We start from the raw sequence: 113,392 nt of genomic DNA on the forward strand, positions 1-113,392 counted from the left end.
AGAGAAGCTGACTAAAGAGGGTGCAGAGCCAGCTGCCCATCTGGGCCTGTACTTTAGGTTGTATGTTCTAGCTTCTTCGATACAACTTTCTGATGGATTTCAGATGCGCGCAGTTGACGCAGAAAGCGCAGAAACGTTCACAACTCGTGCAAACTATTTTCCCTTCCTATTCATTCTGCCGTGCTTTGCCTCCACGGAAGGCTTCCGTGGCAAGCTGTGTTGCTAAAACTTCGCAGCCATGGACTGAGAACTATGCGGCTACACTTTTATACATCAGTCCTGGCCTTTCGGTACTGGCGTCGACAGTGATGACTTGTCATCTAGAGTGGTAATACCTGAAGCAGCGCATCATCGACAACCGCTAATATTCGTAGCGTGGGCACTGCTTTTCGTCGCCTTTGGAACCGGCCGACCAGCCCTCTTTAAATAGGTGGGCTAAGTGCGCCAACATGACCGTGGCGACACCTGTCTCAGGAGCGATGAACTACTCCATTTTGAACGCTTTGCGGAGGAGGTCGCTGTCAGCGCAAAGCGCCTTTGAATGACGGTGGCGCAAATGCGCGCTGACATGAGCAGAGGGTAGCCAAATACCGCACCCGTAACCCCAATCTTCCAATCAACCAAACCACCAAGCATTGTCAGCGCAATCTTCGACTCACGGGATATGCGCAGCGCGCCCTCCCTAATGTGCTGGCCTGCTGGCACACGCATTTCCGTCGTCCGGGAAAATGTATTCAGTACAATATATGATAATATTTTATATTTTTTTACATTAGTGTAACATTCAGCACGTAACGTTCCTGCAAATGAGATAACCATTTTCAATATTAATCCAATGTTCAGTGCTACCTGGGCACTGTATAGTGCCATAGTACACTCTTTTCAAGGTTAACTGCACGTCGAGACAAAAACCGCTTCGTGCATACGTTAGAGCGCACAACGCGTTATGATGAGGCTATTCGACGCAAGTAGACGAACTATCAGGTGGGTTTACAGCCCCCCCCCCCCCTCCCCCCCCCCACACACACACACGAAAGTCTGTTGGATTACAACGTTAAGCCTATTTTTTTTTTTCTGCTGAAGAAAGTTCAATAAATGCGCTGTGCAAATAGGACCACCACCGAGAAAACATTCTTACAAATCTGGTCCTGCTGGAGACGTAATGAAATGCCGCACATACTTGAAGGTGCAGTCGGAGTAAAAAAAAAAATATTAGCACAATTACATCTTCAGAGCGAAGAAAATGGCACCAAGCGGCTGGCGCGGCGCCGTGCTTTGCGAACGCACCTGGCGCCATTTGAACCGTGCATTTCTTCAAATTCTTTTGCGCAAAATGGAAACTGGCATGATTTTCATATTCAACTTCTTAACGAACTTGGGCGAACCAGGCTCTGCACCTGGTGCACACTAACTCTGAAGCGTAGAAGTAGAATGGAGGGATTGGATGAAGACAAAGAGCAGAAAAGTTGGCCATAGTTCTCTGGCCTGTTGTAAGTTCCTGTTGTAAGTAAAAACAGGAGAAAGAAGAAAATATGAACAAAGAGATTATTATGCATTAGGGTACGGATAGAATGGTATATGGGGATAAGCCACTGCACACTTGCTCACAGAACTTGCGCTTCAACTCTGTTATTTCAGTATCCACGTGAAATGACAGGTTCACCTCAGCAAGCACTCTACTGAAAGCCTGGACGGAGTGAAGCGGCAACCGCGGGACTAAACTCATATTTTGCCCCATGCTGTTCTTTGCCACCCGGAAGACACGAACAGGAGGTGCCATTCATTGAAAAGGAGGTGCCAATGTCCTTATTGATTTCTGTATCCCGGGCCCATCGCCAGGAATTTTTTCCGGGCGGGCCTAAGGTACTTTCACTGTGTGGGCGGGGAAGGGAATGTGAGAGGGTGCATGTCAAATAGGAACACTGCTGGAAAGAGAACGGAGTGAGGAGTTGAGCTTGATTTCGTAAGGGGGGGGGGGGGGGGGGGCGAGACCTAGGCTAGAGTGCAGGGAACAAAAGTGGGAAACAAAATCAAGCAACCAAGAAATGTAACGGACGCTCTATACATGGAGCCAGCAAGGAATAAAAAGAGCATAGCCAGACGCTCGATTTCCGGGAGCAATATTAAGCAAAAAGAAAAAAAAATGCATTAAAAGATAACCGCCCACCTATGCTTTATAGAGAGAGCCTCATGCAGTTTCATAAGCAGGAAGTAAACTTATGTAACAAAAAAATGCAACCAAAAGCATTAGAAAGGAACGCGGGAATCGTTTAGGAATCCTGAAGACCATAGAACAACTTTTTCTTCGTCACCTGATACTGCCCTTCGGCTTCTTCGACTACTCGGGGCTCAACGGCATCGCCATCGTTTTAATTTGGAATCCCCGCCTGGCCACTGCAAAGCGTGTGCCTTCAGCTGATGCCGAGTCTCTAGCCGTGCCAGCCAGCAACGTTTTTCGACGCACAACATGGCCACCATGAGTAAGCGACGCCTTAGGATCCGTTTACAGAGCGCTCGTAAGTTGAGAGGCGCTTTGTGTGTTGAGCATGACAAACGAACCAAGAGAAACGTGGTAAAGCGCGTAGTAGCGGTTCAGGTGGAGTGATTAGGTTACGAAGTTCTCTGCCATACAGCGGCCAATGCTCTATGGGCTACTGGGGATTACGTTCATGCTGAGGACATAGCCTTCCTCGCAATGAATGCTTCGGAGGCTGCCGTCGCCATTATGATGAGTACAGCGACCGCCACCCTTACCCCAAAAGCGGCCAGTCTATCTATCCCTTTTGCTAGGCGATCCAAACATGCAGACCGCTGCCGTAGAGAATGTCGGTAGTTGTAGTTCTAGGTTGAAGCGGAAATGGCACCGCGGTTAGAAACGCGGAATCCACAGCACACCGATCGAACGAACCTTTTTTATGATAAGATTTCAGAGTTCGTTTCACATTATAGCTGTCTCGCAGCGGTCGCGTTACTGAAAAGCGGAAGACGAAATGTCCAACGGGTGCTGTTTGCATTCCAGCCATCTTAAAGTGGCTCTCTTCAGACCGGTGTTGTACATTTCTCGTTGACAGATGGCGAATACGGCCTACCTCAGCGGTACTTTTCTGCCTACGCAGCTCCGGAGGGTAAGTGCTTGTGATGTCATAGGGTTAGCATCTCGGTTTTCTGACCCAAATAACCAACCTTTTTAACGCGAAAGCGTTTGACTCCCGTTCCGCAGAAAATCCGGCGTCGTGGTCGGCGTCGGCGTTGTGAGTGAAAAATCCCCAGAAAAGCAACCCACTTAGGTCACGTGAGTTCACAATCTGCCCACCAGGTTGTGAGCAAACTGATCGTCGTGGCAGGTGGCACTTAAATTAATGAATGGAGGCGAGAGGTTGCTCGGGGAGAGTAACCTGGTGCGCACAAGCCCCACCGGTGGCAGGACCTGCTATCGCAGTGCAGTCAGCATCGCTTAAACGCTGCACCGCTGCGTCAGGAGTGGTATGAGAACTCTCAGGGATCTATGTAAAGTCTAAGGTGAACGATTCCGCATGCGTGGGCATTAACCCATTAAAGCTACCGCGTCATAAACTTAAGGCGGAGCTTCAGTGTCCCCTCCGGTTTTGTTCTTCTTGCTGGTGTAAAACGACTGTCGTAGCTGGTATTTCACCTCTTGTGACTTAAAGGGACAGTAAGAAGAACGGCCCACATTCTTTGCACATACCAAAAATAGATTCTGTGGCTTTTCCTAGACTACGTTGATGCTTCTTAGGCGACAGAAGCCGCATTTATTGCCGATGATTTTCAAGTTGAATGTGGCAATTTCATTTCCTTCCACTCGATACAAACTCGTGAGGTCATTGCTGAAGAAAACTTCGCCATCACCGACTGGAAGTGAGCAGCAGTGTGGCCTGGCGTCGGAGATCCGTAGAACAACAACAGGAAAGGACTGTCTTGGCGCCAAGGCCAGTTTATTTGCGAGAAAGGCCGAAAAGCTCCGCTTTGGTCTACAGTAGCGTCCTTAAGAGGGGAGCGCGGTAATCTCGCGGTACAGTTCAACTTAAGTTCAGTGCTGCTTTAACTTGCCGTGTGCATCTGGGGAAGAAGCTCGCAGCTTTTTCGCCCTGCTTAGGGGCGAGGAAATAGCTAAACCTGCACCTGTCGCCGTCTGTCATGTCTCACTGGGCAGAGAAGCTTCAAGGCGCGACGCCCTCTCAAGACCCGCGTACTGTTCAGCATTGTGTGCTTTTTGGGAGTCTAAAAAAACTTGGGGCTTTCTTAACCACATCCTTACAAAAAAGAAAACGCGATAGCATTTGTAGAGTAGGTTACCCACAAATATTCCAAAGGATGCCCTCATTTTGTAAGAAGACACCCCAGAAAACAGATTAGTGGGTGGATTAAGGTCGGCTAGTGATTAGTGGGTTAAAAAAGTAGATTAGTGGGCGGATTAAGGTGGAAGAGTGGGTCGGGTTAGTATAATCCCATATGATAATTGAATGGAAGGTACCCTAAAATTGTAGCCCTGACGTTTTCAAATTCGGCAGAGCTGATGGCTTCAATATCCTCTCGACCAAACAAGGAATTCCGTTAAGGAGAGACCCGGTTGTTTTTTAAAGACGGCCACCTAAGTGCTTCACATTAAAACAATTTCTGCCGAGTTTCATGAGCTCGAGTGCAATGGAAGTGGAAGGAAAAACCAGTTAGCCTCCTTAGCCGTTCAACAGAACGAGGATCGAAATTTCATCACAGTTATTTCCCGGTGCTTCTTTCTTTCTTAATTTGCCTAAGCGCCATCAGCCCCCTGCATTCGCTTGACGGGTGCTAAGAAAGGGACAGTTATTACGTAGGAAAGCTCTGATGAGCTACGCCTGCCAGGTTTCGTAACAGCTCCTGGTTGGTTTTTCGAGAGAGAAGACGCCAGGAAAGCCTCGACTGACCCTCCCCTATTCATAATAAATTATACTCAATGTAGTACAAGCAACACATTCTAGGCCTCTTCACTCTCCTCCCAATTGACCGGACGCAGCTTTGTAATCCCTCTCACCCCCCTCCCCCTTCCTCCCCAGCTTGAAGGAAACTGTATGTGCCACATGTGTCTTGTTGTAATGCAGCCAGTGGGAGTATTTAACAGAGGAAACACGCAATAGGATCCATCTGGCCCGTTGAACTGAACTGAAATCGATCTCGTCGTAGCAGTGACGTACAACCATACGCAACTAAACTACCACGTGCTTTTCTTTTCTTCTTTATGTAGCACCTGGACACTACGACAATATCGTTTTTCAATGTGGTAAGTCCGTTTCATTTAGCTTCTACTGAGAGCAGGCCCTACAAATGCTGCGAGTCCATTCTCAAGCTTGACCAGAATGCTTCGTGGAAGGCTGGCATATGGCTTGCGGTAACTGTCAAATAACACGGTTCTGCAAGGAAACCGGGACTTGACCACCCGTTTAACTATTTAACCGATATTGCATCCAGAAGGACACTTTTATAGGTCTTGCTAGTCACAATATTTTTCACTTCGTGCAGGTTTTTCAATGTTTGAAATGTTATTTGCTTCTTGATAGTAGCTACAGTAGGAAACATCCGCGCTTAGCTGAACTGCTATTCGTAGTTTGTAAGCCCAGGAAAGAGGGCAGTGTAATACTTCTCTGCATAATCCGCACCAGGCGTCTCACAAGAGCCTCCCACTTGTTTCTTCCTCGCTGACAGAAGTTAACCCGAAGCCTATGCCGGTTATATGCGAGGAAATATGTGGTCCGTCACCACAGGTTATTGTTTGAATTGTAGGTGAAAAAAAGTGCGAAGCATTGCTTCAAGACTGCATTCTCGATTACGGTGCTGATTTCCGGACGTCTCAAGCATTATCTTAGCTACGCGAAGGTGTGTTGATGCGTCAGGTATAACAAATGATAAATTTCGCTGTTGAAAAACTTCATCTCGGTTATCAAGAAAGCAGCTGAGATTTTTGCAAAACAAACTGGAGACTGCGAAATGGAAAGTGGTTCAAAGCTCCTGGAAATAGTTTCTTTCTGACGATGAACGCGGATTTCAATGTCGCCTGCTGGATTTTTAAGTTCTGAAACAACTAAGTTTTCGTTATGTATGTTCAAAGCAAACCTTATGTAAAGAGGTGTATACGTGCGAACTACGCACCGCAAATCATACCTGTATATTTTATCAGGCGAGATCACAAAACAATCACCGGTGATGGACATAGATGAAGAAACGATGCAAGAAGCTTCCACATGAAAAAAAGTTGGCATTTTTCAAAAGACAGACTGCTCAGGGCCAATTGAGAATGGGTAAGCGCAGAGGGATGATGATGATTCGCAGGAGTGTCACCTCAACATCGGTCTGTAGTTTTTTTACTTGTGTGGAAGGTAACGTGGTACTTACAGATTGCCTGTAAAGCCCTTGGCACTTTCCAAGGGGCGTGAATAACATTTTTCTATGAAGATTCTATTCTTGATTCTGTTAACTTTCTTTTTCTTTTCATGGAAAGGCCCTCCGGTGAGCGAAGAGTACTTTCAAGGTAAGATCGCTTGCAAGCTGCACATAAAGGTATAGTATACGGTATAGCATTACTTGACCTAAGGCCGTTTGTGCGAAGCAAATACCCAACGATGAAATTTAACCAGGGTTAATTATCAGCTGATTTTCATTGGCGGGCGCCAAATGCGTTCTGTAGGCTCAGCATTTGTAGAGACAACAAAGCGCGCAGAAAACCAAGAGGATGAAGACTAGAAAAGACACAGACAAAAGACTTGCACCTTTGAAGGAAACTGCACGATGGCTTGAAAGTTGCAGGGAAACCTTACATCTGCTTTGGCTTGTAGAACATTGAACGCCACGCTCATATCAAATGCCTGAACAACGTTGCATCGGATTTGACGGACTGCCACCGCACTTTCTGGGTCATGTACCCCTGTGCCACTCGTTACCCCGGCTGCAAAGCCGAACTCTTTAAGTCGGCCTTGCTGTGAATGCTGCCACAGTTCACTCATGAAGCTGTGGCAGTACAGCTGTTGCTTTTATGTGTATGTTTATATCAGGAAAACATTCACTGTGCTCTATGCTGAAAGAGGCAAAGTTATAAGGGGAAAAGAGGTAGTGAAAAGCAACTGCATAACCGGTAATTTATATGGTACACTATAGACGCTTTGCAAAGCGGGAGCATGGGCGCCGCCATATTTAGTCACGTGACCACTCCGCCACTGCTGGCCTTCGGGCCTTCCGTTCTGACGGCTGCCGGCGCGCTGATGCCTGGCTGCAAGACGCTGCTCCGGCTCTCGCTGTGGATAACGAGCGGCACAGAAACTTCGTGTGAATGCGCATAGAACGTGTTCGCACTGGAAAATGTTTCGTTCAACCAACTAACTTACTCATTTCCTTCCGAAACCGGTTCGAAGGCGTCAACAAACCGCGATCAGCTGCCTGCGCGTTCATAATCATTCAGTTAATTCACAGTCTAACGCTATTTGTGGACCGCATGACTTGTTGTCAAACTGCAGATTAAAAGCGGGCCAACGCCTGAAAGCTTGCTTTTTACGGCTAGATATTTTTGCCGAATGGAGGAATATGTTTTCACAGCTGTTAAGAACATTCACCGCTCAGCACTGTGCATGAGACTTACAACCGAATGTGCGCATGCGTGTGGTTACCGGCCGATTGCACAGATATTTTATCATCCTTTAACATTCGGGCCTCCAAAGGCAGAATACAGATGTTGTGCAAACACCCCTTCAGAAGATCGGCGACGTTAGGCTGCACTCTCTTACTAAGGAAAAACTGAAAACAGCTCGAGTTCAGCACCCGCAGATGTTACCAGCCTGAATAAGCTGAAATATACGAAGTCCTGTCATGATAAATTTTACCGCTCCCCCTACGTGCATTAGCGTACTTCTGCAGACATTTGCATCGGGCGAGAGAATTGTGGAAACACCTCCTCTGAGGACTGTTGCAAACGCTACGTTGGAGTTTCCACCGAGCGAGCGCCAAGTACGCACGACAGTTTAGTGAGCACCATGCCGACACCCAGGAAGCACTTATTGCAAAGGTCTAAAAAAAGCCCCTTATTATATCGATGTATTGGATCAGTGTTTCTCGAAGATGAGAAAGGTCGCAGGGATGTGCAGATTGACCTAGCTTCTTTCTTCGCGCGATGAAATACGAACGTGTCCGCACTAATATCCACAAGATGTTTTTTTAATACACTGTGAAAATAACACAGTAACATTACAATGACGCAATTATTACTGCGGCGAAAATATCACCACCTCGTTCTAACATTCCCACAGCTACTTCTAGCACTGAAATAAATTGGCGCGTAGGGTCTGTGATATTATTTTTTTCGCAGAACAACACATTAATGTTGTGTTCTTCCTGAAAGCAGCATGAAATCGCAAGACAACTCCTCGAAAGACGGCGGCTTGTGTCGCGAAGTGTCCCGAATGTAATAAGCGCGTCTATTTTTCCGGCACTAGACCGCAGAGATATTAGCTGCACATTTTAACTGGCCAATGCACATGACATCCGTATCAAAGCCGGGTTGTTTTCGAATCACTTGACATTCGTGCAGAAGCTGAGCAGCAGCGTTTAGCACTACGCGCCGATGCTGCTAACGACGGCTCCGAAGGCCGTAAGTGGCGGCCGTCCTAGTGGCGCCACCTGTCAAGGACAGAACGAACTGCTCTCTGTAAACGGTCTATATAAAGGCTGTAGTGTGACGACGAAAATTTAACTCTTGCGGCCGAAGAAGAGGAAGCAGAGGATGTACTGATCGCCCTGTGAGATGCAACGATGCGTGTTACAATGTAAACTGGCATACGTATAGAGGCAGCAATAAATGGCTGTCTGCACCCTTGCAAAAACTTATTTACAGTGCATAGACTGTCTATAGACTTTTTATAGAAAAATGCTAGACAATTCTATAGACGGTCTATAGATTTATGAACATGCACTTTAATAGACTTTTGTCTATAGACAGTACAGACAAATGTCTACAGAAAATATAATAGATACAGGTCTACAGACAGTCAGTAGACGATCTATAGACTTATGTCCATACAATTCCTGTAGATTTCTGTCTATATGCAAAAAAGTCTACTGGCCCAGTAGACATAGGTCTATAGACTGTCTATACACATTCTATAGGTACATGTCCTGGCAATATTTGCAACGATGCGTGTTAGAGTCCATAGACCTCTGTCTAGTAAACCTTTAGTAGACCATCTCTGTCCATAGACTGTCTATAGACAGACAGTCTACAACTGTTGAAAAAGGTCACCACACGGCCTTCACAAATTACATGACGATCAATATACATATAATTTAGTTTATTTCCAAGCTATTCAGCTTGGAATATGCAATACATACACCACAAGAATGCACCACATTATGCAAATAAATGCTGAAAGTAACGATCCGACTAGTTTCTTCAGAAGCATTCTTGCGATCTGTTGTCTGCAGTCAATCATCCGGACCTACTGACCTGTGCAGCGCAAAGGAAAAACTAATATAAGGGGAACTGGAAAAAAAATTCCACTCCATCTTTACAGACGTGTTTTACTACTCAAGACGTATCCTGCATGGCTATCCAATTGTAGAAAGGCAATCTTGATCTTTTGGTTTCGTTTTATGGGGTTCAAATACCCAAGGTGACTCAGGCTACGAGAGACGCTGTAGTGGAAGGCTGCTGATAATTTCGACCAATTGGGGTTTTTTACTGTGCAGTGAAATCGCATAGCACACAGGTTTCTAACATTTCGCCTCTATCAAATACGACCGCCGAGGCCGGGATCGAATCTGCATCTTTCAGGTGAGAGACGAACAAGGTAACCACTAAGCCATGGTGCCGGCTTCATCATTTCACTAAATACGAATGACAAATTCTAAGTGGTTTTCATAAAACATTGTAACTAAGACCGATAATCCCTGGAGAACTCTAACTATACTCTGAGTACCTACTGCCAATAACGATCTCTGTATGACATTCCTTTCACAATAATTGGAACAGAAGACTTCGAAGAATTGTGCCACATATCAGCATTGACTCGCTACGAGCTGTTGAGAATGCCGCCCCATAAAACGTACATTCAGTGCTCCTTGCAAAATGATCCCAACTGGAGAATATTTCAGCATTTATTCTTATACCCGCTATTGAACAAACGCTTCAAAATACCCTGCATGAAGCCTGGTACGTACGCCGATACTCAAACGGGCACAAGCCATGCAAAACCTACCAGGCAGACTGCGAACCAGTTCACCACGGTTTTGCGCCCACAACTAGAAACACTAAGATGAAACAGCATACTCATACACCAAAGTGCGCTCTTGGGAACAAGCGGGTTACAGCACTTCCATGCCGTGCTCATTATCCAGAAAAACTCAAACAGCACATAGTGGCTGCAAGAGCGCCATTTCAGAACCAGACGTGAGCTTCAGACAACAAGCTCATTATTGTAAGGATGAAATACAATCTCAAATTCAGTTGAGTTTTTACTTCAAGTGCAGCCCGGACAGAGCAGTAAAAAGGAGATTCTTGCATGCAGGTACCCTAACCTAACGCTGAAAGAAAAATAAACGAAAGCAACGAACACGCTCAAAGTAAGAACTATTTCATTGAAACGATTAACGTGTTCATCAAAAGGCGCAGCCATAATAAAACAGCACGAGCAGAATTGCATTCGTGGCGCAAATAAGCGCCAAGTTACGTTGGCGTTTTTGTAATGTAGCAGTCTGAGATCAGAAACGCATACTCTGCCTCTCGCACAATTGGTACTGGAGAAATTTATGCACGCGTAAGCGGGGTTCATGACGAGCCTCTCGGAACGAAATGTAAGCCATCTCTTCTCGAGGCGACCTTTACTCAGCTTTTGAAATGAATTGCCCGCAGGCCAGCGGGGGCGGCCAACCGTTCGTATAACAGGGATGGACGAATCCGTACGTGTGCAACGAAAGGGGACACGGGATGCAGCTCGTAGGTTCTTCGCGGTGTTTGTACACGCTCGCCATTTCTGCCTCGAGCTCTAGACAATAGCGTTACAAAACATATTTGGTGAAACGTCGCTGCCCACGACGCGCACAGAGTGAGCGGCTACAACAAACAAGCAATTAATGCACACCTCTGAATGAACAGCACTCCATGGTCCCGACAGGCGATAACACGAAGATTTAAAAAAATAAATGTAATCCACCTAGGAACGTGAGTGTGCGTTTTCGGAGGTGCCAAGTAAATCGAGCTCACACGGCGCTAACTAACTCATAGTTCCCTTTCGGCCGTCATTCACGAGATAAGCAATATTTCTGGCCTTGCATCTACCTTGCAACACGAAAAAGCCAGTAGATAGCTCGCGAGGAGTGGCTTACCATCAGGGGTTTGGCACCGACTGTCTTTCCGCGCGTTAGGAAAGACATAGCGGCACATACATAAGCGGCATCAGTCAATAACCCGATGGCTTCCGCTTCTTATAACGCCGCTTACAAACCAGGATAGGAGGTTTTTCGCTGCGCACATAATTTGTTCTACACACACAGCTCTGCTTAGAGGGGTTTAGAAGAAAAAATGGATAAAAACTAATCGGGTAGACTTACCGTAAGTGGACGATTAAGTTGGATTTCGATGAAAACTTAATTCACGAGAGGACACGCCGACGACACCGACACATCCAGGCGCACAGTTGTTTGTAGCCCGAATAATTTTCCGCCGTCCCGCGGTAACATGGATAAAACGTCAAACAAACCCGTTTCATGGTCGTATCTTTACCGCTTGCACTCTTGCCGTGTGTAGCCTGATCTGGTACCCAAAACCGCAGAGAGTAATTGGTTTATAAACATAAATTCTCCGCTCGCGCTTTAAAAACCTAATTGTTTTCGCGAAAACAAAATCGAAACTTTGCTGCTTTGCCCATTCGCGTCGCATCTCCCTCAGAATAAGTATGTGGCACACGTTTCGAAAAATAATTAAAAAGTTGCATAGCATAACGCCTTTTTTTTGCGTGTTTGTATTTAGAAAACTGGTACGGGTGACATCAGCTTGTCATCGGCTCCGAAGCAGCAGGCGTACGGGGAGGAAAGAAAAGATACTGGTTTTGTGATTGTTGCGTCCAAGCACTTTATCACGTAAATGCAAACTGCAAAGGTATAAATGGCAGATGTTGATCGCGCAGACGACCACGCTCTTGGAAACTTTCCCAACGGTGTTTTTAAGAAAAGGGCACATCCTTGATTTCTCACACCCGTCTTTCCCCCTTTATTTTCAGGGCGTCTTAAAGGGAAATGTAGTATCACTGATGAAATGTCTCTGAATTAAACGCGTCGGACTATAACGATCGAAAGATGGAATGGAATTGTGTCGAGCGATTCCTTTAAGGGAGAGCGTGTTCGTTTGATGTAGTACAGTTTGCGGGCACCCTTACTTCAGGAAGGGCTGCCTTTCCTCGCTTTACCTGCTAGCATCAAATATTCTTGAACTGTATTCACAATATACGTCACGGTATGACAAAAAGGAACTTTTCAAGGCTTCTAAAAACAATACAGTAGGGAATTGCATTGTCTTCGCACAATATTTTTGTTTAGTTCCCGAAATAGCGAAGGAGGTGAAGGTCTCCATCCATCGTTGCGGACCCCGATGCAGTTCCCCTCAGCATGAAGTGCAAGAAAAAAAAGACATTATAGTCGAAAGGTAGTGTATAGATATTCAGGTAAAAAGAAATTAGGATGTTACAGACTTATCTATAAGGCTGTTACAGACTTCAGTCTACAGATAGTCTACAGACCATCTATAGACAAAGCGGAATTAAGGCGGTTATATACGTTAGTCTATAATAGTCTACAGACAAAAGGAAATTAAGGTGGTTGTAGACTTTAGTATATAGATAGTCTACAGGCTGTCTATAGGCAAAGGAAAAGTAAGGCTGTTATAGACTTTAATCTACAGATAGTGTTTAGAATTTCTATAGCGAAAGGAAAATTAAGGCTTTTATGGACTTCAATTTTTCAATGGTCTATACACCGTCTATAGACAAAAGGAAATTAAGTTGTTATAGACTTAAGTTTATAGGTGGTTCATAGAGTTTCTATAAACAAAAAGAAAGTTCAAAGGAAAGCTATAGAGTCTAGAAAAAGTCAATAGAAAGTCTATAGACCATTTTTATAAGGAAAAAAAAGGCTAGCAAGTTTTCTAAGGCTGTTTTCAAGACCGGACAGGTGTAGAACCCGTCCCCCGCTTTGTGCACCTGCTTCATTCTCGCTGCTTTGTGCGTGCCACTGTAAGCGCGATATTGAGTAGTATATCATTAATGTGTATTCTGTGAGGAGGATACTGAAGCGAAAGGCGCCTTAATGTCGTCTTAGTGTTCGGTTATGCGAACAGAACAACAAGAAAAATATCAGTGTAACTTAGCGACCCGGAGATATATCAGTGCTGTCAATAGCTGTACCGCACATCATCAAAACTACACAGGTATCTTTACACTCAGATGCGCTTGTACCACATGACTCGAAATCGCACGTTGTCGGGAACGCCCCCATCTCAGCCTACACACCACTTAATGATGATGACGATTTTAAAAGCCTAAGGGCAGCTTTGGCCCAAAAAGTGCCATGACACAAAGTGTTTTCGTTTGCTCAAGCTTGGGACAGAGACCCATTTACAAGAATTTCGCTCCAGATAAGTCGATTACTACGGCAGGAAAAAGCCTGTGTCCAATGAAAAATGATGGGTATACGGTGGCACAGGGGATCGAACCCCGCACCACCCGCATGAGAGGCGGATACTTAAACAAAGCCACCGCTGAGGTCCCAATATATCTCTTGTGTCTGGTGCTTGCAGGGGCATATCATGCAAGTTGAACTGTGATTGAACGCGGCAGTTTTAAGATAGCACGTAATATGATTCCGACTGCGACGCCGGTTGACTCGGAGAAAGTCTCTTACACAGATATGGCTGCGAAACTATTAAGAGCATAACGGCAAGCAGTCAGCCATCGCAAGCTAATTAAATTTGAAGCCCTCTACTCATTTTCACGCCGCTGTAGTTTAAGGCGTGCTTTACGCACAGTCTACTTCACAAATGCTTCACTACACGTGGGCTTGAAACAGACTTAGCCGTCAGCACGAAGCTTTCCGTGATGCTCTATCACGTGTCATATTCGCGTGATGGGAAGAAATTTGTTTGTGATCTCTTATTAGCAGGCATAGGGGCTGTCTCATAACGTTTCCTATTTGTTTCTTTTGATTTCCTGTAATAAGTGTGTGAGGGATTGCCTTCAGGCTATTAGGCGTCGGCGTAGTACCTTGTAACGACATACTTCCACGGTCACCTTCTGTCGAAAAAGAAGCGGTGGCCAGGTGGCCACCCTGCAGAACACGCTGTTTGTAGGTCGTATTGGAGAATGTCCCATTTTTCGCAGTATTTTCGCAGTTGAACTCGAGATAGTTCCACTCGCGAAGACAGAGCTAACGAAGACAGAGCTAACGAAAAGTTGGGGAACCGTTTAGATAGATAGACAGATAGATAAAGAGGAGGAGGGAAAGACAGGGATGTTAACCAGAAAGGGGTTCCGGTTGGCTACCCTGCACTGGGGAAGAGGGATTAGGGGGCGAAAAGGAGGAAGAGAGAAGGGGAAAAAGGCATAACACACACACACACACACACACACACACACACACACACACACACACACACACACACACACACACACACACACACACACACACACACACACACACACACACACACACACACACACACACACACACACACACACACACACACACACACACACACACACACACACACACACACACACACACACACACACACACACACACACACACACACACACACACACACACACACACACACACACACACACACACACACACACACACACACACACACACACACACACACACACACACACACACACACACACACACACACACACACACACACACACACACACACACACACACACACACACACACACACACACACACACACACACACACACACACACACACACACACACACACACACACACACACACACACACACACACACACACACACACACACACACACACACACACACACACACACACACACACACACACACACACACACACACACACACACACACACACACACACACACACACACACACACACACACACACACACACACACACACACACACACACACACACACACACACACACACACACACACACACACACACACACACACACACACACACACACACACACACACACACACACACACACACACACACACACACACACACACACACACACACACACACACACACACACACACACACACACACACACACACACACACACACACACACACACACACACACACACACACACACACACACACACACACACACACACACACACACACACACACACACACACACACACACACACACACACACACACACACACACACACACACACACACACACACACACACACACACACACACAACGCTGTCACAATTTGTCACTCAATCCAGTCGCTATCATGTAGGCAAAGAGTGCCTTGTATGCCTTGAGGGCAGTCGACTGCTGTGGCCACGGACCGAGGATTTTTTGCTCTGTTAATGGGCGAGGATCGAGGCGGTCCGGAACCGTTTAGTCTTTCTTCTATATTTGTCCTGTCTTGGCTCAGTTTTCTGAAGCGCAAGATGGCCTACTTTTGCGCCACTCTGTTTCTGCCGGGGAAGCGCATTCGACAATACTGCATTATACCAATTCTGCGCTTCTCGTTTTGGGATGACCAGTGATTGTCACGCGCAAAAACTGTCTTCTTTGACAAACTTTTGCTGAGCATTTCAAAGCGTGAATGTAGTTTTTGTTTTGTGCATTGTTTGATTTGCTTCACCTAGGACCTCGACCCTCCGTGACTATGCGTAAGTTTGTTACTTTTGTGCAAATTAGAGGTGAAGGCAAGAGCTCGCTAAGGCGCTCACATGTGATGCTCCTACTGGAAAATGCCTATAATGAGCAATAGAAAGACTTTGGTTCGAGCTAGTTTGTGTTCCCGAGAAACAGCTGCTGAAATACAAACTGGCGCGAGAAAGTGAGGACGAAACGCTATGAGACAAATACTGCATCTCCTGTTTCGTACTCGATTTCTAACGACAGTTCACATTTCTGCGGCTACGTCCACTGTGAAATAATTTAAACCTGCTTTAAGAATGTTTTCGCATTGTTCACCTTGACCATGTAATTCAGTATATTGCATTTTCAAGTTAAATGGTTATTGTAATTCTCATATATGTATTCACGGGTTTCTCTCCTCTACTGCGTCACTTCTGCTTTAATTATGCGTACCGTGTTGTCCGAGCCGCTGATGCCACAAAAGGTGGCTTTGCACCATCAGGCGCTGAACAGCCTTTCGCGCACTTCTAATGACAACTCTTTAAGAATGTAAATACATATACTGTGTGTTGTGTGCCGCATTTTTTTCGAACAATAACAAAAACAGCGACAAATATGATTGTGCTCAGTTAGAGAACTCCACTGCCTTCTAAATTCTTGTAGGTTGTAGAAGTTAATGGAAAGAACGAGATAAGAGAACGCTTTGCAGGAGCACGAACCTGTGCTCTGAGTACGCTTATTATTTACCCGCGCACTTTTCTCATCCATGAAGCATCTAAGTTAACGAAGAGTTACCTTAAAGCTTATTTAGGTTTGCATGTCTTTGCGGTATCGGCGCATCGCCCGAAAATGCATCAGCGACTTATATGAGGCGCACCGGCAATTAAGGCCAGGTATTTGGTCACCTGTTGATCCCTAGCTGGTCTATTGCTCTCCTGTTTTGTCCAGTTGACAGGGTGGGCTCGACGTCTCCTCTCATGCGTAAGTAGATTTCATTGTATCATTCTTGGCGTTTCTGTGGTGCAGCATTAAAACATTCCTCGGCACCCAATATCTATACCCGCCACGGTGGCTCAGTGGTTAGGGCGCTCGACTACTGATCCGGAGTTCCCGGGTTCGAACCCGACCGCGGCGGCTGCGTTTTTATGGAGGAAAAACGCTAAGGCGCCCGTGTGCTGTGCGATGTCAGTGCACGTTAAAGATCCCCAGGTGGTCGAAATTATTCCGGAGCCCTCCACTACGGCACGTATTCTTCCTTTCTTCTTTCACTCCCTCCTTTTTCCCTTCCCTTACGGCGCGGTTCAGGTGTCCAACGATATATGAGACAGATATTGCGCCATTTCCTTTCCCCAAAAAACCAATTATTATTATTAACCCAATATCTATAACTCTGGTACAGTTAAGCTGAAGTTATAGCCGTAGTTACAACTATAGCTCTGTCATGTCCAACATTCTCGGAGAAAAATTTTGAAAATTGAAAAATTGTAAGATACTGTTATGAAAATACTGAAGGCAATGGTCGATTCTTCTGATATGTAGCGAAATAATTCTTTTAAAGTGTTTCCATCGATAGCATTGAAAAGTAGAGACTGCCATAGAAAACCAATGGGGAACGCGTTTGACCGTAGCAAAAAAAGTTAATAGAAAGAAAAAGAATTCAAGACGGTCGCCAGGTGATCTGCGGATATATTGATTGTTATGGTGAAGTCTTACACCATATGAAAAAAAAAAAACTGGGTTCATCAACGGTACGTTTCCCGCTCAAAAATGCTTTTGTACAGAGTTCCTAGGTATGTTCCCGGCTCAGTGCACTTACATTTTGTGACAATACTCAGCAGGAGAGCTCGAGAGATCAGGGCCTCGAACAACTGACCTACTGCGCCTTGACATACGTTGAAATCCTTAAGGCTTCTGAGGCCTAGTTATTTAACGCGTTCCGAACTAAGCTCACTGGTCCCTTTTTTTTAGCCTCTAATAATTCCTCGACGCCCTGTCATCCCTGGCTGCTTTAATAGTTCCCTTTTTGTGAGAACGGCTTTGAAACTTTCAATACTAAAGGAAAAGAAAGAAACTTAAAAAAATGTTTTGGCTGGAGAGTGTCGCCCTTCGCTGTAGCCTTGAATTATTCTCTTTGGTTTCAGACTTCCTTCAAGCTATATGTGCCCACTCTTTTCCATGCTTTTTCACTGGCCTATGGAATATAAATGTTTGTAAAGGCCACTGGACTATAAGCTGTGCATAAGCTGCGCTAAAAATGATATAACTGGAACTTTCCCAAAACAGCCTTAGACTTGCGTTCCAGTCATTCGTCACTCATACACACACACACACACACACACACACACACACACACACACACACACACACACACACACACACACACACACACACACACACACACACACACACACACACACACATATATATATATATATATATATATATATAGAAAAAGAACACTACGGGTGGTAGGCACGACTTTGCATGGTGTGTACGTCACTCCGAGATCCATCATGGTAGTGGGCATTTTGTCAAATTTCAGTTAGACAGTCCGCAACCTACACGACAATAGGTCCTTGGGAGATTCCCCTAAACTTTCGACTAGGACTATATTTATTTATTTATTTATATTTCGATGCCGGCAAAATTATAGAGGGCAGTGTACTGTGCGATGTCAGCGTCGAAATGTCAGGTGGCGGAAATTTCCGGAGCCCTTTACTACGGCGTCACTCATAGCCTGAGTCGCTTTGGGACGTTAAACACCCTAAATCAAATCAAATCAAATCAAATAATACCCCTGTCACACGGGCACTTTCGATCCTCATTGAGTCAATGCTCATCGAACTCAATGCAGATCGACGGTTGTCACACGGCCACTTTCAAGCGCAATCGAGCTCGATTCTGCTTGACTCGATGCCGATTGCTCAAGAGTGCTTGAGGTTCCAAGCACAATCGAGAACACTCTCGCTCTCATGAAGCTATAAAATAAACACAAGTTAACAAAAGCAAAGCACAATTGCTGTTGTTGTAAGTGATTAAAATGTAAGAGAGAACGTTTTTCAGGTACTATGCCTGCTTATATGCAAACATTTGAAAATAATCTCTACACCCCGCTCCAAGCTCCGGCGTCAGTGTAAACAAAGATGGCGTCCTACTGCTCGCCGGCGCGCAAACTGTGGAGCGAGCGCGAGACAGCCGCTCTCATCGACTGCTGGCAGGACCGCCTAAATGATTTGCGGCGCCAGAAGAGAAACGCCGCAGTCTATGCAGAAATCGCGGAGGCGTTGCGGACCCTCGGGGTCCATCGTACAGCAGCAGAGGTGCGCCACAAGTTTAGAAACCTGACGCAGATACGCAGATGTTCCGATTTGGCTACGGATATTTGACTGCCGCTGCGACCAATTTCACAGTGTTGCCGGACATCGCCATGTTATGACTGTCGGCGGAACGTTTGGCGCCACCTAACGCACATGAGGGAAACTTCTCAATGAGCATTGAAAATGCCCGTCTAGCACCGGATGTTTCGAGCGTGCTCGAAAATCTCGATGCAGATCGAGTTCAATGAGGATCGAAAGTGCCCGTGTGACAGGAGTATAAGTGTTTCGTTGGCGTTCCGCTCCTAAAGAAGAGTGAGGGGTGCTGTAAAGTCATTTCCGCCACTTCTGCGCTCCACACAGCGTAGTGAATAGTATGGTCTTTTGTAACGGGACACTAAGGACAGTTCCAGCCAGTTCTTGTCCTCAGTAAAATCCAATTGTAGAAATGTTAGCGTTTCTTCGAACAGAAAGGTTGCATTTATTGCTGAAAGTTGCATTTCAACATTGTCCCGCCACTCGATTGGTACTCACGACGTCTACACCGAAAGGGATTCCGTGATCCCGATTTTGAAGTAAATGATGGTGCAGCGTAGCCTCTGAGATTCGCATATAATGTTCTGACGCGCTACAATTTAGTTGCGAAATAAGCTGGTGATGGCAACATAGTATTTCTTTTTTTTGTATTTTTCAGCCTATAAAAGCTCTACTTTTTTTGGAGAGTGGTCTTTTTGTGATCATAATGCGGTAATATATTGTTTGGGGCTAACTTCGATTTGTTCTTAGTCTTCCTTTAATTAGAGTACAATTCTGTATGAGCGGAATGAATCACTGTAGCATTATATCTTACATCAAGCGAAAACCAATATTTCGGTTTCTTTTGTGTATAGGACCACCGAAACCATCTGAGTAAGCAATCTGAGATACCTCTACTTTGTTGTCGAAACGTTATAGGGTGAAAAATTCGTTTTATACACCAGATATTAAAAAAGAAAACACATGTAAACGGAAGGTAACCATCACAGCATGACACTGCACAGCAGGTCGTTACTCCAACACTAAATAATTTTAGGTTGGCGGCTTGGGATGAATGCGATTTTCGAGCAGTGCTACCGTGGTACTCATTCGCTGTAAAACTCTTAAATAATTCAAGTCGATTATTTGTCTTTTGCGAATCCTAGCAACATGATAGCTTGCTTTGTCGTTAAAGAGTGCGCAGCCATTTCTCCTCTTCCGCCATGCGCATTTCGTCATAATTCACCGCAGTGTACCTCTCATCCTGGGGATAGGAGGAGTGAAGCGCTGCTTCTTGAGAGCTGAAGGGAAGGAAACATCAGAGCACGACGGCACATGCGTGCTCCATCTTGTTGAAAGAACTCCACCTGATTGACTAGCGAGGTAACGCATAATTAAATTTTTTCCCCTCGAATCCGCGTCCCGAAAACATCTTTCCATGACTACAACTTCGCTCTAGGCGTGGAACAACGAAGTGTCCCTGGTCTGGGAGATAAAGGTCGTATATATAAATGGCGCACACCAGGCACATAGCCAGAAATTTTTCTCGGAAGGAGCCCAAGGTAATTTCTTGAAATTAGTGGGGAGGGGGGTGTGCTTACAGCTGGCTGAGAACTGCCAGGACTACAAGGGAAGGGGGGCTCGGGCCCGCTCGGTTTCACCTAGAAGGACAGCTTTGCGAGAAGTACTGTTGGATTCACCTTATGTAGGAGATAACCGATGAATCCTCAGGTCAGCGCAGTAAATTTCAAAGGAAGGCAGCCGTAGCAGGGTGCGACAAAGGATAACGTGGGCGGAGGAGATTGACAAATCTGCGGGGGTAAGGTGGCCACATCTGTCGCAGAAAACGGCTAATCGAAAGTCAGGGGGGAGGTCTTTGTCTGGTAGTGGACGATGATGAATTGATGATAATGATAATGGTATTGACGAGCGGCTTCAGCCGAGTGTTTTATATATATAAAAAAAGCGAGCTAGTTTCATTCCCGCCCATTTTTTTATGCTTTCTGCGCAGTGAAAGTGATAAGCATAAGCAGTCTATCTTTCCGCAGCTATTTCTTTCCGAGCTCTATTTCAGAACTTCTCTCTTGCAGAGAAACCAGCAACCAGTTCGTGGAGTGGTACACCATCTGCGTAATGTTTTTCCTGACATGCGTATGCATAGGATCAGCGGTTCTCTTCATAATGTCAATAGGTGAGCACCTCTACCACTTTATGCCCTCTCTGGCTAGGTTCTTCGTATAGACGAGTCGCAAGGCGCATTTCCTTAATTTCTGCGATAACTGAAGCGTTTAACGGTCATCGAAGTTTCTGACAGCTTCTTCCTCTATCGATACAGATATGGCCCCAGGAACTTAACGAAGACAGCGTTTAACGAGAGGCCCAGCGTACATTGACGGCTTTGGCTTAACATAGGGCTATGGGCAGGCATAATATAACGATTACGTTTAATGCGTTAGCATTAGAACCCGCTTGGTGGAAAAATGTGTCCGGCTTTGGCGTCCGGCATGTGAAAACTTGGAGGAGTCAAAGCGAAGAGAGTGAAATGGTGAAAGGGAGAAAGGAAGACTAGAGAGAGAGAGGGCAGGAAGAAAGTGGAGGAAGTGGGCTAGTCGGTGGGTGGTGACAGGTGGCGAGTGTGGAACCGTGGTCACCAAGCAGAATCGAGAGAGAGTTGCGTGGCACACTGTGTTTGCAGGATTGGATCGGGTGAGTGGACACAGGGGGATGGCGATTCACAAGGTGATTGATGGACTGGGTCATGCCACCCGCCACCGTCAGATGTGAACACTAATGCTACCGCATTCTGTGCCGCAAGGATCGAATCGATCGTCGGTGACTTTTTGTAGCGACAGCTACATTACGGTAGCATTTCGAGCCTTCAGCATGGCGGCGGCGCCACCCTGTGGCTGCGCCGCCACACTGTCACGTGGTTGGCCACGTGGTGCGGAGCAGCTACCGGCGGCGCGGCGCCGTGGCTGATCACGTGCTTCGTCCCATGACCAAGTACCACTCAGCCAGCTGTAGCTATCGCGTCACTCCAGGTTTAACCAGAGCTAAACCATCGCCAATTTTTTTCCTTGCCGAGTTCCACTCTCTTGCCATCCGCCACGTCAACTGACTGAATCTGGTGATAGTAATGACGCGCTGTCTCTAGGCTCGAGGGAAATAGTCGAAAAGAAGACAAATGTATTAAAATCTGAATAGCAGTCGTGATTTAGGTCCAGCTTTCATGGCAACATCAACTAGCACTATCTGTTGGGTGGAAGTGGCGAACACCGCGTAAATGAGAGAAAGCTGCTCAAACTTTTGAATGTTCGGCCTCATGCAGCACACTGTGACAGACGCTCGAAATGAAAGCGTTTGTCAAGATTCATTTCGAAATTATGGTTACGCCTCAGTAGTAGTAGTAGTAGTGATTTTACTAAAATAATAAAAAAGGAAGGAAAAGATTTTTGCTAGCCCCGGCAACTGCCACTGATACTGAAGGACCTGAGCTGTGGCAGCGGAAATAAAGGATAGTAGACAGAATGAAGAAAGGAAATAAATAGAGGTGAGGGGACGAGAAGAGAGGATAGTTGGCTCAGTATTCATATATCTCTACTTTTGTGGCTCAGTATTCATATATCTCTACTTTTGTGTCGATTGTACGCAGGTTCGGGCCCCTCCACGAGAACAGTTTCGAACGATACGACACCGCTGGGGATCAAAGTGCCCACGATCGCTGCCAAGGAAGTGGCTACGACAGTTGTGTAATACGAGCGACACCATAGTTTCTCGACTCGGCAATGTCCACTGGAGTCGAGATCGCTGTGCTATAACATGTATGGTTGCTGCCGCTAGGCAATATGCCACCACTTGTAGACCTGGCGCTTGGTTCAAGCATCCCGCACGCCCCTTAAGAAAGAGATGATTCCGAACGGATGCCCCTCCGGCGAGCTTTGGATTCAACCGGCAGTGTGCGTGGTGAACTAACTACGTATATGTAAATCAAAGAACGTTGAACTAATATATGACGCTCTCTGGTAACCTCAACTTTCAGACGATAAGAGCCGCATGTAATAAACACGTTGGAATCCCCCGAGTCTTGCCTGCGTCTTATTTGCAGGCTTTCCGAGGAAAGCCTTTTTATGTAGTGCCTTGGGTCGCAACAACAGTTCTGCGGAGACGAATACCGCTGCAGAGAACATGAAGGCCGATCAGAAAAACATGCCACGACAGCGTGGCATGTGCATGTGTGTGAACGGTTAGAACGGCTGTTTGTAAAAGGCGCGTCAGACAGCACACGATCTTCACCCTTGTGTTGTCTGCCACTCTTTTCACACTCTTCACACAGGAACACGCCCATTCTTGATGAGCAGGATGTTTTAACTTGTCGTTAGCAACATGCTCTGTACAGTTTCACGCATTTCTGGATACGATACGTTCGAAAACATCGCCGCTTTTACAACTTAGGTTCTTTGAGCGCGGTTACCGTTGTAGTATTATAGCACGGAACTCTTTCCGAACCCGCATGCATCGGTGGCACCCGTGTCGCCCTCTAACTTGCGTGTGTGGTCCTTAATGGTCCCTCACTTCACAACGTTATACATTATCAGCGCTGCTTTCTGTATTGCTGCAGTTAATTGGGCACCGCTTGTTATTCATATAAAGCCTAGTACACGAGGCACATTACACAGATTTAATGTAAGCGACCTCTATCGATACCTTGTGGTGGTCCCAGTGGTCTCCAGGAGCTGTGCCTCTGCGTGTGAAGGCGCCCAATTGAAAAAAAAAAAATTCGGCACACGCTTAAGCCTTATGTTGGAATGGGAAAGCATGTTTTGTACGGCCGAGTTTCATTAGTTATTTCTGCGGGATTCTCAGTATGCGTGGTTTGCTGTAACCGTTCGGAACTTCCAGCTGCACATGTTGGCGTCACACTCTCGCCATGGCCTGTCGTCTATGCAGCGTGCTGCAGCGCGGTTGGCCTTGCAGGGTCGTTGCCGCGGCTCTTCCCAGACGCGACGCCATCTGTTCCTCTTGTAGCGATCTTGGCCTTGACTCAACGCGTGCGCCTCGCTCGAAGATGGCGTGACAACGTCATTTTTTGGGGGCCATCTCTTGGCCTCAACAACAAAGAAGGTCATCGGCGGAACTTCGTCTAATGCCGCTAGTAATGATTTCGCATTAAAGTTCTGAATTCTTTCTTGAAAAAAAAAAAAGCTGGAGACGATGCAATAGCCAGCGTGAATGCTAACAACACACAAAGGAGCCGATAACTTCGATCGGCGTGAAGCAGAGAACAGTAGCAGGACCACAAAAGGAACACCACTGCAAGGCACCAGTACGCTGTGTCCTGTGATCGAAAATCATGGCGCTGCGCTGTTGTTTATTGCTGCGACAACGCATCCTAGTCGAGAGTGCCGCGGCGATGATGGCGGTGCTCAGATGGTCCTCTTCATGTCCAGCAGCTGGGCGCCCATGCGCACTGCCAGCACCAGCCGGGACAGGTCCATGTTGGCCTCCTCCCAGGCGCTGGCAGCCTTCCGGGCGTCCTTAATCTTCCGGGCGTGGTAAGCGTGTTCGTGCATGAACGCGAGGGCTTTGCCCGCGAACGCGTCTTCCGGGTCGGTGCCGAAGGCCATGTTCCTGTACAGTCAGCGGTCACGTGATCACAGTTTTGTATGCAGTCTACTAGCATTTGTAAGCAGCTCTGTGTCGTTCATCTGTGTTGGCGCTTATTCGTTCCGTATCTTGCACAAACTAGCCCAGCGAAAAGTTCTGCTTGAGTAACCTCAGGACAACCGGTGCGGCGTTTAAAAGCTTCCTTTCATTACTAACTACATCAAGTTGCTATTGATCGGCGGGAATATGCCTCTGTTATCAAGAGCAAGCATTCCATACATTTAGTGAATGAAGTGCGCCCCAGAACTGGGGCAGCATACCCGGCCCCTAAACGGGAGTGCGCTAGAGGGCAGCTTACTCCTTTACTCCAATACTGTCTTACTCGTGTTTAGGGCGTGGGCAATCATAGGCGGCACCTCGACTTTTCCTTACATGCATAGTCTCGTTTGCACTCGCTCAATACCTACATTATTGATGAGGCAGATAACCGATTAAACACCCTGCATAGCTTATAAAAGCTCCGTTGTCCGGAAGAGTGGTTTCTTTGCTGTTTGAACGCCGTATTCTATCAACAGAGACCAACAAAGTGTACTCAGTGTCCCTCTAAATGCGGAAGAATTTATACGTCTCCAGGGTTAAGGATTGGTTGACAATCTCAAAGAATACTCGCGTAACTGCGAACCCTTTCCTGTATACGGCGCTTGTCCAGTGACAAGGAAAACGAATTGAAAACAAGGTGTCAATTAGACAGTGACTTGTCACGAGTACGAGGCTGCAATGACATTGAACAGAAATAAACCTCAAGGCTTGCCATTTCGACCACTCACCTGACATTTGCCCTCCCCAACAGTCCTTCCCTTTTGATGAAAGCTCGTTCAACCATCATCAGCCTTTCATTGACCCATCGCCTGGTGGGTTTGCTGAACGTAAAAAAACGACCAAGTCAATGAGACTCATCAAGTGTCATGTGAATCTGTCTATCCACAGAAAATACCTAGACAGAAACAGCTATTTGGCAGTTGATTTCGCGGACGTGTTCAAATAAATATTGTCTGTTCTACCAGGTTATACGCGATGGCCACGATCATGCCCAAACCATGTTTTGCTCAATAGCTGCCCTTCAGAGCAACTGCAGTGATACCTGCCTATACAAAAAAAAAACACGTTAGAGAAATCTGCACTTTCGAACTGTTTATAGCTCAAAAAACACAGTACAGAGGCAATGAATATAAAACATGGATCACAAGATCAGCATTCAGAGGTTGTGGACTTAGCTTCACAACTGAAAATAACGGCTCCACCGTGTGTTACGTTTTACGCTTCATCAAGTATCAGTCTAGCTTCTTATTTGACGATGACAACGTTACTTTTCTTCTCTGTTGTAATGATCGGACACACGGTTTAAACTGTCGCTTTTCCAGTATACGTAACGACAGTGGAAATTGCTTACGGGCAGCATTATTACATAACGTAGAAAGATTACTTACTCAATCTTTTTGTTCGCTTTTAACCAGGACTCGAAGCTCTTGGCCTGTTGCTGAAATTTTACGGTCTCGCTCTTCAGCCAGTCTAAAGAAAAAAGCAAAAACCAAGAATTTAGATAAAGCATGAAAGCATAGCACGAAAAAAATATAAATTGGGTAGAGAATTGGTATTAAGAGGAATGTAAAAAAAGGTAACAAGAGTTAAATGAATGGGGATGTAGTATAAAGAAGCCATTGAAAAACTATTGAAATACCCGATGAAATTTTTCATGATTCCGCGCTTCTCAGACGACAGGGAAGGCATCGTCTATTAAAGCCCCAAAATACACTTATAAGCCATCCGACCAGATTTTTTCTGGACTTATTGTATGCAGCTTATGTACATTTTGAAACACCTATACTTTCGTAACTGCAGGTAGAAGCCGTTTCAGTCGTACTGAAGGTCGCTGTTGCATGTGTGAAACCGAACTGCTGATCTCATAAACCTTGTTTATATATTTAAAAAGAAAAACAAAAGCAAATTAAACCAACGTTTTACTGTCCGTCGCTTTTGAAGCTCGCTGCGATAAAACTTTAACTGAGCAAGTGACGTGTCACTGTCCCTGATAAAGGTTCCGGATTCAGCAATAGATTTTTCGATGTTAACACCCATAATATACGCCTATACCGCTGTAGTGAATACTGTGAAGCTTTCCGAATGCCCAGTTTTCGAAAGCAAGCACACAGTCTCTGCTGGCTACATGAGCGGTGACAATTAAACTCACTTGCAAAGCTGAGAGGGTTCTATTCTAGGCAATTATTCAGGCCCAATGCAGTTTTTGGTAGTGGTAAGCAGGGTTAGTTTTACCTTTGTTATTAATACGATAACTGTAAGGCGGACTTTACGGAGTTTTCCCATTAACGCGATGTATGTTCGGAGTTTTTTCGGAGTTGATTTTTAACTTAAAGCCCTAAGCATGTTGTTCAGGTGATCCAGAAAACAGCACGCGAGCAGTGAAGTGAATGAGCCTTAGGCGGTTTATGCGCACCGGATGGGCTTGGGAGTAAGCGCTGTCGTGGAGGTGTACGACACAGTTCAGCTGTCACTTCTTAGACTAGGGGGATGGCGAAATGTCTAAGAATTGATCACTATGAGCCAAAGTGTAGTAACAGAGGTATTAATAATTCTCATGTGGAGGACTAGCTGCCTTGCCATAACCATTAGCTCCTCAGAGAGAAGCCATTAGTAATCTCTGTTAAAGTGACGCCAGCCGTAGTTCCCGTGTACACGGACTAACAGGTTGTCTCCAGGACTAAGTGCAGTAGTTGATTCCATGACGCATAACACATTACAGAATGCAATAATAGTAAAAAAATAAAAAACGATGTATAGGAAACGCAACCGTGCTGTAATTTACGCACTTTCGGTGAAGGCCTGAACCATACTGTGAGAGAAGGGATGAAAGAGAATTGAAAATAGGCATTAGGACCACTAGGGTTCTTTAAAATCCACTGACATTGCACAGCATACGGAGTCTAGATTTGATCCTGCGACATCGTACTTAATTGGGAAACGTCACAGGCACGCTGAACTGAAACCAATCCTAAGCGGCGCTTACTGCCAGGCTTGACGTTCATGCCATGGAAACGTTGAGTGCTGGTTGTCATGGTGACACAGGCAGAGCCTGCAGCTATAACGACCGTGTCTATGTCCCGCGCGTCCATGTGCAACCGATCCATGCCCTACTAGATATTTGTCGATGGAATGCGTCCATAACTGCCTTACAAAACGGCGAAAACCAGCAGTAAGTCATGGTCATAGTGCACAATTAAACAAATGGAGATGTATGAGAAAAAAAAACACGGACATGCATTCATTTCTAAAGTAGTCTTGATACAGGTGGGCGCAACGACAGGCAGATTGGTGCGTAGTACCTCGGGCGTTAATTTCACACTGAAATTTTCTGTTTCATGATAAATCACTGCTGAATTCGAAGCTGAGAGGTGGGTAACTATCGAGCCTCAATTAAGAATTGGGTAGTATGCAACCTCAGTCGTACTATCAGCCGAAGCATGTTAGTTCTCCAGGCTGCCGGCTGAAGCAAAATTTTGCTTTTCCGCTGGTTGATCAGAACTGGGCCGTATACAGTCTACGTGAACTGTGTATCGAGTAACTCTGAGTCTGAATCTCGCCGAGTGTGGCCGATGTGTCTTGGAGCTCAAGCGCGCATGAAATCAAGCGAACCAGAGCACGTGTAGGCCTTCCGGTTTCATTTCCCGTTCGGTTACCGTCACTTCCGGTTTCGGGACCGTGGGGACGTCGCATTGGATTGTTGCGTCCTGGGCTCGAAACCCACTTCGGAAAAAAATGATTTCTTTCCTGATGTAGGCACTGCCCATGAAGTCACTTGGGGGTTTCGGTCCCTTTCTCGTGGACGGTCGGTCGACGCCGGATTTTGTGACTGATGAGTCACAATGCTTTCGCATTACAAAATGTATGTCTAGCACGCTCACCGAGGGATATGTTGTGCTTGGCGAGTTCCCGACGGAGGCTCTGGTCGAGCCCACCCACGGCGGCCTGCAGCTCCTTGGCCAGCTCGGCCACCCGGTAGGGCAGCACGGCGTCCTCGGCCAGACGCAGCGTCATCGCCCCGTTCATCTGGCAACAGCGCAGGGTCAGCGCGTACTGAGGGTCCAGCTTGCGCGCGAACACCTCGCCGTCGTCGTAGGCCGTGTGGTACGAAGGGAACCAGCCCGAGGGACGAGCCTGCAGGCAAGGGAGACGTTGTGGCCAGCCACACTCGGGATGTAGAAGAGAAGGGTGAAGTGATGAAACTTTCACCAGTGCGTTTTTGCTTTTCATTGATGTGTAGGACATGGCTCACTGCATAATTAGGACATGATCAGTAAATAATTTATATTTGCTGCTTAGGTTATTCTCTGATGTAGTTCTTGTTTCGGTTTCAGTAGCGGAACGGTTTTTACGTCGTCACAGATAAAGCCCCTCCATGACGTTTTTTTCCGACAAGCGGTAGCGTCATGGAGGGGCTTTAGTCACAGATAGGTATGGAATCGCGTGAGGCGTACATAAGCTGCAATGTAGCCGCTGCTTTGTCGTTTTAGTTGCCTCCATTTCTTCCGCTAGCTTGTATAAGAAGCCGGCATGACTGCAAGTGGACAAGCAGCTATTATAGTGCAGTTTTTACGCATTACGTTATTTCATACTTATTTTGGACGTCACGACCATCGTTCGACCGCTGAATTAAAAGCCACATGGCAGAAACATCTAATTACCCACTTCAGGGTCGAATCATATGCTCCATCTAGGGGAATTATTTTAGGTTTCCCAATTTTCGTCAGGATCATGCCAGGATTGCACACAAGAAATTCAATATGTCAGCGGCGATTATTTATGCAGTTCTTGTAGGGTCTTCACACATCCACATTCTGACTCAACACCATGTTAAAGGTCTTAATTATTTCTCTTCTCTCTAATTACTGTCCTGACCTGTCCACATCAAAAATACACGCGCTTTCGAAGCACATGCAGGCAAATCAACCCCTCCAGTGTCCGTAACTACTCGAAACAGCCAAATTTAGTCGAGTCACAGCGCCGACGCTAATGACGTTTTTGAAATTATAAAAACTGACATGGCTGTTACTAACGGCTAGCTACAAATCTCTAATTGCAATCATATTGTTACGACGAAGTGGTAGTGGAAGGCGAAGTGGTCTTTTGCGTGAAAGGACGAAAGAAAGGGAGGAGGTTAATGCAGCTCCCTGTTAATGCAGTTCCGTCTTCCTCTCACGTCCTCGTTTTTTGCGCTAAAGGCTTTGCCATTATTAGAGAACAGTACCAACTAGCCCAAGAATCAGCATCCCTGTTCGTGTTGGTGCTCCCTGCTAGGAACTCTTTATTCTAACCGCCAACACTTGTAATTAAATGTAAATAGTATTTCCCCGTAACAATATGCTTATAGATAAAGGTTAAAAGGCAACCATTAGAATTTAGTTTATTATTTTGTAGTTAACTCGAATCGCCTCTTTTTCGACAGCCGCCTACACAGGTATTACTATCCTGTAAAAAATGTTCCTTTTACCTATCAAAACCATTTTTAAAAATTAGTGATCACCTTCCCTGAAACACCTGTTATATATATTGTTACAAGAAATGCAATCTATGTATAAGCATAGATATATAAGTTCACATAATCATTATAAGTTCTGAAGCATACAACACAGGAACCAGTGCAAAAGGCGAGTGCACGCGTACTAAGGACACGACTGAGCAAGTCAGTTACTGGCCCTTACGGTAAACCTTCTGGTACCCCATGGTTCCATAAACGCAACGAGAATTCTATTCAGCAGCTGTGGTGCATCCAGATCAGTTAGCTGTGAAAAACTGAAACGTAGTTAATTTAATAACTCAGGTAAAATAGAGTAAAAGTTGTCTGCCACTACAAAATTAGAAAAACGAGCCTACAACATGTGTTTAAAAATTTTTGCGAGCAGTACTTCTTAATGAAATTGGTCTGCAGTTTGAAGGACAGATGTTCTAGTCCAATGGTACTGAGCCATAATTGAGTGTATTCTAGAAAAAGGTTAATAAACAGAATAATACATCTTCACTTTAGAAAATTGCAAAGATAAGGATGAATGTTTTAACCAACTATTTAATTAGTAACCCCAGCAGTCAACGTTAAGCCGAGTGACATCGAACCGAAGTTTATTCCATGAAAAAAGTTACGTGAATACGCGCTCCAAGTATCCAAGCACACTGCGAAAGCGCTGCGCGCCTTCCGGGGTCATTGCTAAAGGTCAGCATTGTGAAAGTTTGTGCCCGGAACCATACGCGTAGCACTCACCCTTTCAGGACGGAACGTGAAATCCACGGACGGTATGCCCGCGTAAAAATTGAAGGCCGCATGGTCACCAACGCCGTGGGTGTACGGTATGCTGCGAGATCACGGAAATGGGCGCATTTGTTGCTCGATATACAGATATATTCTCTTTACTGTCTCTAGATGCTACACACATAATCGGATGCCCCATTGGAGTGTTCTTTTAATTACGAGAAAGAGTACGACTACGCAGGTGATGGCATGGGCGGAGTGATCGCCCTAGGTTACGAGATATCTAAGTCATAACTTACTCATGAGCACATGCAACAAAAAGGTATTTGTGGGCACATGCATTGTAAAAGATACCATGCCGCCACGAAAGAAGCCTGTTATAAGGAGTAATAAGGGACTCGAAGAAGAGGTGCAGCAAGAAGAAATAAACGGGAAAGTCGGTCGACGCTCCGGATTTGTATTACGAGACAGGAGGTGACGACAGAAGCAATGTGGACCGAAGGTAACATTGAAATAAACGCGCCTCCTTATACATGTGTATGATCAGAACGTACTTGTTATTTTTTTGTACGTCTGTGCCAGTAACAAAGGAGGCTTTCTCGCAGAGTTCCTGGAAGCCCTGCAAATGCTGAAAACTCACACTCTACACAAGAATACGCTTATACGTAGTAAAGGCCCATTACAAAAATGGTCTATAGACAGTCTATAGTGTTCTTATTACCTCTATTGCCTCCCTATATATATTTCTTTTTGTCTATTCATAGTCTATACGCTGTCTATAGACAGAAGTCTACTAAAAGCGTATGGCCATAAGTCTATAGATTCTCTTTAGACTGCCTATAGATTTGTATTGCCTATAGACTGTTCCCTATGGTTTGTCTATAGAGAGTCTATAGACTTTATAGACTGAAGTCTACGGACAGTCTATAGACTGTATAAAGAAATTTTTGTAAGAGGGGGAGTAAGCTGTCTTCTAGCGCACTTCTTATTTATAAAATGGTGCGCGCTAGAGTGCAGCTTACTCTCCTTTTACTCCTTTCTTTTTAGAGTATACGTCACGTTTGCAATATGCCTGTAGAAACAGCATTTCTTTTTCCTCATTCCTTTCGTTGTAAGCTGCTTTCTTTTCATCTTTCTGAACTACTTTGGATTCGCCGCTACGTATTCCTGTACTTGCGAAAGCTGTGTTCTCATCTGTACGTATAGTACAGCGCTTGGGTTGTCTCTCTCGTATGTTCCGTTTTATCGGCGTTCTGGGCTGTCAGTACGATATGTGTTCCAAGAAGTTAACACAAGAGACATAGTTGCGAAGCAAACATACCGGGGCCGCTGCTTCTTTTCAGCCTTTTCCCACGCTTGCAGTAACGTGCCGTTGCCGCTGGGAACCTGCGCAGAAGACATCACGAGCCATTGCTCAAGAAATGCCTTCGTGCCTACCATGGATACTGAAGCGCTGTATGCGGTACAGCTGACTCGGTGACCGAAAAAAAAAAAGAATTCAAGCATAGTGGTTTTGTATAATTTGCGAAGGCATTGCAGGAAGCTATAAGGTTATATTCCGAAATAAAGAAGAAATTCATACTTCACAGACCATAAACGCTGTTTCTGACAGCACTAGAATTTGTTTTTTCTATGATTCAAATTTGTTTTTTCTATGATTCAAAAATGAAACAAAAAAATGCTTAGTCATCTTAGATTTGACTACATTTTTTTGGCCGCTAATTTGGAAACTGTTTGTGAATTATCAATAGGAATCTTCGCTTTTGTAACATTTTGAGAGTACGACGTTTAAAAACAAGTGGAATGTTCGGCTGCGGCGATGAAGTAGTGGTCTAATTCAGTGCAGCAAAGCTGATTTGTTCGCTCCCCCGCGGTTTCGAAACCAACTCGTGGCTGTTGAGTGGTTTGCCATCAAGTTTTTTGTACAGTTTTCCAGAAAGTCTGCTAGCAGGTTGCCCACAACCTGTTGAGCAGGTTGCCACCTTCCAGAGGCTTCGCACAGGCGAATTGGCGATATCTGAGATTAGAGGTTTAAGTGCACTAAAACAATACATTCCCTTTCTTGCATGCAACCCTTAATATACACATGCAAGCTAATTCTCGGTGTGCTAACTTCATAGTGCACACATAATCTCAAAAAACTCTCTCTGAATTCAATTGAATTTTTTTTCGCCATGGCCACGTTCCAAAAAGTATTGAGCAGAATGAACGAACAGGGAATTGCGTGTTACGTTTACTACGATGCCCGGTAGCGCAAAAGAAACAATTAAGCTCAGCTTATGCCAGACACAGTTGCCTTCGTAGGTAATTGTGTAACGCTCGCATAATTACCTTCGCAGCTGCACTGTAGACGACCTCCCGAAGCGTCGGCGAGGCGTGCACTGCGAAGCGGGGTCCTGCAACGAAAAAAAACAAACAAACTTAATGGCAAGTACACCCGTCTCCACATAGACGGTCAGCTCTTTTACCTGTCTCCACTGTGCTTTTGTAATTGTTGTATTTGGTAGGAATTTTGATGTTACGCATTAGTGGGTTACGATTGTGTTTAAGTTTTGGCAATGTTGCAACCAGTGCATTATTGTGAGAATTATGTTGGGATGTACTTGTCCATCTAATCGTTTAGCGCATTCGCGACCAGCGACCCGAGACCTGTCGTTCTCTATGCGCGATCCCTCGCATGTTTCTAGCTCTTGTCTGCCGCATACGTGATGCTTTCATAGCACAACGCTCACTTCGGCAACGGGCCTGCCGGGAACCTTCGTCTTAACAACTAACGCTGAAAAAAAAAAAAAACCCGGGACGTTTATTCTTGTAGTAGCGCGAATTTCAATGGCAGCTTCGGTGGTACGAAATGGTGATGCCACTATAGAGTGTTTACTGACAAAGCAAGAGCTGCTTATCGGACACCCGCGACCGAAGCCCATGCGGAGCTCCACCGACGACCATTTGTATTTATAACGCGGAAAAGCTGCGGTATAAAAGCTTGGCTGCGGCGGCCCCGTATCTGCGGCGAAGCTCTAAAGACGCGCATGCGCTGTGTGATGATTGTTAGATGAACGACAGGTGGACGAAATTTATTCGCAGCCCTCAAGAAGCCCTCATGCCTGTCCACGTGGCGCACTAGGAGCGTTCACCGATTGACTGATTGAAAAAAGTTTATTTGAATGACAAAAATATTCATTGGAGAGCAGGGTTGGGTCTCTAGTCCAGGACTCTACTGTCTCTTCTCTACCGCTTAATGAAAATCAGCACGGTCGATAATATTTCTTCTATGAGTGCCCATAGAGGCATATCTTGAATAACTGAAATTTGACGCCGCGCAATTAGAAGAGCGCGTGACGCCGTGGACTTAAGAAACTGTTTTTGCACACATTTTAGTATGTTACTCCCTGCACAACTTAAACGTTTTATAAAGTTATTGACGCCCGGTACCTTGCAGTAACAAACTTCAATACCAATTCAAAAACAATAGCTGAGTAATAGCAGTTCAGTATCTTCTGTTCTACATGATTAAATTTGTGTTGAACAGTAGTCTTTAAGGACCCATCCAATCGTAGCGATTTTGCGCTTATTTGCCTAAAATTGTCATTCATATTACATGCCTTGTAATATGCTCGTTTATATTATGTGTTGAAATGTGCGAAGTTGAGCTTTTTTTTTTTACTCAATGGTGAATACGTAATGGGTTTTAAAATGGCTACTGGTTTATGAGTAAAGCTCTCATCCCGACCGCAGCTGCAGCTATAGCCTAGGCTTTAATGGCACAAAAAAAGAAGAAAAGATGGGCCCCTAATTTTCTGTTAATTTTTAACTTGCCTTCCCAGCGTGTTACTTTTCACCAGTATGACGTCACCAGTCGGGTAAGGGTAATTTGGTGGACGCGCATACTGGCGTTTGTGTGTAGCACGCACGCACGCACGCACGCATGCACACATTTCCACTTACCAGACGCACAGCTGTCCACGTTCACGTAGCCAACTGCGCCGGCATCGAGCAGGACGATGTTTTCCTGTACGAGATAGTAAACAACGCTTACGCACGTTGTAACTGCCATAACACGACTAAAAGCGGGGCTATTCGCTGCACCAGAAAAAAAAAAGTTACGTATCTGGCAACACTGCGCAACACAAAGAAAGGCAGTCCTACACCGGTCCACGTGGGCGCTTTCGCTTGCTGCTGTGCTTCGAATATTAGCAACAAGGCAAGGGCGGGGCCTAGTTGGTGTTTTATACTGAGGAAATCGAACGAAGGGGTACAGAACGACGTGAACACAGACAGACGAAGCGCGTATATTAGGTTGTGGCGTGGATTCGCGGTGCTTTGTCGAAGTGGAGCGGATTTAACGGCAAACTACCTTGTCATAATAGGAACCACAGCGACGATCACCCCAAAATAGTTGCCCTGTGCGCGAAGCTTGCAGGAATACAGCGTGAGCCGCAGCGGTTGTCTCTCAAGACAAAATACTTCAGAGAGCTGGTGGTGTGGAAGGACAGTGCATGTGCGCTTCTGGCATTTCAGGGAACTGCAAACACCTAGTCGCTGCTACAGGCAAGTCGCTTTGCGGTTAACTTATTAGGGAAGCATGCGATGGCACGAGAAACGGTGAACTGGTTAGGCTTGCTGTAATTCTGCAGTTATATAATTGGTTCTTGGGGAAAGGAAATGGCGCAGTATCTGTCTCATATATCGTTGGACACCTGAACCGCGCCGTAAGGGAAGGGATAAGGGAGGAAGTGAAAGAAGAAAGGAAGAAGGAGGTGCCGTAGTGGAGGGCTCCGGAATAATTTCGACCACCTGGGGATCTTTAACGTGCACTGACATAGCACAGCACACGGGCGCCTTAGCGTTTTGCCTGCATAAAAACGCAGCTGCAGTTTCGTAAACACCGTTTTGACGACGAGAAATCCCAAACTACGCTTTGACACCTATGTGTGCCCAACCGCGTCGGCGTTCCTCAGGGGCTTCCGCGAAACAGTGGGCCCTCATAAAAGGGTCCTCATAAGTGAACAGGAGTCATTTTGCGGCCGTACTGATAGTAATCAATATGCATTGGCACATCGATTCGCCACACGTTTCCGATCCCCGAAAGGCTGTGCGAGCCCGGTGTGCTCGATAGGGGCTGGCAGCATCGGAACATTATGTATAAGCACTTTGAAACTTCGTCGGGCTGGGGCCAAACAAGAGGTGATTTATAAGAGAGTAGCGGGGAAGGGGGCGGGGTGGCACAACAAAGAAAGCCTGACACGATGACCTACTGATGCCCTATTTACATGCGCCGCTATAATCGGCTAATCGCCTACTTGCCCTCGACTATGTTTGCCCAGTTCTGCGCACGCCTTTACTGTGACGTACGGTCAAGCATATCGAGGTACTGTCAGTTCCTCGGGCGTACTGAAATGTTAGTGTCAAGGCTTACTCGTCGAGTGCAAGCATTGATTATAGCGACGTAAAAACAGATGCAGATACTACCGAAAGCTCGACGACAAATTCAGCCATCAATGACTTCCAGATAAAAAATCGAAACCGCGATCACAGCACAATCATGAGATATTAGGGCATTTTATAACAGGTTCTCCCTATCGGTTAGGAGCATAGGGGAATAGGGTGCGCCAGTGCGCAGGCGCGAGAGAATAACCGGAGGGGCGTTATTGGCTTGCGCCTGCGCCCTGACGCTCCACTATTCCCATATGCCCCTTAACCGATAGGGTGCAGCTGTTCTAGATGTCTCTATTAAAGCAGTGATTACAAGGTGAGCTGACGAGTACCGGAAAAGAAGAAGCCCTTCTAAGCAAAATGATTCAAACGACCATGGTCGCGGTAACTTCTTTTTCCAGTGTTGGTCATGTCTCCGGGGTGCGCAGTCATATTACTTCGGAAACTGACAAAATGTCATTGTGCGGTCTTTCCAGCAGAATGCGGCGAGACTCTTTTGACGTTAACTTTTTTTTTGCCCTTCACGAGACGGCGTCACTACGAGCCGAGAACAGAGACACCGTTTTACAGCGCACTAGTTACGGAAAACCAGCGTGGGTTTCTACGCCGGATCTGAATCTGCAATTCGGAGGCCACTAGAGGGTGAGGAATAATTCGGAGGTGCGAATAGGCAGCGGAAAGTCTTATGCTTAGACATGGAAATGAGAAATGACAAAAGTGCTGGCGGCAAAGCACAACTTCAGCGTTCAGAGCGTGTACTCTTAGTCGCATGAAAACTCAGATTACTCGTACATCCGCTCCTGTATTGCTAATCAGGGAGAGTTAATATTTTACGCCCAGCATGTTAGCATTCACGCAGTATATTAGTATATTAGGGCCATAGGTGCGATTTTCTCTGGGGAAACAGGCATCGGGGCTGGCTTATCGTGAGGCAGCAGGTAGCTTATGCTTCCCGAACGACTGCATTTTTCGAGAAGCAAGGTTAGCCCGCGACATCTCAACAAGCAAACAAAGCACGAACGGGCGATATCGTCTGCACTGAGGATCGATGGATGGATGGAAGGTAGGAGCGTCCCCTTTGAAACGGGGCAGTGGCAGCTGCCACCATGCTGGGTTTTTTTCCCTTTATTTTTGTTTAACTCTTCGGTAAGTTGTTAATAAAATTCGTTATTTCCTTTAAAATACGTCTTCCTACACTTTAAAACTGTCACCTCTCTGCTTTTGGTCCACCAATCCTCCAATCGCTTTTTGGCGTTCTAATCAGTCACCGCTGCCTGGTGGACTATCAGGTAAACTTACACCGCCCATTTTCCTGACCGTAAAAGAAGGCGCTTCGTACGCCACAAATATTACATTTATTCGCTACCTCGAACCGCGTCGATGGCAAACGAACGTGCCGTTATTACCGTCACCTTTTCGCACTGAGCGGAGAAAGTCGCGACAGTCATGGATCGGGCTTCACTCTTGTTATTGGAGCGCAAAAAAAAAATACAACAGACAGATGCGAGCGCTACTTCAAACTCCAGCATAAAAGCGCTACTTCTAACAGCCGTTAGATTCTCTGCTTCAAACCTCACCAGCATTAGTTCCAACTTCCCACAAAACTAAAAAGCGCTACTCCCAAAGTGCCATACCCAGAAATCCTGGACAAAAAGCACTTTTGAGCGGGAAAGCGTTTATGAAAACAATTTTTTCATATAATGCAAGATTTCACCTTAACAATCAACATAGCTTCCGATAACCCGATGGCAGTCTTCTATTTTTTTTCTATTCTTGTTTTTGCTATCGTCAAAAGCGTTCCCCATTGGTTTACTACGGCAGTCTTAACTGTCCGATGCAGCCGATGGAAACAGTTTAAAAGAAATATTTTGCTGTCTGAATAATCGACTATTACCTTCAATATTTCTATGAAATTTTCCAATTTTCAAAATTTTTGTCCGAAAAAGCTGGATATGAGAATGTTGGGAGCACCTTTCATCCACGCTTGTAGTTTCTTCTTCCACATCCATTGTTTGCGCTCTTACAGCGTGTTATTTGCCCAAGGATGCTGAAGGCAGTACAAGAAAAAAGAACACTATGACTGCAGTTCAGGAGAGCAAGCTGCCGTGCTAGTTGGTGATGCATGTTGTAAACTAGGAAGCGCAAAAATACTGGACGAGGGACAGAGTAACCTGTTTTTGTGACCCTTACTCTGTCCCTCGCCCAGTATTTTTGCGCTTCCTAGTTTACAACAAGAACACTATGACGCATCTGAGAAGGTGGGTGGTTCCATCGTTCCTGCTATTAGAGGTGCGCCTGGAGCAGAGCCCACCTCGACCCACTCGGAAGCACCGGCGAACGCCATTTCGCCAGCTGCCCACGACGCCAACACGATGGTCCGCCGCGGAGTCCAGCCCTTCTTCAGCATGGTGCCCAGGGCGTGGCCTAGTTCCAGGAGAGCGGCTGTCGCTGAAGTGGGCTCAGCCGCGCCGACGCCCCACGAATCGTGGTGGGCGCCCGTGATGATGAAGCGGTCTGCATCCAGACAGGGTGGATGTCGGAACACTTCACGATCTCCGGTATTAACGATAAACTTGAGAACTAAGCACGCTTCAGTCACCAGCAGGCTAAACCATCGTTATACATCTTTGTAGAGTGGAAAGCTGCGCGAGTTGGACGGGATTCATCTTCGGATAATCAAATCAAATTAGATGAAATCAAATTTATTTCAACATCACAATGGTGAATATCCAATGCTGCGGGTGCAGGCAAAAAGCCTTCTGGAGGCTTCACGAGACCTACGCCCTACTGCGTGACACTTTGCAGAAACAGCAGCAGAAGCGCGGAACACGAGCACACAAAAATTACGGACGACACTAAATGATAAATTGAGATATCACATTTTAAATGTCTGCAGGATAAGAAGGCGGTCGGTGGGAACAGCAAAAGAAAAAAACAACAGCAAAACAGCAACGACATTGCCAACGTTTTGCTAATTTCATGTTATTGATCAGGATATAGATTTTAACGACACTTATTGGCACGTTGGCTATAGTAGAAGCAATAGTGGACAGCTCCGGATCAGTTGCGACCATCTGAAGTTCATTAACATGGTCTGACATTACTCAGCGCAAAGGGTTTTTCAACTCGCCTCCGTCGAACTGCGGGCTCCGTGGCGGAATCCGAGCTCGCGACTCGGCGCTCATGAGCCGAACGCTGTAACCACGGAACCCTAGGGGTGGGTTCAGGGGTTCAATGGCTAATGTATTTTTACGCATCTATCCGACACCGCACCCTATGAGATGAAGCTGCAGTGGAGTGCACCGGTTGAATTCGGTAACATTGAAAGGCTCTTTAACATTCACCGATATCTCAGTACATGTCAGAGTTCTTAGGTATGCAAGCCTACCAAAGATGTCGCGGCGAGTGAGAGGAGGAGGCTCGGCATTAAAAATTACGGGGAAATTAAGCCACACTTTAACAGTATGACGCGACACTGATAATGGTTATTTACTACTTTCTTGCTTAATTAGTACCTCTCATTACACACACATATTCGCATGCATCAGTACGCATACAGTGGTAGACACACAACATCTATTTAACAAAGCCGAACGAACGGGCCCCGGTGGCATAGGATTAGCGTGTCCGACTCAAAATTCGTGTCATGGATTTGATTCTAAACTAATTGCCCCAGTTTTATTTTCAGCGTAATTAATTCAATTTAGATCCTTATATGTTTTAATGCCATTTCAATCATACCACTATCTCCTATAGTCCCACTTTAACTCGTGTTTTAATAATTTTCTCACAGCGTAACGTGCGACGTCACAACTTTCTCGACCAATCCCGAGTTAGTGTGACAACGCGAACGGCGTTTTCTCGGGAGGTTCGCTCTAACGCTTTCGCGTTAAGAGGCCGCTACCTTCTTCGGCGTCTGCCAAAGGATGGTGGCCAGAGAAGTGCTTGCAGCCCACGTTGTTTACATGGAACGGCAAAAAATTCTTGAGACCTTTTGCTTTTCATCAACTCTAGGGAAACTGTTTTTTTCATGAGTTCATCAGCAAGCAGCGTTACGTGTTTTTACCCACACAACCACACCATCCATACTGTTCAGCGCGGCCCCCAGATTGAGTGCTTTATCCCAGTCGTGTCGAACTGACTGTTAGAATAAAATGGCTTCAGATGATCAGTGTATGGGAATAGTGTAGCCAGCAAATCAGATGCGACTGGTAACATAATGACAGTCATTTCAAGCTTATTTCCAGCAAGTAACACACTGTAAAACACTTGTAGAGCTCCGAGAAGCTTTTAATTCTTTGCTCCAGTTGTGACGTCTTGAAGTGCAGCCCAATCTGCTTACCGTTTTTGCCACACTCAAGCGAAATGCGGCAGTTGGTCTAATTGATGAAGAAATTGTTTCATATCATCGTCGTTGCATGTAGAGTTAGCAGTTGAGCAGGCACTTGAGCTCACCGTATATGAAGGGGCGAAAGTGCTGACATGCATCTGACGTTGCCGTTGAACTGAAATAATTGAATTAGTTGACGTTGAAATAAATAGGGAGCACGCTCACCTTGCTCGCTGCTGCCTTTGACAATTCCCAGCACGCTGTTCACTACTCGAGTCACTCTCTTGTTGAATACTGACATTTTGACAAGCCTGTTATGGAGAACAAAAAACAGAACCTAACTCAGTTGGAATTTACAAAGCCTAACTCGGCATTTAGAATGTGGGCCTTGCGTGAGTCTTTTCACGTCGCGCCAATTTATCTGTAATTTTTGTCAGTATTTTGGACACAAGGCGGTGATGAGGGCTGATTGTTTTGAAGGATGCCTTCAGGCTGCAATTACTTTGAGTCGGCTTGTTGGATAGATTTGAGCTAGTGTTGATATCACAAATTTAAACAAGGACGTCCTGTTTCAGGTTAATCAGATATACAAGGAATTAGGGAAACAATGAAGAATTTTCTTGACCTTGTGTGTGTTAAAACGAAATAAAGAAACGCCGTCACATTGCTCTTGGCAGCGCAGAATAGCCCTGCCCTGCTGAAGCGTTCGTGATGAACGACGCATATGAAATTATGGGAATACAGAGTCCATATGATAGGAGAAATATGCGGAAATCCGTACATCCGGCATATGTCCTCTGCATAGATTCCATGTCCTTTCCCGCTTCAGTTTCCATATCATTTCCGTATATCTTGTAGGACGCGACACCGATTCCGTATGAATTTCGATTGCGCCGTAAGCGTTTTTAAAGATCCCGTAGTTCTATATTCTTTTTTTTTCATAAGAGCCATGCGTAAAACGGAAGGAATTAAAAGAATCCTCACACGGGTCGTTTTATCAGGGCTTATCGAAACAAGCACAGACTCACCGGCCGATTCAGTTCACATTTGATTCCTAGTCTAAGACATTGGCCTCAACTTCGTCGAATATATGCAGTCTTTGCCAAAACTAACCAGGTCGTTCTTAACGCTTGTTATGCTACGAGGAGAGTTATCATACAGCCGCGGTGGTGCAGGTTCACGTCACGCAGGTTTGGCTCGGAGCCGATGAGAGTCGGCGACCGCATTGCCGCTGCTCAGCCACTATTTCATATCTTTCGCGTTCACGGAAGCCTGCCTACTTTTGGCAAAGAGGCACGTAAGTGTTTTGACGGAAGAACGTTTTCCTGCGCAGTCCTTAATGAAGGAGGCCGAGCCGATCTTAATGTTCATAGCCTACACGAGGGAGTTCCGAAGTGCATGCCGGGTTCAGCTGTCGGTCGTGTGCCTGCTACTTAGACCTCCAACCGGACTGATGAGTGGTAATCTGTGCTCGCAAGTCCCTTTTTGCATGATGCACAGAAGTTAAAACGAACTAGAAAATTTTATCGTCACCAAGAGCGTCGATTCTACAAAACGACATCAATTTCTTCGGTAAGATTGTTGGGGGTCACGGTGGCAGAATTTCCGCATTCGTTACCCACACCCTGTGTTGTCCCAAGGAAAGGAGATTGTGCAACACTACAAATAATATTACCGCCATACAGAAGTTCTCGTTACAGCAGATTTTCTTTTCCCCATCTAAATGTTCGATAGTCTGGGGCTGCCCTAAAAACTGAAATGTACGGAGCCCCAGCATTAACTACTAACAAAATAATGGGCGTTCTTGTCAGTACGACTAAAATTATCGGCTGCGTTTCTTAATTACGATAGCGACAAGACCTGCCAAGTGATTCTTCCTCAGCGGTGCAACGAGTCGAATCCAGCTGCGACGTTGTCCCATACCCAGAAATTCTGGAGGAAAGCATTTTTTGAGCGGGAAATAGTTTAACAATTTTTTTTTCATATATCAGAAGATTTAACAATAACATTCAATATATCTTCACATCTCTCCTCGGTAGGCTTGAATTTTTCTGCTATTAGCGTTTTTGCTATCCTCAATATCGTTGCTCATTGGATTTATATGGCAGTCTTAACTGCTCGATGCGAGTGATGGAAAAAATTTAGAAGAAATATATTGCTATACATAGGTAGAATAGATCATTAACAATGCCTCCTGCTGGGCTAGTTGGTAGAACACTGTCTAATAAAGCGGCCGTCCTGTCCGTCTTTCTCTGTGGCTTGTGTTAAATTTAACCGTTTTTTCCTTTATTAGACATTACCTTCAATATTTTCATAACAGTACTTTACAATTTTCCAATATTCAAAATTTTTGTCCAACAATGTTGGAAATGCACAGACGTGTAAGCTTGGTCCAAATTGGCAAAAGGAAATTCGTTGCCGGGTTTTGGACTCGCAATAATTAGCAGTAGTTGTGTATTAGGGCAGCACAAAGTGAATTTGATTCTTTGAAGCATAGCGAATCCAAAAATTAACTTAGCATTACAATACTACTTATGAAAAACAACTAAGGCAGGAGGCGCTACGAGTTTAAATCTATACGAATCTAAAGCGATTGCACAGTTCAGGGTCGTCACGTACCTTCCTTCTGGGAACAGTGGACCCGTCTTGTATGGAACGCTGAGACCGCCCTTCCAGCCAAGAGCCTCGCCTCCGAGGGACCTGCGACCAGAAATAGCCTCCGATTATTGGCGCTGCACAAGTGGAAGGGACGTATTTCTGCACCACTGTCGCGCTTATTGGCGGTTCCATCTTGCCTACCACACTGCTGCATGTGAACCGCTTACATTTTCTCCTGACAATTAGTTGTTAAAATAGTTCTAAGAATACTCACATACCACATTTACGTGTTACATTTACGTACCTTTGAATATTATATGTGAAAATACTCCCCCCCCCCCCCCCCCCGCACCTCTGCTCCGATTAATGTAACGGGAGCGGCCACGTTGAGTTAGCATGCAGTAGCGATAGAAAATCTGATCCGCCTTTGATAGCATCAGCTCACTGTCAAGACTTGTGCCATGCCTGGTGCCGCTGTGCAGGCAAAGGAAAAAAAAATAAACGGAGAGGTTGACTATGGGAATGAGGGACTTTTTACTTTCGACCTTCAATCATGTCTCAGTCAGTCTAGGTGAATTTGAAGGATCAACAAATTTTTCCTGTTGCGGTGATCACTTCACAGTAAAGTATAATGATGGTGCAGGAAGCAGGAATCTAGCGGCTGGCTAAGAGAATGTCAGCGTCAAATGGAATGCGAACAGCGTGGCGCGCGGCTAATTTAACGGTCCATTTTACGCCGTCTGCTTCTCGTCATCAGAGATATGCGCGCTCATCCGGTTTGCGATAGTTTTGCTTCTATTTTCCTAGACGTTCGTTTCCTCGCTTTGCCACTGGGGGGCCCCGTGCATTCTTTTCAGCGATCGCAAATTGCGCAGCAAAGTATATTATAACATTGACTTCACTGGTTGTGGACCGCTTGGGTGAAGCGAGCGCTCTTACTCTCATGAAAATGGTGTATAGACTACTTATAGACTTTATTTCCGTTCTATAGATATTTCTATTTGTTAATGCGTAGTCTATAGAAAAAGTCTGATAAAAGTGTATGGCCATAAATCCATGATTGCCTATAGACTGCCTATAAGATTCGTATTGCCTTTAGACTAGTCGTTAGAATTTGTCTATACAAAACCTATAGACTTTACAGACAAAAGTGTATGGACAGTCGATAGACCCTCCAAAGAAATTTTTTTAAGGGTCTAAGCTCCCTGGCCTGCAGGGCTTTGATCTGCTACAATCCTCGGTATGTTATCAGAGTATGCTTGCGCTGTGAACCAATAAAGGTTGGCCGGTTGCACCAGCAAGCCCAGCTTTCCGGGACATGGCCGTTTAGTTCGGCAAACTGCCACCACGGGCCGCATGACCCTGAACTCCTCCTTCCTCTTTTTTTCCCTTTCCTGCCTCGCATAGACCCACGCATAGACCCGACGGAAGGGCACAAATATGATGACGACCATTGCAATAAAGCAATCCTGCCTGAAATATGGCAGGAAAGGCACCACACCTGGTGTTGTCGGCTCTCCTAATTCGCTGACGCTGGTCCCAGTGAGTTGAAAACGTTGACCCGTTAGCCAGTTCTCCGTAATCCATGATGCATGGTCTTATGCAAACACAAGCCTTGCCTGCTTCTGAGACCGCTGGCTTTCGCGGAGGTACATGGCTTCGCAGAGCAGATGCATGGTCTTATGCAAACACAAGCCTTGCCTGCTTCTGAGACCGCTGGCTTTCGCGGAGGTACATGGCTTCGCAGAGCAACCTCGTGCAGACGGCGTCTAATGTTCGACGTGCTGGCACACAACTGGAAAATGTCCTTTAAATAGCGCGCCTTAATGAGGGATGTGTCTGCAGCCGCAGCGGCCGTAATAAGCAGGTATTTATCCTTGCCAGTAACCCGCTGTCTGTGCCCACGGGGCAAGTTTCCGAGCCTTCCCTCACCGCAGAATGCCTGGCAAATTACGGTAGTTGTAGACAGTGGGTGACCTGTTTCCTTCGCAATGAAGCGCTGCTGCACACCGTGACGTCAAAGGTAAACGATTCGCGCTCCCTTTTCAGGCCGCTCGCTGACGCCTAAATGTTCGATTCCAAGGCATCTGAGCTTTTCGGGTGGCGATAAAGTTGTGCTCACTACCACAAACAAGCGATTCGGGAACTGCCGCGTTGTACAGCGACCGCAACCTGGTAGGTCTTTATTATCGCAACCAGACGCTGATAACACGACGATGATGGAAGCGAAATCAAAGCGTGGCAGGCCAGGTAGCTACGAGCACTCACTTTCCCCACGCGGGCCACATCTGGTGCTGCCAGCGAAACCGCCCTGATGATGATGCATGGGGAACCTGCGCTGCCAAGGTGGCACTGCAATTGTTCCATTCGGTGACTCAAAACTGCTTTTGTAGGCCGCTTGGGCCGCTGCAAACGCGTGAACACATTCTGCGCGATTAGATACCCGCGTTTGGCTGACAGCATTCATTGCCTGGCTTCTCTCGGCGTATCCCGGATAGCTGACTCAGGGCACGTGCGCCTTCGACAGAGCGCGGAGGCTCACGCCAATAAGCGCTTGAAGGTGGCGCGGAAAAGTACTAATAGTACTACCTAAAACTGCCTGCTCTTCTCGCTAGGCAGTGTGTTATGGCGCTGCAATCGGCACCGCAAACTTCAGCGAAAGTTCCAAGAATCGGAGGGCGATGAAGACTTGAGCCTTGACCGCCGTCATCTTCCTCCCCTTTCAGCAGACAGGGATCCCTTGGGATTCATCGGTGTACAGTGCCAGACGGATGACTTTTTTTGTTCTTCTTCTTTCTGGCTGGCCATTAAAGCCTCCCAGGACTCTATATTTCTGTCTGCTTCGTTGTGGCTAGAGATTGTCCACACCTTGTTGATCATGTCTGATATTTCTTTACACTGTTTACACCTCAGATCTTTAATTGCCGGATGCCATCAGCTTAGTGCTAGTGGGTTGGGAAAAACCCACAACCCCCGCCTGAGGCGCTTGCATGCTCCAGATATCAGCTTGCTCAGGGTGGTTTGTCTTCCCCTATTCTTGGTCATTACAGATTACGAAGACAAACCACCCTGAGCAAGTTGAGATCGGTGGAAAGCGTAAGCGTGGCGCTCCAGTGGCAAAGCTAGAAAACGAACATAAAGGAAACGATCAAAACTATCGAAAACCGAATGAGCGCGCTTATCTCTGATGGCAGGCAGACGCAGTAGATTTGATGTTCCGCCACATCCTCCGCCGTTCACGTTATCATTTGACGCCGATAGTACTTCAATCATTCCGACCCTTTGCAAAGATAAGCTCCTTCACAGCCCCTTGCTCCGAGGAGATTAAGCCTGTTACGATCACTATAAAACCGCGTCAGACTGTATGCCGACTCCACGGACGCAGCGCTTACTTCAAGAGGACGGAAGCGTCATCGTAGCCAATCACCAGCGCCGGAATTGGGGACAGGTTGCTGGCGTCCACTTCACGGAGCGCCTTATCTGCGTGGCGTCAGAAAAAGACGGAAAAGAGAGAGAAAAAAAATATCTCGTAACAACCAATTAAGCACCCACCCCATAAGCATGTGCTCGATTAGAATGCAAGCAAACCACGAAGAAGGGCTCTTCTAATCGCGCGCCAACTGGCACAGCTCTCGTTTATGTTAACCACTTTGGAACTCTCTGCTAGAAAGCACTTGAAAAGCCTGAATTCAGAATGGTAATGACAACTACCGGACGTATACTATCTTCCAGTTTGGGTCATGGTTTGGTTTTTGTGGGTTTAGCGGCCCAAAGCGACTCAGGCTATTAGAGACGCCGTAGTGAAAGGCTCCGGCAATTTCGACCACCTGGGGTTCTTTAACGTGCACTGACATCGCACAGCACACGGGCCTCTAGAATTTCGCCTCCGTCGAAATTCGACCGCCACGGCCGGGATCGAACCCGCGTCTTTCGGGTGAGCAGCCGAGGGCCAGAACCATTGAGCCACAGCGGGGGCCGTATGCTATCCTCTGTGACGAGACGTATTGTACAGAATGCAGCGCAACAGGACGACGAGAAAGAGACCGAAAGATGGCACCAAAAGCGCTTCTTTAAATGTGCCTCGTGTTGTTGAGCTGCATTTTGTAAAAAAAAAGGCCTATCAAAATGCATGCTAAAAACGCATAATGTGTTTAAAAAATTCGGCAGAGACATTTCAGACTGCTTACGTGTGGCAAAGCGAAAGCACGCGCGTATGACACCACCCGGAGCGCTGTCCGGCTGAGGCTTGCATCACAATTTTGATACGAAAGTCTAGGAAGGCATACAATTGAAGGTGCATGTGTCATCTGTTTGAATGAATGCCGCAAGCTAGCCTCAAACTTGACTAGCACCTGTAAGCAATCTGCAACGAGAAATGATACAACACCATCCGGAACGCTGTACGATGAACGGTTTCGTCACAATTGTGGAAGGAATGTTGTCGAGAAAACTGGCGCCTCATGAAGGTCGACAAGTGGCGAGTATATATAAATGAACGACATAGGATTGTCTAATGAGGCGGTGCTCGACTTGCAGTGCACGTCATACGGCCACTTGATGACGTTACCCTATTGTTGCCATCACTGGGATTTTCTGTACCATCTGCGAGTGTGCACGCACGAACACACACGCGTACATACGCACACGCGCGCTTACACTCTAAACATAAGTACACCCACATGGAAGTAAAAAGGAAGTAAGCTGCCGTCTAGCGCACTCCCTTTTATAAAAGGGTGTGCATTAGAGGACAGTTTTAATCCATTTTTACTCCATTTGTTTAGAGTGTAGTACGCCCACTGCAGGGCAAATGCTTCTCCCATGTCTCTCCAAATAATTTGCCAGCTGCGGCCACCTTAACCCCGCAAACTTCTTAATCTCATCCCCGCCCACCCAAACTTCAGCCGCCCCGTGCTCTGCTTGCCTGCTCTTGGAATCCACTCCGTTACCCTCAAGGACTAGCGGTTATCTTGCCTTCGCATTACATGCCCTGCCCAAGCCCATTTCTTCCTCTTGATTTCGGACTGGGATGTCATTAATCCACGTTTGTTCCCTCACACACTCTGCCCTCTTCCGGCCGATGGTTGAGCCCAAACAGTAGTAGTTTGCGCAGTATAATTTTTACAACTCAGACACATAAATGCGGAACACGCTGCTAATCATGCAAGGCGGACGAATGAAGGAGGCGAAGTCTGCGACAAAAGTTTCTCTAGTTCCCATCTCGGTGTCAGCAACCGTGCCGCGCTGCATACGGCGCACCAGAAGTGCATCGTCAGGTGGCGCCCTCATGCAGCGCGGCACGATTCGGAACTTGGAGGGCGAGTGAATATACGCGGAATATCATTGAGTTGCTAACAAATTGACCGCAGTAAAATGATTTGACTACAGAGTATAGTGCCTCCTGCTATTCTGTCGACTTCAGAATTCGAAACATTGACTGCAGCGATCCCATCACGGAAAGTCTTCTATTTTGCACTTTGTTAAACAGAACACCTGTTGCTGACTGGCTTCTCTGCAATGTCTTTGCCATTATTTGGTGCCGTAATTGTGGCAGATGATAGACGGCAGCAATATAGCTTGCACTCAGCTGGCTGCATCAGGTTATTAAACGAAACCTAAGAAAAAAACTACTTAGGGCGCACACACAGGAGATTTGCAACCCAAAATTGAGCGTTATGACTAATGGGCACGCGCTGGTAGTCTCCGAGCGTGTTAGACAGGAATGCTTTAACATTAAAACCCGCCGTGGAGGCTCAGTGGTTCAGGGTCGAAAATGATGCACCGGCGTCCTTTCACTTGTAGCTCCTTCAATGCAGCAAGCTTTTTCGTGGCTTCAGCACTGCTGAGCGTCACCGCACACACATGATTTATCTGATACGCCCCCAACGCCACGACGTCGGGGAGCGCACCAGCGTTGGCGAGGGCGTCCCGAAAATCTTCCACCCGGTAGGGCCTCGCTCGCACGTCACCATGCAGAAACACCGTGTTAAACACAACACGTCCTGTTGGCAGAGTAGGCAGAACAATCTCGTAGTCCTTATCTGCGTCGGCAACAAGCCGGTTTCCGCGGCCAGCAAGAGCCGCAATCGCCGCTCCGCCGGAGCTCATGATCCCGCGTCCGTCACGCTCGGTGGCCGGAAGCAGAGCGAAAGCGAGGAGTATTGGAAACAGCAAACGAAAGAAGCACGTGACAGAGCTGGAAAATGGAAAGGCACCAATCTCTCCATTTTCGCCAGAGCTACAGTCTGCACCCTGTTTTTAATTAGCAAGCTCTGGTATGTGATGCAGGTTTTGCATTGCTCTCGGGTGCACATTCAGAAGTTACACCGGATTTTTGCCGTCTTTATATGGGCTTCCGAATGGGAACGTTGCAGCCGAACGAACCTGTTCCGGCGGGTAAAAGACGGGGGGTTGGGGCTAGGGCACCTCTTTTTAAGGCAGCTGGTGAACCGTTTTTTGTTTTTTCGCGACGTCTCAGACCCGTTCTTGCGCACCGTGTGCCAGGTGAGGCTGCGGCGATTGCTGCCCGAGTTTGTTGTTACCACAGAAGAGCTCTCGGGTGGAATTTTTGGTTACTACAAAGAGATTGTAGCAAGTGTTAGGTTTCTTTCAGCGCGTTTTTCTAGCGATTATTTGTATAAAACTAAAAGAAAGAAGTTGTACCATGATCTTTGTGATATTGTTTTCCCAGAGCCTATGTACAGGGCCTTGTACAGTGGAGGTCCTGGAGCTGATGTTTTAAAAAGGGTAAAGAAAATGCAGGTGCCACCAGGAGTAAAGACCTTCTTTTTTAAATTACACACCTGGACACTCCCAGTTAAAAAGTTTTTGGAAGGAAAGGATTTCTTTTTACCGTGGGGATCGAACTGCTTAATTTGTAAACAGCCCGAAACAATAGACCATGTTTTTTTGCATTGCTGGGAAGGGGTTTATTTTTGGGATGTGTTACAAAGGACAATAAAGAAAGAGCTACCACTTGACGCGCAGGGAATTCGTTATTTAAGCACATACAATGAGGATGGGGTACCATTTGATCTCATAATGCTCTTGGGCCTCCACAGTATATGGCGCTCCAGAATGGCAGGCTATTATTGTGACAAAGACGCACGACCTGCCCGAATTTATTTTCGGGAAAGAATGGACTGCTTTCTGGACATCCAGAAAGCAGCTGCGGAGCCTCCCGAGTGGCTCTCGAGGCTAGAGCCGCTCTGTATGCTTCGTGAATTTTAGTATGACGAAGCCAGACTCATGATGGCTGACCACGACAGTGTCGTATGTACATAGCGTTTTGTGTGTTTTTTGTTGAGTGTTTTTTGTGTAAATGTTATGGGTCAAAGCCAGGCAATAAAGAAAAAAAAAAGGCTCAGTGGTTCAGTGGTTAGAGTTCTTGGCTACTGAACCGGAGTTCCTGGGTTCGAAACCGACCACGGCGGCTGCGTTTCGATGGAGGCGAAGCGCTAAGGCCTCCATCGAAACGCAGCAACCGCGGTCAAGTTCGATCCTCAGGTGCCACCGTAGCAATGGCAGATGCCTGGGCTAGCCAAAATCTTTTCCCTCCTTTTGATATATATATATATATATATATATATATATATATATATATATATATATATATATATATATATATATATATATATATATATATATATATATATATATATATATATATATATATATATATATACTGTTTTTAAATAAACACTACTACAACTACTACTACTGTTTTGAAGGCGTCTGGCAACAAAGAGAGCCAGGTGTGAAACGAGGTGTCAATAATAATAATAATAATAATAATAATAATAATAATAATAATAATAATAATAATAATAATAATAATAATAATAATTGGTTTTTGGGGGGAAAGGAAATGGCGCAGTATCTGTCTCATATATCGTTGGACACCTGAACCGCGCCGTAAGGGAAAGGTAAAGGAGGGAGTGAAAGAAGAAGTGTCAAGCAGAAGTGACTGACTGTTCAAGAGGCTACGAAAGCGACGTAAAGATGGAAGACGGCGACGACGCACTGGATGTCAGCGAATCGTGTGATTATGAAAAGTCCACAAATGTAATGCGTTTCAACTACGTGTGATCGTTATGTTACGCTAGGCTGCATCACTAGCGAAACTCAAGAAAGGCTGTGGGCTCTGTGGTGCATGCGTGCGACGCGTACACTGTGTAGTGAAACAACAGGCGGAGCTTCAAAAAGCAAAATTTATAGGACGCTTAAGCTTCGCCTTTAAGAGCAGGACGCGACAGCCTGTTGCAACATTGTCAAGGAATCTATGGAACGCCATCGTCCTTCGGTGTGACCCTTTGCCCGGACAATTTAAGGAAAGGAAACATATGTTGGTGAACACCAGAACCGCCCCGTAAGGCAAGGAAAATGAAAATAATTTTTTTAAGGAAAGGAAAGGACGCCTGCCTCACATTTCTCGGTGGACACCCGAACGAGGCTGTAAGGGAAGTAAATTGAAATGAAAATTGGTTTCCAGGAAAGGAAATGACGCCTCTCACAATTCTCGCTGGACACTCGCACCACGCCGCCTTCCCTTATGGCGCTGTTCAGGTGTTCACCGAGATGCGCCATGTTTCGCTCACGGCCAAAGACGCCGACGACACGAGCTTTTGTGCGACACGAGCTCCTTAACGCTGGCGCGTTAAAACATTGCCAATGAGCGTCACACGTAGCATGCGACGCTCAGTTTCCGAATAGTTCCGCGGTTTACGCAGCATAACACGCGTTTATCATAGCGCGTTCCGCTGTCCGCTTGAACGCACGCGCTGATTGCTCCCGACGTTCAATGCGTGCGCGATGTTGAAGGGAACATGGCGCCATCTGGCGCCATCAGGGCGATCTGCGCTTGCGCAGTGGCGGATTGCGGTACATGCTGAGTCTTAGCAGTAGCACTATGCTAAATGCGCCTATATTGTGAACACTCGGTAATTTTTAAGTCCCCGATGCCAGTTACGCACTCACAATCCGCTAGGCTCTCTGGCGACAATGGTTGTTAGCGCCAATCAATAAATACTCGTATACCTTCTTAACGTTTCCAATGCCCCAATGCTGCTGGCTGCCACAGAAACACTCGTCAACTTTGAACACAATGCCCGTAGTGGTCTGTACTACAGTCCGCTGACGGTCGGTTGGGATATTTACAGAAAAAGCTGTACGACGGAGTTTTCCTAGCGACAAACAACTCTATAATATGCCGTAACTTAAAACCCTGGTGGAACATGCTGCTTAAAGATAATCTGACTCAGGTAAATGGAATCCAGTGGGTGCTAGTTGGGAGTCAGTGGGCGCTCTCGAGAACACACCGTCTTAGACCACGCAACTTCACGAGGAGCACGGTTACGATAATAATAATAATAATAATAATAATAATAGTAATAATAATAATAATAATAATAATAATAATAATAATAATAATAATAATAATAATAATAATAATTGGTTTTTGGGGGAAAGGAAATGGCGCAGTATCTGTCTCATATATCGTTGGAGACCTGAACCGCGCCGTAAGGGAAGGGATAGAGGGAGTGAAATAAGAAAGGAAGAAAGAGGTGCCGTAGTGGAGGGCTCCGGAATAATTTCTACCACCTGGGGATCTCTAACGTGCACTGACATCGCACAGCACACGGGCGCCTTAGCATTTCGCCTCCATAAAAACGCAGCCGCCGCGGTCGGGTCCGAACCCGGGAACTCCGGATCAGTAGCCGAGCGCCCTAACCACTGAGCCACCGCGGCCTCTTCTCACCCCACGCCTGGGTTACGATCCGATCCTCGCTCTCCGCCACGATTGAGGGTTAAATGTATCGGCGTTCTCTTTCCCTTGAAAGGCGGATCTCGTGAAAGTTTTGCGCTGATCGCGACATCGTGAGTTATAAAGACGTCAAGGGAAACCGGAGCTTTCGATGCAGTGTCGGCGGGCGTTGCATACGCACCGACGGACGGGTAGGCGGGTGTCTCCGGGTCGCCGTAGTGGTAGAGCGAGCCCCGCTGCAGCGCCGAGCCGTCCACGAAGCCCGTGTTCGGGTAGACCTTGGACGGCCCCTGGGGAGCCACGTCCTCCGGGTCGGCGAATACTAGAAGGCCCACGCCGCCGTACTCGTGGCAGTTGCGGGCCTGAGGCACACAGGGCAAGAACAGGGTATGCGAAAAGGAAGCGCCTCTTTAGGAGCTGGATAACACATTGCTCCATTTGTGAGAGTGGGTGCCACACTTTGCATATCTTGGAGCTTTAGGTAAAACGAAATTTCCCCCACGCAGAGGGACGAATTGCGAGACAGAGCCCACAAGCTTGATGCTAAAAAATACAGATCGAGCTTTGATTTCATCAGAATCGCTCCTAGTATGCAAAAGCCCCAAAGTGTTTACAAAGTGTCTACAAAGTGTTTACATGGTGTTTACAAATGCTTTTCTCGGAAAAAAATTGCGTGCATGGAATTGTTGAAACGCAAGCTATCAGCTTAGACTTAAATCAATCATATCAATTGATTACGGCGTTTTAATGAAAAATGGGCACTTCAACGCGCTTTTATATAACCAAAGAAAGGTAGAAAAAATAAAATGTCGGTGTCACCACTGCTCACCGTCTCGCAAGAAAACTGACGTGGCTTTAAGGCAGATTTTTTTTAATTCCTGGATCCCTGAGGGTATGCTAAGCCTCTATTAAAATCTTACGGTGATCACGGAGGTCTGTTCGGATTTTGACGTAACACGTTTGAATCGAGAGGCACAGAAAAACGATATTCTCTAGTTCACTCCGATTTTCTCAGAAAGCAATGCGTCGGTTGCATCCGAACAAACACCAGGGTGACCCCAATAGCCATGCAGTGAATTTTATTTATTTATTCATTTATTTATGTCCACAATCCTGAAGACCCTCATTTGAGTCCAGGCAGGGAGGGCAGAAAAATACATTCACTCAATACAAGAGCTGCTACATCGTAAAACACACAACAATAAAATTGTGTAATGTAGTACATATATTTAAAATAGCTCACAGAGTGCCCTGTTAAAATCAGCAGCCGATATCACTCGTAGAGGCAGCGTTCCATTTGTCAATTGTTCGCGGAAAAAAGGAAAATTTAAAAGCATTAGTATGCGTGAAGTATGGTGCTAAAGTGTGATCATGATGACGACGAGTTCTACGCGTTTCTGAAAACTGCACATAGGGGACAAACGCTAAGGCACCCGTGTGCTGTGCGATGTCAGTGCACGTTAAAGGTCCCCAGGTGGTCGAAATTATTCCGGAGCCCTCCACTGCGGCACCTCCTCTTCGTTTCTTCTTTCACTCCCTCCTTTATCCCTTCCCTTACGGCGCGGTACAGGTGTCCAACGATATATGAGACAGATACTGCGCCATTTCCTTGCCCCCCCAAAATCAATTATTATTATTATTATTATTATTATTATTATTATTATTATTATTATTATTATTATTATTATTATTATTATTATTATTACATAGGGGACTGAAGAAATGCCTAGTTTTTACTGACTACAAAAGTTAGATTAAGTTGTCCTCTTTGTTCCTTTCAGGCAAACCTATATCTGTTGAATCTGCATATGTGAAACCATTGGGGGAGTACCTTGTCGACGGCATGTGCGCCACCGAGACGAGCGAGGCAGATGCGTCCCTTGGCGCTGACGCCGTTCTCTTCCAGCTGCTCCATATCCTTGCGCCGGCCGTAGTTGACGAAGATCATGTTGGCCTGCGTGCATGCGCAGGGCCGGCTCTTAGCGGGATGCTCGTTTTCTGTCCCGTAGTTGGGAGTGTACCGCACGGAGACACATGCCACACCACTTGTTTAGGAAACCATGCAGCAACCCTATCGCGGCAAGCCGTGGCAGAAATTGATTTTTGATTTGACCTCGTCGACCGTCTAGGCTGATGAGAGGTTGTCTAAGCTACTTTTTCACAGTTTTAGTTTCTCATCGTGCTCAGACCGCACTACATTAAAATGTCCGGAGCCTCGTGGGTTTTGCTTCTAGGCCATACCTTCTAGCTCTTTGCTTAAGGTGTCCTTCACAACAGCGTCTAAGACGTCTCTTGGAAAAACTTAACTAAACCGGGGCATAATTCCCCGTTAACGCTGATATGCCATTTGAGAACTAGGAAGGACTCGGAGCGCTTCTGAAATGTGAGACAAACTCTCTTGCAAAAGGACCTGCTTTCGGCATGCGGGCTTACTGCGAATATGGCAAATCACCTTACTGGAACATAAGCGCCACAATGAGGCGCTGCACTCGCTCTTGCCTGCCTGATGTGCGATAGCAAAAGAAATTGCCAGCTACAATTTTTACAAGGTTTGTAAAACAACAAGGTTGCGACTAATTTGCTTTCTTATCCCGCTAGAAACAATGGAAGGAGTCAAACTAGTAGCGATAAGGTGCTGTGAACATTTACTCAACCATGACTGGCAATGACAAAGTTACTGCTGCAATCAAGGCCGGCTGCATTAACTAACTGATGCTTACCTGTACATGTACAGTCTCTGTCAAAAGTATACAGCCCAAGGGGTCAGATTCTGAACCCTGCAGCGCAGCTCCTCTTGCATACCCAGCGACCCCAACCTCACGAAGGCGGGATCAACTTAAGTCCTTCACTCGCCGAAGCTTAGGACTGTCAAATGTGCTTAAGGAACCCGCTACAAGGCTTGGAAGCAAACACCTCGGGCTGTATATTTTTGACAAAGACTGTACAGCTTTAAAAAAATTAGCCAACTAGGTGACACAGTGTGAACGATATTGAAAAGCTTGGATTCTAATAAAAATGGCGCATTTTGCGACATCTGTTGGGGTGACATGCAAACCAGGTGTTCTTGATTACGTTTCAAGCAAACAGAGCGTGCTTAGGCACACGTCATTGCGAAGTTTCAAATCAGTCATCGAGCAGTGCACTCGCGATATTGAGGGGCGAACCTTGACGATGCCGTTCGGGGAGAAGGCCAGGTAACCAGACACCACTGACTTCGACTTGGAACTCTTCTTCTTCTCCATGAAAGTGGCCTCGTGGACGACGTGACCGTTGGATTCTAAAAGTTGCACCTGAAAACAGAAGAGGGGAGCGGCTGTCGAACGAGCTCTTTTCGACAACCCAATATTGGGAATATGTTGGCAAATGCTGGTCCTTTATAGGCCCGGTCTCTGCCAACACATTTCCAATACTAGGCCAATGCTTTGCGCTGCTTGAGAGTTTAATGCTGCGGAAACGAGCAGTACTGACGTAAGTAAAGAACAACGACCCGCTACACGAGCAAGTATGACAGCGGAGTGTGGCGAAGATTACTCGACTGGGCGAACACTGACTTCAAACGACGATTTATCGGGCGGCAATCAGCAGATATGCCGTTTCTGAGTCCACGGTCAAGCAACATTTTTGTAAATCACGTCAGAGGAACGGATAACTCTCACCATATTATGCAGCTCAATTTGGTGCAAAAGATCCGAAGTACAATGAATACATTTTTTTTCTTTTTTTTATGCTGTGAACTGTCTTCGCAGTGTCAACTCATCCTTTAACACGTTAACATTTTTACCTGAAACATGTCTCGTTTTCGTGTAAAACGACACTTTCTAGAATTCCTTCTGTGTATTCGCTAAGCTGATTCACTCAGTGAAAGAGAAAATTGCAGAAATTTAGTTTTTTTCTGCGCTTAAAATTACCATTCTATACAGTAACGCATATGGGCCTTCTGTCCCTGATAATTTGAGCGCTGTGTAAAAGCAAGTTCAGAGAACGAGATTCAAATGTGTACAAACAAAAACAGAAAGAAATATGCGAATATCATAGAAATGCATATAAAAATAGAAAAATTGTGAAGAAATTTCTTGCAAAATTTAGCACTTTATTATATCCCGTGCTTCTCTGCATCATATGGGTAAGTATAATGAATATAGGTCTAATTATATAACCATCGCCATATAACATTTGTTATTGCTACTTATTAATTACACCCACCTGCGGCCAGATAGAGACATAACTTGTCATGTATTATACGTAGCATGCCATCTTCGCCACATTCAGCTAAGCATGACGGCTTAGTCGAGGCCCATTTTGTCAGTCGAACGCTGTATAGTTATGCGCAACTTATTGACTTATGCGGTGCAGTGGAAACACTAGGACACCTGCTCCTTCACTGTACCGCGTTCGCCGATGCTCGTCGCGATATGCTCGTGGCCTATAGGGCGCTGGGCATACTACCAGACTCCATCAAGACGCTATTGTGGCCGCAGGGCAGTGCGCGCACTCGTGAGCGAACTTTGGTGAGCCTCTGTGAATTCCTCGAACACACGGGCTTGACGTCCCGTCTGTTCTCCGTCAGGTAGTTACACGCAGTGACCGAACGCTCCGCGAGTTCTACCTTGAACGATTAATAACTGGACGCCCCACTCCAGTTGTAACCAACACAGTGCTGTGCGCGTGTGTGATTTAATTCCCCTAAAATGAACTAATCACGCGCACAACCCGGACACAGTTCTTATTGTGTAAATAGTTTGTACATATTACTTCTCCCCCTGTCCTCTATTCCTGTCCCCTCACCTCTTTCATTTCATTTCTCCATTCTGCCTGCTGTCCTTTATTTCCGCTGCCCCAGCTCAGGTGCTTCAGTATCGATGGCAGATGCCGGGGCTAGCAAAAATCTTTTCCTTCCTTTTTACTATTATTTTTAATAAAACCACTACCACCACCAACTTATTGACTTCACAATTACATCACGCAGAAAACTGTTATCGCAAGTAATGCGACTCCAAACTCGTTGGTCGCAGTTACTATGTTATGTCATGAATGACCCCATTAACATAGTTAAGATAGTGGGAAATACAAATGGCTCCATCGAGGACTTAATTAGTAAAAAAGTCTCTCCAGACACCCAACGCTGGAATCGCACTGACGAAAGTCTCACTTAGACTGTCCTGGAGTGAATGAGCAGTTTCTAAAACTGCCGTTAGTACCCTTTTGAGTCAAACACTCAGAAGCAAGCGAATGCTATTGATGGCAGTGGTTGGCTTAGAGATTACTTACGTGGTTAGGTTTGCCAGGTTCCGGGTACCTGCGCCAGAAACAAAGGTTCAACCTTATTCAAATTTGTAAAGAAATTCGCCTTTATGGTATAATAGTATGCCTAAAGAATCATCTCTGGTTGCATTTCGTCATCTAGTAAATGTTTCATGCTCGATCGCATCAACTATTTGTTTAAAACGAGCGCGTTCTGTATGGGGGTATTCAGGTGACGTCACTTGCGTCATTTTCTTGTACAGTCCGTAGCTTCAGAATTGCAGGCCTGAGGCGGGAGTCGATAATGCATTATATTCGCCCGCGGCCTTTCGAAGTGCATCAGAGACAACAAAGTAGCGGCCGCGGTGACGTCAGTGTACACTCATATATAAGGGGATAGCAGAAATTACGAAGAAATGAAATGCGTGATGTAGTGGAATTTAGGGCTAACTGATGACAGCGACTCAGAGGCGCAACACAGAAACATGGGACGAGATTTAGAGATGATGAAACAAGCGGTTAAACTTTGACTGGCTTTACTGCTCTTTTAAAAAGGACAATGAGGGTTGAATGGAGCCGCAAAGGGAGGAAATTATAGAGGGCAAATGCAGGTAGAAGCAAAGAAAAAAAAACTGGCGGTGGTTTAGCTCTGGTTAAAACTAGAGTGACGCGATAGCTACAGCTGGCCGAGCAGAGCTTGGTCACATGACCAACCACGTGAAGACCCACGTGATCAGTCACGGCGCCGCGCCGCCGGCAGCTACTCCGCACCACGTGACCAACCATGTGACAGCGTGGCGGCGCCGTCACGCTGAAGGCTCGAAATGCTACCGTAATGTAGCTATCGTTACAAAAAACTTACTGTGGATGTTTTTTAGCTTCTGCCCACTGGAAATGATTATACCCTGTTCCAGTGGCCATCAGAACATAGTGGAGGAGGTGCCAGTAAGAGTTAGCGCTCGTCTCGAGCAGAGTGTTTTTGAAATGTGCTATTGCGCTACGCTTCTCTGCATATGTATCATCAACTAACCCGAAATTACAATTTACTCATGTTGATTTCTTACACATATGATCACTTTTACGTGTAGCCTTCATCTTAAGGAACATTTTGTGCATTACTCCAGCCTCATTTTAGGTGTCACATGCAAAGCAAGGTTTTGCCGGCCCGGAAACTTCTTCTGTGTTCAGATGCATTGAACTGCCGGTCCCAAAAGAATCAAAGATCATGAAGCCAAGAATTACCGCTCGTTTCGTCACCTTCTCGCTTTCCGTGTTTCTGCGTTACGCCTCAGTGCAAACATGGTACGTGCGCAACCCTATGTGGACACCTGTCGTTTGCCTTAACAGATTACATACACAGATGAGAAGTTTGGGAATATAGAAGAAAGGGAAATTAGTGGTAGCCAACTTTACATGTATGGTCCTGGGCATGCTTGCGTGGTTTCGGCTCAATTTTGCCCAGCCGGGCAGTGTTGAAATGCGCTGAGATGCCAAAGACTACCGCCACTTCAACGGGAAAACGCTCCAAAAAATGGTTGTGGCTTAGCTCTGGTTAAACCTGAATTGACGCGATAGCTACAGCTGGCCGAGTGGAACTTGCTCAGTCGAATTGTAAAGTAAGACTTTCGCCGATACGTTTCGCTGGGCTTTCATGTACTACTTCTTCATGTACTACGTCCCTGGACGCGGATTCACTCTCTCTCCCTCCCCTCTTCACCCCCCACCCCCTCGGCTTACCGGCGCGCCGCGCCGCCGGCGGCTGCTCCGCATCACGTGGCCAACCGCGTGGCCAACCACGTGACGACCTCCACAGTGGCCACGGCGCCGCCACGCTGAAGGCTCGAAATGCTAGCATAATGTAGCTATCGCTACAAATTTGCACTTCATTTCTCCTCGAGAGCAGGTGCAAGTATGAAATGCATATCAGGAAAGGCCTAGCACTTTTTAACATGCTTCGTTGATGGTGGCATCCACACTGGGGTACTGGTAATGTCTTCTGGCTGCTGAACGCTTCCGTGCCTTCACCTGATGTCTCTGCCTACAGCCTCTGTCTCCAGCGTCCATCCGTGCCTACCAGCTGTGTTCTTGTGTACGCGTCTATGTGTCTCTGATGGTACACCTCCCCCCTTTTCATATTCAATTAAATTTTGGCATTACAGCTAGGAATCGCGCATGACCTCTTTGCTGCTAACGCGGCTGGAGTAGCCCCCGCTATCTGCCAATAAGCTTGACAGCGCACTCAGCTCAGCTTTCGACGCTCCTTTTGATGCTTAGTTGCCGCCGCGTTCAGCAGCTTCTCGATTTTTTTTTTGTGGTGGGTAGCGCGTTCAGCATCTCTCACTGCTTTCGCAGCTCGACTGCCCCCTTCAGCAATTTCAGCAAACAATAGCGTCGCGGAACGAATGAACGGAGGAGCGATGACAAAGATTTCAAACACGCACCGCGAAAAAATACAAGTTTGAGAAGCTGTGGCTATGGCCGAGTACTCTGAGCCAAGAAACATCACTAACAAGCCTAACAGAATTCCTCAATAACTTCTGGGCCGAACAAAAAAAATTGTCGAGGCCTGGAAGACGGAAGAGGTACACTTCATACCCAAAACTGGGGAAAGAAATGAACGTGGCGAACCTAAGACCGATCTCGCTCACATTGTGCTCGGAGGAACTGTGAGAAAATATGGTTTATGGGGGTTTGAAGTTCCAAAGCAACTCAGGCTATGAGGGACGCCGTAGTGAAGGGCTCCGGAAATTTCGACCACCTGGGGTTCTTTTACGTGCACTGACATCGCACAGCACACGGGCCTCTAGATTTTCGCCTCCATCGAAATTCGACAACTCTTAGAAAATAATCCTCAAAAGTCTATGAAAGCAAATGGAAAAAGAAGGCCGAAACCCACACATTATTTGTGCCTTGTGAACAAGCCTATAAACCCATGACATTTTTCTAGAGTTAAATGTGGGAATAATACAGATATGTCGAGAGGCAACCAAAGCCAAAGCTATACTAGCATCGGATCCTAAGGGCGGCATTATGAGTAAAAAACTGCAACAGACGCACGACAGAGGGAGAAGACAACCCAGGGCGGTGTGTTGTCTTACCGCCCTGTGTTGTCTTCTCCCTCTGTCTTGCGTCTGTTGCGGTTTTTTACTCATAATGTCGCACCAACTGGCCTACGACTTTACCCTGTTAAACTAAGGGCGGTATTTGGCAATGTGAAGCAAATACCATACTTAACAACCTACAGAACACGAACTGTAGTGAAATGACGTAAATATATATATATATATATATATATATATATATATATATATATATATATATATATATATATATATATATATATATATATATATATATATATATATATATATATATATATATATACATATATATATATTAAATAGTTTCTGGTCGAACGTACAGTTAATCTCAGTGCATTCAAGACCGCGGAAGAACTCATAAACATGGGCGACAGTGGAACCCCACATGCTGTAGCATTACCCTATATCATATTTAACACTGCCATGCTGGGGCTTCCACCGAAACTCTGCGCTGATGACGTCACAATATGGATTAACACGGAAAACGAAGAAGAAATAACACACAGTCTGCAGGTAGCTGCAAACTCCGTACAAATATGTGCAGAAGAAAGCGGGCGAACATGCAGTCCGAACAAATCAGAACTGGTTATATTCACGAAGGGAGAAACAGGAACCCCATCGAGGTGCAACTTAACGCATACAGAATTAAGTCCCAAGGGCTAAAAACGCCTTTGGATATGTCAGAAAGAAGCCAAATTTTTCTTTACAAGCATGCACACAGACATAGATGAGAATATCATGGTACGGCTACTTGAGTTGGGGTATGAAAATAAACCATGAATTCATTGAATCGCGCAAAGGCACTCGGAATCCGGAAATGATTAGAACAAGACGCCTAGACAAGACCGGCATTGAGCCGAATGATTCTCGCTCGCTTAATTTCAATCTGGATAAAAGAAAACGTCCCAAAACGCTGGGGAAAAAGGAGTAACAGAAAGTTGCACAATTGTTCTGTTCTGCAGGCGCTGTTCTTGTGTTTTGTACACTTTTTCACGCCTAGAATATTTAATCGAGCGAAGATCATTTGTCTCTGCTCTGCCCCTTTTTGAAATACGACAAAGGCAGTGCACTGAGGCAACGTCCTTTGTACGCTTCTACTGAGGCCAATCTGCAGAAAAATGGCGGCGGCGTTCATACGCACGCAGCAGCTGGCGCATACATACTCACGAGTGCGTGATGCGATGGGGGACCTCGACGACCTTGTGCAGTCCGCAGCTGCGTAACACGCGGGCCACGTACTCTGCCGCGTGTTTGCCGCCAGGCTCGCCCGACAGGTGGGTCTCCGCCGTCAGGTTCCTGCGGTTCAGGTTACAGCGTAAGGTGGGGAGAAAGTTTTCATCAACCCTTGTTTCCACAACACGCAGGCACTTGCTGGACCCTAAGATCAAATGCGAGTCTATGAATGCAGAAGATGAGTCTTGCAGTTTACAAAAAAAAAAATTCTCCATGTGCTTTCAGAAATTCGCTATGAGAGAAGCATTGACATGAACTATGCTGTCCCCGAATCTGCAGTTGCCAACGTGCAGGCATTTTAACGTGCCGAATCAGGCACATTAAGGTGCAGAGGTGGGACGTGTTCTAATTTCCGGTAAGCTGGCTCCACTTAGTGACGTTTTTCGCTATTCTACCTCCGATTTCCCACATGCCAACTTCCTCCGTCCCAAGGCCCTCCCTCCCCCTTCCCTCTTTCGAATGTCTGCGGAAATCTTCAGTACTCGAGGCATAATAAGAAGCTTTGAATGCGCCGTCAGGTGTGCACATACTCATCTCTCATGCCGGCTCGCTACACATGCGCTCTATTTACGTAAGGGGGGGACCATGGTGCCAGCACTCCATGTCGGCTAAGCGTTGAGGGGCAGCGACGCGGGCAGCAGAAGTTCGCGCCAGTGGCCCGAATTATACCCGTCACGGAAAGCGATTGGACGGGTTGATAGCGATAAGCCTAAGCCTGGCACTAAGAGAAAGAGGGAGCACATTCTGGGGGCAGTGACAGTGATGGAGACAATGGCTGTCACGAATTTTCGCGGTGGTGCTCGCGTCTGTGTACTGATAGCGGATTTCGTTCAAGGGCTGTGTATTTCAGGGAATTAGTACAAGCCGTACGCGAGCGAAGAGTCACGATTTTTTTTACCCGGAATTTGAAGAGAAAGAGATACGTCGATTTTGTCATGGAAAGTGCAGCATGGGAAACCAGGAGGAAAGAGAGGGAAACGCCAACGCTGTCCTTACCGCAGAAAAGTGCAGTATTTGTATACTCCCGTGCCTCATGTGCTTGCTTTGCCCTCAGTGTTTGCTGTGCCGACGAACCACCAACTCGCACAAGCTCCCGCAGTTGCGTCTTTTTATTTTCTCCCTATAGACTAAGCTACGTTTAGTCCGTCTGGTCTCTAGGCCCGGATATTGTGATGACACCCTGTCATGGTCTTTCTCCAGTTCGTCTCCGCGCTTGTCCTTGGCGACTTAGAATTCAGTAGCTTGCTGGGCTCACTTAAATCACAGGTTATGGCGGCGAGGGGAGCGGCATTGTGGGGGACTGGCAGAGCCATAGCCGGTTTTATTCGCAGATTTTAAATCGACAACAAATTCCACTAACACATGAACCATGAACGAACTGTCCCACCAAGAAGTACGTGTATTCGCAGATGTTAGCGGAAAGTTTCACATTTAGAGCAATAATGTGAAGAAGTTCTGTTGGGCAAAGTCTAAAATATCTCAGGCTTTCTTCACAACGAGAAAATTAAGGAATAATAGATAACTATGACGAAAACCTTGTCCGTGTTCCTCTGTGCGCCGCTAGTCCACAGTTGGAGACATTGTCCTAAATTAGCCACTTGAAGATAACAGCGCGGAAAACGGGGACTTCAATGATAAAAAACACAGGACAAGCGCTGACTTTCAACTTAAGTTTAATCATAGGAAACAGAAAAAATAAGGAAACAGGCAAAGAGCGAACAACAAAACCACAAGGCAAGTGCAATATGTTGGGTCAAGATAGGCAACCTCACTGCCACGCAGGCGCAGCGATGGTTTGCTGACGCACAATCTTGTTTTTTTTTTCTCATTTGGTAGGCTTCTAGGATTTCTCTGGTCAATTGGTCGGGTTGTTTATACAATATGTGACTATAGTATAAGGAAGGAAAGCATGATTGACACTCTCGGCAATGATCAACTAAATTAGTGGAGCGGGTGGAATCTAATGAGTTAAGATGTTCTCTGAGTCGTGTGTTAATACACCGTGCCGTTTGACAAATGTAAATTTTACCACAGGACAGAGGTATTTTATACACTACGCCCTCCGATCAGGGCAAAAATTTCTTATCATGCTTAGTGCCACAAGACGCTAGAGATTTATTATGATTTCGAGCTTTATTTTCAACAATTGAACAAATTTTCGAGAGCTTATTTGGTGCCGAAAAAAAACAACATCAATTTCATACCTCTGGGCCACATTTTTAAGACCATGTGACAGGCGGTGTACATAGGAAACGACTGCGACCTTTTTCTGTTTCTGTTCTTTCTGTGAAGAAGGCGGCCACGCCGAGGTTTTCAGCTTTTTAACTATTTTGTTGGAACCCAAAGTGATGAGCTCATCTGAATAACCTGCATCCCTAAGCCTCTTAGCCTGGTCATCGAAGCTTAGTTTTATAGCATGGTGACAGGATTTTGACAATGCCGATGACAAAGATGAAACAACAATTCCGATTTTTACTACCTTTGAATGATGCGATTTCTAGTTCAGCAACGGTTTTTCAGCCCGTGGTGAGTATTTCTAACACATGTGTCCCTCCTCTATAGTTAACTATAGAGGAGTCCCTGCTCCTGCGTGATGGTGAGGTCGCCTATCTTGACCCAACGTAGTGCACGTGCCTTGTGGTTTTGTTGTTCGGTTGTTTGCTGTTTCTTTATATTCGGCTGTTTCCTGTGATTAAACTTTAGTGTAGAGTCAGCGCTTTTCTTGTGTTTTTTACCCTTTGTCCCCGTTTTTCGCGCTGTTATTTTTAAAAATCTATCACCAACTCGCCCGCCTAGCTATCGTGTTGAATTCCACTTGAAGAGTTACTGAGAAGCATACGTAACCCTATATTACCCAATTGAGGGCCGGACCTCCTCGTCGAGATTTAGACCGGTTATGGCTGTTATCACGGAAACGTCATTTTTCAGTTCAGGAGAAGCTACTTCATTGTACCACACAATCTGAAGCTATATCTGGCGCCCAGTCGCATATTTTTCTGAGGTTCTTAAGACATAGCCATCGCTGTCGCCGTTGTCGTTACAGACTCCTCAGCACCCTCGTGAAAGAAGTTATCTTACGTTCAATTCATTGCATTCTGAAATAATTTACCTTTTGAGATTTTCGAAGAATGTCTGGGGACACCACACTCAAATAAATCAAAATACGCTAGTAGACTAGCTTAAGCAGTGCACTTCTTACAGTCTTGTTGGTGTCCCATCGTGGTCGGCCACTATCATTCGTTTCGAGCGCAGCTATTTGAAATCGGCTTTAAATGACGTACAGCTACACAGCGACGCAAGCTGCAAGTGATAATGACGACAGTAGCTGGCAGCTGCCTTTATGTGGCGCTTCAGGGGAGCTTGCCGCGCTAGGAGGTTCATAGACGCGTGAAATGCAGTTGCTGTTTACGAATCCCCCACCCCCAAATATATCAGCTCCAAAGTGAGGGCGAGGGGCCCAAACACGAGCGTGGCACCTAGCTGAGTGCATATGGGGTTTCCAAAAACAATAAAAATTGCGGGGTGCTCTGAGGGGCCAGTAGAAAGCATTGGTTAGCATTATGCTAGAATGCGTTGGTGCATTTTTAAATCTTAACAAAAATGTAGCGTAAAGACGGGACGAAGAAAATCGAGGACAGGTCTCTCCTGGTCTTCCTGGTCCTGTCATCGTCTTTTTTCGTCCCGTTTTTGTTAAGGATGGCTGACCAACTGGCCCTCCAGCATACTATGCTAAATTTTTAAACCTTGGCTGCCTTTTTAAACCGTGGCAGGGTGACTCATCGGTTGTCCCTATGATTGGCTCAGTTTGGCTACGTGATGCGTGAAACGGCTAGCGGTGGGTTTTATTTTATTTCGGCCAAAACATCCGCGCTTGCGCAAGGGATGGCCGTGATGCAGCCGAGCATGCAGTCGGTTGCGCGATGTAGTATAAACGTTAACGCAAAAATACCGATTATAATCTAAGCGCGAACCAATAGCACAGCCTCAAGTATTGTATGTCCGTCAACAATCTCTGACCTTTATTTTAGACGCTCGCAAGCAATACGGCGAAAGGAGGCGTGGGTAGGAAGCCAGCAGGAAAGGGGTAGGGCCACTACCTCCTCCCTATAGAAAGGCGTTACTAAATAAAGTGCCTAATACAGCCACACCGGAAACGCGGGCACCCACAAACTTCTATGGTCGGATACAAGTGAAGAACGAAGCGTCAAATGGCCCCCAGCAAGTACCGTCTAATGGCGGCATCGACGCCAAGACACCTGTTACACTCTGTCTGGTTAGAGAGCCCTTTTTGAGGGGCATTTTCTGCTCCCTTTCGAGTTGTGTCCGACTAAGGAAATTCACATGTGCTGCTGAGAATTTCACCCGAAATGTTCCTTGATGCGCCGCACGTCTGTAGCGCCCAGCATCATGTGGACGCTGTCCTGGCTGCGCGGTGACGTGGTCGGGGCGTTGACTTTCCGCTGCTCCATCACTGCCCTCGGCTTCGCGCTGGGAAGCTTCTGGAAAGGATTTGAGCGACCAGTCCGCTTTAGTGACTCGTTACACGCAGCGGTGGCCAGAATCATGCCAACTATAAATCAAAATTGATGCCAAAGCTGAGGCTACTCATTGTTCTAGCGAATCAAGGTACTTACCGTGCCTATCCCTTGGCAAGGGAACCTAGTTTGAGTGTCTACTTGTACTGAGACTTGGATCGTGACATGGCGTGACAAATTGGTACCGTGGCTTTGATTGTGGTGATTGGCGGGCGTTCACAGTCATGGTAACTCGGTTCCATGCATGGCACAGGCACCGGTCAATCACTAACCATTTAAACTTGAAAAATGTCGAAAACTATAGTGCTCCTCCTCACCGAGAGAAGGCCTTGAGCGTTTTGAGACCTTTGTAAACAGTAGGCTTTGATATGCCGACCTTGTTTAAATTAAATTAAATTGGTTTTTGGGGAAAAGAAATGGCGTAGTATCTGTCTCACATATCGGCGGATACCCGAGCCGCACCGTAAGGGAGGGGATAAAGGAGGGATTGAAAGAAGGAATGAAGAAAGAGGTGCCGTACTGGAGGGCTCCGGAATAATTTCGACCACTTGGGGATCTTACACCACACTGGCGCCTTAGCGTTTCGCCTCCACCAAAATGCGGCCGCCGCGGTCGGGTTCGAACCCGGGTACACCAGATAAGTAGCCATGCGCCCTAACCACTGAGCCACCGCGGCGGGCTACCTATGGAAAATTGATTTTGAGAAAGGAAAGGGCGCAGTAACTGTCTCGCTTTTGGGGGACACCACAACCGCGCCGTGGGGTAAACAATGAAGCAGGGAGCGAAAGAAAGAAGAGATAAGAGCTCTAAACTGGCTCGTGCACTTTTCTGTCCTCGTTTACTATCTCACTGACGCCTTCCACTCCACCTCACTCTGTGAAGGAATATTGATTTGCCAGGCAATTAATAGGCAGGCACTTACGGTGCAGCTAATACACTTCTCTTTCAAACTCCTTTAAATAAAAGCTTAATCTAACGCACTTACTGACACCTTCTGTGGCTTCCGTTTCGGTGCCAGTCAATTTAGAGGCACAAAACGCACGAGCGCCGCGTATTGCAAACCAAGAAAACAACACGTTTAATAATAATAATAATAATAATAATAATAATAATAATAATAATAATAATAATAATAATAATAATAATAATAATAATAATAATAATAATAGGTTTTTGGGGAAAGGAAATGGCGCAGCCTCTGTCTGACATATTGTTGGACACCTGAACCGCGCCCTGAGGGAAATATTAAATGAGGGAGTGAAAGAAGAAAGGAAGAAAGAGGTGCCGTAGTGGAAGGCTCCGGAATAATTTCGACCACCTGGAGATCTTTACGTGCACTGACATAGCACAGCACACGGGCGCCTAAGCGTTTTCCCTCCATAAAAACGCAGCCGCCACGGTCGGGTTCGAACCCGGAAACTCCGGATAAGTAGCCTAGCGCCCTAACCACTGAGACACCTCGGCGGAGCAACACGTTTCATCTGTTGGATTTTAAAAGCAGTTCGTGTCTGTGTATGGTTGTGAATGCCCTTGTAGTCAAAAGACGATCCACAAAAATGACTCTCTAGGCAATGTACACTCTTGGTCAAAAGTTCACAGACCACACGGTTTGATTACAAACAGTCTGGTGCTGCTTTTAGGGAATACTTTGGAACTCGTATAGCAAGAAGGTGCAGGAATGAGAGTTTATACAGTAGAAGCTGCACTGAACAATCCATCAGGGAGGCGTTCTCCAAGCGCCGTTCTCCAAGCCCCGTTCTCCAAGCGCGAGGTCTTGCATGTTTCCTCTGGCTCTGCGGTTGCTGTAAGTGCTTCCACTTAAAGGTACTTTCTAGGAAAATGTCGTTAACGTGGTTGCGCCATTCGCATGCTTATGAGCGCCTCTTAAACAGTGTATACGGTTCTATTAGGCGTAGTATTTACACGAGGCCATAAGGTCGTATTATGTGTTTCCTAAGTTGCCTAAAACACGCAGACACATCGAGAAAGAGCACTTAAAGCGCTCAGTTGACAAATTATTCATACAGTTGTAATAAACAGACGGCAAAATAATGCTACGCCATCTTGTACATATTAGAACATTTCTTATTTCGAAGAGACACGGCATCGCTCACATATGCCTGGCGCGTAAGCTGTTTTTCCTACTTATTCCCCACACCCCTACCCCCCAAAGCGCTCTCCTTAGTTGACTGAGTTTCGTTCCATAGACCGCCACGGACCTGGTGCTTTGCCTGTTACGATTCTGACCAACACCGGCCTGTGACGTATGCAAGACGTGGAGGCGCTATTGTCGTCACGAGGCAGCGTCATCTGGGGCTGCAACACTTAAAAATGCACATAATCTAATGATTTACCAATGGTTATCAGATTTCGCAAAGAACCAATGAAGGTAGCCTTATATTAGTCATCATCATCATCGGCCTGACTATACCTACTGCGGGGCAAATGCCTCTCCAATGCCGCTCCAACTAACCTTGTCCTTTGCCGGCTGCGCCCACCATATTCCGGCAAACTTCCTAAGCTCATCCGCCCACCTATCTTTCTGCCGCCCCCTGATACGCTTGCCTTCTCTTGCAATTCACTCCGTGACCCTTAAGGACCAGCGGTTATCTTGCCTTCGCATCACATACCCTGCCCAAGCCCATTTCTTCCTCTTGATTTCGACTAGGATGTCATTAACCCGCGTTTATTCTTTCACCCACTCTGCCCGCTTCCGGATTACGGTCTCTTGATGTTACACCTATCATTTTTCTTACATTACAGCTTTTTAAAACCGTTCATATGTTAGGTAACTTGTTGCACTTCTTGCCGCGGGCACTTTCCTCGGAACGGGTGCTGTACACATGCAGTGCGGTGGCCGTAGATGCAAAGCTATGGCGGAGAAAGTGGGGTCAAACTCCCACAGTTCCTCTCGCGAAAGTTGTGTTCTATCTTCTCGAAGCTTCGGCCACGGTCCCGACTGCCGTCGTGGCCAGTGTACAGAAAAGCCACGGACCACCAAGACTGCCCTTCTTAATCCTTAGCGAGGTTCCTTGGTATACTTACTGTCGCGGCCGTCTTCACCGTCGACTCGGTGCGCTGGATCCCGACAACCAGGAGGGAGGTCGTCGCTGTGGCCAGAACCACGGCGACGGCGGTGTAGACGAGAAGTCTGGACGCCGACGAACTGAGCAGGTTTGAACCGACGCCACACAAACCGGCCGAGGAAACCTGCCGCACCTCACTAAAGTCTCTTGCCTCTGGATGGCTCATGTTGAATCGGGATCTGTAATGAAAAAGAAGAGTGAAACGTACAAACTGATAATCGAGAGATATTCGCCGACCGGTTTCAATCCACTCTCTTTCGCTTGGTTCTTCGTCATGGAGTAGGCAGCAAATAAAGGGATAGTTACCTTTCATACCCATTTGAGCTCAAGCATACGGTTGCGAAGTAAAGCTTCATATTTTAAACTTTTACTGCTTAAGGCAACAGCTGTATCTTAGCGGTACTCACCTACGGGGCAGAAACGTAGAGGCTAACGAACAGGGTTCCGCTTAAGTTGAGGACAACGCAGCGAACTATGCAAACAAAAATTACAGGTGTAACGTTAAGAGACCGGAAGCGGTCAGAGTGGGTGAGGAAACAAACGCGTGTTAATAGCATATCCTAGTCGAAATCAACGGGAAGAAATGGGCTTGGGCAGGGCATGAAATGCGAAGGAAAGATAATAACCGCGTGTCCTGAAAGGTAACGGAGTGGATTCAAAGAGAAGGCAAGCGTAGCAGGGGGTGGCAGAAGGTTAGGAGGACGGATGAGATTAGAGATTAGGAAGTTTGCAGGCATATGGTGGGCGCAGCTGGCAAAGGACAGGGTTAATTGGAGAGACATGGTAAAGGCCTTTGCCCTGCAGCGGGTGTAGTCAGGCTGATGATGATTGCTTAAGAAAAGCTGTTCCTGATTTGGGGCCTCGACTTGGAATGACTATCAATTGTAGCTAGTTGCCCAACGAAGGTGGCTGATAGTTGCCATGGAGAGGCAAAAATCAAGAAGGAAATATGCTTCAAGGTAGGGGATAACTGTCATGCTATCAACATTCGTCTCAGCTGGATCATACGGATGCAATACAAGGCAGGACATTTTCTGATCGACCGGAAGTACGAAAGTATGGTCGCAATGAAACATAAAGCTAACCACTGGATTTTATTGAAGTACGAAACTTGAGAAAGGTACACACGTCGTGAACAGTTAGTAAAACAGAATATTAAGGAATAAATTGAATTTTTTTAGCATCCCGGGGAAACATATTTCAGGCACACGGTGGAATTTTCCCACTATGAATTGGTTGGTGTACATATATAATTTCCTGGGTATACCTAAGGCAGCGATGCAATTGAGGCTGGCTTTTGAATGCTCCTGGCATTTTGATGCCGGGAGTTGCACTCAAGCCTGTGGCTCTTAAATATTTGAGAATCGCCCTGATGGCCTTCCTAGAAAACGAAAACCGAGGTCACAGTTACAGGATTTTTGCTTCCTTTAAGTGACAGAGTCCGTGTGCAGGAGTGCAGGAGCTTTTAGAGATGCTCGTCGATTGTCAAAATTTAGGCAGTGGCAAATTATCTGTCCAGCTGCTTCTTCGCAGTTAGAATGCCCATATGCGGGAGAATATTTTATTGCACTTAGACGGGAATAAGCGCTCCCGAAGGCAACTCTCATGCGGTGGAGACCCGGCACCTTCCATTTGGAAGGTAGCCATGGTCTTCTACTCAGACTATGTACTATACAAAAAAAATATTGAGGGGACAATTAAGCTCTCCTTTAGTGCTATGACGCGAGAGCGCAATGGGTTAATTCCCATATATGCAGAATTCATAGATCGCTGGGAGCCCCCATAGCCCTCCTGGCGTCTGTCTGTCTTGCAGCGGTTAAGCGATGCGCCACTGCCCTGCGATGGCAGGTGCTTCCAGGGGTGGGCCTTGTGCGACCCAGGTTGCTCTTCCAGAGGGACCAGTCATTAATTTAACTGCCACCTGCCACTGTGGGCAGTTTTCTAACTATCCATTTGGCAGGTTGGGACGACGCCGCAAGGTCACGCGACCTAGGTGGCTCACCTGCCTCCTAAGTTGCTCTCAGCGGACCACCTGCCAGAGCCATGCTCGTGATTTTTTGCTCACAATGCCGACAACCCTGACACCGGATTTTCTGGTGAATGGAGCCGTTAACGCTATCGCGCAAAAAAGAGAAGCGCTGAGCCTTAGACCGGTTACAGGAATTGTAGATGTGACTGGAGACGGGAGTCAGGACGATCAAGTCGCCGTCTGCAAGGCTTAGCGTATCTACCTCTCTTCCGCCCTTCGAGGGAGAGCAAAGAAGGATACAGCACGCCGCCACGAAGCGCCAGTGCAGAAAGCAATGCAGGAGACGTCAGCGCACGCCAAAGAATGCGCACTTACAGTCGTCGAAACCTGCGTGCGGAGAAGACCGAGTTGCTCAACGTCTTCATCTTGAGTTCGAACAAAGAACGACCTGCTCCTTCTTCTTCAGCTACAATCACTGTCCCCAGCTGCCTCTTCCTCTTTAATTCGTACAGCAATGTGGCATGCATTAGCCGCGAGGCACACTGCACGTAACAATAGCACTGCACAATTTGAAAGTATGAGGTGAGCCTTTGGACAACGTCATTGGGACTCTGTTCCTTGATTGAAATTCGAAATTTTTTATTCTTAAAGTGAATGCAGTAAATATGTGTCAAACTCTGTCAGGAACCGTAGGGATATACTAGTCATTATTTAGAAATATAAATGCACTCCGGCAGACGCTCCGCTGCTCCCAAATGAACATATCTGAAGTTGTATACTATGAACCAAGGAAGGCATGTAGAGGAACGCCTAGACAACAAAAAAAAAAGTTGGAGACGAGACTTTAGCTCTCTCTTAAAGGTATGACGCGATAGCTTTAATGGGTTAGTGCTCATACATGCAGAATTGATCATTCGCTATGTTTACCCGCCGTGGTGGCTCAGTGGTTAAGCCTCTCGTCTAATGAGCCGGAGTACCCGGGTTCAAACCCGGCCGCGTTTCCATGGAGGCGAAACGCAAAGGGCGCCCGGGTGCTGTGCGATGTCAGTGAACGTTAGAAATCCCCAGGTGGTCTAAATTACTTCAGAGTCCTCCACTACGGCACCTCTTTCTTCCTCTCTTCTCTCAGTCCCTCCTTTATCCCTTCCCTTACGGCGCGGTTCAGGTGTCCGCCGAGAAGTTAGACAGATACTGCGCCATTTCCTTACCCCGAGAACCAATTTTCATTTTTCTCGCTGCTTTGCATACATAGACACGGGGAGTTGCACCAATCCTGGCGCACTGATGCTTCAGTTTAGCGATGATCGACTGCCCGGTGATAGCAGGTGCTGTCACTGGTGGGGCTTGTGCGACCAAGGTTGCTCTTCCCGAGCGACCTCTAGCGACCAATAATTAATTTAACCGCCATATTCCATGCTCGTCAGTTTGCTCACAATCTGATGGGCAGGTTGAGAGGCCACGTGACCTAGGTACGTTGCTTCTCCATGCATTTTTCACGGCAACGCCGACGGTAACCATGACGCCGGACTTTCCGCAGAATGGGAGCCTTAATGTTCTCGTGTTAAAGCTAAATGAGGTTAATAATCCAAGAACCAAAACACATATCAATCAAATACTGTATATTTATTTATTTTATTAACTCAATAGCTTTCCCGTTCTGCTGAAAATCCGGCCTCAGCACTGGCGGCGTTTTGAGCGCAAAAGCAGGTTTCCACTTGCCATCTAGTTCACGCCACCATGTGACGTCATCACAACCTGCTCACCCTGGCAGGTGGCAACGAATTCAATTCAAGTCGCTTCATTGAGGGGATGGCCCGATGCCGCTGAGGGTTACGAGTACGGATTGCGGTTTTAATAGGGGCCAGCTAAGGCCGCCTCGCATACCAAGCGCCACAACGTGTTCAGTGTCTCTTTATGCCGCCCGCGCTGCTGAATGCAGTCTTCATATGTCAGTATTTAAGTTGGACGGTGCTGGGGACGGCTACTATCCAGTCCTGGGCAGTCCGCTACTTGGCAATGCCCAACTTGGAGGCCTCCATTTCTCAGGATACGGGCGATGGTTTCGCTGGTGCCTCGGGCATAAAGCAGAGTGACGTATTTTTGTGGTTGGGTTGACGGTTGTTGGTCGATTGCTGGGCGCATGTATGTATTTGAAGGCGAATGGGTTTTTGTATAATATTTTCTGGTAACTGTTCATGGTGAGTTCTTTGAATATGTGTGGTGCTTTGCCTACCTGTTTCTCAAGATCGGCCTTGGAAAGAAAGAGCCGAAGGCATTGTCTACAAAATTCGCGGCCCTGACTGCGACGCAAGCTAAATCGGCGAAACCATAAAACCTAAAAGGAAAAATTCGGCAACACAGAAACGACGTCCGAAAATTCGCAAGCGAGCACAATCATGTAGCCAAACATTCCGTAGACTCAGACTGCGCAATTAGAGCTCTTTAGCCGATAGAGACCACCAAATATAGCATAAATAGGTTTAAATGGCCGCAATCACGGAATATGGGCACATGAAATTCTCTCGTAAAAACCCATATGGATATTGAAGTCCCAGGATAGGTTTCTGGAAAAACCTATTCAGGTACTTTACTGGAAATCACTGGTTGAGCAGCACGCGAAAGCGCGAATTTACGGTTGATGATGATGATGATGATGTTATTGTTGTTGTTGCCTTCGTGACAACATCATCATCGTCATCATGTTCTCAGGCTTAATTGCGACCAACTTCCACGTCAACGTTGTTTACCTCAAAGGAAGCCCCACATGCGGTTACAACTGAAAATAAACTATGTCATATAAAATAAGCAGCCATGGCAAGCAAATACTTAGGAAATAAATGTTGAGGAATCTCTGATACATACGAGAAATTGGGGTTTTTGTTCGCAGCCCTACTGCACTGCACTTCAACAAATTCGGTTTCTTCCAGTGGGAGCTCCGCAGTGGCATCGCCATCGCATATAGCTCTTGGAATCGCCGGTCATCCTCTGCAAAGCGGGCGCCTTCAGCTGACGCAACATCTTTCGTCTTGTCAACCTGCATCGTTTTTCGACGCAGATCATGGCCGCCATGCGTGAGCGACGTCTACGTCTCTGCCGACACATCGCAAGACCAGAGGCGCTTAGTGTGCTTGAGTGAAAGAGCCAGTAGTCAGTACTACAAAAGAGGGCGTTAAGAAAACATAAACAGTAGTCTTTGCAGCCCTTCGCTATTGGGAAGTGAGCGAACGGATGTGAGGGGTCGGCAGTGAATGCAGGCGAATTTAGCGGAAAGTCAAATTACGGCTTCCTTAGCATACAGCGCAGGTCTAGTGTAGAATTTATCGATCATGGTGTCATGGCGCTTTGAACGCTTATACGCTTTTGATCGGGAAGTGAAGGCTCATGACCACTTTATTCTATTGCATTCGTACAATACTGCGCCCCAGGAACTTATAGCTGGCGTTAGCTAACTAGGGGCCCAAAATCGGAATGCTCTTATGTCATTGGTTTGTTGGCGTTTCTGCACCCATGTATTCAAGCAAGTTGCATAGGGAAAGGTGTAAAATATAACGAGCCTCTACATATGGCTCTCACAGGTCAAGAAAAGGAATCGGATGTTATGCAGGCATTGTGCTACCAGACCATGGAGGAAGCGTACGAAAGCATGCTAGAGATTATCTTCAGGGTTTTAACAGAGAAGTAAAAGAATATCTGACAGAAGGGATGTCAGGTGAGGAAGCACTCTCACATTATTTACTGGATGCCTGCAGTTCGCATTAAGTTAGTTTGCGCTAAATATTTAGAGGATAGGAGTTTGAGGTTACTACGCGGTAATCTCAAAGGTGATGCATAGCATAGTCCTGGTAAGTAAATTAGGGGTGCATCGCAGCACAAGTTTGAGGACATTAACAGACAATGCTAACTGTAGGCTTAAAACTTTATGCGAAGGAGACTGGCGCTGTATGCTCCAGTTTGCCGATGGAGTTACAATTCAGGACAGGTAATGAGGTTATGGCAATATTAAGGTAGTGTGCAGCATAAGCCATGTAGTCACGGAAGATTTGGACCATGAGCAAGAACATAGCACGGAAAGGAGAATTGGTTGTGAATTTTGCAGGAACTCTAATGATATGAACAGCAGGCTACCAGACATTATTTTCACTGCTATGGTAAGAGTAGCAGCCTTACGGAATCTCTCAAGAGATACTATACTGCTGATGCATACTGCAAGTGCACCTATACGGCCAAAACTTGGCGGCCAACAAAGAAATGCGAGACTATGAGCCAAGACTTCTCTTATTCTCTTCTATTATCTGCACAATTCGCTAGTACTTGAGTGGTTGCGGTCTAGAAAACTTGAAATTGCAGTGTCCAGTGGCTACAGAAATTAGCCGGCGAATCGCTGTTTTGCATGTCTACATGCCCACTGAAGCGTTGTGCTGCAAACCGGTGTTACGTGTTTGTTGTTAACAGATGACGACCACGACCTACCACAGCAGTACTTCTCTGCCTACGCAGGTTCAGAAGGTGAGTGGATGTGATATGACGGGGTATAGATTGCGCCTAGTTCAGCGATAAACAACATTTTCAGGCGGGTGATACAATTACTGCCGCACCTGACACTTCAGTTCTGGCGTGTTAAAGCGGTACTGCGGACAGCTCCAACTTATTTTTGTTCTCAGTAACAATCAATTCTATGGCTCTGTTGCCGTTTTTTATGCAGCAAAAGACGAATTTATTGATAAGAAAATTGAACTCACAAAAGGAACAATTTATTTTCTCCGGAACTCAACTCAAACACATGAGGACGCCTTCGTGATCACCGTATAGAAAATATTTGCGACGCAACCTAGCCTCAAAGGTCCGGATACAAAATGTACCTTGACTTCACCGCAGCTTGCGGAAACGGCCAACCGCGGCGATACCTGTTTTTCAGTTTTAGTCTTTGCTAGCTTTTGTCTATTCTGCAGAGAAAGTAGCGTCCTTGTCAACGAAACAAGGTAATCCATTGATACAAGCCAACTTTACGGCAGCGGTGGCCTAGTGATTTGAGCATCCGCCTTGCATGCGGGAGGTGCGTGGTTCGATCCCCAGTGCCGCTGGGGACCCACCGGTGACACTATGGGTAAAAGCTTTCCCCTGCCTGGTACTCGGCTTCTTTAGGGTGAAATTCTTGGGAAGTGGGCCTTTGACCCCACCGTGAGTAGTCGAAAATACCTTGTTCCATGGCCCTCTTTGACCAAAGCTTCCCTTGCTCCATAAAAGTTCATCATCTTTCATTCATACAATCCAACTTTAACTGGTCCTCAATGTCCCTCTGCTATGTGCCTGGAGAAGAAGATTAAAGACGTCGCCCTTCTTAGGGGCAATGGAGGGAAATGTCCAGACGTATTTGTTCGTTTTGCTGCCACGTCCCCATAGGAAGGTCAACTTGAGTGTGTTGTATGATTTCCACAGTCGTTTCTCTTTTATATGCTTTGAAAAAGAGAGATTTAACCGCAAAGCTTTACATTCAATATTCTGCAAATCTTAATGTCGAAGAGCAGAGAAGAATACAGGAATGAGAGGCTCGTTATGAAATACGCATTAAGGAAGCCAACAGTTCTCAAAACCAACGAAAACAAGGGAGATGTTTCTTTTTTATTTGTGGCGTTAATCAATAGAAATTTAAAAGTGTAATCATGTTTTTTTCATCGACATCGTGTTATTCAGCCGTTTTACATGTGAAAATAATTTCTGCAGACTTTCATTATTTAACAGTGCAATGTATACCTGGAAGGGAACGAAATTTTGCGCTTCGCCTCTCCACCTGTTCCATAAAATTTGCATGCCTTGGGCAGGATAACAAAACAATTTCATCGATAAATTTTATTTCATTCCCCCCCCCCCCCTTCATTTTGAAAATTTTGAGCAGGCCTCCGCAGTGGCATGGCACATTCTAAGACAGGAAAACAGAGAGCAGGGAAGTTTTGGTGTGGTACAACTTTCTACTGCTGCTGGCGGGGGCATTGGGAAAGGAAACGGAATAATACTGTTTAACCCTTTGTTATATAAAATTATACTCATCGCAATAAAAAGGCTATTCCAGTTGAGTCCACTCTCTCCTCGAAGATCCAGCCGTAGCTCTGTCATCTCTCTCGATTCTCCCTCCCCCACCACTTAACGAATAAGCCTGTTTTATGTGCTTACCGTGTCTTATTGTCAAGCTACCAGTAGGAGCGTTTAGCCGAGGGAACATGCCAGGACCCATCTCGCAGATGTACTGAAGTAAACTGAAATTGTTCAAAATTGTGGAAGAAGTGGCGTACAAGTGTCGCCATATTAAAGGCACAGGGTAAGCCCTATACTTCCCATGCATTTTAGGCCATGTTGAGGTACATGTTTCTCACTAACTAATAACAGTAGCCTAATAATACATATATCATTGTTTGCCAAATTTTGTGCTCTTTTTACTGAACTAGAATATTTGAAATGTGTTAAAAATTCGATTTTTAATAAAATTTTTTTCCGGTAGTACACAAATCTGGCCTTTCTTTGCGCATTTCAAAATTCATAACAGAATAACTGCTCAGTGAAATTGCTTAATTCTAGTTCAGTAGTTGGCAACACTTATGTAGATGATTGCAAAAAAAAAATCAGCCGTCTGTCTTGAAAGGCATTGGAAATAATGGTACCTTTGTAAGAAAAAACACTGTTTTGAGATAATAGAGCGTAAAGAGAAAAAAGATGTGAAAAGCCACTTTTTATTCGCAGAAACGCCTCCATAGCAATTGGTTTAATAGCCCCCTGCTTCGTAGTCACTGTCGCTGTCATTTTTTCGCTTTTCGGCTTGTCGTTTTGACTGTCGGGCCTCTTTTGTAAGCTGTCGTGTTGCTTGGTCCGCAAAGTACATGCGCTTATGGTCAGCTTCCCTCAGCCACTTGATGGTGTTGCTCCCTGGGTTCAATCCACACGCCTTCAAAACGTTGGCCCGTGCGATGCTACCATCATTAAATGAAAGAACAGCATCCAGTGTTGCCATCCGTAGGGTCCGAAGCCTAACAAACACATTCTTTGGCGCGCGTTCCCAAACAACATGGTTGAACGACTCATTTGCATTTTGAGTTCGCCCATGCAGGCACTTCTCTAGGAGCTCAGCCTTCGATAGCTCCCTATAAATGGGTTTGATAGCCTCCAAGACAGATGCAGGCAAACACTCCTTGTGGAAAAATGGCTTGCCCTCTGACTGACTTCTGTTGAAGGCACACCACGTATCAGGTCCCTTTGGGCAAAGTCCATGGCATGGGTCATCGTCTGTGGCCGATAAGTGGAAGAAGGTTGCCCGAACGGCCTTTCGCATTTCATCCAGGTTTCCTACATTTCTTCTGATGGCCAAACCATAGTACGTCTGGAGCTTGTCTATTACTGCATCAGTCAGTCGGCCTCGGCCCGAGAGGCTCTTTCCATCAGAGAGTTTTCCTGCTTTGTTTCCTTTTTTTAGCCTTCGTAACCTTGTGCCCATCCTTTTTTGCACGTGCCCCATGCACTCAACCTTGGATATTTCAACGGAATCACCATATGGCATTTGTGCCTTCACAGCCATAAAAGCCTTGCTGTCACCATCCCCAAGGTATTTGACGTATCGAACGCCGTGAAGCTCCTCACTCCTGCCGAAAATTTTCAGTGCTCCTGCGACTTCCATTCCACCGCTGGTGCCTTGGTAGTTGCTTTGGCACACCTCTCTATGAAGGGGGTCACTGTTTGTACCCTTGATGCTGCACTTTGGACAACGTTTAGACAAAACCTCCACATCCAGCACTTTCCCAGAGTCTACACTGGTCGCAGAGACTATGCCGTTATTGGAAGTATGGCCTCGCTTCTGCCAGCTTCCATCAAGAGCAACTGCGATGTCTTTATCTCCCTCATTCAGCTGCACAGCTTCGTCAGCTGCCCTTTTCATCGACTCCTGAGCAGCAGCTTCGATGTGACCTAGAAGCTCTTGATTGTATTTCGCAAACTTTTTCGGCGGCTTAGGAAGGTTTAGCATAGCACAGAGTATATTTCCTGCAGCCATTCCCTTACCAATGGACCTCAAGGCATACACTAACCTGAGATTGGCTTCATAGAGGCCAGAAGTAGTTTTCTTCGACGTCTCAAATCGTTGTGCGGCACTACACACTTCACAGTTCAAACTGTAAACGATTGCAACCCCTACCCGTTTTGTCACAATTTCGATGAGCTCAACACTTCCACCGCACTCTCTGCACACACAAATCTGTGTAATTGCGGCACAAATGCCGTCCATGTCCATTAAGGCATATTGGCTGCTGCTCTGTAGCACCTCCTCTTCCTGGAAGCACAGAGAAAATCTTGAAAGCTTCGATGTCGAGGAGCTGGCGCGTTCGGCGTTCGGGATCTCATTCGGTCGTGGACATCCTCTTGCTTTTTCACGATGAGCGTAGCGGTTGCCGTGAAATTCACGCCTGACGAAGGCCTTCTTTGCCCTGGGCATCTCAACTTATCAGCAGCAACCAACACCGGCACAATTTACAATACTGATCGAAAGGGATAGCACTCGGACGCAGCTGCATGAAGGTTGCAGAAACGTGGAAAAAACGTGCAAAGCGTCTCAGGATTGTCTTGGCTAAAAAAAAGGAGCTGTACATAGTTGCCAGACAATTTTTTATATGTAGCTGATTTTAGACAAGTTTTGAAATCAGGTGGTGGACTTTTTGGTTGAAAAAATTGACGTTAATCCTGAAAGGGGGCGTGGCCGCTCACTACTTTGTTTCGGAAAAAGCGTTTTTCAGCCGTAAATATGGCTTTCTGAGGAAAGTGCGATCATGGAACATGTGTAGAAAGAATTGAACTTTTAAAATTCCAAAAGAAAAAGATTTTTTTCTAATTTTACCTTACCCTGTGCCCGCTACCGTTTGGTTTTATTTTCTTCTTTACACACAACAGCTACGCAGTTTGACAATACTGCTTTCCAGAACGGTGAGTATGTTTAGCTTTACGTTTTCAGTGCGCGCCCATTCAGAGTGCAACTTGCGCTTTCTCAATCTTGGCCCCGTAAATTTCGCTGAAGGCTCACAAATGACATGCGTTAACTGTCAGATACTAATGACGCTGTTCTGTTGGAGAATGTGGACTTGAACATAAATCGCATAGATTGTCAAATGTTTTGCATAGAGGCGTGAGAAGCGATCGCATTTGGAGTGTCGAAAACACCCTATTTGACCAGTGTCTGCTGGTTATATCTTGTGAGGCAAATAAAAAAAATAGGAACTGCATTCCATATAATACTGTGCACCTTTACAGGCTGTTCAAGCCAGGGCTCAGCCTACAGTCTACGTGAATCGTTGTTGACGTAATATGTTCGTTGCATTTTGTGCGTATTTGTAACAGCAGAAATTTTGATATTTACATTGTATTTGAAAAATGTGTAGAGCGTATAAACTGTAGAAAGAATGTAAACCACGAAAAAGGAAGTGGTTTAAATATTTAATGTGGTAAGACTGCTAGGCGCATTTTCCGATTCCGAGCATTCGTACGTACGCTCCTACTGGTATTCCATTGTACTGTATTCACTGTCGATTTCCTTTTATTATTTTCGCAAAGACCCTCCCGTATTCGAAGAGTACTTACAAGGTAAGCTGACGTCCCTGCCCAGAAAGTGAAGAAGCAAGAAAACACAAAACATATAACGGTATTTGTCCACGAAGCTGTAGTTCAAGCTACAGAGTATTAGTTAACCCGGGACAGTTTTAGCGATACTTGTGGTTAAAATTTAATCTAAGAAAATAAACTGAGTGCTTCTTTGGTGGTTGCCATAGGCGCTTTATGCGTTTGACATCTGTACTAGCCTTGCATATGTGGAGAAAACCTTAGGAAGACTTGAGGGACACAGTAACGCCGAACACGGAGCCCACGCCGCAAAAGTGTCGCAGGTCTGGCCAACGCCGAAATCTGCTGACATTAAGCGAAGTCAGCCCCAGTCCTGGTTTTGTACTACTGTCACTCTCCACTCCAATAGCGCCGTGCAACTAACCTTGGCTCCTTGAGTCGTTCTTGCATAAAACTCAACGGCAGTGTTTCAATACGTGAACAGCAGGCTGAGCACTGGTTGCTCATACATGCGTATTGTCACGTGGCTCGGTTTACAGCACAGGCGGAAACGTGGATGGCAGTGAAAACCAGTAGCTTTAAACTCGGAACTGCTCATTGGGCAAATCTGTACCCGCAAAATAGAAACACCTTGTTCGCGGCGATAGCAGCAAATATGTTCAGTGGTTGTCAAAGATCAGAAAATGATCACTTTTGGCCTCGCCCAATTTAAAGGCGACGACGATGAGAAAATGCGTCCAAAGTACCTAGAAGGATATCGTACATAGAAACCGTTTGACGTAGCTGTAGTCGTGTCAGGTCAAAATGGTTGCCTCTCGCAGGGCAAGCACAGTTATAGGCCGAATTCTGGCGTCCTAACAAGCGAACAGTATGAGCAAGGAAACATTACATAACCACTCATCATATGTTGGGCTAGAAGAAGCAGACTTGCAGCACGAAGACCATACTCTAAGGAGGGGCGAACCCTGTGACTAATATGGCGAACTATGTAGATGCTAACACTTTGTATCTAGGCGTTTTCAACAGTCGACAGGCACAGTAAACGACCTGACCAAAGACTGCAAGCATCTTCCCACAAAATTGAGGCAGATATTGACGAATGTCGGGCTTGAAACTTGTTCCAGGTCTCAACCTCTTATGATGTATAGAGTGCGTTGTTGCATCGTCTCACTTCTTTGAAATGTTGGCCTTCTTACCACGAATTAGAAACCACGCAGCCAGTCTTAAGCGCGATGACAAATCGATACCGACGGATGCTTTCTGTGCACAATTTATTATTCATGACTCAGCATTTCATGTAAGGAGAAAAAGCAGTATATTTTGTAAGCATCACAAAGGACTTCCAGGCGTCAGTACAGATGTGTTTAAAAAAATTGCAGAGAAATTTCTTTGAGTCTATTCACCCTCTGCGGGTTCGAATACATGACATTGGTAGTCATACTGCAGCCTACTTCCCGTCTCTCTAAGTGCTGCCGCTACGAGGACACCGCTTCTCACATGGTAAGAATAAGCACACTGTTGAGAGGGGCCACGTCTTGGCTTGCCTGTCTCTTGTGGTAAATGCATATTCGGGCTGGGGGTTCTATTTGAACGACCGGTGAACACGGGACCTTTCGATAGCGACTCCGACGACTACTCCTTTAGGCTGAAAAGATCTCTCATAAAACTGTGCGTGCGGCACAGGTGTTACTGTCACTCTTTTGCCCCAGACGGGGGCAAAAGGTGTAGAAGCTGCTTCCTGTTGTCCAAGGGTCTCAAACTCATCCTTCCTGACAGGCCGGATCGAATGATTTTAGCGTCCCGCCGACCAATTAGCCTAATATTTATTTATTTAATAATACTGTCAATCCATTTTTCAGAGATTTTTACAGGAGTGGGTATAAGACTGAAGATTTTTGGTAGAGACATTCACATAAGCGTACAAAAAGGACGAGATATGCTAAACGAAGTAAATTGACCAATGTAAACAGAATTGAATGGGGGAAAAAGGTAACGCACAATCAACTGGTTTCGGATACATATGATGGCACAGCAATAGAGACTAGCACGTGAAATATAAAAGCAATAGCATCATACACAATTTCACATCGCAGATTACATCATACATGGCAAACAAAAAGCCATAGGCACAGTAACAATAGCATCACTTTCTCGATGCGGACAGCACAATTTGACCAGCAATTTTGACAGATTTGTCAACAGTAGGTTGCGCAACCACCATCTTGGCTAGATCATTCCACTCACGATCAGCTCACGGGAAGAACGAAGAACTGAATGTGTTATTAGCGCAAAAATATGGGGAGAGGAGGGGGCGAAAAGCGGAAGAGCAGAGTACTCATCGTGTCAGCCATGAACTCTTAGAATCTTGTGCTTCCATGGACTTAGCGAGAGTCACACTGTCACGCCCGGAGATTGTGCCGAGACGGGAGACTGCTACACCTTGAATGTCATGCGGAGTATACCTCACCGCTGACACAGAGGCCCCATTGAGCAACTGCTCGACGTCAAACTGTGAACAATGATAAGGGGATTTCATGAGAATGGAAAAGAAGCCAATATGTCAGTGGCATGATGCTTGCGGAAAAAAAAATTGAAATTTTTTGGGCTGGGGGGTCGCACAGCTAGGCGCGTTTGAGTGCCCTGCTCGATTTCCTCTCATGTATGGCTGATGTTTTTGTAACGCAAGACAGACAACTTTTGTGCACCTACGCGGAAAAAACAAAGGCTGCTTTACCGTGCATTTGGGGAGTATTTCTCAGTGCGAAATTTCGTTTTGCTAAGATGCATTGTTTGCTTGTACTGTACTCAGGACCTCGGGCCTCCACGACAACGCGTAAGTGTTTGCTTCGTTTATTGCGCTTTGCAGGTGATGCCTCCTACGCTGTACATTCATGTCCGCAAAAAACAAAACAAAATGCTATGCTATAAAACAGCTGTCGCAGCCGCCGCGGTGACTGAGTGGTTATGGCGCTTGGCTGCCGGCCCGAAAGATGCGGGTTCGATCCCGGCCGCGGCGGTCGAATTTCGATGGAGGCAAAATTCTAGAGGCCCGTGTGCTGTGCGATATCAGTGCACGTAAGAGAACCTCAGGTGGTCGAAATTTCCGGAGCCCTTCACTACGGCGTCCCTCATAGCCTGAGTCGCTTTGGGACGTTAAACCCCCATAAACCAAACCAACCAAAACAGCTGTCGTGTATATCTTGTTAGGAGAACTAAACGTTTATTGAAGTAAGCCGTTCGAAAGGTCACCTGAAATGCTTTCAAATAGAGCGAGTGTAGTGGATGCATGTAAAAAATTCGGCCGTTGTGCCCGTCGTGTGTCCCGCATGCCTGGTCAGGTGTGGGCCATCTTGTGTGATCTGAGCTGTATACGACAGCAAGAAAAGCTGCATTCTTTTCGGCTTGGAAGATGACGTCATCATGCAGCTATGTAGCCACCAACCGATCTATGCTTTCGTGCATTTTCTCGAACCATTGCTCGATAATGTCACCGGAAACAGTCACAAAGTTCGGTGCAGGGCATATAAGCATTTCACTTTTTCGTCATTTGCAGGGCGCAGTCTCCATACGAAAATAAACGAAAACGAGGCACTGTTTTAATTAGAAGAAATATGTCAAGAGTTTGAAGAGAATATTTCAGCGCGGCCTAAGACGATGTTCACGCTTTGTATAGCTCAATGTGACTTGTGTACGTTTGCTGTCTGAGTATCCTGCGTAATTTGAGCGCCCAAGTTTACGTTTTCCTGTCTCATATTGCGTCAAAGCTGTTTGAAATCTGGGAGTATTCTTTGAGCAGCTTACACTGTAAGAATAACTGTGCTTTGTCTGCTGTCACCTTTCTTGTTTTCTGGCCATTCCCAAGGCGCTTGTTTGTGAGGCCTGCTGTATGCTTCGTTATGCTTCCTAAGCGACCGTCACCTCTCGAAAGAGGAATGGCATCGCGTCCTCAATCCTCCAAAGCTTTGCAGTGCTATATATGCTAGGGAGCCCCACTCAACAGCTTAGAAGCAAACCCCCCGGACTGTATACTTTTGACGGGGGCTGGACCTCCAAACACTGTGCATTAAGGATTGTCTTGGGAACGTACAGTGAACAGTTGTATGAACACTGGCTGCATTGCAGCAACAATAAAATGACGACGAAGTGGACGGCGACCACAAGGTCTGGTCATTCCTGGTGAGCACATTGTGCTGCAGTGTGTAACAATCTGTTAGCAGCAAAAAACTGCTGAAGGAAACAAAAGAACAGAAGGAGGCAGCTGAACGCAGCAACGTGAACCTGTGCCGTGTCTTCTTTGCTGTTTATATGCCAAGGCCTTATTCTCAAACCACAAACCACTTAATTCAGTCAATGACGAGTAGTCTTGAAATTTGTTGATGGCTGCTTGGATTTAAGAGCACCCATGCCTCATCTAAAAATGCCTTCGTTCCCTAATCGAGGCGTGAACTTCCCTGGTGCCGGTAATGAACGCTAAAGATGTGTGTATGTATTGATCACTAGCTGCTTTAACGCGGTTCTGTTTCGTCCAGTTGATAGGTCGGACCCAACGCCACCTCTTACTGGTAAGTAGACTCAAGTGTATCATTTTTAAAGTTTGTGCGGGGCAGCCATTGTATTTTTCTTTGCCATTGAAAACATGTAGGTCTGGCACAGCTATAGCCGTAGTTGTGAATGTAGCTAAAGCCATAGATATAGGTGCAGTTATTGAAAGAGCCAGATATCGTCCTGACTGGCATTACAGTAAGAGAGGTCGAGGAAAAATAAAAATTTGAATTGCACCAGGGTTGAAATAGCAGCAAACACGAGGCGTCGATGAAAAAGCGACATGCACAAAGTACATACATTGGTGCGACAGGACCGCAACGGCAATAATGCCAGAAAGAAGTAAAATACTCAGGCAGATGGTGGGCGGATGAGATTTAGAGGTTAGCTGGCATAGGGTGGGCGCAGCTGGCAAAGGACAGGGTTAATTGGAGATACATGGGAGGGGCCTTGGCCCCGCAGCGAGCGCAGTCAGGCTGACGATGATGATGAGGACGACTCAAGCAGAAAATAAACATAGCAGACGCGACTATAAGTTCTGGCTAAGTTTATCAAAGAAGCTTCTATCAGCTGTATCTTGTACGACATTGGGGCACAGGAAATTCCTCTTGGTGATAGTGCGTGAAAAAAAACGAGTAAATTTAAACAGAAGTACTCGGAAAATTTCCCTAATCATTAGAAGGAGATATTTCCCTGTTGCTCTGCTCTCCACGCGAACATCTTCAGTATGGTTCGCGAAATAACTTTGTGTAGTGTGCACAAGCTGCAGTAAAGATAACGCAACTTACAACTTTCTGAAAATAGCCGTAGATTGCCAGTCAGAGATTCAGTGTTTATGTAAAAAGAACACCCTCCGAATCTTAATCACGCCATTGCATGATGTGTACAACACTCCGAAGCCAATGGCGGCCTAGAAACGGGCTTTCTTGCGGAATTTCATTATACAGTTCATGGCCTGCCTACAGAATGACTGTAGATTGTCTAAAGATAGCTTTTAAATGGTGATAGAGCTTTCGTTGGCCCTCTGCATCGGAGTAGCCTGAGGGTAGCGGTAAAACTATTGCCGCTTCTTATTCCCCCGCCGGCCTTAGTGACGGATACATCCTTTTTTCATACTGGCAGTGTTTTAATCAGTGTATGAATGTGTTTAAGGAGAATGATTTGCTGTGGCAATTTTTAAGCGTCCATGATAAACAAAACAAAAAGCGTCTTCGTCATTTTTCACGTCTGCAGGACAGGCGAAACAACCCGAGTAAGCATTCAGATGTCACTTTGCTTTCTTTCTTTAACTAAAAATACGAGAACTTTTTTTTTCATGCCACAAAACTGAAAGAAAAAATAACGGTGTAGCTTCCGTAAACTTAAACGAGCCGCAAAAGTGCGGTGCACTAATAGAAACGCTTTCCTCTTATCCTAAATGATTGCTGTTTGGTGGTATAGAATGAATGCGATTTCCCCGTAGTTTTGGCGCGCTATGCGGTCGTTGTAAAACACTTTCATAATAGAAGTCGATTCTTTGTCTTTGGTTCATCCTAATAACATAACATGATAGGTTATTAAGTACCGAAAGTCATGTCTCCTCACTAGGTAGGTCTGGTCACCAGGGGTTCTGCAACGCAACGATTTCAGCTCGTTAGTTATACGCACTTCCCCATAATTGTTCGCCGCACCATTTCTAGAATTCTGGAGTTAGAATCACGGTATCGCACCGGTTCTTGATAGCCAAAAGGGAAGGACAAATTTAATTGAAATTGACAGGAAAAGTGGTAGAATAAGATCTTTACGTGATCTCGACCTATATGGTAAATTGTGAAACGTTTTCTTCAACAAAACCCTGTAATCCCGACACTGCGCTTTGCAGACGAGGAAATCTTTATCCGTAAAACGCGCAAGCGTGAGTCACAACGCCAGTTTGATTTACAGAGCGTAAAACGTGGAAGGCAAAACAGTATACAGGTGCTGTCAATACTAAACAGAAAGGCGTAAATAAACGCCGGCAAATCAATAACGCGGTGTTCTATGCGTGGCGGATTGTCGTCTGGAACTGTGATCCCTGTCTTACTGAGGTCGTCTAGTTGAGAAACCTCTCTTTGAACGTCACTCCCCGAAGAAAATCAAAGCACATGTCCAGTCTCTTATCGTGAAGACAGCCCCGGAAGCCACCCTTTATGCGCTCTCATAATAATAATAATAATAATAATAATAATAATAATAATAATAATAATAATAATAATAATAATAATAATAATAATAATAATAATAATAATAATAATAATAATAATAATAATAATAATAATAATAATAATAATAATAATAATAATAATAATAATAATAATATAATAATAATAATAATAATAATAATAATTGTTTTTTTGGGGGGAAAGGAAATGCGCAGTATCTGTCTCATATATCGTTGGACACCTGAACAGCGCCGTAAGGGAAGGGATAAAGGAGGGACTGAAAGAAGAAAGGAAGAGAGAGGCGCCGTAGTGGAGGGCTCCGGAATAATTTCGACCACCTGGAGATCTTTAACGTACACTGACATCGCACAGCACACGGGCGCCTTAGCGTTTCGCCTCCATCGAAACGCGGCCGCCGCGGTCGGGTTCGAACACGGGAACTCCGGATCAGTAGCCGAGCGCCTAACCACTGAGCCACCGCGGTGGGTTCTCATAGACCCTGCTGATTCGGTGGAAAAGAAGTGGAAATTCCTCCATCCAAACTATTTTACACATCATAGTGAGAAGCTATGACACAGTGTCCCAAGGGTTTGTTTTCACATCCTACGAGATCGTTGCGGCAATTACTGTTGAATTCAACTTGTGCATCAGATAACTGATCGATATTAAGGGTATCGGAGTGGATTCGAAGGAAGACAAATGCAGCCGGAAGTGACTGATGGTGAAGTGTGCGGAAGACTTTGTGATGTTTGTGGAAATACCGTGGTATAGCTGGCGCTGGGCAGGGTTAGTGGATATCAATGGGACAGGCCTTTGTCCAACAGTGGACGTATATGCGCTGATGAAGATGTTAGTAATGATCAGCTTCAGAGCACTGTTATAGCTGGCAAAAAGACGTATAGTTTCGGCCTCATATATTTTCTTGCGTAGTGTTCTGCGCAGTGAAATCTATTTTTATGGAGGAAAAACGCTAAGACGCCCGTGTGCTGTGCGATGTCAGTGCACGTTAAAGATCCCCAGGTGGTCGAAATTATTTCGGAGCCCTCCACTACGGCACGCCTCTATCTTCCTTTCTTCTTTCACTCCCCCTTTTATCCCTTCCCTTACGCGCGGTTCAGGTGTCCAACGATATATGAGACAGATACTGCGCCATTTCCTTTCCACAAAAAAAAACAACTATTATTAGCTAAGGTGCCCGTGTGCTGTACGATGTCAGTGCGCGTTAAAGATCCCCAGGTGGTCGAAATTATTCCGGAGCCCTCCAATATGGCACCTATTTCTTCCTTTCTCTTTTCACTCTCTCCTTTACCCCTTCCCTTACGGCGCGGTTCAGGTGTCCAACGATATATGTGACAGATATTGCGCCATTTCCTTTTACCAAAAACCAATTATTATTATTATTATTATTCAGGGAAATCTACAAGAATAAGGAGAGCATTTTTTTTTGTCGTCTCTCCGAGCTCTTTTTTATAACCTGTTCTTTTCCAGACAAGGCAGTGACCAGACCGTCGAGTGGGTCGTCATCTCTATAATGTTTTTCCTGACATGCATATGCATAGCATCAGCGGTTCTATTCATACTGTCCATGAGTGAGCACATCTTTTACTTCATCTTCTCTTTGTAGCTTCTACGTTTAGAGAAGTTCCTTGGAGCATTTCAGTTGTTTCTGCGACCACCCAAAATCCCAATGGTCGCACATTCGCGTTAGCGCAAATATGTGATGTAGTTTCTTTCTTTATACGCAAAACTGTGACCTCAGTGCTTAACGGATGTAGCGTACTTAGTACAAGTGAATTCTATTGCTCTTTTTGTGTATGTAGATGTTTTGACGGCAGCAAAAGACGCCTTTGTTGCTAGAAAAGCTGCATTAAAAAATTTCCTGCTGCGCGACTGAAACTCGTTATGTCTACACCGAAAAGGACTTCGTGATCATTGTTTGGAAGTGAATGGCAGCGTAGCCTAACCTCTGTGGTCCACGTGAGGAAGAGTGTCGGGACATCTCACTTCACCTGCGAAATTGGCGGTTGGTGGCAGTAGCCATATAATATATATCATATATATTTTTGAGTTTTCTAAATATTAAAAGCTCAGTTGTCTGTGAAAGTAGCTTCTTTATCGTTAGAATGCGGCAATATATCGAGGCAGACCGACATTGATTTGTCATTCGTGTAAATTTAAAATAGAAGCTGAGTATACTTTAGCATCATTACCATAAAAAGCACCTGGGCCAATATATCTTATAGATCTTTGCTCAGATTCCGCTCTATTATCGTCCGATGCATCAACTAATCTATTGCGTCGATAGTATACTCTCTCTGGAGCCAGTGGCGATTAGCAAAAAAATTAAAAATTCACTTATAAAAGGAATTGTTCTCATTTTGAAGCCCATCTTTCATAGACACGAGCAACTAGCGGCGCTTCTCGGCAGCCAGTATTGGACAGCGCGTGAGAGAAAATAACGGAGAAAAAGTTTTCTTGTAGTTTCCAGAATACTGCGGGGTACGCTAGTTCCCACAAGCACAGAAAACGAGGGGAATGTGCCGTATATTCTGTTTTACTCCAAAAAGTTCGAATGTCCAACCATTTGCGACACGTGGTTGAAGCCGTGCCAAACAAAAGAGCTTATCCGCATTTCTTCTCGGCTTGATGATTGCACTAAAACATCCGCACATCTCCACACTTGTGTCGGTTTCATGCAGCTTCGGGTTCCTCCACGACAACACCGGGGAGCGATGTGACCTCGATGGCGATGAAAGTACCACAGGTCGTCGCTAAGGGCGTGGATCGGATGGTGGCGTGATGCGAGCGTCGCCACAGCTTTTCAGTGATTGACACTGAAGCGTCCATGGAAGCCGAGATCATCATATTACTTTTTAACTTTTAAGAATGCTCCCGCAACTAGATTTACCATTTAATGCCGACCTGCCACCTTTCTGAATGTACCGGAGTCGGAGATTATGCCTTGACCATGTCCTTCATTTGAGTTTGAAATTTATTTAGCAGGGCGCGTGACAATCGAACTATTGCAAATAAAAGAACATCGGATTACCGCGAAGCCCTCTGGTGACCACAACTTTTCAATGTAGAAAAGCGGATGCAATAAACATGTTCCAATACCCTGCATTTTGCAATGTCATTTCCAGGTTTTCAGAAGAAAGCGCCTTAATGTTCTAAGTGCCTTGCACCGCCAGAAGAGTTCTGCGCAGACGGACGCTGTGGTGCTTGGAAATGAATAACGACTAGAAACAGATGACACGAGGGCGTTCAGAGTCGCTCTATTCCTGACAAATGTACGGGTAGAGCGTCGTATCGTCCCTTACTGTTCAGTAAAATGAGCTGCAAACAACCCATGAGGGCACCCTGTCAGCACCATGAGCAAGCGAGGAATAAGTTCATCTCGTCGTCTCTAGCTTGTCGTGCTTCGCCCTTAAAAACATGGAACCATTTTGTTCAGCAAAAAGAAGAAGAAGAAGAGCTTTATTTTCCACCGATGTAGAAGGCCCCCAACTCCCCGCCCCTGGCACGCAGGCTAGAGGGATGGGGGTCGGGGCCTCCATCACTAAAGACAGGCGACGTTACAGTGATTCTTCGCGGCTTCCGTCGTCAGGCGGATGACTTGTTGCTGTCCGGCGGGCGACTCTCTTCGCAACAAGACCCCCAAGCATCTCTACTTTTAATGTTCTTCCTTACGTCTGGGGGTCAGGACATTGAAATATTATATGATCAAGAGTGCTCCTTTCTCCGCATATTTTACATTTATCATAAGGTCTATCTTCTATTCGTGTTAGGAACAACCAGACTGGGCTTGCGAAATTACCAGCTTGCAGGCACCGCCAAGCGACAGCCTATCTGTTGCTTAAAGTTCGGTGCGGTTGGTGGCAGAGACCTCCTAACAACTCGTTGAAAGATGCATTCACATGACGTCACCAGAGGCACTTGAGTAGCATATTTCGCTGTAGAACCCGACACGGCTGGTGCCTTTGCCACAGAAATCTTTTGGAAGAGAAGTGTTTCGAGAGATCACCGAAAAGTTCGTCGCTTTTCAACCTTTGATTCTTTGAACCGCAAGTTCAGGACGTGATGTCTTCGAGCCAACCCGGTCGGGTGCCATGGCCGCTTGTATTGAGGCCCCAACGCACTCAATGACGTCAGCACCACAGATTAATAGGTGCTGTGGCATAGGCGAGTATTGTAGACGAAACACCGGCAGAGTGGTTACAGGTGGGGGTTATCGCGGCTTCTATTTCTTCATTACATTTATGGTGAGTAAGCACCCACTAACACGAGAACAATGCAAAATACTGAAACATAATTTCACTACGGCAGCCATTCCATGATACAGAGGCTGTTCTCGCGCGCAGCGTTTCTTCCTTTTACTCAGGATGCTTGTAAACCAGTGTTTGCTACTTGAGGACCTTTGTATACAGCAAGTTTAATTTCAGTAGAAACACTCCTTAAGTCGGGTGTTTGGAGCTGTGCATGCTAAAAGAACAAATGACACTTAAGGGACATGACAAAAAACAAGGGCAAAACAGACCTACTCGTAAGAGTACTATGCGGTAGCATTAGAAATCCCTCTCGTGTAACTACTATTTTCTCATAGATTCGTAGATAGCGGCAAGTCCTCATGCCAATAGTGGCGCTTTGGTGCAGCGGTTAAGCGGTGCGCCAATGCCCCGGCAGGTGGCTGTTTCGTAAGTCACCGGTGATGCTTGTGGGACCTAGGCTGCTGTTACCGAGTTCTTTGCAATTGCCTGAATTTATTTCAATTTCTTTGCCACCTGCCATGGAAAGCAGGTTTCCGTCAACCTTGTGGGCAAGTTGTTACTGTCCACGGTCCAAGAAAAGTTAACTGTGCTTCAACCGGGCTGAACCTAATAAGACGATCGGAAGCTCTGTTAAGCTAAGCACACGCCACAGGCTTTGATACAGCGAACGGCGCGTCAAGCGATTTCCGGCAGTTGCGAAAGGGACGTCGGCTCCACATACGCAGCTGCGGCGAGGAACAGCGAGTCGCGTGATTGGATTGATTGATTGATTGATTGAATGATTGATTGAAACCCCGTTTATTCTACATTAGAAGTCGCCGAAGGTGCTAAGGTGGAAGGGGAGGGGGTATTGTAAAGGAGAAGGGGCTGCCTCCGTTTTATCAAAACTTCCTGGAGGAAGTTAAGTGGAGGCTGCGTGCCTCTCGTGAGCGTTGCGGAGCCAATCGCAGACCAGTGGCGCCTCCGAGTCTTGGATGAATACGAGGAGTGCCGGCCAGAGCTCGATGGCGCGATCTGGAGACGAGGTATCGGGGCAGGCCTAGTCCCATATAGAAAGCCATGGTCCCCGCTTAATGGTGGTTAGGACTCGAAGACGAGTTGGTAGGTAGAGGGGACATTCCCAGAACAGATGGTTCAGATCGCATGGCAGTTGCACCTGGAGCAGGAACCAGATATAGGTGGCATCGTGCCACCCTGATGGAAACGGTTCAACAAGAAAGGTGTAAGAATGGGGCCTGTTTGAATCCGCCGAAGCAGGACCGATTCTCGTTGCTTGAATACCATCGGGGGAAGCGCAGGTATAGAGAGAGGATTGCCCACTGCCGTCAGGTAGGCGGCGCGATGTAGTTTCGTCACAAGCCTCTCCGCGATCAGATCTGCAACCTCAGGCGTGTTAGCGACGGAAGGAGGAAGAGTATCGGAAGCTCTGGCTAGCATGGTAGAGAGATGAGCACGTGTTCGTCTATGAGCCTCCTCGTTTTCAGGGATACCACAATGCGCGAGGACCCAATGGATGGCAACGTGGTGATCGCGTTCGCGAAGCAGGCATGCGTTATGCTTTACCTTCTGCATTGCAGGGTCCGTATAAAGAACGTTGGCACGTGTCTGGTAGGCAGGCTGAGAATCTGTGTACACGCGATGGTGAATGGGGCCAGTTTCAGAAGAAACTCCGAGAGCAGATTCCAAATAGTGTTAAGTGGCCATTGGCTCGGCTCGGGTACTAAATGGCGCTTCTGCCGATGTATGGGGGGATCGGACCTGATTCTCGGTTGTCTGGTCGTACCACGCAATGGCATAGCAAGTGTGGCTGCTGTCGTCTGCAGGAAGTGCAGCGTCCGCGTACACAACAGGTTCAGTAGAGGGGAGTGAGCTCATGGCTTTAGCATGCGTCTTGGCATAATCTCGGCGCCACATTCGTTGATGCGCATCCATACGCAGTGGAAGTGGCTTTCCCTCAGTGAGTGGCGTGGTTTCCCGAAGGTGGTGTCTTGCTGGCCAAAGTGGGAAATGTGTGTACATCATGCCCGAGGAGCAATAGTGTTTGCAGCCCGGCGTTTGTGCCGCGAAGTCTCGCCTGCTCCCTGTGGGTGTGCATGTCGAGGAGCTCTGAGAGGTCATTGAGCTTGCTGCAGCTCTTGAGCGCATCAAGGCGTGTGTACATCGGAAGTCCTGTGATGATGCGTCTGGCCTCGTTAAGTAAGCGGTGAAACACGAGGAGCTGCATACGGTTAACAGGATGATACGGCAGCCCATACATGATGTGGGTGACGAGAAAAGCTTCTATGAACTGCCGCATTTCACGTTCGTGTACTCTACGGGTGTGGTTACTGATTCTTCGTAAAACGTGCAGAATTTGTTTTGTAGTCATTGTTACGCGTTGGGCCCAAGTGTTCGCAGTCCAGTTCTCGTCCAAGTGCATGCCAAGTATTCGGATAGTCGGCTTTCATGCGATGGGTTGGTTGCCGAAGGAAAGCTTAAAAGACCGCTTCTCCTCCTGCTTGTTATTGTCGATAGGCCACCGTGAATGGCGACAAACTCAGTTTTATCGAGGGCAGTACGTGTGTAAACCAGTCACCGTGGCGTAGTCGTGAATGATGTCAAGGAATATTTGTAAGGCATCCTCCTGCTGCTTGGCGATGGACCCCTGATGTGTTCACACGGTGACGTCGTCAGCACAAACCGCGTGCTTCAGGCCCGGTACGTCCGCAAGACGCCTCGGTAGCTGGTGCATAGCTATATTTAACAGCGTTGGGGAGTTCACTGAACCGTGAGGGACGCCTACTAAGCTGGGTTGGATAGAACTGGTGTTTTGACCAACTTGGACCTGGTATCTTCGTCCCTCTAGGAAACCAGCTATGAAGTTATTTTCCCACTCAGTCCAAGGCCGCGAGCTTTCGTCAAGGTAGTGCTGTGTGGGACGCAATCAAATGCTTTGCGTATGTCCACTCCGACAACAGCCTGTGGGTGCACCAAGTTAGGGTCGAGGACGTCCCCTTCAAGGTGGAGCAGTACATCTTGTGTATATAGTCCAGGGCGGAATCCATACTGTGTATGGGGCAAAATGTCGTGATCTTCATGGTACTACATTAATCGTCTGATCACCATGCCCTCAATCACTTTACAGACGCAATAGGTTAAGGAGATAGGACGGAGGTTGGATAAGGTATGTGATGGCTTGCCAGGCTTCAGAATGAGTTTGACCTCCGAGAACTTCCAAGTGGAGGGCAATACCCGGCATCCCACCCTCGGTTAAACTCTTCGAGCAGAGCTTGCTTCTACTCGGGGGGTAAATTACGTAGATGGGTCAGGCACACCTGACAGGCTCCCGGAGTACAACGCGCATTAGCATGCTGCAGGGCATGCTCCAGCTCGGGCATGAGGAATGGTCTTGTTAAGTGGGTAGCTCTTTGCGGAAGGCTCATCTTTCTCGCACGTGGTGTCTGAGGGGCAAGACGTCGGCGAGAAGAACACTTGAGCGGCCTGTTCGGCGAGTTCCTTAGCGCTGATTCCTTCTCGGAGGGCAATGCGCGCCGCCCCCTCGTTACTCTTGCGCTGGCCGAGAAGGGAACGCAGGATGGCCCATGCTTTAGACGTATGAGTTTGCCCGTTGATGGAGTCACACAGTTTTATCCAGAGGTCTGACGCGAGCCTATTAGCATAATTTTCTATGGAGCGTTGTGTTACGTAACCTCATTTTGTGGCACGCAGTAAGCCAGACCGCCTGTATTGTCCCAGAATCCGGTGCCTTCTATTCCATAAGGTGAGCAAATGCCGATAAGGCACGGCGTAGTCAGGAGAAACCCGTAGGCTCTTGGTGGCTCTCCGCTTGGTATCGCACAGCTGTGATACCAGCTGGTTTATGTGCCTGGCTGCAGGCTGTTGCCCCAGTACCTCACGGTATTTACCCAATTGTGTGATACGGCTTAGCCTCGTAGTGGCATCTGGCTTCACCTTCGTGTTGGCCTGGCTTGTGCGAAAACGTACAAGTATCGGAAAACGGTCGCTTTCCATGCAATCGTCTAAAACTTCCAATCGAAACAGTTGTGGACGGGTGCTCGAGGTAAGATCAGGTGACGTGTCTGCTTAGTGACATATCTGTCCTAGACGAGTGTGTGTTTGGGGCGTGTTGAGAAGTGTCAGCCCGTACTCCGAGGCTTATTGCATCATACGTCTGCCTCGACAGCTGCATGTGTTGTATCCTCATGCGACATGCCGAGACCTGAAGTCCCCGCATAAGAGTATAATATCTTGCGGATAAATCCTTTTATAATGGGAGATGAAGCTGAGGTCAACAGGGGCCTGATTAGGCATATTTCTCGTATTTTTGGGAACGACGTAAACGGAGGAGACGAGGATTGCGCGCTGTGTTGAGACTTGTTCCCGGCAACTGACGACGCTTAGGGACGCGTTGCACCACGGTTGCGCGCCTAGCTGCACATGTACTGATCCCTGCCAAACTTACGGTGCTGTTTTTGTAAGTGCAGCGAGATCTTCAGACGGGGCGTATCCGTCATAGCCCATTATTCGCAACACTATATATAGCCGTTGACCTCGTGGAGGGCGGTAATTAATGGACTCTTATCGTCTAGCTTGCTGAGGAACCTGGCGATCATGTCCGCTGTCTTGCTGCGAAGCGAGCGACAATTCCACTGTAGGTCGGGTGCCCGCGGCAATGATCGTAAAGAGTTAGCCGTAGTGAGGCTGTGTGGCGTTAGAGGCAGTTACGTTTGGTGCTGCCCGAGGAGTAGGTACAGCGGGTGCTGCCGCAATTGTCAGATGAGCAGTGCCAAAAGGGAACGTGTCCGAAAGCATAAGACGCTCCATGATAGTGTGGACGCTTGTCTCTATGGACCGACTAATAAGTTCTTGGACTCTTTTAAAAATGGACGGCTCTAATTGTGCCATTCGTTGTTATAGAGACCGCTAGAAATCTTGGGGTATCATTGAAGCGGGACGATACGAATTATCGCGGGGCTGCGAAAACGCTGTCGCTAGCTGAGCTACTTCCTTGAGAGACGACTTTGCCGTTCATTAAGAAGCAGACTGCTCGGCGAGCGCACGAGGCGAACCTGAAACTGACAAGGCATGTTCATGATTTGCTGTTGTGTTCGTTCGTCTCTTTATCAACTTAGCGCAGGTGTTTTGGCTGCTTTCTAAGTTTGCGAGGGGTACCTTTAGGCCGGTGTAGAAGCTGCGCCATGTTGGCTTGGCTCCGGTTTGGGCGAGTTTTCTTCCGTTCTCGAGTTGGCTGTGTTGACGTCCCTGTGCCTACCCTTTCTTGCGTTAGTGTTTTGGTTTACGCTTTTGTGCAATTCATTTGTTTATTTCTCGCTGTTTTGGACAATTATCGGCCACTGCGGTAGTTCTCGTTTGGCCATGGCCAAACGAGGACCACCGCAGTTCTGACATTTCGGCTCTGCGTTCGGGCATGGCGTGCCCTCTTCGTGTTGCCGCAAACCGCAGGAGAAGCATCTTGCTACCTCCGGCTTTGGCATTGCTCCTTGCGATGCCGAACCTTGTGACATATATCACAAACCGCAACTCGCGGATGGTACGGAAAAACACGGACCGTAAATGACCGCAATCCGACTTTGTAGGGCAGAGTTACGTTCAAAATGATCATGGCAGTGCCTTTGTCCCCAAGTGAGCGCGCCTGCAGGATTTTGCACTTTCGGCAATGAAAATAGCTGATTAGTCTCTCAGAAGTCATATTACCAGTATTTATAATGATTCCTCTGATTTGATTATGACCAGCCGTTTCGTACGCTTCAAACGATATGTCCTTTCCATTGATTGTCAGGGACTCTATAGCGAGAAGTGCATTTCGCACCTCGGGTTCCAACACGTCAACACCGAGCTGGTTGCTCTGGCTTAAGCAGCGGACCGAAAACTCCGGTATCGCGTCTTGCTCAAAGAGGCGGAGACGAGCCGCAGTATGGCGCATAATGAGTCTGTCTAGCCGTATAAAGTCCTCATCCATGATTCGGCACGGTTGCTTATGACGAAGAGTGGTGGTGTGCTGGTATTTGCGTGGGGCCCTGTCGATCGACGTAGCCACGTTTATCGTACAGTTCTGTTTTTTTAGTTGATAAGTAACTTGTTTCCAGACGCCCGCTTTGCCCTGAGAAGTAACGGGAGTAGACAGCACTTGACTTGCGCCTGTGGACATTCCTCGAGCATGTTGCGGGTAGTGTACTGCCGGTCTGTCGCCAACGGGAACGATCCTCATGCTCGTTTCTGTCTGTCTGGCGCAGCAGGTTTTAAGTTTGCGTGTCCGCCAATTATTCCCAGTTTTTTGTTGGACGTTCATTCATTGACACCCGACGTGTTAAAGCAAGAATTTTTAGGTTGCGCCCTGTTTGTCATAGCCAAGCATGCTTGACACCAGCTTGACACCAGTTTATCCTATTCTATGGGGTCTCCCCACTGAACCCTGGGCAATCCCTCGTCGTGGGTATGTGCCATGTGACAAAAGCAACAACAGCAACAACAACGACGGAGCGCTCGCGTTAAGCCCTAAGCCATTAGATCATATCTTCATTCTGTCATCATATCGTGCTTTCCTTGGCTTGTCACCTCGTAACACTTGGTGTGAGGTGTTGGGTAATCATCGTCATCTTAGTCCACGAAGCATCGCCTTCTCCTGGTCGCCTTCGTCCTCGGTCGAGGGGACCTGGACTCCGCCGCCTGGCTCAACCCCAGCTCGATCAGACCAGACCTGACCAGCCGCTTTCCCCGCCCCGTTCCCAGTCCCGACCGCAAGACGCGACGACCAGGACCAGACGTACTATGACCCGACGACCACACGAACCAAGACGGCACCCCCGCCCTAGCTGTGCGGCGATTCGTCAACCCTTGACCTTCGGCTCTGGGTGACCGACCGCTGGACCTGAAGCTCCGGGGGCAACCGTTCACCAGATCATCTCCGTCATCTTGGCGGCAAGCCTTTCATCTTCTTCTATCCTTTCTGGCCACGCTTATCGTCACCTCACCATTCGTAATTCAAGCAATCGATCGGGGCGATTGCTTGGAGGACCCGGGTAATGTTACGAAGATGAAGAAGAGGGCAGTGGCGCAGGACGGAGCGCTCGCGCTAGGCTCTGAGCCATTAAATCATATTTGCATCTGTCATCATGTCATCCCGTCCCTTCGCTTGCCACCTTGTAACACTATTATCATATGTGTAGTGCTGAATGTATCTTCCGGTCTGTTAGAAGTAGCGCCCACTTCCCTAATTCTGACTGTTGTTGACAATTTTTTATCTTGTGTGATAGGCTACTGTGATACCGCTCGGGTGCTCCATAAAATGTAAGGGCTTGAGCGAATAAACCTCAGTTGCAAGTTGGCGCCTGTCCTGAGGCGATGATGAGGCGAGCTTCATAAAAAGAATTTTCACACTTGCCTTCATTGCCGTTCTGTGCTCGAGACTCGAGCAGCATCCTTTGGGGCATGCCAATGGCGGCCGCATTCCCCGTTGGGGTCCCTGGCATTGATGAGGCGGCCGAGTTTCCTAGAGCCTGAAGGTCCATTTCCTCGCGAACGTCGCCTGTTGGTGCGGAGCAGCCTGGCGAGGCCATGCTAGAAGAAAAACGAGAAACTGACGTGGTAATACCCAGCAGCGGTGGCCGCCGGCAGCACGCAGGACGGCGGGGGTGGTGACGGGCTCAGATAGCAGTCCAGTTTGGCAAGAGTGAGCTCGCAAAAGCGTCCGTCGCTCCCTGTGGCTGGAAGTCGAATCCCCGTGATTCAATAGTTGCGAGACGAGCGAGCGCGTAGCTGTGGCGAGGCGTGGCGAGCCACGTTCCATGACGTCAGAGCCAAGACTAGGGGCCAGGGGCGGGGACAAACGTTTTTGTGATGGCAATAAAAGTTGTTCAGTCAATCAAACCACTCCTCCCGGTTTGAAGGTCAAGAGCTTTCGCTCTAAGAAATGGTAGTTTATGATTTATAGTTTATGGAGGTTTAACGTCTCAAAGCGACTAAGGCTATGAGAGACACCGTAGTGGAGGGCTCCGGAATAATTTAGACCAACTGGGGATCTTTAAAGTGCCCTGACATCGCACAGCACACGGGTGCCTTTGCGTTTCGCCTCTAACGAAATTAGACCGCCACAGCCGAGGTCGAACCCGCTAATGACAGAAGTAGCAGCCTTGTTGCACTCAATCATTCGCGTCCTGGTTCTTACCTCTCACGGCACGCCAGAAGGCTGCGAACGCTTTTTTCGTACTGTTGCGGTTACTTAGGCATCGCTTCTGCCGGGAAATATGGATGCAGTAAACGAGCAGCTGATGAAGAGACACTGCAGAGTGCTTTCGGTAGATAGATAGATAGATGACAGGAAGAAAGAAAAGGAAAGTGCGCAGGCCTGCTCATTGGCTCAAGACGAACCACAATCGCTACCACGTGCAGATAGCAGGAGAGTTGAAAGATCGGATAGAAAGATAGGATAGTAAAGACGCGCTAAAGGCAAGGCCGATCCCGGAGGTAGTGCAGTACCGGGCCAACCAGTGGCGGGAGTGAAGCATCCTTCAAAGTCTCCGCCACATTTTCAAAAATAAGTACAATTGGACCCGTAACAGATACTCTACGGGGTCCGGGCATTTATATGCAAGAACCATGCCTATATATATATGCATGAAAGCCTTTAGCAAATTAAGGTAGCTGGCTCTCATAGGAAATATATTTGCGAAATTCATGCTTGGTGTGAGCAAATAAATAGGCAAAGGTTTAACCCTGCTAAACCAAAGTAACCAAAGCGAAAGCTTGAACGTTAAGCTTGGTAAAGCTTGGCTAGACTTTCTTGTTGCCTGGCGGTAATGAGTGACGTTTAGTCATTCGGCTGTGGTCTTCTGAGACGCCGAAAGTTCACGAGGCGTCTCGCCTGGATCATCCATGACGATTGCTGCCATTAAACAGTCAAGAGCTGTTGCAATCCGTAGACACCGGCTGAGAGGCAGCGGAGTCTATCTAGACAGAGCGAGCGCACAGCTCCGGCATAGCTGCCGTTGAGTGACGTCATGGTTTTCACGTGACTAGGCAGAAGCGAGAGCTCGGTTTCGGCGCCGGGAGATAGGATAGGATAGGAAATCTTTTAATGCCCAACAGAAAGAGGGTAGCTAAAGGGCTACCCGCCTAGACGACTGCCGAAAGGTCTTGACTCTCGGCGGCGGCTTCGGTCAGTCGACGAGTTGTAGCTGAGTCACCGGGTCGGAGCTCAGTAGTAAAATCTCCCATTGGTCTTTCGTCTTTACACCTCGTCTCTCCCGGGGAGCGTGAGGACATTCCCATATTATGTGGTCCAAGTTCGCAGTTTGCGCATTGTTTCTGAAAATTGCCCTGGGTACACGACTCCAGAGGGCCGGGTTTGGAAAGGTGTAAGTTTGTAACCGGCGCCAGGTGATGGCTTGATACCTGGTCAATGATCTAATCCCTGGAAGAAGTCTAGCTCGTTTCAAACGATAGTGCTGCGTAATTTCTCTGTATGCCACCATGTGATCCCTGTCTGTGAAGACCACTTCGTTCGGGTCCGCCCGGAAGGAAAAGCCTCGGGCGAACTCGTGGGCTGTCTCATTACCAAGCAGGGATGCATGTGCTGGGGTTCAGACTAGTGCAAGTTTCTGGTCTATTACATGACGGCTGAGAATGGTATTCGCTAGGGAGGAAACCCGGCCCCTGCTAAAATTTAGTATGGCAAATTTGGAGTCACTGATGATGTACCTCGCTTTTGTGCCTACACAAGCCAGTGCTATGGCAGGTTCCTATGCAGTCTCTGGTTTACGTGAGAGTATGGAGGCACTAATTTTCAGGTGTTATTGACGACCGCGAGGGTTATCGCGTTCTTTCCATACTCAGAGGTGTCCACGTAGACCACGTCCTCGTCTTTATAGAAGCAGAAGCGTTTCTCGAGCGCTTCTGCCTGTTTGGCGCGGCGCACTGAGTGATGAATAGGATGCATATTCCTGGGTAGTGTGGGTACAATTATATTGTCCTGAATTTCTCCGAGCATATAGACTTTGGCGATTTTTCTGTTATCTCGACACAGATGGAGTTTGTCTAGAATGGCCCTGCCGGTTGTGGTCCCGGCTAAGCGTTCGATTTGGGACGTTCTGACTGGTTCCGTAATTTCTTCCGGCTGAGCGACGTCATAGTTGCCACGTGGTTTCTCCTCAGTGGAAGGTCGAACTCGCGCACATGACGAAGAAGCTACTGAGGGGAGCAGTAAAGCTTTCGCTTTAAAAATGCGTCCGTTCCATGAAAAAGACGCATGAAGATAATGTACTGCGCAATCATGTAATGGACCTAATTATCATGCACTGCAAGAGAGTGCCCTTCGATTTAAGCGGCCAATGTAAATATGCCGAGTTACCGGCGACCACCAAGTAGCGATTCACGAACGGAGCCAATTCGATCCTTTAATTTGCTTTAAATTCTGCGGTATTAGACGCGACAGGGTGCATTAGGTATACATATAAATGCTTTAAAAAAACCATAATGTTTCCCATGAGGAACCTTGTTTTTTGCCATTTTATTGACTCATTACCATACTTTTGCGAAGTTTTAATGCAAAGACTGAAAATGCCACAGCCTTTGAAACAAAGTTTTTAAAATTTTTGCAGCACTCTCTCTGAGCTTTGGCCGCACTAATCGGCAAAATGGGCCCCGGAGCCAGCTCTGCATGCAGTGTTTTTTTTTTTGAAAGCGCGCAATTGCTTTCAAGGGAAAGAAAGACGTGGCGAATTCTTTCTCTCCCTCCTTTATCCCTACCCTTACGGCATGGTTCAGGCGTCCGCCGATATGTGAGACAGATAATATGCCATTTCCTTTCCCCAAAAACCAATATTCATTTTTTTTCAATTATCTGTGTACTCCTGAAGCCGCTAACGGCTGCGTCGCTCCAGTGGCGGCGATACCCTCGCCGCATCTCAAGATGGCTTCCCAAGCCCCTCTAAGGGGCTACGACCCTGCCGAAATGGCCTGGACGACTGTTTCGGCACCTCAACCTGAAGCTCCCGCGGAACCTGCACGTTTCGGGCACGAGGAGCTATTTCACCTTGTCAACCGGCGCGGCAGAGCCGGCTCCAACACGGCGGCTGCCACATCGGCGGCGTCCCAAGCCAAGCAGCAAGCCCTCACGCACGGGCCTGCCTCATCGCGTACAAAACAAGCCCAGTCGCGTCAGTGGAAACCCCGCCCAATGCCACAGATGCACCCTGAAGACTACGTGGTCATAATCAAGCCCAGGGTCACCGCCGACCTACGGAATACGTTCCGACGTGGTGAGTTGGGCAAAGCCCTGAACTCGCACCTCGGTATTTCTACTGCCGAGCACGTTCTAAATATCGTCCCCGCCTGGGAGCAGAATCTGCTCGTTGTGGGCGCACGGAATCCACACCTTGCCGATCGCCTGCTCGGCGAATTCAAGTTGTCGACAACCAAAGGCACCCTGCCCGTACACGGGCATTTGAAACAAACCGGGGACGTGTGCCGCGGCGTCATCGGAGGCATCGCCGACGAGGAAACCAGCGCAACGCTCACCGCCCAAATTGCCTGGCGAGGCGGCCAGATTGCCAACATTCGCCGCCTCGGAAAGTCATCCATCGCGGTGATCACCTTTGTTGGAAAGGTGGTCCCGCGGTACGTCCACTACAACGGGGAACTCACCCCCGTCCGAGAATACAAGCGCACTGTGCCGGCCCGTGTGAAGTGCGGTACTGTGGGACACCGCGCGGACATTTGCCCCACGCCTAACTCGCCCAAGTGCGGCCTTTGCGGCCAAACTGTGACTGTGACGCAAAACGGCCGTGCGCCACACGAGTGCAACCCGTCCTGTGCAATCTGTGGACTAGCCCACCCCACGGGCTCGAAAGATTGTAAGGCAAAATTCCGCAGACTTCATCTTGCCGGAGCCAAGCCCTCCCAACATGGGGTAACCGAGAAGCCTGCGCCTGGAAACAGGCAAGGTGCCCCCGTTGACGAAGCCAATGGCGGCGCGGTCTTCTTCTTGTGGCTATGTTGGGGGAATGTGCTCGATTTCTGCCACCCATATCGCGGGGGCACAGCTTGGAGCGGGGATGGGGAAAGGGGATGTGGGGAGGGGGATCGCGGCAATCACGCCACCGGCTCGCGCGAGGGAGACATCAACGCGGCCTCCTCCTCTCCCGGAGTGAAGTCAACAGGAGAGAAGAAGCGAAAGAAGAAAATGAAGAAGAATAAGCAGGCGCCACCACCGCCCCCTAGCGGAGACGACGCCAAGCACTTCCCCGCCCTCAAACCAAGTGGCGCTGCCGGAGCCCGCGCCCCGGCGCAGCAGCAACACACTCAGGTGAGCAGCTGGGCAGAGGTCGCCTCCTCCCCTTCCTCCTCCTCACCCTCTTCCTTCTCCTCGGCTTACGGCATTGATGTCGAAAGCCGCAGACAAAATGAGCAGCTAAGAGCACAGATCGGGCACTTGCTCACCAAAATTCAAAATTTAGAGAAAAAGCTAGCTGCTGCGACGGGTATCCCGAGTTCCGACGCCATGGAGAGTGAGCCCGAACTGCCGCCCGCGTTCGAGTCGGCAATGGCCGCAATGGAGGCGCGTCTCACCTCCCATTTCCAGAAAATGCTAGAAACGGCGATGAGCTGCATGGAGACCAAATGCTCGGCATCGGTCCCTGCAGCTATCAGCTGGTGCACGAAATCCAACACCACCCGAACGAGCCGGCGGTTAGAGGGGATCCGAGCCTTCAACAGGCACAAGAAAATTATCGGCACTCCCAGAGACGCGGATTCGGTGAACTCCAACCCCGCACCCCAACCCGGTGCTGGCTCTGGGTCGGAGTCTCATCAGCCCCCATCTGACACCTCCATTGCTAATGATGGCAGGACGACCTAACAAGCGTTCCCCTCCTCCGAAAACACACAAATTGGTAACCGTAACGCAATGGAATTGTAGAGGCTTCAAGGCCCGGCAGAAACGCGCGAACCTGCGTCTCTACTTAGAAACTTTCGAGGCTTTGCCCGCCGTGGTCGCCCTCCAGGAGCCAGGAACGGCGGCCAAGTTGACTAATTACGCGACGTTCCAGCGAGACCCCTCGTCGTGTCTCCTCGTACACAAGTCGTACACCGCCTCCGAAATTGACCTCGATCTCAATATACCGTACTCATACGCCATGGTAAGGATCCTTCCCCTTCGACGGTCGGATCCTCCCCTACACGTACTTAACGTATACTGCTCCCCGAAACTGAAGTGAGTGACCTTCGCGGACCTCTTTAGCCGTGCACTTAAAGAGGCGGGTCGCGACCCCCTGCTGATTGCGGGCGACTTCAACGACCCTAGCCAGCTATGGGGCTATCGCAAGGAGGAATTGCGCGGACGCATGCTGGCGGAGTTGGCGTCCACGCTGGGGCTCATCCTCCACACTGACCCGGCATTTCCTACGCGCGCAGGCAACTCGGTGACCAGAGACACATGCCCGGACCTCACCTTCACTCGCAACATAAGACACGCTGACTGGATCAACACCGAGGAAACCCTCGGCAGCGACCACTGCATCCTCAACACCACTGTCTATACACGCCCTCTCAAGCGCCCCACCACACAAGCACACATCCCCAATTGGACCACCTTTCGCCAAAATTTCCCATCCGACGCCAACACGAACATCACAAAGCAAGGCTACACGAATTGGTCCCAGTTAGTCATATCGCACCTTCGCTCCCACGAGAAGCAGATACAGCTCACAGAGGCAGTCACGGACGTGGACAACCACCTCCTCCACCTCTGGCAGGCGCGCCGTGGCCTTACGCGCCGCTGGAAGCGCCAGAAACACAACAAGAAGCTCAAAGCGCGCATTGCGGACCTCACCCGGCAGGCAGCAGAGTACGCGGCCCAACTCGCTGACTCCAACTGGGTGGAACGCTGCAACACGGAGGCTAGGCAAATGTCGAGCCGCAACACATGGCGGCTCTTCCGAGCCCTCATCAACCCAACGCAGACCCGCACAGAAACGCACAAGCAACTACACAAAGCCATGCACTCATTCCAAGGAAATACAACGCAGTTGGCACAGGCACTCCGGGATCGCTACCTGTGCACAACTCAGGACGGCCGCACATCGGCCTTTTCCTACGCAGGCAGGGAAAACTCGGAGTTGGACAAGCCTTTCCAGCTTCACGATCTGCGGGCCAGTCTGGCCATAATGAAGAGGGGCACCGCGCCGGGCCGGGACAAGGTTACCGTCAAACTTTTGGCGAACCTTCCTGATTCAGTGTACCAGTGCCTTCTAGAATACATTAATGCGATCTGGACGGGGGAAACCCCCCTCCCCATTGACTGGAAGACGGCCCTTGTCACCTTCATCCCGAAGGCCGGGAAACCAATCGACACGGACAACCTCCGCCCCATCTCTCTCACCTCGTGTGTGGGCAAATTGATGGAGACGATGGTACGGGATCGGCTGTCCGAATACCTCGAACAACACAACACCTTCGCGGACACCATGTTTGGATTTCGCCTACGCAGATCCGCACAGGATGTTCTGCTCCAACTCGACCGCGAAATCTTGAACCCCATCACATACCCCCAAAACGACAAAATTGTCCTCGCGCTCGACCTGAAAGGAGCGTTCGACAATGTAACTCACGAGGTCATACTCACACACTTGAGTCAAACTCACTGCGGCATCAATACCTTCAATTACGTGAAGCAATTTCTCACGGACAGACTATCATACATCAAAATACAGGACCAAGAGCATGGACCTTTCCTGCTCGGCACGAGGGGGACTCCACAAGGCGCGGTGCTGTCCCCTCTGCTATTCAACATAGCCATGATGCGCCTACCTGCCCTGCTGGGTGCCGTCGAAGGGGTCCAGCACGCGCTGTACGCCGACGACATCACCCTCTGGGCTACGCAAGGATGCCTAGGGGACATGGAGACCAGTCTGCAAACGGCCGCCAGCATAGTGGACCGCTATGCTCGGGACTGTGGTCTGCAATGCTCCCCGCAGAAATCGGAATTCGTGCATCTGCGCCCCTCGCGCACATGCTCGACACAAATCAATCTCTCCCTGCAAAGCGGCCCCGTTAAGGAATCCAAGGAAATCAGAGTCCTCGGACTCTTCATACACAACCAGCGACGTTGCGACACAACACTCGCCAAGCTCCGGCAGGTGGGGGACCAGGTGGGCCGCATGGTCCGCCGGGTTTCCAACAAGCGCGGTGGGTTACGATGCAAAGACGCCTTACGGCTGGCGAACGCATTCGTGACCAGTCGAATCTTGTATTCGACTCCCTACCTCCACCTGCGGAAACAGGAAGAGGATGCTCTCGAGGTCATCCTCCGCAAAATCATGAAACGCGCGCTGGACCTCCCGGTCTCTACCTCTACCAGCCACCTCACGGGACTGGGTATGGTGAACACTTTCAGGGAGCTTCGGGAGGCCCAGCTCACCAACCAATACACTCGTCTCACAAAGACAGGGTCGGGTCGCCGCCTTCTAGCCCGACTTCACATCCAGCACACCCAATACACAGAGGAGAGATGCCGCCTTCCCGTACACTGGAGACGCGCCCTCCACGTGCGGCCTCTCCCCACCAACATGTCCAAAGAGGACCATAATGGCAGGCGCCAGGCGCGGGCGGAAGCCTTGGACCGCCATTTTGGGAATAAACCAGGAGTCTTCTACGTGGACGCCTCCGGCCCGGACCCCAAGGGATGGTGCACGGCCGCGGTCGTCCACGAGGGCAGAACAGTAGACGCCCTTGCTTTCAAGGCCCAGTCTGCAATTCACGCAGAAGAGGTCGCCATCGCCCTGGCAGCCTCCGACTCCTCCTCCAAATACGTAATCACCGACTCGCGAGGGGCTTGTCGAAACGTCGAGCAAGGGTGGGCTACTCCCCTGGCTTATCGCATCTATCAAAATTGTAGCCGAGACTCCGATCCTGCGCACCGATCTATTATTTGGGCTCCAGGTCACCAAGGCCTCCACGGAAACGAAGCAGCCGACGCCGCCGCCCGCGCGCTCTCTCTCCGGGCGTTTCCCTCGGGACCCGACGATGACCAGGACTCCGAATTCAATCCGGTTTACACTTTTAAGGAAATATGCGATTACTACAAATCCACCCACCAAACTCTTCCCACTCCTTGCAAAGGGCTGGGGAAGGCCAACGAGCGGGTACTCCTGCGCCTGCTCACTAACACGATGCTGTGCCCGGCAACTCTCAAGCATTTCAATCCTCAATTCGACGGGCGGTGCTCACACTGTGGGGAGGTGTCGGACACCTACCACATGGTGTGGGCCTGCCAGCAGAACCCATCCCTACCCCCTATCCCAAACCCCACCCGAGAGTACTGGGAGGCGACCCTGTCCGGCTGCTGCACCCTCCAGGCCCAAAGGGCCTTAACGCAGCGTGCCCGGGCTGCGGCAACCGCCAATGGGGTGCCTGACTAGGCATCCCCACCTAGTGGTTGTAAGGGCGTGACCCTTCAGGTCACGGACCCCAACACCTCTCTCTATAATTAATAAATGTTTTTACCACCACCACCACCACCCACGGTGGCTCAGTGGTTAAGGCGCTCGACTATTGATCCGCAGTTCCCGGGTTCGAACCTGACCGCGGCGGCTGCGTTCTTGTGGAGGAAAAACGCTAACGCACCCGTGTGTTGTGCGATGTCACTGCACGTTAGAGATCCCCAGGTGATCGAAATTATTCCGGAGCCCTCCACTACGGCACCTCTCTCTTCCTTTCTTCTTTCACTTCCTCCTTTATGCCTTCCCTTACGGCGCGGTTCAGGTATCCAACGATATATGAGAGAGGTACTGCGCCATTTCATTTCCCCAAAAACCAATTATAATTAGTATAGTGTACTCCTGAACAGCGGTGTGGGGAAAATTGATTGTGAGGAAAAGGCAGAGTAAATGTCTAGCAGTTTAATGAACACCTAGAACGCGCCGAGGCGAAATTGATTGATTCAACAACTTTTATTTCCACCAGAAAAGACGTTTTCTCCGCCGCCAGCACACAGGCCTAGGAGACGGGGAGTTTCGCGTCCGCGGTTAGAGGCTGGCTGGCAGTCCTTGACTGGTAGCGGCCTCAACCGACAGATGGATGGTGGTGCGCTGGAGCTCAGTGTCCGGGATTCTTAGCAGGGTCTCCCAGTCTTCTCTACTATCAATATTTTTGCCCGCCCCGGGAGAATTTGGGCACTCTCAAATTATGTGGTCGAGGGTTCCTCTCACCCCACGATGTGCGCATCAATCATGCGACCCCAGCTCTGTGTACATGTGGTAAGCCCATACCGGGTTCATAAATGTATTCGTTTGAAGACGCCTCCACAGGACAGTTTCTTTGGGTCTGGGGAGGGGTACCAGCCTGGACGGGTGGCTGGACGGGAGTGGCAGTAGCGCCGAGGGGAAAATTGATTTTTTGGGAAAGGAAATGGCGCAGTATCTGTCTCACACATCGGCCGACACCTGAACGGGCGACTCCGTCGCCTGACCTTTCGGCGCAGCCACGCGATACTGCACATGTGCATGCGCAAGGAGGCTATATAATGCGCTTGCGAGAGAATAGTCGTGCGCACTCGAAATGGAAGGGAAGGAGAGTGCGGCTGCTGCTAGACTGCGCAGAAAAGCTGAGAAACCTAAATTTGTTCGATCGCTGCACAACAGCGAAAAAATGATAAAGCCACCACCACCACCTGAACCGCGCCGTATGGGAAGGAATAAAGAAGAGAGTGAAAGAAGAAATGAAGAAAGAGGTGCCGTAGTTGAGGGCTCCGGAATGATTTCGCCCACCTGGGGGTCTTTAACGTGCACTGACATCGCACAGCACACGGGCGCCTTAGCGTTTTCCCTCCATAAAAACGCAGCCGCCACGGTCGGGTTCGAACCCGGGAACTCCGGATCAGTAGTCGAGCGCCCTAACCATGGAGCCACCGTGGCGGGTAGCGCCGATGGAGTGACATATATCAGTGTGGGCAAAGTAAAAAAAAAGAAAAATAACGTTGCCCAGCCCGCACCGCTGACAGAAAGAACGAAGAAAACGGAGGGAACGGATGGAGTGACAGGAGAGAACGGAGGGAGTGACAGAAAGAACGGAGAAAAAGGCGCCGAAGTGATGCCCTGGGGAAGAATTTCGATCATCTGGTGCACTAACATCGTGCCGCACAATTATTCCGGAGGCCTCCACGACGGCACCTTTCTTCCTTTCTTTTTTCACTCCCTCTTTTATCACTTTCCTTACTCCGCGGTTCTGGTGTCAGCCGATATGTGACACATGCTGCGCCATTTCCTTCCACCCAAAAACCGATTTAATTTTACACGTGTTTCGAAAAAAAAATGAACATTGGTTTTTGAGGAAAGGAAATGTAGCAGTAATTGTTTCACATACCTCGGCGGACACCCGAATGGCGTCGTGAGGAAAGGACGGAAGGTGGGAAGAGGTGCCGCAGTGGAGGGCTCCGCAGTAATTTGGAACACCTGGCGTGCACTGCCATTTGTCTGCGCTCCATCGAAACGCAAAACGCGCCCGTGTGCTGTGCGATGTCTAGCTATGACTCCGGCACGGGGACAGATCGAGAGGGATTTCGAAGCGGTTGGCGGTAAGTACATGTCTCAAGCTTCGTCGTATAAACAGGACTCCTTGACCTGCCTCGTGAAGTATACGCGAGCACAAGCCTGAGAGGTGGCGGGGGCAGAAAACACAATGTTAATGCCCCGCTTGACCCCTTGATGGTTGTACGACGAAGCATGAGAATGTTTTCACAGTATGCGCGACACGCCTGGTGTACAAGTTTCTTCTTACATGCTGAGAGGTTTGTACCGGACAAACAGGCTGCGTGGAACACCACACTTTCTTAGATTCTGGTGATGGCGCGAACTTGCCTTGCCCTTGCTGTATGGCTGATGCCCGCTGTTCAGCAATGCTGGCATCCTTGGAAGAGGCAGGGGCAAAGAAGAGCGCGAGATTCTTGAAGCCTATTAGAATACATGGCGATGACTGCATTAGCACAACTTCGGTACGCCAACTCAAGAAAGAATTTGCATGTCTAGATCGCTAGTGGCAGATTAATAATAATAATAATAATTGGCTTTGGGGGAAAGGAAATGGCGCAGTATCTCTCTCATATATCGTTGGACACCTGAACCGCGCCGTAAGGGAAGGGATAAAGGAGGGAGTGGAAGCAGAAAGGAAGGAAGAGATGCCGTAGTGGAGGGCTCCGGAATAATTTCGACCACCTGGGGATCTTTAACGTGCACTGACACCGCACAGCACAGGGCCGCCTTAGCGTTTTTCCTCCATAAAAACGCAGCCGCCGCGGTCGGGTTCGAACCCGGGAACTCCGGATCAGTAGTCGAGCGCCCTAACCACTGAGCCACCGCGGCGGGGCAACTAGTGGCAGATTTAATACCTATTTTCCTCTTTGCTACAGTCTGAAGTTTGGTGCTGGTTGTTCTGCGCATGCCCTTTTAGCCCTGCACAGTTGTTACAGTCGTCATAGCGTGCCGTTTTCTCTCGACCTTAGTATTTTTGACCGGTTTTCCTCAAAAGTATGTACCAACTAGCCCAGATTTTGACTCACCTAGAAGCAATTGCGTGTGGCTGCGATTATTTGAGATAAAACGGGTCGTATCTTGCGTAACAAAGCCCGGTGCTGTGAGCTTTCAGCATGAATGAAAAAAAAAAACTAAAAGCTTCGGGGAAATATGAAGCATTTTTTTATTGGGTTGACAGGCCCCGATAATTGAAGAGCTTAAAGGAGTATACACACACTGCTGAATGTGCCCTAGCAAACTGTTAATGGCACCTTTTGCTTATAGCTGTTAAGCAGAGGAGTGCTTGTGGCCTGCTACCAGCGGAGAGCTCTTGCAGCTCCCTGATGACGGGCGGCCCTAAGTCCTCTAATTGGTGTCAAGCACCGGATGCATCTGCGTGGTGGTGCTGCTGCCGTGACGACTGCCGTGGCTTCTGCTGCGCCTGGCTAGATGCCGGTGCCGGTGCCTTGACACTGACCGCGGGTGATGGAGAGGCACCCGAGGCTCTGATTTCCATCTGAAGTACGCCTTGGGGTACATCCTGCGTGCAAAGAACGTAGCTTTGAGGCTGCTGACATAGTGATGCAAAGTAAACGTCCGATAAAACACATTGGAGTGTATTCCGCTGCGATTCTCGTCTGTAGGACTGTTTACGTACAACCTACGTATATTATTTTCGCTGCTGCTGTTGCTACGTGTGTAGCATTTCGATGCAGGTCTTTATTGCGCGGCAGTCGTTTATTATCTGTTGCACTGGGGAGCTTGCTAAACTATTACAGCGTCCGTAGAATGCCCTAAATGTGTACGAAGTTGGCGAGAGGGTAGGCATCAGTAGTGTGCAACCGGTATCTGACGCCGCCGACCG

General features: G+C 47.3%; 3 protein-coding genes and 2 pseudogenes across 4 annotated transcripts; 2 read left to right on the plus strand and 3 right to left on the minus strand.

The window, feature by feature from the left end:
* The first annotated feature begins 2,365 nt into the window (after positions 1-2,365).
* On the plus strand, positions 2,366-23,269 carry LOC144107459 (uncharacterized). 2 transcript variants are annotated; one of them, XM_077640463.1, is made up of 8 exons: positions 2,366-2,516; positions 3,072-3,125; positions 5,240-5,275; positions 6,491-6,520; positions 15,903-15,926; positions 16,846-16,878; positions 20,102-20,120; positions 22,879-23,269. In XM_077640463.1, exons 1-8 carry the CDS (start codon positions 2,468-2,470, stop codon positions 22,994-22,996), a joined length of 363 nt encoding a protein of 120 aa, XP_077496589.1. In that variant the 5' UTR covers positions 2,366-2,467; the 3' UTR covers positions 22,997-23,269. The 2 variants fall into 2 exon arrangements, with proteins under 2 accessions (XP_077496589.1, XP_077496590.1); XM_077640464.1 differs by having other exon boundaries at positions 2,366-2,480.
* A 1,380-nt stretch (positions 23,270-24,649) lies between these two features.
* LOC144108290 (aminopeptidase NAALADL1-like) lies at positions 24,650-72,891 on the minus strand. Its single transcript, XM_077641558.1, has 20 exons — positions 72,808-72,891; positions 70,423-70,642; positions 67,205-67,341; positions 62,777-62,905; positions 58,536-58,563; positions 56,432-56,557; positions 55,099-55,221; positions 53,449-53,629; positions 46,900-46,987; positions 43,529-43,609; positions 41,135-41,220; positions 38,891-39,093; positions 35,092-35,155; positions 33,478-33,542; positions 32,468-32,532; positions 31,159-31,249; positions 28,808-29,060; positions 26,318-26,399; positions 25,658-25,750; positions 24,650-24,854 (listed from the first exon to the last, which is right to left on the minus strand). Exons 1-20 carry the CDS (start codon positions 72,855-72,857, stop codon positions 24,650-24,652), a joined length of 2,370 nt encoding a protein of 789 aa, XP_077497684.1. The 5' UTR covers positions 72,858-72,891.
* Positions 72,892-77,789: 4,898 nt separating this feature from the next.
* On the plus strand, positions 77,790-91,727 carry LOC144108291 (uncharacterized). Its single transcript, XM_077641559.1, has 8 exons — positions 77,790-77,799; positions 81,355-81,387; positions 82,012-82,041; positions 84,827-84,850; positions 86,547-86,579; positions 87,793-87,811; positions 90,228-90,328; positions 91,439-91,727. The coding sequence occupies exons 1-8, from the start codon at positions 77,790-77,792 to the stop codon at positions 91,537-91,539; spliced, it is 351 nt and encodes a 116-aa protein (XP_077497685.1). The 3' UTR covers positions 91,540-91,727.
* A 2,181-nt stretch (positions 91,728-93,908) lies between these two features.
* LOC144108292 (uncharacterized) lies at positions 93,909-95,303 on the minus strand (annotated as a pseudogene).
* A 6,166-nt stretch (positions 95,304-101,469) lies between these two features.
* Positions 101,470-101,626, minus strand: LOC144108948 (U2 spliceosomal RNA; annotated as a pseudogene).
* Positions 101,627-113,392: the final 11,766 nt, after the last annotated feature.

This window comes from Amblyomma americanum, chromosome 10 (assembly GCF_052857255.1).
Source record: "Amblyomma americanum isolate KBUSLIRL-KWMA chromosome 10, ASM5285725v1, whole genome shotgun sequence".
In the NCBI taxonomy this organism is placed as follows: Eukaryota; Metazoa; Arthropoda; class Arachnida; order Ixodida; family Ixodidae; genus Amblyomma; species Amblyomma americanum.

Excerpts from the sequence above, each read along its gene's own strand:
- LOC144108291 (XM_077641559.1), top strand. Across the intron at positions 82,042-84,826 it reads ATTCGAAGAGTACTTACAAG|GACCTCGGGCCTCCACGACA; the intron begins GTAAGCTGACGT and ends TACTGTACTCAG. Across the intron at positions 90,329-91,438 it reads TCTATTCATACTGTCCATGA|CTTCGGGTTCCTCCACGACA; the intron begins GTGAGCACATCT and ends GGTTTCATGCAG.
- LOC144107459 (XM_077640463.1), top strand. The coding sequence starts at position 2,468 with ATGGCCACCATGAGTAAGCGACGCCTTAGGATCCGTTTACAGAGCGCT. Across the intron at positions 3,126-5,239 it reads TGCCTACGCAGCTCCGGAGG|CACCTGGACACTACGACAAT; the intron begins GTAAGTGCTTGT and ends TTCTTTATGTAG. Across the intron at positions 15,927-16,845 it reads TCGACCCTCCGTGACTATGC|TTGACAGGGTGGGCTCGACG; the intron begins GTAAGTTTGTTA and ends TGTTTTGTCCAG.
- LOC144108290 (XM_077641558.1), bottom strand. The coding sequence starts at position 72,857 with ATGAAGACGTTGAGCAACTCGGTCTTCTCCGCACGCAGGTTTCGACGA. Across the intron at positions 70,643-72,807 it reads GCACGCAGGTTTCGACGACT|ATCCCGATTCAACATGAGCC; the intron begins GTAAGTGCGCAT and ends TTTTCATTACAG. Across the intron at positions 26,400-28,807 it reads CAAGCACAACATATCCCTCG|ACTGGCTGAAGAGCGAGACC; the intron begins GTGAGCGTGCTA and ends TTTTTTCTTTAG.